The sequence below is a fragment of the Haemorhous mexicanus genome, chromosome 6 (assembly GCF_027477595.1).
Source record: "Haemorhous mexicanus isolate bHaeMex1 chromosome 6, bHaeMex1.pri, whole genome shotgun sequence".
NCBI classification, from domain to species: Eukaryota; Metazoa; Chordata; class Aves; order Passeriformes; family Fringillidae; genus Haemorhous; species Haemorhous mexicanus.
In genome coordinates this window covers 16859483-16999373 of record NC_082346.1, presented here as the reverse complement: position 1 = coordinate 16999373, position 139891 = coordinate 16859483, and the positions used below count along the sequence as shown (strand labels likewise).

Sequence of the window (139891 nt, the reverse complement as noted above, 5' to 3'; positions counted from 1 at the left end):
GAGGCCGGGCATCGGCACAAGCGCAGGATCTGCGCGACCAGGCAGCGGCCCGGGCACAGCTGTGAAACCCAAGTGTACTGTCGTGTCAGAAACCATTTCTTCTAAAAACCTCGTCACAAGACCTAGCAATGGACAGATGAATGGAATGAGACCTTTTCCAGGGCATAGACCTGTGCTTCATCCACAAGGTATGCATTTATAGAACAAAGAATTTTTTCACCGTTGTGGTTTAACTCCAATGGGCAACTAAGTACTGCGCGGCTGCTTGCATGCCCTGTCCCCCAGTGGGGAGAAGAATTGGAAAAAACCCGAGTGAAACACAGATAAGAACAGTTTAATAATTGAAACAAAATTAAATAGAGCAGCTTTTAATATATTTTACTTATTTTTACCTATGCTTGTAATTTTTGAAATACAGGTGGTGTGAAGTATCACATGAAAGAAAACTAAGCAGCCTGTGATGGATACTGGTATATGAATGCTCTTAGAAGAAAAAGAATTGAAGGATTTGCTTCCAGCATTGCTTAATAGTTGGTCTATAAAACTTTGTCACATCTTAAATAACAGATGCTTGAAGCGCTAGATGGAAAATCGCTCACAGGTTTTACATTTCAGCATTTTGGCAGATTTATCTTATCAGTGACAAGCTGTCCTAAAAATTTATTTCTGATCAGGAGCAAGCAGTGTGGAATGTAGTGAATAAGTGCCTGGAAAGCCCTGAGCAAAGAACAGATATCTGCTTTCCTCAGGATGCCATTGCTGATACTGATAGGCAATCTCCTCTAGCACAACTCAGGAAGTATTTTCTCTTGCTGAATTTCTAAGAAATGCTGGTTAACTTGAGGCAGAAGTTTTCTACCATGAAGCCCAGAAAATGGCTATGCCCAAGGTATAGCACGGAGAAGTACTGTTAAATTAAAATTATATTCATGTTATTAGATAATGATTTCATTCTCTCCTGTCATTTAGGTCTTGGAAGACCACCTATTAGTTACAAGAGACAAATAGAAGATGATGATGATGATGAATATGACTCTGAAATGGATGACTTCATTGAAGATGAAGGGGAACCTCAAGAAGAAATATCAAAACATATCCGGGAAATATTTGGCTATGACCGGAAAAGGTAAGAGAAGTAACAATTTTAAGATACTGCAGAACAAGCAGTTGAACAAGTAATGATTCTTCCTAAGAAGGGATATTAATTCATTACCTATTTTTTAATGTGCTACAAACTGATATTTAATTTTCAGGTACAAAGATGAAAGTGATTATGCCTTACGTTATATGGAGAGCAGCTGGAGAGAACAACAGAAAGAAGAAGCTAGGAGGTATGCATGGATTTGAACTTTGATACAAACTGCAGAGTTTGTTCATTGCTGAAGTCATTGGGCTAAGCTAGCAAATATCCACTCTGCTTTTAACAGCAAACCTTACAATTTTTTATAAGAAAGCTTAAGTAAAAGATGGAATTCATACAGCCAGTGGTGGATGCCCTAAATAAGTCATGGATGTCCTTACCTATCACAAACCTTGCTTGTTAAGAACGAATAAAAAACAAATCTCCTTCATTTCAAAAATATTTTTAAAATTACACATTTCATTTGAAATTCCAAATTCTTTAATTGGTCCCAAGCATTACAATATTCTGGTAGTTTGAGATCTGGAAATTTTATTTATACGTGTGTGTGTCTATTTCTATAGAAGTATAAAAAGTATGCTGACAAGCTTGTATAGTCACTGATTTCAATTATGAAGGGGATATTTTCATGTTGGTTTTGGCCTTTGGGCCTGCATAATTCTTATGAGAAGCTGATTATTTGTTTTTAAATGAGTGATGGGACAAGCTTTGTGAGAGCTATAAGGGTTTTCTATAGAAAATGCAAATATTGGAATGCATGGAGTCACCAAATTCTTTGGTTCTAATGTTCAAGGCCTTCTGAATAACCATACAGAAACTTGCATCTTTGAAGTTATAGTCAGTATCCTTATTCCTCCTGGCTCCTGGAGGAATATCTGCAGCCCGTGGAACACTATAGTCTGTAAAGTGGAGTTAGGAGAAATGAAGGCAATTTTAAAGTGATATTGCTGTTAACCAAACTGTTGACATCCTAGAGTGAGGTTTTGCAGAGTTGAATTCCTGACTCACTTTTAACTACATGTGTTTCATAAAGGAAGTGGAGATTTGAGTTAAATTCAATTTTACTTTTCCAATGGATGTGTTTCAGTAGCTGCTTTTAGGGAGAACAAAAGACCTTATGTATTAAATTTAATTTTTTTAATACAGTCTTTATTTTTTGACAGAAGTTTTAAATATCTTTTTCCCTTGAAATACTTGATTCTGATCTTACGATTAAAAAAAAAATCTTGATTTTTTTTTTTTTTTGAAGCTGCATTCATTCTATAATTAAAGAAGAGCTGATATGAAAATAATCTTCAAATCAGCTCTAGTACTTCTAGTGTTGTTTTTTGGGCATGTAGAAGTAAAACCTCAGGTGTCCTGAGTAGCAGTGTAAAGGATTTAATCTTGTTTGGCAGCTTGAGACTCGGTGTTCAGGAAGACTTGGAAGAGCTGAGACGGGAAGAAGAAGAGCTGAAACGCAAGAGACAGTCTAAGAAGCTGAGGACACGTTAACTGACTGACGGTGTTGACTTTGTTCATGTTTCTGCTCCCCTCTGCCTCCATACATCTCTTGTTCTACTTCAGTTTCCATTTGCTTGTTAGCAGGCAAAAGAATATTTAAAGGGATTAAAGTACAGAAAAGCAAGGCTTTAGCTTGACCTAAATAAGATATTTATTTTTAATACTTGCCAGGGTTGTTTTTTAATGAAGAAATTAATGCACTAATGCATATTAAATGGAGTAAAATTAATAGATGTTTCCATTGATTAAACCAGTTCAAGATGCCAGCAGAAATATTGACTAGCTATGCACTGACTTGGAACTGTGTGGGCCACGTACCAGTAAACCAATTTTGCATTCACTTGAAAGAAAGGAATAGCATTCTTGTTCCCTGATATTTCTTGAGACTTGGAGAGATTGCTCTATATCCTGCCCTGTCTCCCAGCCTGAGCCTCAAAGTGTTAAAATGTTGTCTTCTGCACAGCAGTAGCTTGGGTGTAAATTCAACCACAGTCCACAGGTGTTTAAGGCAATAAAGTGCTGCAGATCTTTAGATTTGAGGACCCATAAAAATAATTTGAACCTCTATTTCTAAACAGAAAAGTGCATGTCATTTGCAAACCGTGCAGTGATGGATATGGCCAGAAGATTATGTTGGCTTTTGCTGTCTGGAATTCCAGTGCCAGTCTAATTCAGTATGAGAAACACACACCCTGAAAACAGAAATTTCTAGTGTTTGTATGTAACCTGTGCTTTTGGGCTCAAGCATATGCTGGGGAATTCTTCTCCTGCCCTGTAAATTTTCAGATTTGTTTAACAGCTTCTGCTGCTTTACAAACTGTGTTTTTTCTTGCATTAAACATCCGATGGTTAAATTATTTAAAATGTGAAGCAGTCATTTATCTGATTAGTTTTACTGTTCAGAAAGAACATCAGAATTAAGTTCTGTTAGAATGCTTTTGCAGCTTTTCAGTATTATCATGTTAACTAGTTAATACTTGTGATTGATTTCAGCAAGCCAAAAACCTAAAATAATATTTATAGCAGGAGCCTTAGTTCAGTTACTTACCTTAATGCCCATATTTGCACATTATTTCTAACTATGCATTTAAAGACTGTTTGTTTCAGTAACTGAATTTGTTTACAATCAGCACAGGGTTCATGTAAGTTGACAGAAGTTGCACTGAGACCTGAAAGTCAAATCTGGTGTTGCATCTACTAGGATTTCCCCAAGTTGCCCTTCAAAGCTCACCAGTGTCACAGCTCAGCTTTGCCTCAAGCTCCAGGACTCCATTGGTAGCATCTGCCTTCAGCTGCTTCAGGCCATTATGTTTTAATGCTAGAAATAGGGTAAAAAAATAGAAAAAGGGCTTTGGGTGTTGGTTGGGAGTGGGGAAAAAGGAAAAATTACGTGGTGGAGAAACAACAAAGGAACCTTTCCTCTTGGGGCTATTCTTAACAGTGCTGCTTCTAGGAAGCAGTTCAGATAGCAGCCTGTAAGGAACAGTCTTGGAAGCTGCTAAAGTTTAAACATCTGATTCTTAATGTAAGAAAAAACAGCTTTGCCTTTTTAAAATGTTTTCTGTCAATGGTGTACCATATTACTGCCTCAACAAAACACTGATGTAAGTTAATGGTATAGATTCTCTAGCCTATCTCAGTATTGGCTAACATGGAGCCCAGGTGAGGATACCATTGTTGCTCTATTAGCTAAGGAAAACTGTTTCTCTATTAACTAACAAAAACTGTTTCTCAGTGTATGCACTGGAGACTATGCAAGACAGTGTAGCCTCACTGTCTAGAAGTGTGGTGTATTCTCTGCTGCATTGGGACCATCTCAAATTTCCTGTTGGAGATTCCTGGTTTCTAGAATTACCCTTTCAGGACAATGGGCTTTGGGACCATGATCAGGTTCTGGGTTTGTACTTTTTTATTCTTTTTAGCTGGAGAAAGACTTGAGGTCCATCAACCCAGACAGCAATATCATCTGTGAGCAACTTCCTGCCTAGTTGGGGAGAAAAAAGTTTCTTATGAAGCAAAAGAAATATATAAAGTTGAAATTAGTTCAGTTGGGAAAGAAATCTGCATTTCAGACAAATACCGGTTAAGTAAAACCTGATTATTTCACCACTTTCTTGATTATTTAACCGTGCAAGACCAGTTAAACTTCTTAATCTGTAAAGCACTTTGTCATTTAGATGGTGACTGGAATGTACTCTGCTAGCCTCCCTAAGACACTGTATAACTTTCTTCACACAGTGATCATTGCTTAAGTTTTGTCTATTCCATATGAAAAATTATTCAAGGACACATTTGTAATTTTACAGTCAAGAAGTACTTTCTCATAATTGGCATGGGATGCTGATGGGTTTTCTATTTTGTACAAATGTTTGGCTTTTAATGTGCTTGCATATTTGTTGCATATTTGTATGTCAGCTAGGAAGGAACTAAATTAGTTTTTTAATTCCTGACCTTGTATCCAAAAACCTGTTTACTGTTTGCCAGATTAATAGTATTTATCTAATGACAGTATTTCAGTACTTCCAAAGTGCATCTGAATTTGAGATGAAGAAAAACTGGAAGAATGCTTACATTGGTTTATCAGGATTGGATGTTCAGCTAATAATTTAATTGTATTTAAGGAAATTCTGGCTTGGTTTTAGATTCTTAATTCACCGTTTGACAATGTGCCTTTTTACTAAATTGTGTCAAAAAATAATGAATGTAGGAGGATAAAAAGGTTGGTTTCTGCTATCTCAGATTCTATATCCTTAAACTTGAGAGTGTGAAATGACGTACTTTTCATAAAACCCTTCCAGGTCTGGCTTTGATTGCACAATTAAGGTAGCTACTTCTTTACTGCTAATGCTAAATCAAATGAAGGGCACTTTCTATTGATGACTACTTTTTGAAAATGTCTTGTATTTACACTTGAGCTGTATTTCACTTTACAGCAATGTCTTTTGGAGGCCAGGGTTTTGCATATCACAGGAAGCCTTAGTGTGCAACTCTGTGCTGTGCTTTAAAATAAAAATCTTTCAAGAAGTATATGAGATCTCTATGGAAATCTGGATTTATTTTTGTGTAAAGCCCAAAATATTGTCCAGGAAAACTAATTTTCTAAATTTTTTTTTGCATTTTGTAACATAGTAGCTGATACATATTTCTAGATATAGCATATTTCTGGAGACCAAAACATGTCAGAAAATAAATATATGGAGAGACTGGTGTTTAAATTGTGATGAATGTACTTCTATTTATTTTGGTGAGTGGGTGTGCGCAATATTAAAGTGTTAGTGTGTAAATAAGGGTGCTTCTAGTTTTAGCCAATGATTTCTTTTCCTTTGGGGATATCATGTGTGCAGTGTCTTTTTACACAATGTGACAAAAACAGGTTAAAAGCCTCATACATAGCTTACCTACTCTCTGGTGCTGTTAAGGAAGTGTATACTTTAGCACACACCAAATGCATATACATTTTACAGAGTATGTGTACAATAAATTACAGGCATTAAACATTTTACTGCTATTTCTCATTGGTTTACTTTTATGGAAGATTTATCAGAATTACTTTCTGCTGTTTCCTCTGAGCTTTCACATACAGTCACTCACAGTCTGAATGTTCTGTGAGAATGGTTCTCATGCAGCCAGCAAGAAGGCATGAAAAATGTAATGGAGCCACTTAACCCTTCAGAAAAGATCTGAAAGTTCCTGGTGTCTCCTGTAGTTTAGGCTGTCACATGGTATGTACTTGGAGGAACATGTATTTAGAATTAAAATATAACCAAGTGTGCCCATTGCCTTTAATCTTTTGCATTTGAAGTGCTCACAAGCAGCATCCTTCTGGGTTTCCATATTCCCATGTAAGGAGTCTGAAGTCCCTTGATGGCTGTCTCCTCTGGAAGGGTTTTCTGCTTTGATGGTGGAAGTAAATGACTGTTCTGACCAGCTGAGGCCGTGACCCACTTCCAAATGGATGCACATAAGTGAGCCCACCTGCCTTTATGGGGAACAGCAATGCTTGCACACTCTTGTGCTTAAAAGTCTTTTAAAATATTGCAAGTCTGCATTTAAGGAGTCCTATGACTACCTTGTTTTGGAGGCATGAAATAATATCATCTTTGGAACTACCTTGTATGGAATTCCCTTTAGATTTTTAATGTATCTTAACAGCTGTGCCCAGTCAATATCAGCCATGATTTCAAGGCACTGGTGTTCTGTTCAGGAGGAGGTTCTGCATTGAGTCATTATCTTAACCCAGCCAGTAAAGCTACTTCTGGAAGCAAAATTATTGTATTCAGATTTGGGAAAAACAAGTAATTACAGGCTTCCCTTGTCTGAGGACAGCTTTTAGTTGTAGTTTATTTGGAATAAGATTTCAGTTCCCCAAGACAGAACTGCAATTTATTTATCCCATGGATAGCCTCTTTTTACCCCTGGAACTGCATATGGGAAAATTCATTTTTCCATGAGTCTGGTAATCTAAAAAGCCTGGGCATACTATGCTTGTCATACTCTGTGGAATGAAATTAAGGACAGAGGTCATTCCTGAAGTAATCACATGTGTCATGAGTTTAGTTCTGACTTCCCTGTCCATAACTAATAGTTCTGGTTTTCTACACCACCTGGTGCTTAATTTGCTTTGAGGGTTCCTGCCTTTGGTTCTTCATGGAATTCTTGGGTTTTGCCTACATCCTTCTCCCTCCACTGGCAAATTCATTATTTTTTTTTGTATCCTGGATGTAACTTTCTCAACATGCCTTGCTTGAGAACAGGCAAATGTTCTGAACTGATGCCACCTCATACTCTGTGTCTGAAAGTTGATGGCTATCAACAATTTAAAGAATCAAGAGCTTCAATAGGTTTTTTTGGTTGAAGGAGTTGGCTTGATTCTGATTTGAAAAACACTTGAGTGTAGAGCTGCAGGTTTTGTAGTGCATGGGAATAACTGAACATGTACCTGTGAACACATTGAGTACAGAAGGCTGTTTGAGTGCCTTACCTGCTCTTTCCATGTATGAAACCTCTCTTGTGGATTTCTTCAGGAGAGGTAAGTAGCTTCCTTGAATGGTGCAACTTAAGGGTACATGATGTTTGTTGTGGGTCTGTCCTCAGCTCCCTATCACAATAAGGCAATAATTCTCCCTGCCACCTCCTTTCAGCTCTTGTGTTGTATGGATGCCTTGTGGTCCTTACATACGTTCAGTTTGTCAAGATTTGGGCAAAGAAAGAAATGTGTATGGTAGAGCAGAGCATCTGTGGATTGACCTGCTGCTCTGTAGCTGATGAATAACACTGATTATTTTGGGACAGGAGGGGCACTTTATCAGGTTCTTGATCTGTACAGAATGTGCAGGAAGGGTTTCTGAGACCTCCACAGTAGTGTCAAATGTGACTGTAAATGATATGTAGACAGGCACCTGGTCCTGGTGAATATTGAGAGTTCAGGCAGAGCAATGTGCTGCTGTTACCATCCTCTTCCCCAACCAAAAGGAGGGAGCCAACAACCCCTTTAGTAGCCTGGCTTCTGTGTGCCAGCTGTGTACACGGGGAGTGTGGCAATGGCAGTGCATGGTGCATGACATGGCCCAGGCTGTGGGGAGCCCTGTTTACAAGCAGTGTGAGATGCTGAAGCTGGCAGGAAAATGTAAAACTTTTGTGGAAAATCTCTTCACTATTTTTGCTGTTGGGAATGAGGGCTGATGTACCTCATAGCTGCTGGCTTAAATGCAGCCTTGGTTGGTTGGTGCTTTGTAAGTGACTGTTATGACATACAAAATGGTCCCAGTGTAGATCACACACATGGGTGACTTGCTGGTTGTTCAGAACAAAGAGGAGATAAATAATTTATTCAGATAAATAATGCTCTTAGTCATGATATTCCCAGAGCTGGAGGTGGTTTGGGTTTTGTTAGGAAGCTTGTTCCTGCCACTTGTGTTGTGGTGTGTCTGCAGTTATTACCCAGTCTTTGGTATCTGGGATGATCACTTGAGTATATTTTAGAAGTGCAAATTTTCCCCTTAGCATGTAATATTTACAAGTTGAACTTGTAATTTCCATTCCATTACTCTGAAGTTAATTTAGACAACTCATAGCATTGCATGATTTTCTCCACTGGAGAAAATCCTTTAAAATGCTTCCTGGATAGTAGTTTCCTGTTGTTGAGAATCATTCCCCCTGGCTTATCTCTAAGCTAGTAACCGTATAGATGCAGGATGTTCACAGGCAAGCAGAATAATAAGGCTTGTATTTAGAGTATGAAAGTTTGAGGCTGTAGAAATGTCATTTTCCTCTTGTGCAGAGCTGAATAAAATTCCAAAGTCATATGCTGCAAGACAAGATCCATGTCATCCCAAGACTGTAATTTTGCTTTGCCCTCTCCCTTAGCACTTGAGAAATTGCAGTCTATTTTCTGTTTCATTAACCATCTTAACTTTTCTACCAAGTCTCAAAGAAAACATCTTGGTCAGGATGAATGTCTGTACTGCTGGCAGAATGCTGGTTTTTTATACATAGGGTAACCTTTTATGCAGTGAGGAGTTGTAATAATATAAAAGCTGGATGTATTGCTTGATAAATCCCAGTTTGGGAGAACTTCTGCAGCTTGTTTGGTAAGAATATATGTGAAATTCTGTGGCTTCATTTGGAAGAGTATTCCCAGTGATGGGGGCAGAGGAGCTACTAGAGGATACATGGGGTAGCAAGGCTGTGTGTTTGCCTGCTAGCAAGATGTTTCATTACCTAGAGATTAGTTGGCAATACTCTGTTGACGTAATACAGAGTTATTCATTGCAAATGATGTTTAGAGAAGATTTTGAGTCAGAGGGCACAGACCCAGCTTGGAATTGAAATGAGTCGGAACAGTGAGTACTAAGAAATTTGCATCTGTAGTTTGGGTGGAAGCTTAGTCAAGGGTGACTTCTAAGCCTTAAATAGAACCACTACTACCAGCAGCAGTGTGTCACTGCCACAGGGATGTGGTCACTGTCCTGGTTGCTCTGATTGTTTTGGTTATGTATGAACAGAGATTTTAAAAATGTTTCCAAACATCAAACTTACTAATAACTGTAAATATCTATCAGACTTTCCCAGCTGTGAAATAATAAGAAAAATTTAGGTGCTTGAGATTTAAAATTTAAAAGGAGTGTTTTATTCTCAAACATTAGTCTATGCTAAGACCTTTGTAAAACAAAATTATTTTCAAATTATCACTGAAAAGGTTTAGATAAATGTTCATGCCGATCATTCTGTACAAGTTTAACTGAGGATGTACTATGCTTGCTGGTCAAATGATGTGTAGCATTTGCTGGAATCTGCAATGCCTGAGGACTGAAGGACTGGTCTTGTGCTACTTTCCAAACCGAACACTGAAGCTGTAACATTCTTTGTTACATCACACACAACTTCAGCACAGAAGCAGAATCAGCATCATTAAGCATTATGTATGATGGAGAAGGTTAAGGAAAGTTGTTCTAAACCTAATTATTTTCTGCTGTGGCTGTATCAACAACTGTGCTCTTAGTTACTGTCTGCTTCTGGCCTCGTACCTGTGGCCTCTAGTGAGGGAGAAAAAACATTGTATGAGCTTTCTCAAGATTTTGCTCCTTGTAAAAACATGCTACTCTCAGGCTTAGTCTGTCCTGTTCTGTCAGTTTTCTGGTCAGTTAGGGGGATAGAACTGGCATTTGTCACCATTAACCTTGCTGACCTACTGTGTTTTCCACTGAATTGGCCATCAGACTTGCATGGCCCACCTTCCAAAAGGCAGTTTTCCAGTCTCTCTGCTATGATGTAGGGAGGCTTAAAAATTAGAAACTAATGTAAGGAAATAAATTCATGTCAGGTTTGTATTTACATATCTGTAATTCCATAAAGTTGCAATTCGGTTTTGATACTGTCAACACAGAGGGAAGAAATCCCCACATCCCTAAATATCTGTGTATGATCACAAGGATGGCAAAGGGGCTGGAGGAGAGGCTGTAGAAGTGGGTGAGGTCACTTGGCTTGTTCAGCCTGAAGGAGACTGAGAGGAGATGTCTTTGCAGTCTACAGCTTCCTCAGAGGGGAAGCAGGTGGACAGACACTGATGTCTTTCTGTGGTGACCAGAGACAGGACTCAAGGAAATGGCATGATGGGGTCAGGGGAGGTTCAGGTTGGGTCTTAGGGAAAGGCTCTTCACCCTGAGGGTGGCTGGGACAGCGCCCCTGGGCAGTGTTCACAGCACCAAGCCTGACAGAGCTCAAGAAGCATTCGGACAATGCTCTCAGGCACACGGTGTGACTCCTGGGGGGTCCTGTGCAGGGCCAGGAGCTGGACCACATGATCCTGGTGGGTCTCTTCCAGCTGACCACAGTTTCTGATTCTATGAGCAACACCTTGATTGACTGCATCCTTAAAGCTTGTTCGTTCACGGGTGTTCTTGGCTGGACGCTGGCTGTTGCCTCTTCATCTAATTAGGCTTGAAACTATACAATGATCTTACATCAAAGAAGAGCCTGGCTCAAGATAATCTCGACACATTCCACGTTTTGCAACACCACGGCGGGTGGAAACAGCACGTAGCCCGGATGCTCACCAAGCGTTTATGAGCGCTCCGGCTCACAGATGCCTTAGGAGAGCACTGAAAACCCCCGAGCCTCCGCACGTGATCCCGGCCGAGCCCAGCCCGCTTCCCTGAGGAGGGAGGGACCCGCCGGGAAGCGGCGTGCGCTGCCCCGGCAGCTGGGCAAGGGGAGCGCTCGGGGGCAGCGGGGCTGGGAGGGGAAGGGCGGAGGGAGCGCGGGGCCGGGACCGCGGCGGTGCCCTGGGGGCGGCTGCCGAGGGACTCCCGCCCCCTCCTGTCCCGTCCCTTCCCATCCCGATGTCTGCGCTGTCCTAATACCGCCGAGCTTTAAGTTTAACCCCTTGGTTCACGCTGTGCCTCACGACTCAAACCTTACTCTTCACCCATCGGAAATCCATAACTTGTTTCATTTTTGTGGTGCCATTCCCCGCGTTAGGGCCTCCAGGCCTTAGGAGCGTTCTTGTAGCATCGCTCCGAGCGTTTTAATTTCCACGTGAGAAACTGAGGGGCGCGAGGTTGGGTTATTGTCAATTGCATTTCATTTGATCATATCTCCTTTCAAGAGCCTTTCGTTTCTGTTTGGCAGGATCCCGTTTCCCTTCCCCAAAGGAAATTTCATGTCCTTTGGGGAAGGGAAACTAAATCTTGTGATTTCAATGAGGATCAATTCGGCAAGCTTTGGTGCAAGTCCCTGCACTTGATGGCATGCCATGCCTTTTGATGGCTTTCACTATACCCGAGAATTTTTTTTTTTTAAGTGTCTTTGTCATGTCCCTCATATCTTCCCCTCCAAGTTGAGTCTTCCTCCTTGTTTTATTTCCCTGCTTTTGCAACATCTGTGAAGTATGTTTTGGCCTCTTTTGGTCCTTTGCACTGCATCTGATGTAATCCCCGTCCATTTTCTTGTAGTCACTAAATTTCCCCAATTTTTTTTTTTCTTCCTTCAATTTCATTTCCCTAGGTGGTATCTCCATTCCAGAGTGTTGGTAAGTCCTTCTTTTCTGTTTCTGCCTTCAATGGGGATCAATTTGGGCAAGCTTTGGTGCAAGTCCCTGCACTTGATGGCAAGCCATGCCTTTTGGTGGCTTTCACTAAGACCAAGATTTTTCTGGTCTGTTTTTTTGGTTTGCTTTTTTTTTTTAAAGTATCCATGCCATGTCCCTGATATCTTTCCTTCCAAGTTGTGTCTTTCTCCTTGTTTCTTTCCCCTGCTTTTGCAACATCCATGAGGTTAGTTTTGGCCTCTTTTGGTCCTTTGCACTGCATCTCATCTCCTGTCAGACCACTTTCTTGTAGTAGGGGGCATGCACCAAAGTTTTGTTTTGGTTTATTATTGATCTCTATTATTTTTATTCATACAGGATGTTGCAGACAAGGTGGTTCTTTTGGATCTTTCTGAAGGTGCAGCAAAAGGAGGGACCATGGATTTGGAGATTTTTGCTGTGCCAAATGTGGAGATCAGCAAAGGTATGAGATGTTGTTTCTGGAACAGGAGTGGATGCTGTACTGTGTGTGCTTGTGCTCATTTTAACAAGAGCAGGACATCTGGGGAGATACAGTGGCACACAGGCTGTCTTTTTTAAGTCTGTACTTGCTGAAACTGGACTCATGCAGAAATACAGAGAGGCCAAGCTAGTTCTTTGTCATGGGCAGAGAGAGGGAGGGAAGGGGGGAAAATATTTGCATGGGAATTAGTGAAGGCTGTGAAAGCAGTGTTCAAAAGGCTGACAAATAAAGGTGTGTTTCAAAGTGCTGCTTTTCTAGCTTGATGTTTATTAAACATGCACATGGCCAGTAGTGAGCCCTTGATCTCTATCACTGCATACTCAAACAATGAGTTCTTAATAGCCTTGTCCTCAGCCAGCTGTGAGCATACAAATCAGCAGAGTCAGTGCCACGTCTCTCTAGTTAGTGATTAGTTACAGCCTTTGATGGTTGCAGAGGTTCAGGCCATGCAGCTCAGAAGTTTTTCCACAGGGAAAGCTGAAGCTGAATTGACTAACATTCTTCCTTGCTTATGGCTCATGTTTCCATGTTCCTTGCACCCTTTGCAAGATCAAATGGGGGGTTTTCTTGTGCTTCTCTTTTAATTTATCTTATTTTGGGGACAGGGACTAGTTCTGGTTTCACCAGGCATCTTTGTGGTTTATTCTGCACCTGGAATTGCCTGCTGTACATTCTTTGATCTTCTCTTGCAGGTTTTACTACTAGCACACCTTTTTGCCTGAACCCTGGTTGTGCAATTGTACCACAAATCTTTTTGTGCCTCTGTGGTTGCCTGTTGCATGTTTGCATTTAGCTGTGATATAAGAAGCTTGGCAGTGTTACAATACTACAAAATGCTTGTATACTGTCACCTGCTATTTTAATATGTTTCTATCTAGCTCTGGGGCAAGCTGGTATTAATTATATCCTGCTTAGTATGGTTTTCATTTGTCAGTGCATTAGACCTCTGCTTTGGCTTCAGCTGGTTACAAAAGTGGTGCAACAGACAAATCACCTTATTTCTGGGTCCAGGCTGATCACCTGTGGCACTCAGATATTCAGAGATTCCTGCTCAAGGCAGCTTTGACTTATAAATTCCTGCAGCAAGTGTGGTTGTGTGTTTCTTTGCGCTAATAAGTATAATTTGTCTTTTATTTGAGTTAATAAATCGACTTTTGGAGTGCTTTTCATGTGTCTACATGCCCTTGATTAAGGTATAAGATCAAAAACTATAAAAGAAGCCTCATATAAAGGAGTAAAAGTCTTTCCCCTTCTTTAAGAGTTGGAATAAAAATGAAGGAGCCTTTTCATGGATTTTTTTTTCTTTCTTGCCAAGAAAACTTGGGAAAAAAATATCTCTCAAAGCTGTCTAGATGTTTTCTGATCTCTGCTCTGTAACCTTGGACAAATTGTAGACTAACTTTTGTTTTTGATACCTATGGAACAGGAAAGTAGCTCTGTGGGAGAGCTGTGTTTTACAGGTGCTGTGGAAGTGCCCTAAATTCCACACTGGGGGATTTGAGGGAGACAGGAGACAAAGAATCCCTAACTAAGCTGGATGCTGTAGTTCAGCCTTTAGAACAGCTCTTGGTTTTGCATCCAAAACTCAGTAGAATGACACAGATGTCAAAATTTATTTTCTTTATATTTTCAGATTTTTCTGCTTCAGCTGATTCCCAAGTTGTGGTGCTTGCAGTTAATTCTCTGGGTAATGCTCAGACTTACCTCGATGTCATACAAAGCAATGTGGATTTGTTCAGAGGAATTATTCCAGCAGTGTCCACTACAGTCAGAATGCTGTTCTCCTTGCTTCTCATCCAGGTGTGCTGGTACTTGGCATAATCTTCTGTCCCTCACCTGGCTTCTTCTCTGGCCTGTTTTTAAAATATGTTACTGCTGAATACACCTGGTTAGTCAAAAATTCTTGCTACTCTGAAAGATCTTTTCCTTTTCAGCTTTGAGCAGGACACTGTCTTTGAGGGATTTTTCTTTACTGTTACCAAGATAAAAGAAAATAATGTACTTTGTTTTGTGTAACAGGTGTGTATTTCTGCATGTTTCAGTGCATAGTTTCAACCTGTGTCTACATCATTAGCATCCACTGGCTGTTGTCTTGTCAGCTGTGAGTTTTATGTGCACATTTCTCCTTGCAGGAAGGCTAGAGCTGTGTGGGTTATGTGCCATATGATCACACTTACAAGCTGCTCAGATACAAAGCATAGCATTAATAGTAAGTATTGCAGCTAGATTTTGGTGGAAGGTTTAAATTTCCAGGTTAGGGGTACTGTGAACAAAGACAAAGCAAAATCACTATTTAGGAAGGGGAAAGAAGTGTGAGCCTCTATCCTGTAATGCACTGAAGACAGCTCGTATTCTCTTACCATTATTGTTCTTATTTTTTCACTTCTTCCCCACCTGACTTTGTGTTTTAGGTTGAAATAAACTATCAAAATGTTCTCACATGCTTATGCCTTTTCTAAAGTAAAGAAGTCCAGAGTTTCTCATAATGATGATTCAAAAGTTGCAGTTCAGTTGACTTTTTGAGTGATCCTTCATTGACAACATGATTTTTTCTTTTACATTTAGTTGAAGTCATGACATTTGTGTCGTGGAAGCTGAGCTTATTTCCCAAAAGCAGAGTAATTGGAGTTGGTGCCAACCTTGATTCAGAGGGATTTCAGTACATTCTGACCAACCTTTTGAAAGCAAAGGTGCTGGCAAAAGATGCCTGGGTTATTGGTGAACAAGGAGAAGACAAAGGTAAAGTGATGCTTTTTTATGACCATGAGCATGTAAAGTCCTGGCAGGGCCTAAGCAACTGAATAATGAAAGAATAACTGAGAAAAGTAATGAAGACAATGAGAAAAGTAATAAGAAGAGTGGTAAATTCTCATCCTAATGGCTTTAAGTAATGCAGTTGTGGGGTACCAAATCTATAGACTTGGAGCAGTAGCAAAAGTATTTGCCATTTGTCACAGGAAGAAAAAAACAAAACAAACCACAACCTCAAATGCTTTTTGGTTTTTTGGTAGTTTCTATTTAGCACCACCATGGACCAGCTGTAATGCAGCTGCAAATCAAACAGAAGCAATGGCTGCTTGTAACTGAAGGGAAAAGGTGGCTCACACGTCAGCACCATTATAACTTTTGTTTTCCCTTTATGTTTAGGCACTTACATGTTTTTCAGCTCTTTATGAAGTGGGGAAAGCTTGCTCTAAAATGTTCATACATTGAGTTTATAGGAAATTGTAGGTCAAGTTGTCATTCACTTTTATGGATCTGTATAGGGCCACTGTTTTTCTGAAATTCTTACCAACATTGTGCCTGTGGCAATGTAAGGAGACATCACAATATACAGCAGAATATCAGAGCTGTTTGATTGTGTATTTAAAACATAAACTAGACAAGTCTTATGGTCCACTTTTCTCAGAGCTTGTATTGGAAGCATTTGCTTCAAAGTCAAGAATCAGTTTGGATGAATTTAACTGATTTAATTATCAGTTACACCTCTTGACAGAAAATTGTTACGAGTGTAGAGAAAAAATATTGTAAAGAAATTATTTTCAGAAATTTTATATTCCATTGTGCTGTTTTCCAAAACAGAATCATATTTTTATAGTACACTTTACCTGACACGGTACACTGAAACCTGTATTTTGGGTTTTACATAAAAACCAAAATAAAAATAATTACCATCTCTACATCACGTTTTTCTCCTTTTCCTGGTTTATGTGTAGAGCTATGGAAATCCTAAAGGGAAAAGGTCAGAGATCTTGGTCTGTTGGGCTCTGAGTTGCTGATTTGGTTGACAGCATTCTGAAAGATAAAAGAAAGGTTCATTCTGTATCCACTCTGGCAAAGGTAAATGTGTTATTAATACCTTTTGGCTGGCACTGTAATTATATTATTTATACCAGACATGACCATTAATTTCAGCAGCACAGACATCTCATTGTTCTGAGGTAGTGCTACTGCCATTACTTTCTTCCAACAACAGCTGTCAATCCTAGTCCAAAAATGAGCAAAAATCACTTACAGTTTTAACCTGAAACCAATAGTAAAAGTGGATTATTCTCCTAAAAATACAAGTCCAAAAAGAAAATACATTTAAGGTTGCTGCCCAGCACCCCTGGAATAGCTGGATTTGGCAAAAGTGAGCTGTAGTTCCAGAGTGCTTAGCACTAAATGTAGGCTTTTTTTTAGGAGCCAAAAGAATTTTGTATCTTTTCTAAAAGTATAAAATGCATTTTCTGCCAGCATTTTATTTGATGAAGTTTGAAACAGCTGCTTTTTTACTCCTTAGTACTTCCCTTAAGAGGAGAAGATTATGATGCAATAGTTAACTTTAAATTGTAGACTGAATTTTGTTTGAAGTTTCTCCTGAAAGGCTTCACTAAAGCCTTAGGTCATTCCATATGACGAGAAAAGCCATGAAGAAACATTTATTTGTCACTTCAATTTAGAGCCTTCAGAAGGACAATTTGCATGTTCCTGTGCAGGGAAGCTGAGCTGGCTGCTTATTTTATTGAGTACAAGCACATACCTAATTAAATCATTATGTTTCAAGTGAAGTTTTTAATAATTCCTGAACTAAATATAGATACAGAGGAGTCACATGTCTCTTAAAGTATCTATAGAATGTAAAATGTCCCAGATTACAAAAATAAACACAATCTACAATGTAAACTTGAATTATAGGGATTTAAGTTTGATAAATTCTTTTGCAGAATCTGCATGGGATCAACATTTGAGAAATTTTCCACTGTTCTTAGGCTGCATTATTTAATTTATTTTGTTCAGTCCTAAAATAACTGACACTGTTCTATGAAGTGTCCCTGCTTGTTCTAGCTAAGAAATGGTGTTTAGTGGAATAAACTTTGTCTGCATTATAGACATCTATCTACCTAGCTTGGAAAAATTCCCCAATAGTGGCAGCAGCAGCTGAAACTCAAAGGAAGCACAAGGGAAGCCTCTGTGTCTGCTCACTGAAGCTGGAGATCTGCAAGGCAGAAGAGGCTGCTTCATATATACGGATTTCTGTAGAGAACAGGAAGCTTTGTTACTTTACTTTCCAAAAGTGCTTTCCCAGTTCAGGTTTAAATAATTAATTACTGCACTGTATGGCAATTTTTAATTTGTAAAGGGCACTTCTGGTAGCCAAAATGAGGCAGGTAACACACAGGAATATTTTACCTAAATTCAAGCGGCACTTATCTGTAGGTTTTGGCTGCCATTTATAGCCTGATTCTAGGTTATTCTTAGCTTTTTGCAGCTCTTTATGAGGCAAAAGAGAGGGGCTTACCCAGCTCTGCAGAAGCTCCATCGTGCACAGCCCACTTGAACCCTCCCTCACGGCTGTGTCTGAGGCTTGTTAGGGCACGGTCACACTCCAGGTCCACAGGCACTGGGGATGCAATTCCAGAGCTCCATCTTCTGTGCCTGTAGATCTTCTCATGTCAAGAAGACTCCTGGTGTTTTGCTATTTACTAAGAGGAACATGGTGTTCACAGTATCCTTCAAACCTGAACTGTTAGCTATGGATTTCTGTTCACACTTTATCATGTCTGAAATGCTCCCATCGTCACTTGCTTTTGTTTTGTGAGGACATGCAGAGCACTAAAGCACCTGCAGTTCTCACGACACACATGCAGCACTGGAACAGGGGCTCTTCCTGAATGGGAGGAGCAGGAGCTGGGCTTCAAATAAAAATAAAAGATAAAATCCAGCGGTTGAACAGCACAGGAGTATCTGTACATACAGATGTCAAACCAAAGCTGGCTGGGAGCTTTGCATCAGCTCCAGGAGAAGGCAACAGAACCTGTAAGCCTCTTCCCTGGAGACCAAGGATGGGAACATAAAGAAGGATATGGATTTGTAGGTAAAAACCAGATGGTTTTGAGATCAAGGGGGTTTTAGGTTCTAACCTCTTGATTTACTGCTGGTAAAAGACTGTGTTACTCCCGATTATACCTCAGTATCACAGGGCAGGCACAGGGGACTTGGGCTCCACTCCTGCTGTGCAGCTTAGGAATGTCATTCCACGTTTACACTTTGAGGGGTGGCTGCTTGGAAATGTTCCAGAGCTTGTTGGAAATTTTCCAAACATTGTTGGAAATTTCTTCTGAGCAAAAGTAGGATCTGTGCTAGAGCAAAAGATCTGATCCTTTGTGCCTTCCAGTTCCATCTCACAAAGAGCCACACATGCAGGGAGCTCTGAGTGTATACTGATCTCAGAACTGGATTAAACATAGGAAAAAAAAAAAAACTTCAGTAATTCAGACCTTTTTTTTTTTTTTTTTTTTTTTTTTTGAATACCCAAATGTCTTTCACTCTAGTGGTAAATGACGGGGCAAAATTAGTGATGGCTGCAGGTAACCAACTTTGCTGCTATATTTTTTAAAAGCCGCACTTCGGGGTTTGGTTTTTTTCACTTACTTTGAAAAAAAAAAATATGAGTTTAAGGTTTTACATTCTTTTCATGGTGGTGTTTCTCATCTGTTGAGCGTTTCTTTTCACGCGAATACTCAAGCTGTTGTTTATTTAGCTTGGTGTTTACGTAATAATTTTAATATTAAAATGCTGCCAGCTCCTACAGGAGCGTTTTGTGCTTTAATCTGATGTTCCGTGTGTGTCGGGCCCCGCTCGGCCCCGCTCGGCCCCGCTCGGCCCCGCTCGGCCCCGCTCGGCCCCGCTCGGCCCCGCTCGGCCCCGCTCGGCCCCGCTCGGCCCCGCTCGGCCCCGCTCGGCCCCGCTCGGCCCCGCTCGGCCCCGCTCGGCCCCGCTCGGCCCCGCTCGGCCCCGCTCGGCCCCGCTCGGCCCCGCTCGGCCCCGCTCGGCCCCGCTCGGCGCCCGCCCCCTGACGCGCGGCAGCGGCGCCGCCGCCGGAAGCGGGCGCGCGGCCGCTTCCTGTGTTTATGTAGGGCCGGGCCGGCGGCACCGGGAGCAGCGCGGCACCGACACCGGCAGCGAGGGGCGGCCGCCATGGCGGTGTCCGAGAGCCAGCTCAAGAAGATGCTCACCAAGGTACGGGCGCGGCCCGGCCGGGCTCGGCCCGCGGGCGGCGGCGGGGACCAGCGCCCGGAGGCTCCGGGGAGTTGGGTCGGGAAGAGAGGAACGGCAGCGAGCCTAAAATGGTCGTGCCCAGCTGCGGGGCTGGGCTGGGACAGGGACAGTGCCAGGCACCGGCGGGGCCGTGCGGGGCACACGGCACTTGAGCTCCCCGGTCATAGGAGGGGCGAGGCGAGCTCAGCATCACTGACCGGGGTGGGCTGGGTTTGGTTATCGCCCCTGTGTAAGGGAACGGGAAAATCTCATGGAAGGCAAATCATTAAACACTGAATCATGCCGAGCCACTCCTCACTGCAAACTGGGCTTTGTCCAGCAGCTCGGAATGAAAACCCCTAAGGCTGGCACGTAGGGGGAGTTACGGGTTTGTTGGGGGGATTTTGGAAATTTTTTGGCAGCATTTAATCATACGTGTAACGTTTTGGAGTGAAGTACAATGGTTGAGAATCAGATCAAAACCAAAGGCACGTTCACCTGCATGGAGTCATAAGCAGATTTTTTTTGTCAGCCTGAAAATGAGTGTTGAATACCTAGTCAGTGTCAGCAAATGAGATCATCTGTGCATTTGTATACACCTGTATTTGCTAAGTAAATTACTGCAATTCCATAGAAGAAATAGAATGTAAGATAGTCCATTGTCCTTGTTCCCCCACACTTGTAAAATTTATACTCCTGTCTGACTTTCTGTAGGTGATGAAAAATGAAGATGCTATTTCATTATATTTATTTTTAAAAAATAGTTGCACTTTCTGTTCTAGAGAAGGAAGTTTAGTGGTATTTCACATATTGGAAGTTCAGTGTATGAGATAACAAACGCTTGATCCTACTTTGGGGGAACCTAAGCCCTTAATTTAACTTCAGGTATTTACCTGCTGTCAGATCTTGAAAAGCTTCATCTTTCTGTGATCTGTTTTACTGTTATGTAAAATGAGGGGAATGCATTTGCAATCTGAGAATGGAGGAGGAGAAAGGAGTCTAGAAATTAAGAATTCAAATCAATCAGTTTTAGTTACCTTTGTAGAAACCTCTAGGAACTTCTGTTTTCCAAAGAGACTTTGACATTTATTGGAAATCATTCTAAGTACGGAAATTAACAGCTGAAATTAACATTTAATTTTGTTTGTGCCAGTAGCTGGAATCATACAACTGTACTAAGTAATCATCACTCAGTGTAAAAACAGTTTGTAAGAATATTATCTTTCTTTGTTTTAATAGGGATATGAAAATGCTTGCTTAATGTTCAGGTGTTGTGCCTAATTTTTGAAAGCATCCCCAATAATCAAATTTGTGGTTCATCAGCCCCATGGTGTGCCAGACTCACAGAGTGCCTGCTGAGCAGGCAGACATTGTTTTATCAGTTCTTGACTCAACTAACTTGAGATGCTTGTGCCAAAAGTGGAAGTAAAGCCTGACTCTGCTTACTTCTTTACTGTCAGGGTGGTGAGGCACTGTCACAGGCTGCCTGGAGAAGCTGTGGATGTCCCATCCCTAGCAGTGTTCAAGGCCAGGCTGGAAGGGGCTCTGAGCAGCCTGGGATAGTGGAAGGTTCCCTGCCTTGGGCTGGGAACAAGATCAGCTTTGAGGTTGCTTCCAGCCCAAGCCATTCTATGATCCTTGTGCTTTTTTGGAACTTTTGTTAGCAGAATCCTGCTCTCTTTTTAACAGTGATTATGCCAATCTTGTTGAGGCTCTATCCTGGACCATAAGGTTTGTTCCTATGAGAAGGCCCTGCCTGTTAAAAGTAGCTGGTGACCAGCTGTCATGTGTCCTGTAGTGACACCTGCAGTGGTGTGGGTATGTGCTGCCAGTCTCTGGCTGGTGTATGTGAAAATTCCTCCATGTCCAGGCAGTGCCTGTTCCTGCTTCTGCCAGGTGCTGGGGAGGGAGGGATAGAGGAATGTATTCAAATATTAACAAAGTTGTTGCTCTGTCAAGCCCTGCTGCACACTCCCAATCCTGCACCAGTTTTACAAAGGAGGCTGAGATGCTTTGCTACAGCCCTCCCACCAAAACAGCATCCAGGGGCTGACTGACCTCTGTGCTGGTGCTTCCCTGTGCACACAGGAATCCCTGCTGGAGGGTTTGCTTTCTGTCCCACAGACCAGCACTTTGCAGACAGACCTGTGGCTGTTTTGTCCTTGGTCATTTGAGGAAGAGCAGTCACAGCCTCACCCGAGGTGCTGGTGCTTCCTCTAGGCTGAGGTGGCATGGTGGGTTCATCTCTGCTCAGTAAATCCAAGTTGTCATGCCCCAGAGGAGCATCCTTGTCAGTCTCTGGAGGTGACAGGAAGAAGAGTTAATTTCTAAGCTTCACAACTCATGAGTGTTTGTCAGGGCCAAGGTGACCTTTAGCTGTGGCACCACAGTTTGCTCTTGGATGATGTCTGAATTAATTTGTTCAGATGTTGTTAACATTTGCGTGCTTTGGATGTCAGACATTTCGTTGTGCTGGGCCCTTTGTCTTCCTACCATGGTTCAGTGAAAGGTTGCTGGCTGTGTTAAGACATCTGAAGATCGAAATTTTTTAAAATTGTATTAGAATGAAAAAAATGTCAAGGGATCACATTGCTGGCTTTTCTTTTCAATAGTAATTATCAGGAGAAATGACAGCAAGGCTAAAGGGCTGCACTGTGTGGTGAACCAGCTCTCTGTTGCCCAGGAGCCTTTTTGCTGTCTGTGGGTTATGGCTCTGAGTGGTGAATTCTGTAGTGGTGTATCTGTGGTTTACAGGGCATCTGTGCTGTTACACCCTGCTCCTGATAAAAAGACAGGGGTAAAACCAGTATTATTGCTGGTAATATTGTGCCTTGATATGTCTGCTTTCTAGCTGACAAAATACAAGTAAATGCTAACCAATGATTGATAAATATGGTGTTGCTTTGAAAAGTGCTATGAAATAGATCTGTGTGGTTCATATCCTCGATGGCTGTTTGTCAGGAATGTTCAAAACATCACTGTATTCGTTTGGAGATGTTTTTTGGTTTTTTTTTTAAAGATCCATTCATATTTCTCAGATACACTTGGTTGTGGTAGAAAATGAAAGAAAATGCAATAGCTCTTTCCCAAATCAGTTGATGCTTACACCCTTATTAAGACTTAACATCTTGTTAAAGTTCAATGAGTTGCATAGGCAGTGGTCATTTAAGTAATATGGACAAATAAATTATTATTCCAAACTAAGAGTGGAGAAGAATGTCCATGTATAGATGTACACTCTCATAAATGCTGTCTGTTGGGTAAAATAAAAAATTGAATTAAATTATACGAAAAATCTAGCTTCTGAAGTAATTTCTTTCTCTTTTGTTTTCCAGTACAAGTATAGAGACCTGACCATACAGGAGACCACCAGTGTAATTACTCAGTACAAGGACCTCAAACCTGTCATGGATTCATATGGTTAGTCTGTGCATGAGAAAATTTTTTTTTGGTGAATTGTTGATGTGTTAGGTGTCTTTGGTAGTTTTTGTGGGGGGGAGGAAGAAGATTAACACCAGAAAACGTAACTTGAGTTTCTCTTTTTTGTCTCTGACATCAACACTTTATTAGAAGCTCAGTCATATAGTAGGGTTACTTTAGAAAATAACTATCTAATGTGCCGAGAAGTGTCATGTTTTTCACAGCTTAACTTTTAGTTAATCACTCACTGATGTCATCAGTTGGTGTCCTGAGATTGCTGGTATCTTACAAATTCAGCTTTGCTGCCATATAAAGACATTTTTAAAATTCTGTGTAGGAAGAACTGGAAATCAATGAAGAAATGCTTCATTTAAAATCAGGACTACTGTGGTAGTCCTCAAGGGTATAAAGAAAACAGAGCCAAATATACAGAAAATTGGCATGAGAGTTTTATAATGTAAATTATCAATGATAATCACTGTTTGTTAGCTATTTTAAAGTATCTAAGTTAATTTAAGTTTAAGTGTGTTAAAGGAAGATGATATCTAGGGTTTCACAGCATACAGTGAGCCAGTGTAGGTGCTGAGGTCAGCCTTCTTATGGTCACCTTTTTTTAACTATTACCTGTGGGATTCCTTTGTGATCTAATTTATATTACTAATACATCATCAAAAATTTTCAAGTCTTCTGCTTTTTAAGTTGTATATCTGAATTGAGAAATATTAAGAAGGGACATGGACAGGTAAAAGGTGAATTAGTTTTAACTTGGGTAGCTGCAAGCCAGCAGCTGTCACAGAAATAAAAATTCATGCAGTGACAAAAAACAAAGCAGGAGTGAAAGGGCTGTGGCTGGAATAGCTGCACAAGTTTGCATAAGATGGTGATCACAATTCCAGATATCCTTGAGCTGTAGCCATTTGTGTTCCCTAATGCTCTTTAAGCTGCCTGGAAGAGGCTAAGCACAGAATCACTTACAGATAATCAATATTATTTGTAGCAGTGACATCAGCTTCAAGAAAGTGATTACATGTGGGAAAGGGATTTGTGGAGAATTCTTGTGTCCTTCACTGTACATGACAAACAATGAACAAAGCCATCAAAGAAGTATTTTTCCATTCAAAAGAGAGGAGTAAATGTGGGAAATGGATTTGTAGAGAATTCTCAAGGCCTGACAGAAGGCTCACATAGTATGCATCTGTATGCAAACTTTGAGATAAGAGCTGCTGACTTAGAAATGCATGGAACTAGAAATAAGTTTCAAAGGATGGCCTTGCAAATAAGACTAGATACTTTGGAGAAATAGAACTATGAAAGATACATTGTAGTAGGACCCAGGAGGGGTAATTTTAGATGATTGGTTTTAAGACATCTACAGCATGGTATAGCAAAAGCTGATAGGCCAAGAAACGCTTATAGTATGTTGTAATTAGGAAATAGTTAGCTTCTAATGGTGATGGTGTAAATTATAACATCTGTATTGTCTCACCCTTCTCATGAGACTAAAAATGGAATAAAAGATTTTCAAATGCCTCTCAGGTGCCCCATCTCTAAGTCAGAGAAGAGCATAATCTGACAATTACATTGCTGATGAGACAGCTTTCAAGTTCATGTTATTAATGAAATACATACCCCCATTGACATCCCAATATGTTCTACCTGCCTGCAGAACATCAGCACCACAATAACTGCACAGTAACCTACATTTGAATTATGTCTAGAAACTTTCAGTATGACTTCAGAAGATAAAAGCTTCCTCAATAGAAGCTGATTTGTTCAGCTGAGAATAATTGGATTAAAAGTATGAGGAAACTAAATACAGCAACTCAGTAAATTTAGGTCAGAGTTCTTGTGCAGTTTGTGATTAATATTTGTCAGAATCAAGCACTTTTTCTTCCTCTTCAGTGTGTTACTGTTTGGTTAAATTACCTTTACTGATTTTGTAATAAATGCCTGTGACCCAGGAATTTTCAGTATTCTTGCTGACCTGTTTTTTTGAAGAAGGCATAGGGAATTCTTTAATAAACCTCACATGCCAGTTGTTTTTTAAATCAAGTTTGAGTTCAGATTATCTTTGCAGCAATTTGCATTACTTGGAGTTTGCAAGGTTCCATCATTTTATTTGGTCACTGAATGAGGAAACAGTTTTATTAGTAGAGAAGGTAGTTTGACAATGATTAATCATTAATTTCTCAGAAGTGTGTTATTCATAAGGAGTTAATCCATAAATGTGCAAGAGCTGAACCTTTTAGGCTGAGTTTATATGTGTGTAACTTGTGAAAACTTATGCCAATAGATAGATGGGGAATAACCTGAACTGAGATTAACATAACCAGTATGTTTGTTTTAAAAATATTGTTTGTTCTCTTTCAGTTTTTAATGATGGTTCATCCAGGGAGTTGATGAGCCTCAGTGGAACCATTCCTGTGCCTTACAGAGGTATGCATGTATTATAATTATCATCATCCCCAATATTTTCCCAAATTGCATGAAAAACTTGGATTTGTCCTAATTCAACTTCACTACTTCTGTGATCATTCTTTTCTTGAAATCCTTTACTTGTCCAAAGTAAAATATTTTAAAGAAATTGCTCTCCATTTTTGCTGCAGGATAAAATTTGAATGCTGACCATTGCTTCTTCAGTCATTTACAGCTTTGTAGCATCTTTTTTCTTTCAGCACTGCACGTTTTTTCAGGCTTGTCAGTTGAATTGAGAGTTACAAACCATTTATTGCTGCAGCTAATGATAATTCAAATTTAGAGTCTTATAATGTTGCATTATAGAACAAATGAGACTGTGTATTAGTGGTGAATGATGATTGTCAATCAAATTTTGTAAATTGTTCTGAAAAATGTTGAGTTTGTGGCCATAGTGTTACCTATTCATTGAATGTTATTTGTAAATTTTGACTCTGGCTTCTAACTTTGTTAGAAGTTGAATTTACTGAGTTTAGGAGTTTTTTATGAATCTGAATACAGGAGGACAGTTGAAGAATTGAGACAGCTTCTAAAATCTTTCGAAATATCTTTTCTAGGTAACACATACAATATCCCAATTTGCTTGTGGCTGCTGGACACCTACCCTTTCAACCCCCCAATTTGTTTTGTTAAACCCACTAGCTCTATGACAATAAAAACTGGGAAGCATGTTGATGCAAATGGAAAGATATACCTCCCCTACCTGCATGAGTGGAAATATGTAAGTATAGGGAACTTAAAGTTCTCAAACTGCTCATTCTGCATTCCTCAAGAAAGTTCTTTCATTTTTAATAAAAACCATAGTCTTTGTTAGAGATCTTAAACCATTTTTAAAATAAAATCAACTGTGTGTTTTTTGGAATGTCCTAAAGTTCAGGATGTTGCATTCTGTGTTCTGCTTATTTAATGTAATTAATTGTATCTTCAGTTATAACTTGTCTGATTAAACAATGCAGCACAAGGTGTCCTCTCCCCTGGCAAGAGAGTGATGTGAAGATTTTTGAGATAAGAATATTTACAGAAGGGAAGTTGTAAATTTACTTAAAACATCTCTGTGACTAAAATGGACTTTTACAAGCTCTTGGGCTTCTTTATGCAGACATTCCTGGAGCCTCATGTAAATGGATATATTTGCTTTACCAGTAAATAGAGGCATTGAGCTGTGCAGGCCTCATAGCAGTTTTGACCAAAACATGGACTTGTAAAGAAGCTGAACTGTGTTGACAAGACTAGAAAAATGATACAAGATGCATGGTTCTGTAAAAAGTGATTAACAGGACTGCATTTACTAAGGCTGGGTGTGTGGTAGTTCAGTGCTTGCATAGTAATAGTGGAAAAAGACTGCCCAGGTCAGGTGTTGAACACAGCAAGAGGATCATCTAAGGTACAGCTGATACAGAATTCTTTCAGTTTGAGAGGCTGGTAAAAAAGAAGTAAGTGGATTATAGAGCTAAGTAAACTCTGAATTGGGGTATTTAATCTAGTGCTGCATTCATGATGCTTGTTCTTATTTTGGCAAAATGAAATCATGCCTATATTGAGTAGTTATAAACAGAGAGGCCTGGTTTAACTGTATTTCAAGGAGGTTTGTGCCACTCCTTAGTGGGTTAGGATATTTTTTCTGTTGACACGTTCTGAATCAGTGCAAAAGCTGTGATGTATGAAATTGAAATGTCTAAAAAACTTGGGATCTGTATATTTTTCATGTTGAGTCGTGGATTTAATTTTTAAAATATTATTATAATTCATCATTGGACATTGATACCCAGTCATTTCTTGTCCTGCAGTTGATATGGAACCATGTATTACCCAGTTTTTTTGTATGGTTTTGAGTACAAGCTGACTGGGTTTGGTATGTGTAATAGAATCCAGAAAGGAAGTTAATTATGCACATATATATACACATGAGAGATACACATTTTAAGAACATTTAAACCCACAAATAAAAGGAATGCCTTTGAGAGCTGATGGAATGGCATCCTATTGTTGCTACAGTCAGTTAAACTGTCTTTTAGCAAAATGAACAACTTGTGATTTGCTTTCCCTCCCAGCCTCAGTCAGACTTGTTGGAGCTGATCCAGGTCATGATTGTTGTGTTTGGAGAGGAACCTCCAGTGTTTTCTCGTCCTACTGCTTCCTCCAGCTACCCCCCTTACCAGGCAACAGGCCCACCAACCAGTAAGTGCTCATCACTACTCCTTTCTGCAAATAATCATCTTCATATTTCAAAGGGATTGTTGCCCTGCACAGTTTGCCCACAAATAATGCATTTTACTTTTTATATTGCTGACTAATGAATTCACCTGGGCTGTGAATTTACTTCACTTTACCTCGCTGGACTCAATGATCTTAAAGGTCTTTTCCAAGTGAAAAGGTTCTGTGAGTCTAAGAATTCATGTGAGCCTTTGGGTTTTAGAGGTGGAAAATCGAGTTTGTATTATAACACACAGCAAAACCCAGACAAAACCAGAACACTCTCAAACACCCTCAAAACAACCAGTGTCCTTTCAACATTCCAAGACAGACTTACAAAGTGATTATTCAAATAGCTTTGTATCTCAGTTTTTTCATTCTAAGAATACAAGCCCATCTTGAAAGTATCCTGCAGCCATTGATTTCATAAGCACAAGCATGCCTACAGCTTGTTTCATATGCCCACACTCCTGTGTGTCAGGTTTGGTTTTCTTTTTTTTTTTCAAATTGCTGGCTGACTATTAAAAAAACCCCTGCCTTGTGATTGTTTTATTCTTTGTTCTCTGTTAAGTTGGTGTTCCAGCTTGGTACCCATTTTTATTTTCCTGCAAAAATCCTCAAGACTTTTAAAATTATTTATTTATTTGAACCTCTGGAGGCATCTTATTTTAAGGACTGGGGGATAGGTAGGTGGGGGAAAAAGAAGTGGGAAGCAGAAAATCCTAGAAATTCTTCCAGGAGGAGACTCTGTATTAGGTGGGAAAAAGCCAAAAAAATAATGGCATAGACCTAAAGTCAAAGACTGGGACAGTAGGGAAGGGGGAGCAGTTTAGCTGGAGATTTATTTAATAAGGTTATAACAGTGCCACATGAATTTAATGGTACAGTAGCTGTATTTGGGGTGATTTATTTTTGCCAGATTTTTAAGGCTGTGTCCATTTTCTATTGAAATATGGCTTTTGCTAGATCACAGTGTTATTTTTGAAAAGATGAAGTGCTGTTCATTGCCATTTCCAGCAGAACCCATTTTCAGCAAGGTTTTAGGCTCTGAACCTGTGAGAAAATAGGTAGCAAACATAACTGGGACCATTAGGAATTACTGACTAAAAGCAGGTCTTTGGGACTTTCCAGCTTTTATGTGGCTACCCTGCTTGTGAGAGAACCAGAGGGTTGGGTTGTCCTGATTTTCCAGGAACAGTGGGGGTCAGTGTAAGTGTAGTTTTAGCAGGGGCTGTGACTTGTGCCTTAAGGACAAACCTGCAATGAGCCACATTTGATTGCTCTTGTAGTCACTCTGAGCTGAAGTGCTTTGAATTACTGTTTTCAATTCAATTGAGCTGAAGTACTGTGAATTACTTCATAGCTGAAGTAATTCTAGTGAAAATGCTTCAGGGTTTTGAAATTATCATTAGCTCCTTAGTTTTACTAGTGTCATCAGACTTTCCTTATTTTACGGACATTTAGGGTTTGGGTTTCTTCACATTATAGATACATTGTTTAAGAAGAAATAAAGTCCTTTGACAAAAATTTTAATCATTTGAAAGCATTGAAGAGTGGAAATATCTCCACTCTTAATAGCTCTTAAAAAAAAAAAACAAGAGTTATTTGATGAACTATTTCTAAAATTGCTAGAAATGTGGGATAAGTATGTCCAAAACATAATTTTGTCAGCTTCTCAAGAAAAATCTTAAACTTGCTAAGACTATTTAGACATTTATGTTTTTAAATATTTTTAAATTTTTTAATTATTTAAAAAATTTTAAATACAACTTCTAAACAGCAGAAATTACTCACTAAGGACATGGTTGGATCATGAAACAGCTAATCAACTACTTTGAAGGTACTTAAATTATGCACTTGTTATTTAGTGGGAAGACATCATTGGCTAGAAAGGTTAAATCTTTTTTCAGCTATTACATAAAAAATGGAGACAGCTCTTCAGGTGGGTCATCTTAAATACCATGTTTTAGGGGTTTTTTCTGAGTACCCTAGCTGCAGATTCTTTTTTTTTTTTCCTTAGTACACCTATTTGTTGTGCATTTTTAAATCAATACCTACTTTTATCCATGCAGTAATTAGTTTAATGATTAAGAAAAAAAAAATCCATATAACAATAGAATTACTTTTATATATGAGGAAGAACTCCTTTACATTGAGGATTTTAACTTCTGAAATGTAAAAATGCACAAAATTCTTGTTTTATTTAGCTTCCTATGTGCCAGGAATTCCAGGTGGAATATCTCCCTATCCAACATCAAGCACTCCAAACCCAAGGTAAGAACCCCTTTAAACTATCATCATTTTCCTGATGGAGAATTTCACTGAATAGTGTCTAATCATAATTGTATTTTCTTATGGTGTATCTGTTGTATTCTTGTTAGCAGGATTTGTTAAAAGTGAGGGCTGAATTCTTGTCAGTAGCCAAAATTGGAGGAAGGTCTAGCATTCTTAGTTGCTTCAAATAATGTATATATGGGTGTGATAAATAGATTTTGAAATTACCTAACTCCCAGCTGTTATCTTTCTTCACTCATATATCTTTATATATTTATATTTTATATGACAGAGAAAGAAATGTACCCCTAAAAGTCAGGATTTTATTAGCATCTCAAAAATTGAACAAAATTTTGCTGCATTAATACAAACCTTGACTCCAGCATAAATGGGGACTTAGAGTAATCCAAGGGGATTTGAAGAACACAAAGTTACTTCAGAAGCTTTTTATTAATATTAACCAAGATTTCTTTCTATATAATAGTTAGGAATAAAGCATTTCCAGAAGACTTGCAGATCTGTGTTAGTAAATAGTGAGATGTTGACTACTGCCTCCTAGTGTTTATTTGTATTTTTTACATCATAATTATTGTTTTTATTAGTGATGTCCTGATTTTGTGGTAGGAGCATATGAAGCATATTTATTTTTTAAAAAATTTTAAATGGCAAAACCTGTGAGGATTGGTGGGGGGGAGTGTTATGTTTTAAGAGGAGAAAAGTTAGGATTTTTCCAAGTTCTTACAGCATGTTTTTTCCTCCTAAATGTGTTTGTTTAAAGTGCTCTTAATGTTTGTACAAAAGAAATAGAAGAACTGTTTTTAAAATTTATAATTTATGAATTAATGGGAAGATTTTAAGAACTATTAAATTTGCAGTTACCTGAAGAGAGACAGAACATGCTTATTCTATATTTTGTGGGGTTTTTTGGAATGCTTTGTTTAATTATTACTATAATTAAACAAATACTATATGCTTTGTTTAATTATTACTCTGCTGCCTGCTGGTGTTTCTCAGTCTAGTGCTGACTAATTTGTGTCCTTGTTTTAGGTGACAGCAAATGTATTTTAGAAAGGTGTTGTAGACTGTCACATGTCATCTCATTATTGCTTCAGTGAGCAAATGAATACTTTTGCTTTCTTTATCCATCAGAGCAGGACTGAAAATTTCTGGGGGAGTAGTTTTCACCTTGCAACCATATTTTGCACAGCAATTTTAGGTTTACATAAAGCAGTTAATCAGTCATCTTCTTAACTGTTCTCATATTAAAAATATTAATTTGAAATTGTTGTGTGGGAGTTTGTAGCTAGAATAATTTGTTTTGGATGCTTGTGGCATTTCACATAGCAAAACAAGGAGATTCAGGAGAATTTGTTATCCAAATGTTGACCAGGCAATAACTAGATAGGGTTTCAGATAAAATGGTACCTTAATACCAGAAATACCAGTTGTGAAAGATGTTAATGTGAACAGGAAAAATGCCTGCAATTTTAACATTTTTATTATGCAAATGACTATTTGACATGGTGGCAATAAAGATAATCTAGATGGATGATATTTTACTAATAGTTGCATAACATTAGCATATTTTTCTTTGTCAAAGCAGCTTCCCAAACTATCCTTACCCAGGTGGTGTTCCCTTTCCAGCAACCACTAGTGTGCAGTACTACCCTTCTCAGCCTCCTGTCACCACTGTTGGTGAGTACCTTGGAAAGGGTTTCTCTCAAGTAAAGCTTCTCTCTGTAACTGATATGTAAATAAATGAAATGGAAAAAAGAACATGTTGTTCTTACTCTGAAGTTCCAAAGCATTGATCTTTAATTAAAATTTATTCAAAGGAAGAAAAAAATACATTTTATTCACCTTCAGTCAGGAGTTTGATAAATTTTTGAGTTTATGCAATATTTTGTGTGTTCTTTGTGAATATTTTGAAGAGCACTGCATGTAACTACATGGGATTTTCCTTACCCTTTAATTGTAGGTGACTTTTGATTGTCTGCATTGCTCTGTTCATGGTTTAGAAAAATACCTTTATCATCATTTAAACATCTAATGGGACTCTATTTATGCTTTCTTTCCTCCCAGAATAGTAACTTCCTAAAGTAGCACTTTGGAATGAGCTTCGTTGTTAGTGAGTTTCTTTTCCAGCCTCTTCCCTGTTGCTTCTTATTGATCTCTATTTGTCACTTCCTCCTTTGTTCCCTTCAGCATCAGCATTTAGGGTGTTGACCTGTGTCTTTTCCCAGTCTGCTGCTCTCTGGCCCTTGCTTTCCACCCTGCCCCTCACTGCCAGTGTATGTGTAGAAGACTGGGACCCAGTGATAGATGTCACCTAGTGTAGTGGGAAGCTGGTGCAGTAGCTTTCCAGCTGTCTCATATTCCTTTTGGCACAGTTACATGGTGAGGGTGTAGATTCTGCTGTGATGTTGTTCCATTAGCAATCCATTGTAGACTCTTAAGCCCTTTAATTTAGAAGTGCATCCATAGGTTCTTCATCTAATGTGTGAACTCAGTTATTTGTGGAATGGCCTGGGTTAAAGTCATAGAATGTCTTTTCTTTCCAGAACTGTGTGTATTTTGTGATTTTTCTTCACATACTTGGGGACAAGGCAAGGGAAGAGAGATGCTTCTACTTTACTCTTACTAAAATATCTGAGGAGTTCTGTTAGTACAGAATTTGAAAGCAGCAGTAAGTTGTATGTTGTATTTTTCTTGTGCCTGATCCTGTCCTTTGTGTCCAAGTTCTTTCAGCCTTTTCAGTTAAGAAAGTATTTTCTGGAAGTTCTTGGCTGCTTTAGTGGTGCCCTCCACTCTGAGGTGATGTGAGTCTGCCATGCACAGTGCAAGGAAGCTGCTGTCCCACTCAAGGACCTCAAACAGTGCTTGGTGTTGTGGGGCTGCACTTGTGTCCTGGAGAATTCATGGTCTCCACTGGCTCTCCTGTAGGGAGCTGATAACCTTTCTGGGCAAACTTGGCTTTCTGCAGTGTCCTTCTCAAACAAATCCAAGTGTTAATTTAAAATAGAAATATATTCTATTTATTTGTTTTCCCTTCTTTTCAACCCCACTGAAGATGAACAGAGGTGCAGTATCTGCAAAGATAGAAGACTCTTCCAGTCCTGAGTTACGTCATGAGTGATACCAAGTTGTAATGGCAGGTTTCATAGTGACAATTTAACATTACACTGACTCATTTGCTGCAGCTAGGTAAAAACCCTACACCTGGTTTACATGGCTTATCTCTTGTGCCAGATGAAATGCAAACAAATCTCTTTGTTCATCCACTACACTTAAAATACTGTGAGGTGGTTTTGTTGTGTTTGTTTTGTTGGGTGTTTTTTACAGTCCAGTATTGTTTTTTTCTTTTGAACTGAAAATGTTTCTTTTCTGTACAGTTTGTTTGTTTGGCTGTGGTTTATTGTGATAGTTTATTTAAGAGCATATCAGTTGTTACAGCTTCAGAGTTTTGTGTGGGTGGTGGTGTCTCCTATAGTGAACCTAGTTCAAACCTAGTTTGAATAGAATGAAATTTTTCATGCAAAGTCGCTCAAGTTTTTCACCTTCACTGGTTTTACAAATAAATCCTTTAGGCTTTTTCTTTCTGTTCAGTCATCTGCCATTAGTTACTTTTCTGATGCAGTTACTGGTTTGATGATTCTGTAAGGTCACTTCTGAAACCAGACTCTGCTAGTAAAGGTTAAAGGTTTCAGAGTTCTGTTGATTTAATGACCATGTGCCATGAAATCTTCTCCAAGCTGGGCTAATTATGGAAGTGACAGAAGATGCTATGGGTTCATGCTCTGTAAGAAGATACATTGATTGAGCTGTATTAAAATGATGCTTTTTATGTTCAAAGACCTCTACCCTACCTGGTGGCATTTCTGTGGGAACTTGTATTGTGTTAGGTGTATTGTGATTTTATATTTTTTTTCCTCTGTCCTACTTTACTGTAAAGTGAGCCTTGCATAAAAACTCCCAGAGTGAGGGATGTCAGGGGAAAAGAAAGTAAGCATAAGTTTTACTGATACTGGTTCTGGCTGATTCTGACTTTGTATTAGAGTATAATTCATTCTATAAAGTAAACAGTAACTAAAATCTTGCTAATGCTGTTTTTTGAAGGGAAATCAGGCCTTACCTTAACCAGGAAGTCCTATACAGTGAATAAACTCTGTCCTAGATAGTTTAAGTTTTACTTCTCAGTGTAGAAAGTGCTATTGTTGTATTCTCCTTTTCATAAGAAGCATCAATGATGGATTCCTGGGTTTGTGTATATGGTGCTATTTGACAACTTCTGTTGCTGGCTCTAAGAGTTCACCAGATTTTGCAAGTTATCTTGTTGACTGAGTGAATTTTTTAGGCCACAACTGTAAATCAGTTTGAAGTGTTGGGACATTTTTATTTTCTTAAGGCTTTCTTTACACCAGTTGTGTAATAATTCAACCTCTTTATTTTTTCAGTGGAATTTCCTTTTTTTTTTTTTAAGTACACATATTCTGGTGCAAATTACATGTATGCAAAGTGCTGACATTAGTAATGATCAAAATTTATGTTTTCTGTATTTTAGAAGGCTTTGATGGATTAGTTAGCAAGATGTGCTTCTTCCTGTAGTTCCTGTCATTCATTTGCATAGCTTTATTTTCCCACCCATGTGGCTTGGTGTAGGTTTTGTGGACAGGAACAGAGTAAAAAGCATAGGGAAGAGATACAATTTTATGTAGTCTTATTTTGATAGCAGAAGTTAAAAAAAAAGTATTCAATTATACAAGAATCACGTGAGCAGTGATGAGTATTTTTTCATTTTGTTTTTTGAAATCTAGGGTACTGGAAAATGTGATGTGCATAATGCTGTAACAGCTTCAGGGTGTTGATAGCTGTGTCTCTGGATAAAAAGATACTTTGGCAAAAATTCTTCTTGCTTATTTTCTTTGCAGTTACAGAGCTTCAAATCTCTGTGTTTCATTCATAGTGGTTGTGAAGTTTAGGCACAAAAGCTGCTGTAATCTTGCTTTGTTGTTACAATGCAGTTGGAATTTCTCTGATCTAGAAGGTGTGAGGCACAAGCCTGGGGAAACTGTGACCCTCCAGTTATTCCCACAGAATAATTGAAGTGGTTTGTGATAAATATCACCAGCAACCACTTCACGTTTGCTGGAGCACTCTGAGTTTCCTGGTCTGGAGACATATTGCACTTCTTGTGACAGACACAAAGTGCTTGCCTTTCTGTTTAAAAGTGTGTTAGTGACAGACTCTTGAAATGATCCTTGAAAGGCTGATTTTCAAAAACTCATTCAGGTCTCCTGGCCCTTCTGCTCACTTGCCCATAGGGATGTACTGTTCTTGAGCGTGGAAGAAGTGATCCTTGGATATTCACCTGCTGTCTTGAACCCCTCTTCCCTCTATGGTAAATTCCCATGGAATTCTTCTAAGAAGGTCTGTGAAAAGGCCAAAATTAGCTCTCATGAAGCCCAGGGTTGCAATCTTATTCATTGCCCTGCTTTCTACTTGTGGGATGCAGAACTCCATGATCTCATGGTCACTGCAGCCAAGGTTGGCCCAACCTTCACATCTCCAGCCAGATGTTCCTTGATAGTTCTACAAGGTCCAGCAGCACATCCTTCCTCACTGGCTGCATCTGTATCAGAAAGTTATTGTCAGTGCTTTCCAGGAATCTCCTGGATTATGTGTTCCTGGCTGTGTTGTCCCTCCAGCAGGTGTCAGGGTGGTTCCCCATGAGAACCTGGGCTGCATGCCCTTCCTGGGAGTATCCCCACTTGAGCTGCATGGGTGGTGTCTATAACTCTCCCTTTGTCTTTCCTAGTTTAAAATTTTCCTTACCAGGGTAGGCAATTTAAAAAAAAAAAAAAAAAAAAAAAAAAAAAAAAAAAGGACCAACAAACCCCAAACTAATACCTGTAGTAAGTAAATTCATTGTCTCAAGCCAGGTGTTACATTAATTGTGGTTGAATACATCCTGCCCTTAACTCTTGTTCTTCTTTAAAAGGTCTTGGACTAGTAACATTTATGGACTTCAGAGGAAATGGCCACCTCATTTTTAAAATTCAAAAGAGTGTGGATGTGGGAATAGTGAAGTGAATGAATGGATGCATACTTGTGTCCATCCTAGTGTATATTATCACTGTGATCTCATCGCTGCTTCTGGAAATTATTATGGAGAGCAGCTTATTTTAGTGTCTCACACTGCTGAAGTACATAGAGCAGCTTGGCCACTTGCTATCCCAGCTGGCATTATAGTGCAGCCCAGCATGAATGTTAAGCTTGTGCAACGTCCTTGTGCAGGACCCAGCAGAGATGGCACCATCAGCGAGGACACCATCCGCGCTTCCCTCATCTCGGCCGTCAGCGACAAGCTGAGGTGGCGCATGAAGGAGGAGATGGATCGCGCGCAAGCCGAGCTCAACGCCTTGAAACGCACAGAGGAGGACCTGAAGAAGGGGCACCAGAAGCTGGAAGAGATGGTGACTCGCCTGGATCAGGAAGTGGTAAGCTGAGAAGAGCCTCTGCTCCCCACCTGAGTATTCCTAGTAGTGAACAGAAGCTTGGAATTAATTAATCGTTAATCGTGCTAGAAAAAACAAAGCTTCCAGTGCATTGTGCTTTCTCTCTTTTGCAGCTGGGGGCTTGTGCTCAGACTGAAGCAAGTCAGAAATAGCAGTGACCATAAGATGCAGTGTCTTACAAATGTCATTGCTCAGTAGTAGAGGAACAGTATTATTTTTCCCCATTCTTCCTGTGAAAGATGTTAGTGATGTGAGATTATTTAATATTTGCATCTCAGTTTATAATAATGTGTAACAGCAGTACTGGAGAACATTTCAGTGTCTTAGTGCAGAGAACACTGATTATGGTCACAGACTCCTTGTATAACTTCTCCCTTCCCAGTAGTCTCTCCTACTCACAGTATGCTCAGAAATTCCTGCATTTTTTCCTTAAGGCATCTTCTGCTTGGTCCATCTGCTTCTTGCACTGCTGCTCAGGAGAAAGATTTTGGGATTGATGAAAAGCTTCTGAATCCAGCTCAGTGTTTAGATGTGGTTTTAAAAAGTAATTAGAAATTATTAATTGGACTAGAGTACTGGGGAATACTGCATTCTAAAGAAAATAATTACTTTGGCTTTTTTTTTTACTATCTTTAGCTAGTTTAAATGGTTATTTTTCCTAATGAGGCAACTTAGAAATACTTGGAGTGTTGGCTTGCCTTCTCTACAGTTATAAATGGGTAATGGATTGACATTATCTAAAGCAGATGTTACTTCTTTAAAAGAATCTGAAATCTACAGATTGATAACTCTTCTGTAAAAATCATAGTAAAGATAAGCAAAGAAGTACAGAATGAACTGGTATGTCTAAAGTCTTTCATCTAGACAATTGTATCACAAGAAGATAAACATCTTAATTGTTTATTTGTCTTAATTAGGCTGAAGTTGACAAGAACATTGAACTTCTCAAAAAGAAGGATGAGGAGCTCAGTTCTGCCTTAGAGAAAATGGAAAGTCAGTCAGAAAATAATGACATAGATGAAGTTATAATTCCTACAGCACCGCTTTACAAGCAGATCCTGAACTTATATGCAGAGGAAAATGCAATTGAAGACACCATTTTCTATCTTGGGGAAGCTCTGAGACGTGGAGTGATAGATTTAGATGTCTTTTTAAAGGTAGGTTTCTTGGGATGTTTTTAAGATGTGCATTTTAAATGTGTTTACTTTGGACTCTTTGGTTCAGCTTACTAATGTTCATGATCTCTTCACAAAAGAGGATCCTGTAGGAACAGGAATATTTATGCGTTCAAGCATAAGTTTTAGAAAGTGATTTCAGAATTTAAAGACCAGTTTTGAAAGCATTATAAATACAAAGTCATGTTGTTTCCTTCTTGTGTAGACCTTGCTAGTTCTGTTTATCTGCTGTTGAAAGAATCATTCTCTGCCCCCTGGGCAGTACACTAGTCTGATTGCACCTTATGGAGTGTGTATTATTACTTTGATAAGAGTATGTGTGGAGTTAATAATTAATTATTAGTATTATAATTTAATGAATTAGTTAATAATTAAAAATCGCAACAAGTAGACTGTAGTGATTGCATTTGGTAGCCACCTGCCAGTCATTTTAAGCCAAGAAAATGCTATTTAGTAGAGTAATGAATGTAGTGTTTCCAAAAAACTGACATCCCATTTGGGTCCCAGAGTACATGTGTATGGCAGTATTGAGTTTTTATCAGAACTTTACGATAGCCAGCTGTTGTTTTTCTGTCTGCAGCATGTACGTCTCCTGTCTCGCAAGCAGTTCCAGCTGAGGGCATTGATGCAGAAAGCAAGGAAGACTGCTGGACTCAGTGATCTCTACTGAATTCCCAGACTAGCTGGGAAGTTAGGTTTCCTTGTGAAGCAGCCATTCTCTTGATCTTTCTCTTAATCAGTAGGTGCCCAGAGTAAGTTATTACATCATCCAAGTGTAAGATATTTTGAATCAATAATATATTTTCTTTTTGGTAAAGACTAGCTTTTATTAATGCACTTTCTATCTCCTGTAATCTTTGTGGTGGTGGACTTAACGCTGAATAAAACTTGTTGCATATTTTCTTCCTCTACAGAGCTGTGTATGATGTGCTTTCTTTTCAAATATGCAGTGTCAGCTTAACCGTGCTTTCACTTGTGAGATTTCGAAGATGTTTTGCCAAACTGGAGAAAATCACATTTATTATGACCAGTGAAAACTGAAAACTCAAAAGGTTCTTGGTCTCAGCACCATAACCAGCACAGCTTAAAACTGAGCCTTTGCCTTAAGGCTTTTCATGTTCCTGCTGGCTCAGAAGAGGTTGGAGTTTATTTTAAAAATAAACTGGGTGAGACTTCCATAAATATATAACTGCCTGAAGCCTCCAGCACAACTGTACACATAACATTATTACACAGGTGATATTTGAGTTAATGTGACTTGAAAAATAGAATTGATTTAGGTGGGTGGAAGTAGAACTGCATGTGGAGACAAAGAAAAACAAGGAGACAGAAATAACAGTTTGTGGTTTATTTGGTGTTGTAGTTGGTACTACAGTTGGACAGTCACTGTCTTGTTGCACATAGAAACCTTAACATTTTTTTAAACATGCTCTGGAGACAGAACTTACAACTAGACTGATATAGTACACAAAAATAAGGTTCTCTAAGAAAAAAATACCCACAAAAATTCCAAAGCAGTGTTAGGAAAATACACTTGGACCTATCAACAGTGAAATATTTAAGCAATTCAGCCGGCAGAGAAGGTTGGTCAATTGGCTTGACAATCCTTTAACTTCAAGAAATGTCTTTGGTTTCACATTGTGTAGCAATTACTCTTTATTCCTTCGAACCAACATGAAACAAGATGAGGAAAAGGCAAAGGGTTTTTTAGGCAGTGCTGCTTTGAATGCTGGATTTGTCATACCACTTCACTGAACAAGACTGACTAGGTAATCTAGCTCTGGCTAAGAACATGGGTGTCTGTGAACAGGGAAAACCCTAGATTAGTTTCCTAATGCTATCTTCAGGAAACTCCTCTGTTCAGATTTGAGCTTTCTGTGTGTTCTAGTTGAGATAATACATTGAAAGATTTGACTTACTTGGAAAGTGCAACGTAAGACAAACCACTAAACCCGTTAAACTGCTAAGACCCAAAAACTGCTCGGGCAGGTTTAAAACTGTAGTTCCTTCTGGATTGCCCACAGTGTGTCTGCACTCTTCCTTAATTTGTCCTCTTCCTCAGGTTTTAGGATCATCTTTATTACATCAGTGATGCCATTACTGCCCAGTACACAAGGAACACTTAGGAAGACGTCTTCTTTTATTCCATGCAAGCCCTGAAAGGTACAGAAGGATTGTTAGGCTGGAATTTATGTATGTTTGTATGTTTCATAGAATATCTTATCAGGGAACCAAATTTAATTGAAATTAAACTAGAAAGTGATTGCTGTATTTCAGAATTCCAGACATACTTAATTCTCAGTAAGACAAAAATTAGGAAAAAGGGGCTGCTCACCTTAACAATGGTAGAGATGGGGTGCACTCTTCTCAAATTCTTCATAATACTTTCAGCTAGGTCTCCCACAGAAAGGCCAATAGCCCAGGATGTGTACCCCTTCAGTTTGATCACCTCATAGGCACTGCAGAGACACAATACTCATTAAAGAACAAGCACCATCAACTGAACTGCTTTGAGTTTGTCAGAAAGGCTTTTGGATTTTTCCCATCAATTTGGAGGCATCTGAAGCTTGACTGATTTTCTGGAAGGACCAAAATGAACTCAGCAGTGAATAATTTTATTTGCATTTTACACTAGTCCCCACAATTATACTAGAAGTTTTTGCGAGCCTAGAAGTTTAAGCTCTTCCCTAATTTAAAGTTTGCTAATCATGAAAATTTAACTATATTGCTCCTTAAAATATTATTTCATGCTCCATTATGTTTGCATCCTAGCATTTGGGGCTACTGAGATATTCTAGCTCCGGGTACTGCAGAACAGAGATTTTTCAACTCTTTATGATTTGTTCTTGTGTTGAAATTTATAAAAAAGCCACGCCAGTATTTACCTGTCCACAACCTGCTTATGGACATCTTTCCAGTGTTCCTTGTCTCCATCAGTTCCCAAGTCTGGATGAAGAGCCTTCAGAGAGACGCCAGCAACATTCACTCCACTCCAGACAGGCACTGAGAGGTGCACATAGATTAATTATCTCACAATATTCAGTCCTTCTCCAATTAACAGTTAACATGAGATCCAACTGGATTAATCTGCAACATATCACTTACAATTTACCTATGATCTTAAATATAGTATGACCTATAAGGCCAGCCTAAATTGCAGCCTGAGAACCTAGGAGCACATCAACATTTATATATGGTGTCAGAAAGTTTGAATAGACCTTTGTTAACCTGAAATACCTGGGCAATATGAACTAAAATGACAGTCACTGCATTTTGCAAAGTTTTCCTAAAGTGCATTGATTCCAAGTGCATTCTGGTGGGTGTCAGGAAGCAGACAGCACAGCTCTGGTGCTGCTTGGAAAAGTACAGGTTAAATAAGGAAAAAGGGCTTTCTCCTGTCCTCCAGACTTGCCTCTGCAATTCCTATATACAGTGATTAAGAGATGCCAGGAATGGCAGCTGACTGCCAGTAGGTCTGGTGCAGATCTCTGAGAGGCCTTTGCAGAGAACTTTATCCTCCTGCTGCTTCAGTTTGGGTTTTTTTGGGAGTTACGTGAACAATCTAGCCTAGAAATGTTGAGCCAGCTCAGGTTACAGTAACGACCTTTTCCAAGCACAGTCATTCAGGTCAAATATAGATCATCTAAGGTTACTCTGTGCAGCAAATGACTTAAATCAGAACTTGCATTTTCAAGGTGCTGTAGTGCAAAGGTTTTGCAGCAATGTTTTGCTGTAGGTTTTCAAGGTGTCCCTGGCAGACAGCATCAGGGAGTTCTGTGTAACAGCCAGCCTGATTTCACCCTTACCACTGGAATCTCCGTGCTCTCCAACGATCCATCCATGGCAGCTCAGGGGGTGGATTCCCAGCCTTTCTCCCATGAGGTGGCGGAAACGGGCAGAGTCCAGATTGCAGCCACTCCCAATAACACGGTTTTTGGGGAAACCACTGATCTTCCAGGCCACATAGGTCAAAATATCCACTGTGAGGAGAACAGGGGCATAATAAGTGCCACTCATGAGCAGATTGATAATGAGGATGGTACCTTGCATTTATCTGTAAGTTTTACCTGCATGCTGGTTTCAGGAACAGAACACAAAGCAGTGCCCATGGCCAGGCACTGCAGTGGGCTAACATAATGACTGTTTAATATAACATAATGACTCTTTTGAACAGTCCCTCAGCTCTGCCTTTCTGCTATGCATGCAATTATCAGTGACCCTACTGTGCTCAAGATCATTCGGTCTGAAAACCCAAGTTTATTTCTCAGAAGACCAAACTGCTGAGCCTGGAGAGGGAAGATGACATTTTTTGCTATACAGATACCACAGAATGGTTTGGGTTGAAAGGAATGTTTAAAATAATTTCATTCCAACCTGCTGCCATGGACAGGGAAATCTTCCACATGACCAGGTTGCTCAAAGCTCCATCCAACCTCACCATGACCATTTCCTGAAATGGGGCATCCAGAACTTCCCTGGGCCACCTGCTCCAATGTCTCACCACCTTCATAACAGAGAATTTCTTCCTTATAGCTAATCTGGATCTACCTCTTCCAGTTAAAGCAGTTGCCCCATGTCCTATCACTACATGCTCTTGTAAAAACACCACCTCTTTTAGGCCCATTTAGGTACTGGAAGGTTCTCCAGGGTCTCCCCAGAGCCTTCTCTTCCCCAGCACAAGTATCTTCCAAAAGCCTGTGCACTAATGCCACCTTACTGAAGGAAGACTATTCTCTAAGCCAAAGCCTCTTATGGCAGCACAAGACAAACCTGGGTTTGAGACAATAAGCAGCTTGCAGTCAGGACTGTATTTGACGACGTTGGGAATGATGAATTTGAAGATATTCACGTTGCGCTGGACCAAGTTAAGGCGGCTCTCTCCTTCTTGCTGCCGGGCACCAGCAGTGACAATGACCAGCTTGGAGTGTGCAGTCACACTGTAATCTGCAGACAAAAGGCTCTGTCAAACATGACCTCTACTACACGTGGTTCAGAACAGGAGTTCTCACTTCAATTCTGTACTGGGATCTCAAATTCTCAAGATTGAGGGTGCAGCAATTCCCTGGTAATTGTTACTGTAGACTTTGCCTCTATAGAAAATGGCATTTCATTTTAAGACAGTAGCTCTTGCCACAACATTGAGGCATGATGCTATTGGAAAGCACAGCTGCAGGCAGTGGTACTCCTTGCTTCTCAGCCACAAATGGGACTGGGGATAGCTGTTGGGATAGCATTCAGAGTAAGTGCTGTGTAGAACAGGAAGAAGGCTCTGCCCTCATAACTTACTACCTATAGGAGCTGTAATTAAGGTATGAGCTGGTTAAGCCTTTGCCCTACTCAAGGCTGCCACTAAAAGTTATCAGAATTGGGCAGTAATGAGTTCAGGGGTTAATTGGTCATGAAATAAAAAGTTCTCAAAGGTGCACAAGTACTTAAGAAATCCATTACTCTGTACTGAGTAGTGAACCATGAAAGAAATTTCTTAGCTGGACTGGCCATAAGAAGGTATATTTAAAAATGTCAGCTGAATACTATATCCATGAGGTTTTCTCCCAATAATTAGGGTGACAGGGTAAGTGCTAGATTTGGCTGTCCTTGTGAGACCTGAAGTGGCTATCTCCATTTAGAAACAATGGGCACATGAGAGCCAGCTACTTGCCTTTGCCAGAGACGATCTTTGGAGTTTTAAGGAAGAGGCTGCCATGCTGGAGATCCAGCATCTCTCCTCTGAGCTTGTCCTCCACGACATCAACAAGGGCGAGTTCATCAGCCAAGTCCTACAAGAGACCAAGAGCAGTGCTGAGTTTGCTGCCTCTTTCAGCAAAGCCCCCAGTTTTCAAACTGTGAAGTTACAATTATTTTAAAAGCTACTTAAACAATTTTGGTCATCTCTAACACTTCACTTCTTCCCAGAGTCCTTCAGTTAGTCCCCTGGGATATCCACTTCCTTGAGTTCACTTTATACTTTTCATAACCACATTCTGCATGAAATAGGAGTACAATTAAGCAGGACAATAACAAAGAATAATTTAATAGTGATTCATATGCAACCTATTTGACAGTCAAGAAAAGGCTGATGTTAACTACAGCATTTTCAGTATGATAACTGAAGGCAGAAGACAAGTCATTCAGAGTGTCAAGGACCAATTTTTCCAGACCACACTGCAAAGAATCATTCCATTGCTCTGCTCAAGACAAAATAAATCCTCAGTTCTCAATCTTTTTGTGTATTTAGAGTGTTAAGAGAATTCCTGCTTAGAAGGAAGTCTGCAAGTCCCACAAAGGTAAATGCAGCTCTTAAAATGATACATAAAGGACATTCTGCCTGATCCTGAGGCAACCTTTATCTACAAGAACTGCAGCTATTTGTTCTCTGTCAATAGCTTGAAGACTATTGCTTCATTTCAGGCCCAAAAAAGGATTGTATAACCAGAAGTTCATCTAATAAGGGTGACTACTTTTTTTGCCCCTCTTTTAGGTCTCGGGTTCTTCTGGTGCTTCCTCCCAAGCCTGACACTTACCTTCATGAGGATGCTGATGGCACAGGCCATTCCCACTGCACCCACACCAACCACGCTGATCTTATTTTCAGCATGGCTCTCCTGTTTGTGGACAGCATGGATGAGCTGATCCTTGAGAGACATGGTGCACTGCTGAAAGCAAAGAAACAGATCATTTGTCTAAGCTTTGGAGCTTTTACTGACACCAAAATATTTATATCCAGCAAGACAGACTTTATTCTAGGATGATAAGAAAATGGATACAAAACAAATGAATAAAATGTCTGGCAAGACTGTCTGTATGCCACAAAATGATTGCAAAACTGAATTACTGGTGACAATCCTCTGTTCAAGCTCACCCTAGCTTTGCCTCAAATACAGCCTGAGAGCCATTGATTATATTACATAGCTGGTGGCACTCCAGCAGCAGGAGCAGAATGTTCTAAATGGCCATCCATATTACATTTAGGTACAGGAAGCCATTTTAGTACTTCTAAGCAGAGCACAGTCTGGCACTCTCTATTCTCTCACCCTGAAAAACTGGTATTCTGTGCCCTGAAGCCTTTCCAGAGCTCAAGTTGTGCAACACTGAGGCAAGCCCTTTCTTAGGGCAGCATAAGCCTCCACGTCAACTTCATGAATTTGTTTTGAAGTGAAACTGCAGAGTTTTGAATTAAGATGGCTGGAGTCTGGTGTTACCATCTCTCCCACCATCCCATTTTAGCTGCAGCTGCCCAGCATCCTGGTTAGTTGGGTTCTGAGAGCCAAGGGGGTGCAGAAATGGCACAACGACGACAAAGGATTGTCCATTCATCCCCGTCTCTGCGCGGAGGCCACCACCAGGCTTTCCCAGGAAATGGTGCTGCACTGGGAGCTGCGCTGGGAGCAGCCTGAGGAGCCCAGGGCAGGAGCAGCTGCACAGACGGACGCAAGTACAGACACCGCATGACTAGTGCTGAACAGGCAGCGACTCGTTCAGAGCATGAGAAGCCAAGCAGAAGGTAACGACTGCAAATTTTGGGGCTGAGGGGAGGGCCAGGAAGCCAGCAGGGCCCATATTTAGGAAAAACCAACCCATCTACGTCAGTCTTCCTGTGCAGGAGCCTCCTGAAGCACGGCCATGCAGCGCACTCTCCACGTGAAGTCCTCCCTTTGGCACTATAAGCACTTCAAGGCTGATCAGAGCCACCCACTCAAGCACGTCTGTTACACTCAAATTTTTCTTCCTTTTAAGAGTGCCATACCCTCAAAGAAACAAGTTAGGGGAGCGGTAGGTGGTCCACTAATGCTGTATTTGAAACGCAGCCCGAAGCCCATCCTCAAGTCTCTTTGCAGGATCACTCCCTGGGGCCGCACGCACCGATTACGGGAAGCAAGCTAATCCACGGCGGCTCAAGAGCATGGAGGGAGGGGACGATGGGGGGGTGTGAGTGGACTCCAGGGCTGTGCAGATTCCACCACGGCCGGGGGGAACTCATCAGAGCAGACGGCGTGGAGCGGACTTTGTCCATTTGTCGCCGCTTGCTCCACCACGTCCCCCCGGAGATTTGCAGGACCAGCACCGCCTGCGGGACCAACACCGCCTGCAATCCCCCTTCTCGCTCTCCCCCTGCTCCTGCACCCCCGGCTCCGCACCCATCCCCGCCCTCCACGGCGATCGCACCTACCGAGCGTCCTCACCCAAGCGCGGCTGTGACGGCGGGGCGGGGGAGGTGGCGGCCGCCGCCTTAAATACGGCCCGGGCGGCTGACGTGCGGCGGGCGGGCTGCGGCGGTGGGGACGTGCCCGCCGACACGTCGGGGTGGAGAGACGGAGAGGGAGGAGGGGGAAGGAGCAGCGGGAAGGAGATGGAGCGGAGAAGCGGAGGGAGGCGAGCGCAGGAGAGCTGGGGCGGGGCTGAGGAGCTCAGCTATGCGTGCCCTCAGGGCTCCTCTGAGGGCTCTCGGCCGCGGAGAGTTCGCTCTCTCTCCTGCTGACTGGGATGAGTGAGAGCAAACGCTCCGGCTCTGCAGAGTTTGTGGGAATTCGAGGCATTCCTGCCTTTGTTTCCCGCCCAGGCAGTGCCGGCCAGCCCTGTGCTCCTCCTCAGGGGTTTATGGCGATAGTTCTGGATGGGGCCGCTTGTCGGGTGGCTGAAAACCAGCTTCTAATTTCCATTTAAATGAACAGATATTTGTGGTTTTTTGTTTACTTCCCCTTTCCTTGTAGTTACGTATCCAATCCCCCCCCATTTGTTGTGTTAGGTTATATAAGCCAAATCTTTTGAGCCCTGCACGGTCATAGAAGCGGTTCCCTGGCCATTGGGATGTACGTTCTGTGGCACTTTCTCAATTTAAATGCTTTTTAAATGCTTTTTCTCCTGAGAGGGGCTGCTGCATGGAGTGTCAGACGGCGATGCCTCAAAGACAACACTAATGTTTTCCTGGAGCTAGTGGAAATTCCATGACTGGACTCGCGCTGGTCAGTTTCAGTCACACCAGGCTGTCAGTTTCCTGTCACCCTGCAGTTGGTTAGTAAAGCCAAATCCTTCTCCCATTCACTTATTTCTTTCTCGGACTCCCAGCAAAAAGCAAAACCAATTTTAAAAAGTTTATTTTTTGGAAGTTTATTTCTTGAATGCCTGAAGTTTCGATTTTATACTATACTATTTTGTGGGTCGTCCTACAAAACTGGATTTTAGTAAATCCATGCTGCCTTTTATCCCTTTGTTATTCATTGAATAAGATGTTTTTAGTCAGATTCTCCTTTGCAAGTTTTTCTGAAGAACTGCACAGACATCAAAATCACAGGCCCAAACTGCTTCCACCATGGCTTACTTCTTAGAACCTGCTGTTCTCTGGTCCTCTGGTAATGCCTTCAAGTAGGCAAATTTACATAAAATCTTTTGGATTTGTGCACATCAGGGTTCTGGGATTGAGAATGCCTGGCTCCTCCAGCTGGACAATAGCAAACTCTGTGAGTTTTGCTCACTGTCTGTGAGTTGTGTTCATTTATTATCTTTTACCCACTTCTGCTTTCTCCTTCTTCTCTTAGACATCCTGTCCTTACCCCATGGATTATGATGTTCATCCTTACTGAAAATCAGGTAAGTATTAATTTAATCTCAAGTGAGTAGCTGCATTACCTTTTTTTCTCATTTTTGTTTTTACAGTAATCATTTTTTTCTTCCTTTTAAAAAAATATTGTAGTTGTGGTACCTTTACAATCCTTGAGTTTAGTTTTCTTTTGGGATTCTGACTCTGATTTTTTGGCCACATCTGTCCTCAGCTCCTAGGATGTGCTTGAGTTCCTTTTGAGGTGCTTATCTTGCTGTGGCATGCCTGGTCACACACCATCCCAGTGATAATTCCCTTCTGCTGGGGTGATCTGACAGGAGTGGTAACCCAAAGCCTCACCATTTATTTGACAGCTCATTGGCAAAATAACAGAAACAAAAAATACTGGGGAGAAAGCATCTTGAAGCATAGAATTTGCCTAGATTTGCATGAAACAAGACAGAAAAATACAAAATTCTGCTTATTATAAAGACCACCACTTCCGGCAAGCGAGGTTAAATACACATATTGGTTGTTAAATATACATATTTATACAGAAATATATATTTTGGTTGCACTAGATGTGCTTTGTTCCTTGCTGCTGCTGGAGGAAGGAGCAATGCTTGTGGGATGTCCCATTTCAGAGAAGACTGGTCACTGAGGAAGGGAGGTGTGGGTAGATGCTGAGCTTGCCCAAAGCCACATGAATGCAGGGTGAAAAGGAAACATAGTTCTGTCATTCTGCATTATTCTGGGTTCACTGAGCATCTTGTTCTGTCAGAAGCCTCAAGGATGGATTAGGAGATTTAGTTCTGCATCCCAGGAATCTGTATTTATAGTGGCTCTATATGAATGGAACTGAACATCTCATCCAGGTTTGAGTTACAGACATCTGGCAGGACAGAAAATGAACTTTTGACAGGAATTAAGATCAATAAGAAATATTTTTGCCTAAAAAAACTTTTACTTCTGAAGAGTTTAAATGCAAGATAGGAAGCTTCTATGGCAATACTGGCTGAATAGAATAATAAGCATTTTAAAATGGGTAACTAATGTAAAGCAAGTGGTATTTTACTACTCTCAGTGAGACCAAAGCTCCCAAGAGAAGACTATTGGTATTGTAAGATTCTTCTTAGTCTGTGACTCAGACAAAATGAACTTGGACATGGTTTTCAGGGTGTAAGTTCCAGTAATATCTTCACTTGCCTTCACTTGTGTTTGTGTTGCTTGCTACTGAGTAGAGAACCAATGAATTGCTGTTATCTATAAGGCATCAGGCTGTCCTTGTCTCTTTGGTGCCTATTCACATACCAGGGGTCCTACTTTTAGTAGAGCAGGCCAAAGAAAACCAGCTAGGATGTTTCAAGACCATCCTGGTCCCAGTGTGTCCTCAGTTATGATGATAAGCAGATTAGAACGATTTTTTTAAATTAAAAAATAGAGTCAGCTTCTAATATGCCAGTGCTCATTCACCTTTTAACTTATCTCAGTTACAGAACTGAGAAGGCAGCTGCAATGGCCAAATTTTCCCTTTTATGTGGCCTTTGTGATCTTATCATCAGCACTAGATGCTCAGGAGGAAAGCAGTCATCTGGCATGATTGGCATTGATTTTCTGCCTCAGAGAGCTTCAATGAGAGAAGGCTCAGAACTGCAGAAACAGAACAGGGTGAGCAAATTACAGGCGTTTTTCTAGCACTTGGAAGATGGAGGCCAGGTCTGTTTTGATTTCCTGTAAGTGATTGATTGTAGGGATGGGTTGATTTATCTCACATGTGTACATAAGAAGTTTTATTCTTCCTGTTCTTTCTCCACTGCTGCCTTTTATCGTGGTGGCAGGAGGTGGTGTTGATAGAGTGATGGGAATGCCAGAAATGTGACAGTATCTCTCCAGGGAAGCTTGACCCTTCCTCAGCCTGCTTGCCCTCCTTTTCATATTAGTTTTCACAGGTTAAACATGAATAATAAAGCAATGGAAGTTGCTGAATGTAGAAACATTAATATTTTTATTCTAGGACTTGGAAGCAGAGCCTTTCCACTGGCCTCAGGTGGCATTTGATCAGGATCTGAGTAATAACAGATGGAAACAAATGCCCCATTCTTATTAAACAACATGTTTGCCTTCAAACTATGAGATACCATCAGACCATTGTCACAAAAACAAAGTCCAGAGAGAGTTAAACAAGGTGAGTTCAATGTGTACATTTTCCTATTTTCAGTAAAACACAAAATGTTAATAAATTTCTCTCCATTTTGCTAGTATACAACGTGACATTTAATTTCCGCTCTCTCCATTTGCTCAGGTCCTGGCTCATGACAGACTGAGTCAAATCTGATGGTGCTGCAGGGGTGAACAGGGACACCAAAGCAGGACCTGCAGGTTTGCTGAGTGACCTACAGCTCAGCTGGGAGGTTATCAGTAACCCAAAGCTACTGGGGATGCTGACCAGCCCTGGAAAGGTCAGTGGCATTTCTACCTGAGACATGAGGCTTAATTTGCCCTTAAAAATCCTAGGGGCCATTCCATTTATGATCAGTCCTGCCTCTGCTCTGACATCATCAAGGGCTCTGCTTTCACACGGTGTCAGTGTGTGAGGGAACCTGGCACTACACATAGCTTCATCATGTTCCAGTCCTGTCTTTCCCTTTGATTTATTCTGAGACCTGAACAATTTCCTCCAGCTTTAATGGCTTCATTTCTCTTTTGTAAAATGCGAAGGTGTTTTATCTACCAACCTGATGGTGGTACTGCAGAGATTTGTTAATTATGAAACATTTCAGCTTTATAAAGCAGCATGAAATTGATGGTTAGTATTTTCCTGAACTAGACAGGTCCAGACTCCAAAGTGGAACTTAACACTAAAAGTTCATAGAGCCAGAATTCCTGCATTATTCTTTTAACATACTTACCAGGGAAAGATACTGGAGTTAGCTCATACTCCATAAAAATCCATATCTTGTGTTGCTCCAGTTTGGTTGGTACAGCCACATCAAACTGTTTGAACTGATCTCCTAAGAAAACTAAAAGCTGAAACATGAGTTTCCTCCTGGCTTGCACTAACAAGTATCTCTGCACAGAACTGGTTAGCCATGATCCATACAGCTCCGGGTCCCTCCCCTTGGCTGCTCCCATGCAATCTGAGGATGCTGGTGTTACAGAGATCCAGGGCTTTTGCTGCCTCACTCCCGTTTTCTTTGCACTGTCATTGTGGGGAAGGGGAGGGGCTAGCTGATGCAATCCTCATTTCCTGGTGTTTACGGCTCTGTGTCTCTGCAACCTATTTTTAAATGTGCAGGAGGGGAATAAATTTGGAGAGCTGTGTAAGTAAGAGTCAATTTCTGGAACACCCAGAATTCCACAATGTTTTTTTTTGTCAGTTGTCTGGTTTGATTGCAAACTACTTTCTAGCTGACATCTTTCAATACCCAGAACTTCCAAGTTACACCAGTTTTTCTTTTCCCCTTAGGAGGTTGGTTATGTTTGCAAGTACAGCTGCAGTGGATAATTCAGTGTAAAGCTATATCAAACTGTATTTTTTTGCAATGGCTTCCTAAATCAACACTCTAGGTAGCTGGACTAAGTAGAACATGTGATTTTGTCTTGTTTCTCTAAGGAAATGAATTTATTCATGAAAGCATGAGTCACCATGCAAAATTCCAAGCCAAACCCATTCCCTTGGTGAGACTCTGGAATCTTACTCATTTACTTAGGAACTGCAGGAAATGGGATGCTCTGATAAGTGACATGCACTTAACTACACAATACAGCCTCCCTTTTGGACAGAGACACTTTTCCAGCATTTCAGACCTTATATATCTGCTTGATGCCCTGTGTGATAGCAGACTATGCATTCTCTCCCAACCAAAAATCAAAAAGTTCGTGTCCAAACTTTCATTTCTGTTAATCAGAACTCCAAGTTACCTTGCTGGAAAGTCAGCCTCCTGTGGGGAAGAAATTGCTGGGCCATACCAACCACTGCAGGAAGCTGAGAGCACTTTTCAACATTACACACACACAGACTTGGTGGAGGGACCTACAGATGACTATACATAATTATCCCTTCCTTGGAGGAGGAAGCTGAAGTTTAACTTGCAGTCCAACAGATGCAGTAATGGAATGGAGATAGGCAGCCAGGTGCTTTCATTTTGGTTCCCACACTTGGGCCACCCCTGAGGCTCCTTAAAGAGCTGCAGCTGGGCTGGCTGAGCCCAAAGGTAGCAGGCTTGAGGGATAATGTTGGCTTCTGTTGCAGACCTCAACTCTTCTGCTCGTCTCAGAGGGGAAAAATAACTTCACTGTTTCTGCACAAGGTATTCTTTTAAATATTTGGTTTTGTGGTGGTGGTTGTGGTTGGTAGCTCTGTAGGTGGACTCAGAGCCCTTGGCAAAAGATGTGACTGTGGCATGCAGGTACTGTCCTGAGAGATTACCAGGCAGAGTTTTAAATGCAATTTATATCCTGTGTGCTAACAGCAGAGCTCTCTTGTCATATGTATGTTCAAAGTGTGGCTTGTCAGGAAGGGAAGAGTGATTTCTTCTCCTCTCCAGGAAGAGTTGCTTTGAGGTCCAAATTTCCTTCCACACCTTTTTAAGTGCCTGTGTTTCTTAATTGAAGCATTGTATGTTGCACCATGATTCAATACCAAAGGTCTGAACTATGGCAGTGATTCCAAGGAAAAATGAAGATGGAGAGAGAGGTGCAGCCTCAATTGCTATAGGGCAATGGTCTTTTGACCCAGCTTGATTATGCAGCTGTAGTGAGATCATTAATACACTTCAGGCAGGCACCAGGCTGAACATCTCAGCTGGGAGCACAGCTTTGCAGCACAGACACTGTAAAGGCATACAGCAGAAAGAGCTCATCAGCTTAAGAGGCAGAATGAACCAGGGGGGTGAAAGTGGTAAAGCAGATCAATTGCCAAATATGGTTCTTGACTTGGCATGCTGTGTTTTCCAAGAATATTACACAAATACCAACCCTTATCTCCATTGATTGATTCAGAGTATTTATACTCAAGTTTTAAATAGAAAATGAAAGGTTGCTGCTTGCCTATGGACTGCCAACAAATCGTTTTCACAATGCTATGCTAACTGTGGCATTTCTGACTTGTGTTCCCTCTGTGCCTGTATTTGGATGAAATTGCACAAATGTTTAGCAAACATTTGCAGGGCACGACCTCATTGTTTTGCAAACTGTGGTGACTCTTGTTTAAGGGGGAGAATATTACTGAAGGGAGGAAGAGAGTAAGCATGACTTTTAGCTCTTGTGGGGAAATCCTGGTACTTATAGAGCCTTGAGGTTCTCTAAGTTGGGCCCTGTAATAAGAGGAGCAGCATGCCTGTGCCCTAAGTGCAAGGTACAAGCATTTCTCACTGACCACCTCAACCCTGTGTTGTTTTTCTCATGGCTCTATGCAAAATCAGTTTTATCCCTAAATCTTATGCAGTTCTGGCCTTAAGAGGCAGTATCTCAGTTCAGGAGCCCTTTAAAAGATGCCATGTGATGAAAATGTGAGATGGTGGGAGACAGTATCATGTGTTCTCTTGTGTGTGTGTGTGTGCACAGAGCTGGATTTCTGGAGGCTGGGTCTCCTGAACAGTTCACTCCCCATATATTCTCCATGTCTTTTCTGCTAGTTGTACAGCATCTCTGCTTTATGCATCCTGTAGGCTGTGTGTTTGTGTGATGTTTAATGCTGTGATGTTTAATGCTGTGATGTCAGAAGGGAAAAGATGGCTGCATGCTTTATCTTTTCCTCACTGTGTGAGGGCAAACAGTGTCTGGAGTGGCAACAGGGCTGTGCAGTCCCCGGGTCAGGATTAACTCCCTGCCTCGTGAGGAACCTTTGGGCAGCTGCTGGGCAGTGGGGCTCACCCATCACTTCATTCTCAGCCTCTGGACTGAAATGTTTGCAGTCTGAGCAGTGCCAGTTTGCAGAAATGTCAGCATTAGAGTTTGAGAGACACAGGACAGACCAGAGGCCAGGTTTCTTCATGCTGGGATGAGATGTGGTGTATTCATGTGCTCTGACAGATGGAACCAGGGCTGTTGCTTTCTTTATGTAGTATCATTCTGTGCATGTGTTTGGCTGCCAACCCAGCATTCCTCATTTTTGAATCTCATGAACTCTTTGGGGGTACATATTTTAAAAAGAAATCTGTTTCAATCTGAAGCTTTTGGAGCTTCTTCTTCTCCAGATTTGGACTTGAAAAGTGAAGTCAGTTAAAGGCTGTGGTACTCAATAACTTTTGGAAAATTCTGGATTAAGGATATGTCTTTAGTGTTCTGTTTGTATGTTTAGGTGTAATGTTGAGCATGCATTCTTTGGGTAATAATCTTAGGCTTGCAGCCTCTTTTAAAATGTGCTCCCTTGCAAACAACATCTGGAGATTTGGAGCCAGTAGTGTGTTAGGTTATGGAGAGAATTAAATTTCTTTTAAAAAAAGGATCTCTGCAACGTTTCATATCTCCTAGGCAGAAGTTACTGAGGGGCAGTTAGTTCAGTACATGATGCCTCTAAGAGTTCTTAGGCATATAAGAGCAGCCAAAAATAGCTCCTTGGAAGGTCAGGGAAGGCATCTTTTCTGCATGTGGGTAGCTTTACTTTTCCATTCTGAAACATCTATATGCCTTAAGGAAAGCAAGGAAGGAGGGATGGAAAGAAAGTAGAACAACAGAACTGACTTGGAGGGCAGCCAGAGCCTGTCATATGTTCCTATGTTCATGGGGCACTGCCAGCCTTGGAGTTTGGTTTGTACATGGATTGGAGAAAGCCTGCATTGACTTCTAAACCATGTTTCAGGGACAGAGTGGCCAAATAAAGGTTGGATTCAGTCTCTTCCATGAGTGAACAGCAGCAAGAGAGATCCTTATGTTTTAAAATGGAGCCATAGGCTCATATCCAAGTGGTTTTAAGCTTCTGACTGACCCTGGAGCCTGGAAGAAATTTCAGCTTGTCACACTGAGTGTTCTCTTTGGTCTGATGTCTGCATGCTGAGACAGAGTTTACGAGAAGCTTTTGTAGCAAATCCCAAAGTCGGAGTCACCGGAGAGCACGTTAATTATTGAATAGAAAAAGGAAGGCTAATGGGAGAGAGAGAGGCTCTGTCGTGCTCGGGGTATTAATCTCCTCCCCCGCCCCTTCCTGCCCAAATCCTCCTGGTTAATCAGGTTATGTTTGCCCTATTTCTCTTGGGGAGCATGCAGAATGTGTGTTGCTACAAATGGAGGAAGGGAAGGGAAAGAGGAGAGGGGCATGCAGGAAGCAAGAGTGGGTAGAGAGTGCTTCAGAAATGGAAGCCTCACTCTGACAGGGTTCCCAAGCTGCCAGCAGGATGCCTTCAGGTGTGGCATGTCTCTGTGCCCTGTCACACTGCATGGTCTCACATCCCAGGCGGTGTGACAAAGGACAGTGAGGGGGAGCCTGTCTGCCTGTGCTCAGCCTGGAGGCACTGGTGGTCTCTGTGGCCAACAGCTCCCTTCCCCAGCACCCACCCACAGCCTGTTTCAGCTGAGAGCCCCTGGGGGAAGGGGAAGCTGATGTTCCTGCAGATCTTGGGCTGCCTGCCATTAGCCTGAAGTGGTTAATCCTGGGGAGGCAGAGTGTGCTGCATGCTTCTGGGCTGTCACACAGCCTTTCACTCTGGCTGCACTCATCCCCTCGGGCATGTGGCTGCAAGCCACAAGGAAACAGCACAGATAGACCCACCAAAGTAAAATGCAGCTATGATAAGCAGGGAGCCAGCACAGACACAGAGGGGACTGCTGACCTCTCTCCTAGTGAATGTGAGTTTCCTCTTAATCTGGAAGTCCTGGAGTTTAGCTGAGAGTGTGCTATGATGAGGATAGTTCTTCATATGGGTTTGTGTCTCAGAAATGCTCTTATCTGCTCTCCTGAGTGGGAGACTGTGGTCCAAAGCTCTTCTGTGCCCAGTGTCAAAACCCAAAGCTTGCAGCTGAAACTGTTCCAAGAATGTGCAAAATTCCTTATTCTGAAGCCTGGGTCTGATTAGCCTTAGGAGAACCAGGTAAATCTTGATGGAAGAATTACATGCAGTGACTTGAGTGATTTTTTTTTTTTTTTTTTTTGGGACTGTGGCAGATAATTCAGAAGGATGTAGAGCTGCAGGTCTATGTGTGCATTCTGTGTTTTAAGGTGAATTTATCCAAAAGCTCAAAGGCAAGCCTTTCTAGACCAAATGACAAAGCTTCAAGAAGTTTATATGTAACCCACTGGTCCTGGATCAGGATCAGCTGAATGTCAGACCATGCTAGCATTTCACTTGTGCCAGGAAGTGCCAAGCCACACAAACATTGCCTAATTCAATTTTGATAAGAAAAGATGTGTGCTAATGTCTTTACAAACACTTCGATGGATGAGGGTATGAGTGTTAATGTCTTTGAAATGAGTTTTAATGTCTTACCAACTTGAAGCCTTTGTTACAGGCTGAAATAGACAAATGGGTCTGCACAAGCCTGAGTTTCTGATTTTTGAGGGAAAATGACACGTTCAAGGGGGGATGTGTGGTAGGCAGTTCGGGAAGGCTGTACCTCCCTAGTGCCTCAGCCAGTGGGGAAAGGAAGAGGGCAACAGGCAGCCAGGAATTTAGGATAGAAGGAGGCTGTGTCCTCCAAAACCTTGTGGGAGAAACACCATGGGAATATGTCCCAGTGGACACTCTATCCCTTCATTGGGATGAAGTTGCAGGACTCCTCTGTCTCCTTTATGGACACTGACTTTTCATGGTGTGATTTTTCTGCAGTTTTGTGTTCTGGCTTCTTTGCTTGGATCATGGTGCACTGTTTCTTTGAGAGACATGGACTATTAGAGGGGGTTTTTAGCACCTCTCCTCGTTCACAGCATGTATCAGAAACATTTCTGTAGCTCTAAACCCGGTGAATGCTAAGGCATTCTTCCTCTAAACCAGGTGAATGCTAAGACATTCTTCCAAAGCATAAACATTGGCAGATGCAAACCTGGGCCAGTAAATCCTGGAGCTGTAACAGGTTCTCATCATTCCACATGTTCCCCAGCACAGAGCAGCGCCAACTGGGTGGCCACAGACCCTGCAAGAATGAAGACAGGCAGGAAATTAACCTCCAGAAACCATTCCTTGGCAGCAGAGGGCTGTGCTGAAAGGAAGGCAGAGCAGCCCTGAGCTGTGGCAGGGACACAGTGCCTCCAAGCCGTGTGAGGATCCCAGCAGCCTTGTTGCCGTGGCACAGTGCTGCTGGAAGCCTGTGCTGGGCTCTTGTTGATGCCTCAATGGCCCTGGGCTGGTTGCACATTGCTGCAGGACCAGCCACCAGCTCTGGTGGTTTTGCTGTGCTTGGGCATCCTCTGTGCATCCCTTTTCCAGCTCTGTGGAGGAGCTGGGTGCGGTGCTGCAGGCTGGTTTCACCGCAGCGGGTCTGCGGCATCCCCGGCCCGCGGGAGCAGCAGGGAGCGAGGGGAAAGTGCTGATGGCCCTGGAGCGGCTTTGGATGGATCGGCAGCGGGCAGGAGCAGGCAGCCCCGGCAGCCTGTGCGTGGGAGGGCTGCTGGAGCAGATGGTTGGCATTCCCAGAGCTGCGGGGCTGGCCGGCTCCGGGGGGATGCTGGCTGTGTGCTGGCAGGAGGAGGATGGGCGCAGCCTGGCAGCCTGCAGGATCACCCAAACACACAGGAGGCTGTGCTGGAGCTGGCTGAACTACAGCATGATCCAAAGAGCGCATCTCATACATTTTCTAGGCTTTTTCTACTCCTCTTTGATACTGACAGGTAAAAGGCTGTCAGTTGCACAAATATATACTGAAATCTCCTTTTTTGCCCTACCTCCCCCACTAGGCTCCCAGAATTATATGACTTCCTTAAAAAATCAGAATTTACCATCTGGTGTGTTTCTATTGCCTTTCTGTCTTCTAAAACCTGAATTTCTATTTCCAAGAATCTTTTTTATAGGTGGGGAATTGTTTGTTTGTTCAGAGTCCCAGGACTCCAGAAAGCAGAGCTGTAAGGAAAGCTGCAGCAGTGGCTCAGCCCTGGTAGCACTGAAAGGAAGCAGAGAGGAAAAAACCTGCACTGAGAGGGTGAGCCAGGAGGCAGGGCTGAAACAGTGGCCCCATTGTTTGATTTCTGCTGGAGCCCACGGATGTGGCTGCATGTCCCAGGGAGCAGTGTGCTACAAATACATAGTTCGTGGTGTGCACACCAATCAAATCACAAGCTAATTGCTTAATAGAGCTGTGCAAGTGGTGGAGGTTGTGAAATAAGTTTAACAAAAAGAAAAATCAACTCTCTGAAGTTCTAAGCTCTGCTCGTATGATCCGGTTTTAGGAGAGAAAGAAACAGGAAGTTTAGAGGTGAAGAAATCATTATCTTGCTCATAGTGAATTTTGATAGGGGCTGTGGCTATCCTCATTTCTGTTTCCAAACAGTGAAGTTTTTAGCCACTTAAAACTCTAGGTATCTAGTGCATTGAAGGTCTGATTTTTCAGAAAATACTGGTGCAAAGCATCTATTAAAGTCAGGGCACTAAAAAAACATATAAATCTTTAGGACCGTTGATACAATAGCGGGGGATGAATTTGATCCACAGAGTTCTTCATAAAATCCACAGAGCTGAAGGTCCTTAGCTAGTAAAAATATAATTATTTTAATCTAAAATTTCTCATCATTGCTATGCTGTTCTGCTGAACACATAACATGGAATTTGGAGAGTGTGGAATAAAATGTTAGAGTTTTAAAATGTAACATATATTAATATGTCAGTTCTTACATGCAGTTTCATGTATCTTGCAGAGATCAGGTTCTTGGAATTGGATGCTTCATGTGTGGACAGTGCTTCCTTTAAATACAGCCTTTTTAAGCTGTGACACAGTTTCTCTGAAGTTTATTGCCCCAGATTGACTTAATCTGTCTGGAAACCTCAAGCAGAGTGATAAGCTCTTTATTTCATATAAAATCTTGAATGTGGGTGTGTGATCAAGTTGGTAGATGCTTTATATTGGCCAATGTATTAAATAGTTTGTTGCATTTCTAGTACTTAAAATTGTACTTGTAAAGCTTGCCTGTGATAAAGCAGATTTGAGAAACTCTTTGTGTCAAGTGGAAACAAGTTTCTCTTCCTATGATTTCTGTCTTTTTGAGGGAGAATATAACATCTAGCTTCTCTGAAATTAGTTAATCACTGCCATATCCTTCTGACAAAGAAATACAAAAACCAAAACACGTTTCCCAGCAAGTATTGATAGCCTGCCCAAGTTACCTGAAAATGCCTGTAATCTCAACCTTGTAACTGGACTAAATATGTCATTGAAGACCCGCTGTAAAAATAGTTGTGCAAGGCCTTTAATATGAAAATTAGTTTGAACTTTGTGCTGGTCCCATTTCCTGACTTTATGTAACTTGCCATTATTGCATGCAAGTAATGGGGAGGAAAAAACCAACATACCCAAAAGTAAGGTCAGCCTCTGGACTCTGGACTGCTTGATGTAGTGTTTCCACAGATGGAAAAAATACTTCAGGGTTAAAGATTTGCCTTTGCAATCCTTCTGTAAACTGTATATGCTAAAAAGAGCCTGGGGGCTGGCCTGGGTGATGCTTTTTGTTCATAGAGCTGTGGCACTTCCACCAGGCTTCTTTTCATAGTCAACCAAGAGAAGTCATTCCATGGATTCTTCCTTGGGAAGAGCTGAAATTGGTTTCTCTTCTCCTTAGATGGGTTTTCAACCACTGTCATTTGGAGACTCTTGGAGATGTGTGTGTGGATCCTTGAACAGAGAAGACAAGCTTGTTTGACCTGAGAATGTGTGCACATGTCTTGCAATTAACCTGTGGACCCTCAGCAGCCTCAGACACAAGTCTGATGCAATCCATGGTTTTATCCTCCCTTAGAGTGAGAAGAGCCCAGCTTTGATGAGCTGAAGTTAGCCCTTGTCAGTATTCTTTCTACTTCCATCCACTCAGTCTGCTTCTAGGTGTCCTTATATATGGTCAGTCAGGAGCAATTCAAACAAAATAGCCAATTCCTCTGGGACATCTTGCTGAAAAACAAACCTCTGTCTGTGACCTAGATCCAGTGAAATTTTGAATTATTTAGATCACATCTTGCAGATGTTGCAGGAAACTTGGGTTTGGGTGAATGGCCTTTTAGGTTAAATTAGGTAATGGTCTTTTCTTTAGAAAGTTGGATGCTGACTAGGGTCAGCTGAAGGGCTTTCACCACTGCTACTGACTTTTTGATTACATAAACATTCTTAACAGCTGATGGTAACCTTGGGAAGGGACAGATCCTAAATGCTGTTCCTGATCAGTTTTTTCCCTCATGCAGTTGTTTGGCAGATTCAGATTCCAAAGTAGCTGCATAGGCTGTGTGTGCAGCTGCCAAGGTTTGGGCCCTGTGCTGCCTCCTGCCAAGCAGTGTCAGCAGGGATGGCCCAGGGTTGGATTTTTAAAGTTCCAGTAGGAATTTTAATCCTGCTGCATCCCCCCTCAGTGGGAGTTAGATGCTCAAATACTTGCTTATAAATTGTACCAGGTAGGTGGGGAAGCTGCAGACAGAGCCTGGGGTTCTGACTGTTCTGACTTACAGTGCTGCTCTCTGGACATGCCACATGGCTCATGCTGCACCAGGATCTGTGTGCTCCTGCAAGGCACACGCTGCTGCAGCAGGGCAGTTCACCCAGCCCTTTAAAAGTGACAGAGCTATCACTGTGTCAGTCAGCTGAAAGTGAGTAACATGAACTACTTGTCTGATTTATTAGTGTGAGTTAGTGCAGCTAGACCAGTGCTTCCTGGTGCAGCTGTAGGAATAAGTTTGGGCAGGAACTTGCCCTGCTGCTGTGGGGAAGAGAAAACAGAAATATGGTAGAGCTGTGAAGCCCTGGAGTTCAGAGCCTGGCTTTTGAGATTAACCTTTAAATTAATCAAAGCCATTTCTTGGTCTAGCAGCAGTGCCTTGGCAGTGAGATTTGCATGGAGCTGCGAGCAGCTGTGTCTGCGTTAGCCTGTGTGCCTTAAAGGGGGCCGGATATCGAGCCAGCAGTTGATAGTAAGGACCTGACATCCTCTTTGTATGTGTGCTGGAGGTTTTACTTCTGGCAAACTTGTCCTGTGGACTGACACCCGCTGCTGACTGGAGTTCACCTCTGGTTTAGTTTTAGACCAGGGAAATTCCTGCCGTGCTTGCAGACTGCCTTGTCATCTGAGCTGAAGCTCAGTAACCACGGCCACCCGGGAGATTTTGCTTTAAGAGTTTGTCCGTGATGTGATTAAAATGCAAATGTAGCCGGTGCCCAGGAGCCCCGAGCTGTGTTGTGTAACACAGCAATGTGTGCTGTAGGGCTGTCTAATTATAGCATCAGATTCTGATCGTGGAGAGCTCGATATTTATCACTCAAAAGGGGGTGTGGGTGATGTTTGGGGGCAGTAATACTGGACTAATGCAATGAGCTGAGGCAGCAGCGCAGGTGCCGGAGCAGGAGGGGTGCCTCCCTCCCTCGCAGGCTGTCTGTAGCCTGGCACCCGTGGCTCCTGCTGGCACCGGGCATCGCCGGCTGCGCAGGAAATGGAGCTGTGTTGCATAAAGGGAAGCCACGGCTGTGAGTCAGGGCTGCAAGGGACAGGCGTTCTTGCAGGGAACAAAATGTCAGCGTTCGAATGGAGGGGTTCTGGGCAGGGTTGTGCTGTGCCCTGTAGGATTAAATAAGAGTCTGACTAGGGCAGAAACAAAACTGCTTTCTGCTCGTCTTTCTGAGCTTTTTCTTGCTCATGTCTGTGGGCTCTCCTGTGGTGGAAAAAGCATTGGGTAGTTCTAGACATGAATTGTGATACTCCTCCTTTCCCAGGAGATGCAGATTAGCCATGGACTGAACCAAGCTGGCAGAAAATCAGCCACTGGATTGAAAAGTGTAGCTTCTCTATCTGATACATCTTCCAGCACAGGGTCTCCTGGGCACAGTCGGGTTTATGGTTGTTGACACTGACACATTGAACCCTTCTGTGGACAAAGATCTCTTGGAGCAAAAGGACGAGGTAGAGCCCTCATGCCTGCTGGCAGGGACCTGGTTCTGGCTGCCTGATGCCAGCTGTGTCTGGAGGAGAGTGCTGAGCCAAGTCCAAAGTGATAAGGGGCTGCAGAAGGTGCTTTTCTGTGTCCCAGTGCACACACGCCCCCAGGAGTGGGGGCTGTGTTTTGTGAGTGTCTGTGACAGCTCCAGCTGCACCCAGGCAGGGACTGTGTGCCAGGTCAGCATTGCTCACCCTTCCCTGCTGTCTCCCTAGGAATCTGCTATTTCTGAATGTAGGACAGAGCTCCACAGGCCTGTGGCATTCTCTCTGTGGGTACAGGGCACAGCTGCAGGGCTCAAGAGCCTGATTTGCACTAGGATGCTGTGGTGTGGTGTAACTTCCCCAGAAGCAGCTCTCCACACTGAGAGATTTCTTCTGGCTGGTCTCCAAGGGTACTGAAACAGTCACTGACCCCCATGGAGACTGGGCTGCACCTTTAGGGCACCTCTGCTTCCATCTCGGGTGGCAGGGAAACTTGCTCTTTCTTCTGTGTCTCCAGATGTGGAGTCTGGGGATTGGCAGTGCTTTGTCCCAGCTCTCATCCAGCTTGGGCATGACAGGGAGCTCTCAGGGAGGGGTTCAGAACATGTCTGTGGCCTCAGAAACCAGGCTGCCCACACTAAACAGGGCTGGGGGGATAGGGATCAAGGCTGGGCTCTGCCAGCCTTGCTGCCATGGGTGAGGGGAGTATTTATCTTAGAGTGAGATGTCCCTACCTAGCTGTCTCATGATATTATCTGAGCAGGGGCTGGCAAGGGCTAGCACCACTGAATTTGGGGCTGGTCTGGAAATGGACGCTGCTATTTTGGGGGTTGGTTTTTCTGCCCCATCATGTGCTTTGATATGAAGGTGTGTGGCACAGAGTCAGCTTGTCAGTGGTATGGCTGGGGAGTGAGGTTCAAAGCTGCTCTCATCAGTCTCCTCCCGTGAGAGAGTGATCAGCACCAATGATACTCTGCTTTCCAGATGGGAATGCCTGGGCCTGGCTGAGATCTGGGATTATCCCCTTTTCTAGAACTGAAAGGGTTGCCAGTCTTGTGATGTGAAGTCCAGAAATTGTGGCATACTCCTGGGAAGGGAGTATGATGAGGAGGGATTTCCTGCCTCCCTGGGGAAAAATGAATCTTAAATCCCTGTTAGAGATCCTGAATACTTTAGCTGAATAGGACCTCACTTAAGGACTGGATCACAGCTCTGACACTGGTTCTGGTTTGCCACAATGGAGTGTTGGCACTTGCTCAGCGTAAAGTAATGGTTATCACCTGAGAATGGTAATCACAAAACTGAATGTTAACCCCTGTGTTTGTCTTTGGACTGTTGTACATGTTTGCTTTTGTTAAGGCAAGGTGAGGTGCTGTGCCCAGGGGAGTGGCAAGCCATGGAGAAAGGCTGTTCATTGCTGCAGCACCCAGGATCCTCATCCAAGACTGAGGTTCCTAAGAAACATTCCACTGCCTGGTGTAAAACAGCACAAACAAGTTTGGGAGCTCTGCCTGAAGGGTGAGGGAGGCAGAAGGACTGTGAGGGTGCAATTTCCTGAGCTCTGCAGGGCCACAGGGTAAAAGGAAACATTCTGGTTTTGGTGATGTAATGTCTCTGTACAGAGAGACGTCTCCCCTGGTCCCGTGCCACGCTGAAGTATTTTGCACAGCGATGTGCAGAGTGGCTTTATGTGGCCTGGTTTTGCAGAACAGGGTGGTTGGTGCTTACCAGCAGAGATACCTGCTGCCTGCTTCTGGCCCAGCAGTCTTTGTCCTGCTGAGTCACACCTGGCAGGGGAGAGCATTGATGCCAGCCTTGCTCCAAGTCCCTGCTGGTTCCCTTCGTGATCAGCTCGTGACCAGAGCGGAGGGAGCCGTGCCCAGGCTCAGGTATTGTCACTTAGGGACCACGTGGCTTTACAGCTCAGCATTCATTTCCTTAACATGCTATCTGCAGTTGGGCAAAGGTAGAAATGGGGGGAGAGCTCACAGGGAAGTGGCTGTTGTGGGGCTGTTGAATTGTTGTCAGTTCCGATCATGGGACCTGCCGTATGTCAGAGTTCCTGTCAGTGCTGTTTTATCTGGATCAGCCCATCAGCTGCAGGTGGAGAGGCTGCAGGCGAGGTCAGGGAGGATGCCAACATGCTGCTGTGGTTCATGTAACAGGCTGGAAGTCCCACCTGGAAGGCCAACACTCCCTGCGCAGCACCTGGAGAGAGGCAACCCCTGCCCCAGAAAGTCTTGTCACCTCTGGCCAATTCCCAGTTTTTGAGTCTTGTCTTTTTAGCAGAAGCTTTAGCTTGGGTATGCTCCAATGCTTCCCTCTTTTCTCTAGAACTTGCAGTTGGGGTCCTGTTGAGATGCTGCAGACAAGGCTTAGGGTTTAGGGGATGAGTGCAGAGCTGTGGGTGCACATAGGTTGTGTTGGCAGCCAAGTCCTAGGGAGGTTACACAGAAGGGATCTGGGATTCCCAGGCTATGAGGTGCTTGGCCAAGTGTGGTGGAGACAGCTTTGTGCCAAAGAGGTGATGGGCAGTCCTGTGGGTGAGCACACAGGGCAGCAGCTTGCTTGAGGACAGTGGTGCAGGGAAGTGGGGATGTCAGCAGTGCTTGAAGCTGCTTCTGTGGGGTGCAGGAATTTTAATAAAGTGGTGGTTTGTCAGCCTGTGCCTGTGAGTGGACTTAGAGTGGAAGGGGATGGAGTGAGGCTGTGTGGGAGATGATGCTCTAGAGAACAAAACTGTGTCCAGTTTTATGGGTATTTGGGGGGAAGCTGCCTTCAGCAGATTCAGATTTAACTTTTGGTTTGTGAGGGCTTGTAAGTGAGATAATAAAGCAACAGGATCTTAGCATGCATGGAGGACAGGGTCTAAGTCCAGAACATTTTTTTTTTCCTTGGGGATATGCTGACAGCTGAACTACTACAGAAGTTTGGCTTTTCCACAATGAAGGGGCTTTCATAGGGAGAGGAAGACTAGAGGGCTGTCAGGTTTTGGAGGGGATGGAAATGTTCGTGGGGGGAAACACAGCAGCTGAGAGCATGTGTAAATGCCAGCAAGGAGCCCCAGCCTCGGATGCATTCCTGAAGGCACTTTTCCCATCACTGTGGTGGCACTCTGCCACCTGGCTGTGAGCCCAAAGCTGCCTGGAGAGCAGCACAAAGGAGAACCGTCAGGGTGTGGGCTGGGGGCAGCAGGGTGCAAGTGTACAGAGCTCCCTCACTGAGGGCACCAGGGGTCTGTGGGGTGCTCGCTGCCAAGGCTGGGCACAGGAGTGCCCAGGGGGTGGCTGGGCTCTGCTCTGTGACCTCTGGTTCCTTCAGCCACATCAGCTGTGCTGGCTGTGCATCTTGTACCTCTGGGTCTGGTCCCTTCCACCCCAAAAGAGCCCCCACAGAGCACTTTCCATCTAGGATGTTAACAAACTCCCTTGCTTTCAGCAGACAGGGCTTGGCTATCTTTTGGGGAGATGATGTGCTGAGAGGAAATGCAGTAGCCTGAAAAACGTGTGAGATTGCGTTAGGTAATTTTGTGGTTCCCCAGGCTTTTGAACTCTGCTGTAGGAGTTTGTTGAGGATCAGTCTTAGATCACCAGTGATGTCTGATTGCTATTCAAAAACTTGCTGTGTCCCATTTGGACTGAGCTCCAGTTCTTGCTGCAAGGCAAGGGAGAGCACGGAAACAAGCTGAGAATATCATGGCTCACACTGAAACTCTTGCAATAGAAAGGCTCCTAAGCCACAGGGGTGCTTGGGCAGCAAGCCCTTAAGAAAGGGAAACAGGGTGGATAATGGAAAACTGGGCCATAAGCTTTCTCATTGTTACCTTCCCTGCTTATTCAAGTGACTTTCTGGATAAAGCAGGTGTTCCATAGGAGTTTCTAGCTGATACTACCTCCTAGAAGTTGTAAGGATGTACTTACAAAAGTAAGGGAAAATAGTTGTAGCTTTAAAAAAAGCATCTTAAGTGGTGGAGAAACTCATCCATCTGGGAAGGCACAACAGGGCCTTGGTGAGATCTTTGCCACGTTAGGAAGCTGCAGATGATAGTCTTGAGAGCTACCCTGTGAGTATGTAAGAAGCTACTTAAATAGGGTGGCTGCAGTGAAAGGCTGTCACCTCCTGTCCCTGATGGGGGAGAGCTTTTGGGAGGGAATTAGCCCAGCCTTTTTTGTGGTGCATCTAAATATCTTCATCTGCTGAAATGCACAGGCTGGTATCTGCATTTTCCTTCCTCCATTACTGGCAAACCTTGGATTAGAGTGACTGACAAAGCTCCTGTGCAGCTCTCCTGAACCAACAGCTGCTGCATCAATATATGGAACAAGCAGAGTACTAATCCCTGGAGACTTAAAAGTGGCTTTTGTATGATAAGAGAGGGACAGTAGAACTAGTAATGGTATAGAGTCCTGAAAATGAAACAATTTGACAATAATTATATTGTAACACTTTTGTTGCTGACCTATCAGCACCAAGGGACAGCTAAGCGAGTTACACAGTTCTCTCAGTTTAGACCTCAACAGAGCCTGTTAGGGATTTAATTCAATCAGAAAACACAGCCTAAGCATTAGAAAAGACTTCACTTCAGAATTCAGTAGGGTTTATTCTACAAATCTTAGATCAATGCCAATGATACAAGTTTTATGAATTCTCATTAAAAATACAAGTCAGTATAAAGATTCCAATAGTAATATAATGCATGATGATTCAGTTTCAAAATTTAAGGAATGAATCTGTGTTTTGGACCATGCTACAGAAAAGGGGAACACAATGTAGAAAGAATATTTCGTTTACCTCCCTTTACTTGAGGAGGGGCCTGTGCCTTATTGCCACAATACCTGAAAAAGCAATATGAAGTGCATAGCAGCCTTGCCTGTACAGTCTCTAGGCAAAACTGTTGAATTTAGTATCTTAGTCCTCCTCCCCCTAGTTCTGGTCATTAAGGTATATTTTGATAGCCTGATATCATTAAAATAACTTAAAGCTATTGCAATACCATCCCCAAAATGGTTATAAACATCAGTCCTTGGAGCTGTAAAATGTTCTTGTGATGCACTGACACTTTTTCACCAGGTTGACCATTTTGCCCAGTCTTTCCAGGAGCACTAAATACATTCCAATTAAAGGTGAATTAGTTCCCATATTCAAAACTCTCCTAGGATTTAAATGAAGTCTCAGTGCAGTCTAATATTTAAATGTGTTGTTCATAGCTTCAGGCACAGTTAGAATGTAAACCAGACCTGTTTTCTTGACCCTAGCCCTCTGATGTGATGGAAGGTGTGCTAGCTTTCAAGGAACAGCTGGAATTTGGCCCCAGAATTGCTAGACCAAATGCTTTGGATCAGGGGAGAACAAACGTACCCTTTTTTTTTTTTGGGAGCTGCCTGCACTTACAAGGGGATTTGGCTTCATGAAGCCACGCCCTAAACCTAAATTTTAGAGAAAGTTTAGTTCTCACAAGAGGTAACTCTTGTTAAGATGTGCACCTCATCCCCCAAATGCTGCAGTACATCTGTTTATTCCCAGTGACATTTCCACCCTGTCAAGACCAGTGGGCATCTCTGGTTGAGCCCAGTCATTTCTTGCAGCAGAACCATGCGGACGGCGCAGAGCAGGGATCATGCATGGATCTGCAGCAGCACGCAGGGAACGAGGCTGAACAATACACACACAGTTCTGAACAGGACTTTGGTGCAGTGATGCTTAACTGAAACTCAGCTTTTACCAAAAGATTGTAGCATAATACAGAAATCTGAAAGAAAAGGGTCTAAAGAAGCCGCTGACTTCCATGCACCAGTTAAAGAAAAAACCCCTCTTGCATAAACGGAGCAGCAGCACAGAACAAGCACCCACTTGGCTACACCAATACATCTTTTCTGCTGTAGGAATTTTCAAAAATTATCCACCCAACATCATACTACCATGTTTTAGCATCATACCAAAATGTAGTATTAAGCCATCATGCAGGTTTGGGGAATTTCTTCTGCTGTACTGAACACTGCTGTGCTTGCTTTGAATACATATTGTCAGTCTGATTTGTCTTTGTAGTAGATGCATCTTTAACAGTCACATTTAATCTGAAGTAAAAAAAAAGTTCAGTAGCCCATACTGGGCTATTGTCCAGTCAAAGTGACAAAAAAATACAAGGTTGTCATTAAACTGCATATATTCGAGAAAAGGGGGTTACTTTGCATTTAAGTCACATTTAATACAAGACAAGTTGGTCTGAAACTGTGAACCGATTCTACTTAGAACAAAGTATGGCACAGATTCCCAATACCTATGGACACTGTGTAAATAACACATTTTTCTCTTTGCAATGATTATCAACTCGCCAAAAACAGTATAATAGTCAAAAGGGAAGGGTGAAGGAAAACAGATTTAGGAGAAGAAATAAAAAATGCCTAAGAATTGAAAATAAATGACTTCTTTTGTAAGAAACTTTATTTAACTTCATTTTTAAAAATGCATTCTCTCCTCAGAACAAATGCCACCATAAAAAAAAAGATTGCAGTAGCACACACTTGCACTCAAAAGGAAACATGCAAAACTGATGGCTGAAAAATTTTTGCATAAAAATTGAAGACTTCAGGCAAAAGCTTGCCCTTGTGTACCTTTAGGGACCCCAGACGATGAACAGCTTTCAGTGCAATGTCTCTTGCTTCCAATTGGTGGGGAAACATATGGCAGGAGCTTGTCTTCTGACAGCTACACTCTCCCAGATGTTTGAAGCAAAAACAGTCTCAGCTATGTTTTAAAACACCGTTGTTAAACTGTTGCAGGAAGTACAAACAGAATTCAAGAAAATGTCAGAATCCAGTGAAGAAAAACTTTTGAGATCTACCCTGTGCCATACACTTCTTAAAAAAAAAATTAGACAGAAAAACAAATTTTATTAATACACCCTCTTTAAATTTTTTATTTCTGAAAGCAGCTTTTTATGCAAATCAAAAGCAGTTCCTGAGTAACTGCAGTAAACAGTGTCTTTTAAATATATTTGCGCCTCAGCTCTTCCGTTTTGGTTCTTCCTTGTTTTTCTCCCCAGTTTTCAAGTTTAATCTCAGTTCTTTTTCAAAAATGTGCAAGTTCAGTTAGCATTGTTTCCAGAAGTCCACAGCTTGCAGGTCTTCCTGCAACAACTCTAAGATCTGCACATACCTAGGCTGTAGTCCTACCCTATTGCAGGCTTTGCTCTCAGAGCTGTACAGGATGTGCCCTCACGTCTTCTTCAGCATGCGCCGGGACTGCCACGTGTGGAACTTATTGTAGGCTGTCTGCAGCATCTCTTCTATATGACTTACCAACTGAAACAGGAAAAGAGAGAAAAGATTGCCTCAGCTGCTGGAAAAGAGATCCCCTCCCCTTCCTTTCAGGTGCATTCTTGCTTTTATCCACTATGAGTAAACTTGCTAAAATCAGAGAAAGGACCTTGAGGCTCTCTTGCAAAATATCCATAGAGGGAGCAGTGCAGAGAGCTGCTGTACTGAAAAGTAAGGGGGAAGTGACACCTCCATTGTGCTGTCTCTTCTGGTATTTAGTCTGTGACCACTTCAAATCTGACATGGGGAGAGAGTTCTGAAGTTGTTCAAGTTCTACGTCATGGTGGAAGTGAAAAATGAAATGTGACTTCCTCTTTCTTTCTATCAGTCCTGTAATTTCAGCTTACAGTTCTTGTCAGTTGCTGGAATTACTCAGCAAACTGGACAGGGACAGGCAACAGCATAACTGTGTACCCAATTTCCCTCTGTCCATTTCCTAGTCAACAAGAAAATTAAAATGCCCTAGCATAAGAAGTAACAAAGCTATCATCCTCTCATAGTTAAGAATGAAATTATTAATATGCACCCAACATAATTAAACAGTACTTTCCCCTTACATTTGTGCTTAAATATTGTCTCCGAATCTTTTCTTGGAATGGGCAGAGCTTTGTAACCTGAAATCTTTCCAAGTTGCTCCTCATTTTCACAACCTGATAGAGACAGAAACCAGTATTACAATACTGAAGAATTACAGTAAGACAGAAGTTTCATTTCGTTTAACAAACTGTTCTCCAACAAAACACCTAACTAATTCTGGGGCTACTTCAACTTTGTGTAGTTTGAGGAAGGAAAGTTACTCAAATATCAGTCTCTAACACTTCTCTGTATTTATTTTTGAGATAAGTGCAGAATGACTGAAAGTGCAGTGTGCCACTCTGATTATTACCTCCTTAATAAACACTATAAATAGATACAAGATATTCACAAAATGGTGGTGTTTTTTTTTCAAGCAAGGACTGGATTTTCAGGCCACATTTGCAGCAGACATGCAAATGTATCTGAATGCAAATTTTAATCTTTGTTTTCCATGTGAGGTCAAAAGTAACAGAAAAATAGTTACAGTCATAGACCATGCTGTAGACAAACATCTGTCCTTGAAGGAACTTAGTTCTCAAAAGCAGTGTGGGTTCTGAAGGTATGACAGTGATTTTTGCAGTGGATAGAACAATAAAGGAAACTTGCTTGTACTGCCACTGTGGAGGTTATATTTTGGAGCTGAGGAAGGGAGGCTTTAATTTTTGTTTTAAACTGGAGTGAGAACCCTGCAACTGCGCTGCCGATTCTGTTTGAAGCTGGCCAACAGCTACTGCTCCTAAAGGGAGCTAACAGGCAGGCAGAGACAAGGATGATTTTATTTAATAATACCAGCAGAACTGCTGAGAAAAATAAGGTTTCATGTTATTTTGTGACCTTCAGTTCTAGGAATGAGTAAGTGCTGCACTGATTTGAGGCATGTGTATTAGTTCCATACTTCAGTAATGACAGCCATTCTAAACCATGGTCATTCTAAACCACATCATAACCCGGGGCCATAAGAGGAAGCTCTGCCTTACCTTTTCTTCTAGGAATGGTGTGTTAACAGGAAAGCAGGACCAGAAGTGTCGTAGCAGTTCCCCTACTGCCACATACAAGTGTTTTAATTCAGACTGAATGTCATTTGGCACCATCTCTGCAACAGGAAAAAGTTTTTTCACATCACTCAAATCATCCTATGAAAAATGAGAACTAAGGCTACTGAAGGAGCTCAGTGATGTACACTTCCACTACAGTCACAGAATGACTGGCTGGGAGGGGACACTGAGATGCCTCATAGCAATTAGATCAAGACTATCAGCAGCTGTTAGATCAGATCAGCTGCTATTTATGGCTCTATACTTGAAAGCTTGTGTATTATTTAGGAAGATCCATGCCAGGCAAAGAATGGACACCAAGCCTAATCCAGGATTAGAAGCAGTATATTTGTATTGTTTTAACAATGTGGCAGTGCTGCTGCTGGCTTGTCCCAACAGCACAATGCTAAGAACTCTGTGGTGGGTACTTCCAGTTTTTCCTTCTATCTTATGCTGGCAATATGGTTATAGCATGTGAAAGATGAAAAATCCAGACAGGAAAAAAGAACTGTGTTCCAGACATTCTTAGAGAAGAAAGGGTGACAGGGTTCAAGAACAAGGAAAGAGCCACAGCTGTAAAAACCCAAACAAAAAGTACAAGTAGTCACTGAGGATGAACACAGTGAACTGAACAGTGAATATCAAATTTTAGGATGAGGCTGTTAAAAGAAAGAAGTGGTAGTCAGGCTCAAAGAAGTTAAGTGTAGCACCCAATGTGTCAATTAGGATGGGTAAGAAAGCCTCACCACTGCTTGCTGATTCCTTTTATTTCAGTACCATAAAGAACTCATACTTGCTTTTTCAGCTGTCTGAATTACTTTCTGCTGCTTTACAGACCAAGTAACACAAGATAAACTGGAAAACTGTAATAAATCCCAAGAACAGGGATTCATCTGCTGTGAGACTGAAGAGACAGGAACTCAAACTGGCAGCAATGTGACAATAGGAAAAGGGGTGGTTGAATGGAGGTGTGAGAAAGACAGGCTGTCTGATTTGCCCTTGCAGTCTACAAGGAAGTTGCCTTTTTTCACAGCAAGCTGTGAATCTTAAATGCAGGCTGCAAAAAACTTAGTTTCAGATTATTATCTAGGCTTTGCTTCCTTAAGAGTTTCCACAGAGTATGTCATATTCTACAATCCAGGGGAAAAAAAAAGCTGAACAAGTAAAACCCCACATCTGTAAGACAATTTGATATTTATCAGACGTTTCTGTCATTTCTTGCTGTATAAAATGTTCTCTTGTTCCCTTGCCTCAGCGCTGGTGTAGCCATTACCACCCCCATGGTGAGGCTAGTGGTGGCATGGTGCTTTTCTTTTGTTGCTGGAACCCGGTACTACTCCAGCTACACATTTCCATACTTTCCTTTATCACTACCACTGTAACATGTTTTAAGGGAGAGATGAAACAGCAAGCCAGCTAGTGCTGTGCAATGCACCAGGATACAATTAAAGCATTAGACATCCCAAATCCTTACGGTTTATGGCTTGCTGTGTTCCACCCTGCATAAGTGCTCCTCCAGGTGACAGGACTGCAATAGTGCTGGCAGCATCACCACTTGAAAGAACCTGGAGAGAAAGGAAAAAAATATTTCAGGTCACTTTTTCTAATAAATTCTTTTTAAAATAAGATTAGTTGAACACCTAGATGGAGGTTCAGGTTCTGCTCTTTTCCAGAATTATGTGCTATAGCTTGTTTGCAGTGAAAACTCTCCAATTAATTATACCTTTTCTCTGCCTAGACCTTGAACAGCCTGTGCACGTACTCTGAAATAACACAGAGTATTGATTGCTATGCAGAAGTGTAGCAGAATCCTGGCTGCTTTACTTGGGGCCAAACTAGGTTTACAAACAGCTAAGTTCAGATGCTGGCTGGGGAGATTGGCCACAGGGCTCTGCTGCCCTCCAGGTGCCAGCAGAGAGCTTCTGTGCAGCCCACAGCACACTGACAGCCTAAGTGCATTTAGGAGCAAAAGACCAGTTCAATTAAAAACCCGTTCACTGTAACCTCCTATACTTCTCAGAGTGGGATGAAGACACTGGCCTGTGCATGACTGTCCTCCTTTACTACCTTATACCTTTACTGTTTCCTCAAAAGAAAGCAGGAACAGAAGAATATAACTGAGCATCAGCAATGACTCAGTTTCCTCTAGTGTAGATTTTAAACAGAACAGCTCAAAAGGTATCATCTAAACCTTTAAAATAAATCAGTTAACAGAAACTGGAGATTACTGAAGTTTAAATTTTTCATGGTAAACTTCAATTGACACGAGACACAAAACTGTATAGAAAGTAAGATGCTAAGATCAAGATCAAGAGGGGCATTTTCAAAATATACTTCCATACCTGAGTTAGTTTGGGTACATATGCCTCCATTTCTTGTCTAATACTCTGAAATGAATTAATTATATCCTGACTAGTTGCATATTGCTGGGACTGAATTGGAGTTGGACCATGGTAATACCTGTGAGGTGAGAAAAAGGAAGGGAAAAGTTTTACTACTAAGAGTAAAGCAAGAGAAAACTCCTGGACAGTTCTTGTACTGTTTCTAATTTTAGATGCTTTGCAACTATTACCAGTTCTTTATTTATTGACCAAGTACAATATATTGCCACATGGGAAGAGGCTGGGTTAGGGATAGTATAGCAGCAAATAACAGCTTCAATTGTTGAATCTGTGATCATCATTTTACCAATGAAAAGCTACCTTTGCCACCAAATTCTGGAAATATCATTAGAAGGAAGCAATTCACATAACTTTCAACTGAAATTAATGTGAATTAAGTTAGGTGCACATGTGGAACTGTTTTCTTTCTGGTAGTACTGCTCCTTTTCTGGTGTTACATCTAAGGTTTTCAAACTCAAAAGTCTAGAAAACAGGAGGACTACCACTACAAAAATCTTAGAGTAGTGAGCAGCCCAAACTATCCCAACTGCACTTTTTTGCCTGGGAGAGGATTTTTCTTGGAATTCCATATATTTTCATATGTAACACATTTTTCCACTGAAAGCTGCAATGATGTGCTGAACAGTGAACAGAGCTGTTAGGCTTTCACAGAAATTACATGTCAAGGTCATTCAGGTTGGCCTAGAGACTTAACCCTCTGAAAAGTAAGGTGGAATTTGGCAGGGGTGTTGGACTAGGTGATCTCCAGATGTCCCTTCTTACCCCAACCACTCTGAGAAATAAAACTACAAATTTAAGGGGAAACTGGTTTATGCAAAAGCTCATATTAGGTTTCTAAACTCAGGTGTAACACAGTAGGGACTAAATCAGCTGGTCCTATGTGGGCCGTGATGAAACCCCTGATAAACTGGCTCTGCTGAAATAGCTGTGCATTATTTTAACTTACCTATCAGACTTCTTTAAGTTTAGTGCAATAGTTTTAACGCTATTATTCTTTGATAAATCTTCGTATTCAATGGCCTCCTGCAGTTTTACCTAAAATTAGCCAAATAATGATACATGTTACTAATGAAGGCACAAGTCCATACATCCAGTGCTTTCTTCTGGTGCATCAAATTTGAGCTGAAGGGTTACTAAAACCTTAAAGAAAACCCAGGTATGGAATGACTCATGCCTACCCTCCATAGGGAGTGATGCCTGGTGTTGTTCAGGATGGGCCATTTGGAAGTCTTGGCACCATTGCTTTTTCTCCGGATTCTGATAAAATTAAGGCAGTCCCTGCCACTTCCAAAACGTGTTCCAAAAAGTATACATAGATAATCATTTGTGCTCTCTATTTATGTCCATCTAACTCCAGATTAGCAGAAATACTCATGATTTAATAGCTGGTGCATAGCAGTCTAAGACTAAAACCACAGTGATTACCTCAAGCTATCTGGTGACAGCAGAGCTGTGGAGTATTAGCAGTGAGAGGTAACAGCACAGTGATATCAGACTTTGTATAACCAGAAAACTATTTCCAAAGTCTCCTATTCTCCTGCTACTTTCACTCTCCTTTTCATCACATTTCTTCTAGTCTTGCAATATAATTTTCTGCTCAGTAAAACTTTACAGCTTTTGAGGAAAGTCAAAGACTACCCCCACACTTGCCAACACATGTATTCTACAAGGTTTTCTCACAATACAACCAAGTTTTGAATCTCTATGATGTTTTCTGTTTAGGCTGTCAGCTCCAGAAAGTCAGTTTTATAGCAATTCCAGTACTCTCTTCCACTTTGTGAGCTGCTGTGGTTAGTCTAGACCAGGCTGTTGTCCTGTATTTCACTGCACCAGGTGTCACTACATTCAGTTCAACCTCACTTCAGTTTCTGACTAAGATGAAGGCTGTCATGTGCTAGTTTCATCATCCCCTCCACAAACAACACACTTGACAGGTTAATATTGGTGCTTAAACACCAATATCCTTTTCTGATGGATGTTCTCTAGAAGTTTTCAGGCATTTGAAAGAAAAACAAAAGGAAGTGGGCTGAAAATAGAACTGTAGCAAATGGAAAGAACCAGATTTCTGAGTCCAATCTGAAGTATCTTAGAATTTTTCACTTTCATTGGGCACTACTGAAGAGAAAAACAGCACAATACTTCAAAGTGTAACTTATTTGTGTTTACTATCAGAGGTAACAAGGCTTCTTACAGGCTGTCAGGTTGTTATTCTATATACTTCTAAACAAGGCTAAAAAAGTTTTACTTCAGATGTGTCATAAACCAAGTAAGGAACTTTCAGCAATTTTTTGAGAGACAGAGCTTCCAGTTCCATTTAGTTAGAATCACATCAGCTAACTTTATACCTTTTTCAGTGGTGGCTGAAAGAAATCTGAATCCCTGGAGTTTCCATCCGTACTGCTGGTCTCACTGTAATGGTCATTTTGTGCTTCTCTTAAAATAGAGAAACAGCATTAAGAAGAATTCACCTCACAGGAAACTTAAGATACAAGCTAGAGACAAAGTAAATACATCTGTTTCAAAAACTTCATATGCAAGTTCACATACTTTTTTCCCCTTATGTCTTAATTTCTAGCAGTTGGTGTAGACAGAAAGAACTAACTCCTCACATTAACCCTGTTTGTCACAGGGGAAATTCCCCAGCAGGGGAAGGTGCTGGTCCCTCTCTTCAGAAATAGCAGCATGCCAACAGTGCATGTGGGACACAGCAAAAACATGGCTAAATTAGAAACACTTCGTACACACAGTTATGCAACCAGGTATTAGCAGAGCTCTGGGAGCCCTGCAGTACTGTCCAGGAGCCCTATCCTATTGTGCCTTTCTGACTGAGAAACAGAAACACACTTTGCCCAAAAGAGATCGCTGAAGGTGCAGGGTACAATTTGTGCAAAACAGAAGAACAATGTGAGGGAGCCCAGCTAAACATTAGGAAGTAACTAAGATCTCTCACAGTTAAGGTCTGTAGGATTTGGGTAGAGTAGTAATCCTTACTGGTTGTCCATAAAGCAGTTGTAAAGCAGGTGACCTGACAGGTGGTTTTGGTCAGAGGCAGAGTACTGCACCTGAGGAGTCTTTCATCTGCTCCACCTATGCCACACTGCAGGAAGACCCAGCAGACCTGCTCCTGGAAGGCAGGAAATAGGAAATCCCTGCACCAGACCTCACCTCCACTACTTCTGCTGCCTTCACCAGGACTAGACATCTAAGGCACAGCCATTCTTTTCTTTTTAATCTGCTTTATATCATGACTCAGTTAAAAATAGCAGTCATCATTTCAAACAGCTCTGAAAAACTTCTATAAAGTAAAATGAAACCTAAAGGTATTTTCATTTTTACAGGAAAATAATTCATTCATAAAAAATTAAAAGAAAAGGTTGTATGAATAGTTGAAGATGTGCTTTTGTTTTGGAAATTCCTTAAAATTTACTCTAAAAATCTATTACACAACGTTGAAACTTACTGTTTCCTGAGGCCAGCTGCAAGGACCATGGCACTATGATGATTAAAGCGTTTTATGATGGCAGCATTGCTGCTTTCTCTAGCAGACTTTGAGGCATTTGATGTAGAGGCCACAGAAGCAACACCATAGCCCTACAAAGAAAACAACATTAATTCCCTCTTGGCTCCCAGAGCAGCAGGCCAATTCTGTTTTCCCTTGAGTCAGGAAGCCCCCTCCTCTGCATCACCATTACCCAGAGAATTGTTTTCCTACTTTTGCCCCACCACCTCCTTATGTACTTTGAAAAATCTCCAGTGACTATTTTATTCTGCTAACACTTGGCAATTTAGAGGTGTCAGAGAGAAGGTAACAAGTCTTATACAGGTAATTTTATAAGACCATGATATAAGTAAAAACTGAACTAGTTTAGAAAAAAATTAAGGATCGCCTGTGCAAAACAGGCATTGATGGCAAGGAAAAGACAGCAATTATTTTACTGACTGATTTTTAACATCTAGTGGGACACCAGCAGCCTACAGACTAAAATATACCTGTCAGGAGGATGTGATACCACTAGAAAATTCAAAAAACTTCAAGCCTTAAAATGCTGGCAGAGTTCCCCACTTGCCAGGTGGCATTTTACCCCATGGGCTTGCTGTTAATCAGCCTCAAAAGCAAATCAGGGGCACTTCAAACACACCTATCCTAAACTCATGTCCAGTTTCAGACTGGTAGCTTTGGACAACTCCCAGAAAAAGAAAATGAAAAAGGAAAATCCAAAAAAAGGCCACAAAAAACTTAAAAATGCAGCTTCATTATTAACTACAACTGAACAGTTTCAGTTACATCAACTGCAGAAAAGCACATCTCTAAGTTACTTCACATTATGGTACACCATTGATACAAACTTTTTAACTTGTTCGTGGAAGCAGGTAATCCTTCAAGTTAGTTGTAATTTTAGCAAAAAAAGGTATTTGAAGCTAAACAAAGAACACTGCACAAAGTGTTGTCCTTTGGTTAGGCCAAATCAAGTAGCAGTGTTCAAAGTAAGAACAAATCAAAGACTTTTTCCTGGTTTGTGCTACTCTTCTGTACATTGTCACAGACTCTAAAAGGTAGGAAAAAACCAAAGAGTTCACTTTAAACTAAAAAGCCAAAGGAATGAGCAATTCTTTAAAGAAGTGAAGTCTTGTATTTACACCAAGGCAGATGTGACCACACAGGTCCTTGAGCACAGTCTCCATTTCCCTTCACATAAACAACAGCAGGAATGTTGAGTACCCAACCACTGCAACTGCCTAGTAAGGGATTTGGTTTAGAATTAGTATTTGTAGTGGTTTTAAAAGAAATGCCCACTTAAATGTAACTAAGGAAGGGGTATGGTTTTCTTTTGGATTTTTTATTTGTTTTCTGTTTTGTTTCCCCAAGAACTTACTTCATCTAATGTTTTATCTTCCAAAGCTGTTAAATCTATCAGAGGGTTTTTCACTCCTTGAGACACCATTGCTTTTAATCCTGTGTGAAACAAATTTTAAAATATCATGAAAAACTGTATCTAAACAAATAGCATCACTATGGGATCATTAGGTTATAGTTAATCTTTAAAAGAAGACAGAGGTTCTGCACAGGGCCAAATAACACTGAGGCTAAAACTTTAAACCCTTTTTAAAGTTCCTTTTAAAATAAGCACTAAATGTGGGAAGTTACTCCAAAACATCTTCCTACTAATTAGCCAAGTTTTCACCAACTTCTACACATCACTGAACACTGATTAAAAAAATAAATTGAGATGCAGTTATAGTAGTGGGATCTGGGAAGAAAAAATTGCATTTCTTCTAATTTTGGCACTGTTCTGCTGCCCTGCCTGGGTAGTATGACAGCTTATATCTGGTGATAGCTTTGACTTGTGAAGGGTTTTGCATTCCTAATGGAAGGCTTTCAATACATATTTTGGAATGGTGGTAAGTGATCCCCACTCTCCACATTTCTGTGTCATCAGAAACCTATCTCAAAAGTTCATAAAAAACTTGAGCCAGATAATATGTTAGAATTTCAGATTAAAAAGACTGACAGAGAACAAGGATGACAACTCCTCTGGAAAATCTGGACTAATAGAAATCTCATTTACTAAAACCCCATCTATAACAAAAACTGTACCTGTTGTAAATTGTGCACATACCACAAAACAAAACCTATTATGTACACAGAATTATTCCATAGTAACTGATGGCACATAATCAATCTACCAGGATGGCATGCTATGGAATTTGTAGTAAAGCTTACTTCTAGTGCTGCCATTTTCCAAAGGTAATTTGTTTCAAGAAATGCTCTCACTATGAAACATGCTCAGAATGGCAATGCTGTAGCTAACTTGCCGTGACCATCTGTATCTTTCAGAGACAACCAGCTTACCTTTCTCATCCAGTTTGGCACATTCTGCAAAGAGGTCTTTTGAGCCTGTATTGAGCCTGTCCCGATGAAAATAATGAGACTGAAAAAATCGTGTCCAGAATTCCCTCTCAGTCATGTTATGTGGAACATTCTCTGCATATTTCATTTTTACTGTGAATAAAACCCAAAACAATTACAAACTGTTCCACAAATCTTATCTTAAAATGGTATTTTATATCAACATTTCCTTGATGGCTTCCCTGCTTTCTGCTGCCTCCATTTACTCCCATTAAATGGAAGGGACTGCAGTAGTTAAGCAAGAGTGAACAGGTACTCATTTATGCCTATAAAGCTTTGAAAAGTACAGGTACAGTGGCCTGAACACTCTTGAATTGCCTCCACGCTAGGGGCCAAAATGAATCTGTGTCAGTGTTCATTACAGTGGATGGGAAATGATGGAAAACAGGTTATTTTTCCTCCCCAAGGTGATTTCATGAAAAATAACAATTAATTGGAACACTGAGTAGGAGAGTGTCATGGAAATCAAACAATTACTCACAATTTAAAAAACAAAAAGTCAACACAAGTTAAAATGTTTTCATTTAATAAAATCTCAGATGAACGTTTTAGTCTTTCTACAGTAAGACAGTAAAAAGACTAATCTTAAATGAATGTGTTTGCTATGTAAAACACTGCTCTTACCTGCAGGGTATGTCCGAAATATGGATTCAATAATATCTGAAGTCAAGTTGTACCTCAGCCCGTTGCAGCCATCTGTCTGAGGCCGTACATCAGCCTGAGGAAAAGCACACACAGGGAAAAACAGTCTGGATGTTTTCTCTAACTGGAGAAGAACTGGAATCTTGCAAGCAAGGTCTGCTACAGGTAAAATACTCTTCTTCCTCCAGTAATCCATAGCGTATTTGATCGTACATAGGTATTTTAGAATGAGGAATCAATGAGCAAACATGAATTATTTTATTATACTTGTCATTTAAGGGATGATTTAACAAGCAGACTGCAGGCTTTAGAAAGCAAAGAGCACTCCATTGGTCAAAACAAGGTATGCTTAATTAATTTATGCTTATCCTTGTGTCAAAGTTAAAATAAGTAAGCATACTGTATATGCCTCATGTTTTATTGTTCACTCAACAATTCAGCTAGTGGATGATCAGTGGCTATAATGAAATGACAAAAAAGGATTTATGGCTCTTACACCTTATACCCTTATACTATAAAGTATACATAGTTGTATACGAAAAACATCTTAGTATAACTGGTGAGTAACACTGAATTTAAAGCTTGAGGATTAGTCTTTGTCAGAACTTTGAACTTAGATCTCAGTGATCTCTTTGGGAAGCTCTGGAGGAGGTGAGTGCTCTGGCCAGTTCTCAGAAACAGGAAAAGTACGTGATTACTAAGGCTGCTGCCTTTTCCTCCTTTTCCTGTGTACCTCAAGCCTAGCTTTTGTACCATCTTCTTCCTAGGCTAACATGCATTCTGAGCAGAGCCAGTCAGATTTAACTTGAATTGGGACACACAAATATCTAAGATATCCTCTTTACAAATGCAGGGAACACAAACATCACCAGGTGGTTTAAGAACATTTTAGTTTTCAAGGTTTGGTGGGTTTACTTTTCACTATGGTTTCTTTTTTTTAACATTAAGGTGTAATAATAATGGGAGGCAGGAAATCAGAGCAATCAAATTTGTCTGGCAAATGATTCAGGTATTTCCACGGGGGAAAAAAACAATCAAATGGTTGAACAGCAGCTAAATTAAACCAATTCCTACCTCCTCTTTCCCTCCCAAATCCACCGTGGGCACAGTCATTACAAAGGTGGAAGTGGGATTCCATCTAAAGAGTCCTATCTGTGAGTTTTTTTGCAGAAGCAGAAACATATCTCTGTGTGAGCAATCTGAAGTTGTACTAGATTACTTTTAGACTGCACTGAATTTACTGAAGCACGATTTCTACAAATGGGTAAAATAAGAAAGTTAAAGAAAGAGAGAAAATGAGCTTCCAGATACACAAGTTGTTCTTCAAGTAGCTGAAAGCATGTACTGATTTAAAAAAATGGGGAAGGGAATAAAACCCTTATGTGGAAAGGTTCATTTGTGCATGTCAATGCTGTCACAGATACGCTCTTTAATTTATTGAGCTCATACACTTTAATCTAGTGACCATATAGTCACATCACTCCTGTTTTACAGAAGGCAAAGCAGCAGTACAAACATTATCTGCCTATTAGCAATTTAAAGTTCAAATTTGGTATCTTAAACGGACAAAATTTTGAGGTTGCAGATTAACAGGAAACCTTTTTTTTTTCTCCTTTACACTTGGAATAATGGAGAGATGTTGAGGAACCAGGAAGGTTCATGTATATGGGAATAAAGTGCATGAGCACTTTATTTACTCTCACTCTCCCCAATTTGTTGCTCTAAAATCCTGTAAGTTAAAGGTTCACCATACCAGGAATGCTGCAGAGATGCCCACGTCCTGCTTATTAGGTGCTGCAGAATTATCCCCTGCATTCAGGCTTAAACGGTTGGCCCAGAATTCTTCAGCACTGATTACTTGGCTCACAACAAGGTCTTTATAGAGCTGAAACAAAACAGGATCTTCTTGCAGCATTCTGGTAAAAGAATGTATTGAATAGAATTGAAATACTGCAGAATAAATCACTAGTATTTCCACAACTAACACAAGTTCACAAAAGGAACAAAAACCAACTTTTCTTTCAAAATGCTGTGCATTTTTTAACAAGACTGTATAAACAACCAATGTCAATAGCACTGTTTGTCTGAAAAGGCTGAAGAAATGGATGGTAACACTGAAAGTTGGAAAACAGTAATGCCTAAGGAAAAGTTAATGTGGGATTCATATCTTGTCCTAAAATATTCTGTGGAGCTTTTGTCTTTGCACACCAGGACCGGAATCTCCTGAACTGTAAAAGCACAATGAATATTCTTGCTGTTCAGCAAGAATGTAAAAGCACAATGAATATTCTTGCTGTTCCATAACAGAGAAGTATGATGAGAGAGAAAAAAAGGACATCTGAGTGCTGACCAGTTCTTAGTTTAAGATCTTAAAATTCAGTAGCTACAGAGCTCTATTCTAGTGCAAGAGTATAGATCACAAAATATGTATAGGATAAGATCTCTTAAAACACATTACTCCAATGGTTGTTCATTTATGTTTCTGTGGTAACAGCAGGATCTTCATCTCTTAATCAGACATAGCACAAGTGTGAGACATGTTCTGTGTCACTACTTTCACCAGGGAGCAATGTTTACAAAAGTTATCATCCACATATCAGGTATCACTACCCAAAATGCAAAGACTATGCACCTGAATCTTCACTCGTTCTTAAGCAACTGTTTTTACAGCTGTGTCCCTTATTAGAAACCCACTGGGCTATTTTCAGGGAAGCGTGTATGTGTGTTCACAATCTGCCAACAACTGTCTTGATCAACTGCAAACAATGAAAAAAAACAGGACTCTTATGGATACATGGTCTAGGGATGAACAGGGATAAATTGCAATCTAGACAGAATGAAAGCCTTTAGCTGCTCTAAGGACAAAGTAGGATGAAGTGGAAGTGAAAGCTTTGTGGCAGGATTATTATGTTTTAACCACCAGGGTTTCTCCAGTTTTTCTTATTGTCACAAGTATGGATTAGTGGCAATTCTTACAAATTAGCGTAGCTGAGAGCAGTCTGTTATTCTTGTTATTTCATTAAAGCTTGGAATTTTGGTATGTACTCAACTCCCACATATCAACAAATGAAGGAAGTGCCATGGGAACTCTGGATGTTGTACCCTCCCACAACAGGCTGGATCTTTTCTGCCTGATCTGTTGCAATTAAGCTAATGAAGCCCCATCACCGGACTTGGGCTTCTAATCAAGAGAACAAACTATGGCTGAGTAGGTGCAGGGATTCTGGCTTTTCTGTAACTAGAAAAGCTCCTGATACTTCATGGTGTGATGCTGTAAAACTCCATTTAAGGAGGCAAAGATTCAGAGCTAAGACTGCCTGTGTTCTCAGCACCAATACTGCCAGAAAAAAGGCACACAGCATAAAGAAACAAGTATGGGAACAATGCCAATGCAGGCTGCACTGCTGCAGACCCTAGTGGTTGCTGCAGTACTGGAACCAGTTAATCCTGATTGTGTCACAGCTCCAGCACAAGGGCTCTTGCCCTTCTGCTGGGAAATCTCCTTGTTAAGATCCAGTCTGTCCCATGAGACAACGCTCTCATGTTTTGAAAAATCTACGCTCAGAGCTAGAAGAGTCTTTGGAAATGGAAGCCATAGACACAGGATTCACAGCAGACACTAAAATGAAGTGAAACTTGTCAGGGGAGATGCAGAGAAGAGAGCTCTGTGGCCACAGGGATTGGATTAACAAACATATTAAAGGAACGGAAATGTATCTCAAGAGCCCATATGGGAAAAGGACTTAGATCCTCAATATCTTCTCAAACAATTTCTTAGAATAAACATCCTGTATGCCAAATAACAAACTGCAGCCTCTCAAGTGAGATGCATGAAAATACCTAAGAATTTAGTAGTCTATAAAACATCAGGAAAGATTTGAGGGGTAAATTGGGCTTTATGAGGAGTTAAACAAAATGACCAGACTCCATAAAATTTCTGGAAAAGGAAAAAAAAAATCTTTCAAGCAGCTTTTCTAACTGATACATATATATTTAAGAAGACTAAAAAGACAGGATGCCAGTTGGGTGCCCTCCTCCCATAGCTATGGATAAGAAAGACCAGGTGGCAGCCAGACTCGCTGCCTTTACACCTCAAGAACGTGTCACTAAGCACACAAGTGTAGTCTCAACATGTGACAGTTATGCAAGTCTCAAGGAACTGCCTGGAAATTGAAAGCAGGGAGATTTTTACTAGGGAAACAAATGCTGTATCATTCACAATGCTGAAATAACAACAACTGTTACCAGCAATACACAATAGTTAGCTAACAGAAGAAAAAACCCAACAGACATTTAGGCTGCTATCCCTTTACCTGTTCTTCTCCTCAAGTTCTTTATTAGCTTTCCTTTTGAACTTGGGCAAGAGCTGTTGAAGAAGATCCTTGACCGCATCTCGCTCCTTCACTGCTGTGCTTTCATTGGAGAAGTGGAAGTTGGTTGTGTCCCCTGCATGCAATACCAGCTGCAGCTGAATTTTAGCTTTACCTTCTGGACTGATTTTCTGGCCTAGATTGCAGAGAGACAGACAGTAAGCTTATACAAGAAACTGTCTTCCCTAGAGTACTTGCTTATAAGCAGTTATTCTCATCATCCAATTAAACACCATTACCCTGCGTGTGAATTGCAGCTGTGAAAATGGAATAGTCAGTCTTCCCCTTGAATTAGATTGAATCCTGCACCTTGTTCACTCTAAAATACAAGCTACAGACAGTAGCAGCCTGTTGCTTAATATCCTTCAGCTCCTGCTCAGGAGTCCTGATTCATCTTTGCATTCCCCACAGCATCCGTTAGAAAACTGCTGCAAATGAGGCTGTCATTACCTGGACACTTTAACCTGGAAGCAATCCAGGCTGCTGCTGAAAGGTGACCTCATTCCCCCCTTCCACTTCTTCCTGCTGCATTTCTTGTATGATTGCTAGTGTTTGTGCAGCAAGGTGACCCAAGGACTGATTCACTGAAAAGCACCCCGTTTTGTTTTTCCAGCTGGCCCAGCTCCTGCAGAAGGACAGTGGTAGGAAAGCAAAGGTAGGGTGGGTAGGAGCACATCTGGATCCCAGTTTCCAGTGGTGAGCTAAGTGCAGTTAGCCACCAGTGCTCCCCAAGTTAATGACCAATGCCTCCAAGGTACTACTACACCTTCATGACTCATTAGAAGAATCTAATTCCTGCTTCCATCCTCATAACCAGAGGGAGCAGAGACTGGGACACCTACACTTATGGACTGTTGTGCTATAGTAACTTTAGTGAAGTACCGCAAATGGCACTAACCTAACCTTTAATATCAGCCCTTTCTCCAGAGCAAGTGGGAGACAGGAACCAGATGTCAACATTAAATCACCTTCTCTATTACAAATTTTTTAAAAATCTCACCCTTTTTTCATTTCAGATGACAAAAAGCACATCTTTCATCTAAGTTAAAAATACTTCAATGCCCATATATGTACATATTTAAAATACAAGGTGCTTAAGTGTAAGTTAATAGCTAAATAAAAACTTCACAAAGTTGATTATTATAGATGAATGGGGCTTTTAAACTTCTTATCACTTTCATATTTAAGAATATATCATCTTTGTTCTGATTCATCACATGCTTTCGATCATGCTGCAGTGCCTGTATGTGACTTTAAACGGCAATAATCACTAAACCATTACCAAGTGACACACACAACTCACTTTTTATTCCTTCTTTGGCATTAGAGCACATGATATATGAGCACTAATTGGAGCCAGAAAGGCAGCATGCTATAGACATCTACTGTTTAGTTTTGACTCGCAAGTACTCTGCTATTACAACAGCAAATGCTTATTCAGAATGTTACTAGCTAGGCCAAACTACAGAAGCTGACACTTCTGAAGCTATGGTCTGTTGGATGAAAATAAAACTGAGTTCATTTTATATGAAAATCGAAACAGCTTTAGATACTGAATTAAACAGATGACATGCCAGATAGTTTCTGTGTTAGACTGAAAATCCTATATGCTTCCATGATCCTCCTCCCACCCTTCCCTCTACAAGCATATGGCATAGATTATTTTTCTGTTCAATTTATTGCAGAAGGTTATCAAAGTTAATAGTAAATGCAGCAGATGTCAGTTAAACATCTGAAGACTGCAGTTGTTCTGTCGTAGCATCCTTAAGCTGGTGATACTTTACCACAGTCCTGATCCCTGCTGCTACAGAGTAGCCTGGCCAGAGCTCCAGACTCTTGCAACCTTGCTGAGGTAGCAATACCTAGCATTGCATGGCAGGTGAGCTTTGTGTGATTTAGGCATCCGTGGCAGTAGTGCTGAGTGCAGCAGGCGAGTGCTCACTCACATTTGATGTCTGCATACATGTGGCTGACGGTGAAGCGGTCCTTGCCCTCGGGTGCCCAGGCAATGCGTTCGGCCATCAGGTACAGGGCCCCATCCTGCTTCTTCTGGCGCACCTTCTTCACTATCAGCAACACTTCTTCAGATGAGGTTGCCATTGTGGCTACAATGAGCTGTTAAAAACATACAGTTGAGCTGATTAGCTGTGCTGTAACTCCTATCTATATTAAAGTATTACAGCCCCCATTTACTTGTTCATGCCTATATCATTTTGGGAGTATTTCACATAAATGTGCTCCCCCGTTTCAGTACAATCAGCAAATTTATTTAAACAAAATACTCCCACCTACCTAAAAAATCCATCTAATTATATTGCTGATACTGCTTTTGATCCACTAAAAGACCCACAAATCTTACATTTAAACTGATAACTAAATTTTCCTATTTTACTGTCCTTTTACTGTTTTTTTTCTAGTTCAGAAGAATACTGAAGCTAAGCGATGACGAATTCCAAATCTTCTCTGGCACTGGCAGCAATCCCTTCTTCAGTGGGAATGGCAGATGCTAAGTCATTTCAGAAAAGGGAAGGATATAAGGTATGTGAAAAATCATGAATTTTCAGTTCAGTGTGCTAAAGATAAGGTAGCCCAGTAAGACTCAGGTGTTCTTATTGTGGTGGGTTTTGCCCATGGCTTGAACAATGATTTGTACACTTGACTGCAGCTGGCCAGTCCCTCTCCTCCAAAGTCTGAGAAAGTAATGTTACATGTACTACAGCACAACGATAATTCTGTCAGCAGTCTCAAACCAACAAGACTTTGGATACTTGCTGCACTGTTCTCCCCAGCAGTCACTATCATTCCTCTCCCCAGGTTCACCCTACAGCCTTAAATTTTTCAAGAGATAAAAGATATGGTGAGTATTACTATACTCTGTCAAACATACTATTGGTACACTTATCAAAAATGTACATCTTTGCTGAAAATGTTTAGTATGCTGTATTTTGTGTATCATAAACTTTACTACTGATATGCAAAATAATATTTTTCCAGTGCTAATGTGGATGTTGCATGTGCTTCAGAATACCTAAAATATTGCTGGGATGCACATTGAAGTTCAGATTGTAATCTGCATCAGCTATCACACTGCTAGTAGGTATCACAAAATGGTAGTTCTAAGCATTTAAATTCACATACTTCTTTTTTTCTTAAAAAAACCCCAAAAAACAACAAAATACCAACCAGCAGCAAGACAAGACATTTTATTCTGACAATTTGGACAGTAGCACAGCATTCTGTTTAACAGAAGTCTTACAAGATCTTGTGCAGATGAGTTAAGTAACACACTAGATGGAAAGACATACTGGCAAAAGGGCTCTGCACTTACAGTTCACTCCTTCACCATTCCAGCCATCCAAGGCTTTGCTTAAGAGTTCAGTCATGCTGAGCTGAATGTGGGGTTTCACATCAGCACCACTGCAGCAGTCTCTAGAACACACTATACCACATTCAGAGCATCCTTGGTAATACTTCTTTCTCACAGAAAACTGCATGGCATGATTTCAGGACTGTTCCCTAGCATAATCCATTACAGTCTCCCAGCAGCACTATTCCCTTTCAGTGCTATTCACACAACCATTTTATGTAGTTTCCTGTTGCGGGTCTGCAGTCTCATCAGCACCTTATCCTTACTGGAAAAAGGCAGCTGGCCACAGACTCTCAGAGACTGGAAACCTCACCATGTGCAAGACTAGGGATTTGGTGGTTTTCTCCCTTTGTTACTTTATACTCCTTTAAGGTCATTATTATCCAATGCAATGGAGGCAAAGCCACAGAACACAAAGGAATTCAACCTGTACAGAACAGCAAGAAAAAGGAAAGCATTTCCACAGTCAGGCTCATTCTGATGCCAGCTGCTCTGCTTTTCTACCACACCATTTCACCTACCTACACCCAGTCTTTGAACTACAGAAGCAAAGAATCAGCAGCTACCAACTTCTCCTTCAGAGCCCTTCTAGTACCCTGCAGTGTGCAATCTGTGAGAGCACAATTATCCCGCAAGTGGCTCATTCCACCTTCTGGGAGGGTGAGCACATGGCTCATGCTGTTCTTCTTTCTGTCACTGCTGTACTTCCTTTTTCCTGCAGTAATTTACAGTGGCAGTGGGATGATACAACTCATAAGCACAGTAAGTATTACCCAAAATGGAGAAAACCCTGAGCTGTCTTTTGAACAGTACATCAGAAAGAATAAAAAAAACTATTAATAATAGGGATTTAGGAAGGTTACCGTCTGTCACTAATGGAAACAAAATGGCTTCGTGTTACAAGAAGTACAGGAAAAATTCTAAAATAGGAATCTTGCTTCAAGATTTCATTCCCTGTCTCCTACAGGGAAGGCTACATCCTTGCTAAGCAAAGCACACACACTCAGCTTTTTTTTTTTTTGGGCATGTAAGGCTTCCTATGCAGCAGAGAGCCATCAATGATGTACTTGTGCCTGCCCAAATCTCATAACCTCTACATTTAACATCTGAAGTTCCCAAGAATCAGTACTACAGTTGATGAAACTGCTGCTACGCAGGACAAAAACTGCCACATGCACATAGAGAAATGCTGTTATTTTGTGGCTTTAAGTGATAATTTTAACCTGCTACAGCATTAGTGTTCTTCAGCGGCTGGTTCAAGTATGAATAGGAAGGTCAGACAATTTATTTTAAATTCCCCAGCAACAGAGCTTGGTCAACAGTTCTACAAGCACTTGGATCAACCAGAAGCCCTAACAATGAGGTACAACTTGTCATCAGGTCTGTCTTGGGGATGTTAATTTCAGCTGCAGTTTTCAATAGGCAAGGTCTATCAGGAAGCTTCAGTGTTGGCATAGACCAAAAGAAATGTTCTGTGTGCTTATCCACCTACAAGCCCTCCCCTCCCAGCTCTGTGGGAGCAAACAGCTTCTGGAAATACCATCAAATTCCAACAGCTATCTTTCCTCCATTGCAGTGAATCTTCCTAACCACTCTTATTTTAAGATACAGCACCTCTCATCTCTGTTTTTTACAACACCTATTCTGAACATTCTCCCTTACCAGCACTTTACTCCAGTCTCTTTTCATATGGTTATGTCGAATTCTGAGCAGAAATAAAGAAAATGTTTGCACGTTTTAATAATCCTGACTTGGCCAGGGTGGGCACGGACTGGCAGGCAAGCTCTGACAGATCAATGCAGGCCTTTCTGCTGCTGGGCTTCCGCTCCCCGCAGGCAACAGCAGAATCCTGGAATATCTGTGCCAATGGCCCAGTCTGACCCGCAGCGGCACAGGGACGCTGCCAGCTCCGGGAGCGGGCAGAGCAGCGCCCCGCGGGGTGGCAGGGATCTGTCAGTGGGATGGAGGAGTGGCAGCAATGCCGCTTGTCCCGGGCACGTCGGGGGGCATGCACGTTCGTGAGGGGCCAGCCCGGCCTTCCCCGGATCCGCATCACCCACGCTCCGGGAGGGATGTCACCCTGCTACGAGACGGGCCCGAGGACACCAGCACGGTCCCGGCGGGGTCTGCTCGGCAGCAGGCGGGGAAGGCGCTGCCACGGCACCTCTTTGTCTGCCGCCCGCACCGGGCCAAGCGCGGGGCGAAGCCCGGTGCCCTGGCAGCGGTGCCGCCAGCGCAGCGCTGCCGTCTCCCCGCCACCGCCCGCAGCCCCGGGGAGCGCAGATCGGTGGTGCCGCCGTCCCTTTCGTCCCTTCCCTCACCGCAGCTCCGGCCCGGCTACCGTCACACGTCCGCCGGGCAGGAAGGAAGCGCGGGAGGCCAAAGGCCGCCGCGGCACCATCGCGACGCGGTCCCGCCGCCCCCGGGGACGGATCGCCGGGGCAGCGCGGCCGTGAAGCGGATCGGGCCCTGCGGCCTGCCCGGCACCGCCGCTCCCCCGCGTCCCGCGCCGGCGGCTCTTACCGTGCGGGTTGCGCTGGGAGCTGCTCCGAGTGCGAGCGGCGCTACGGGGGTCGGGCCGCGGCCGCCGCCGGGGCCATGGGGCGGGCGGGGCGGGCACGTGACCGGAACGGGCCGCGGGGCGCCGGGGGTGGAGCCCGCACCACGTGACAGGGGAGCGGCTCCGAAGCCGCGCGTCCCCGGCGGTCACGTGGCGCCGGCGCCCCTCCCGGCCCCCGCCCCGGTCACGTGGCGGCCGCTCCCCCGTCGCCATGACGGCGGCGGGCGGAGGGGGCAGTTACGCGGCAGTAAAACGGTACCGCCATCGCCCCCCCGCCCCCATCCCCGCCGCGCCTGGCCCGGTCCGTTTCCCGCCGTCACCCGTCCGCGCGGGCCCCGCTCGTCGCCCGCCATCGGCCCCGGCGGCCCGTCCTGCTCCGCTCCCGGGTCGGCGGCGCCGCCTCGCTGCGGGGGAGGGGCCTCCCCTCGGCCCCGGCCCGCGCGCCGGGAGGGAGGGGGCGCCGCGCGCGTCACGGCGTCACGTGGCCGGCGGGCGGGTGCGCGCGCGTGACGCCGCTTCCTCCCCCTCCTCCTCCTGCGCGGGCGGCGCGTGATGCAGCGCGGAGCCGGCGCGCGCTCCCGCCCCGCCCTCCCTCTGGTCACGTGGGCGCGCTGTTTGGAGGCGGTGGCGTGAGCGGCACCGGGAGAGCGCGGAGCGTCGTGAGGGAGCGGCACCGGCACCAGGAGAGCGCGGTGAGGGAGCGGCGGCGGCAGGAGCGGCACCGGCACCAGGAGAGCGCGGTGAGGGAGCGGCGGCGGGAGCGGCACCGGGAGAGCACGGAGCGCGGTGAGGCAGCGGCACCGGGAGTGGCAGGTAGAAGGAGCCAGCCGTGCTTCCTGTGCCCCGCCGGGGCTCGGCTCCCCTCTGCTCCCCGCGGTTTCTGAAGGGGTTTGGGGGTTCCTGTGTCCTGTGTGATCCTTCGCCTTACTCCGGGTACGGGAGGCAAAGTCCCTCGGTGTCGCGGCTCAGCCCCAGCCGGCAGCTCAGGGCCACACGGGAGGGATGGGGCACAGAGCGGGCAGGGCAGAAGTGGCCATTAAGGTTCTTAAGACGCTTTTGAGAGTTTAGAAGATCTAACTTTTAGTTTCCTTGGCTAAATGTGCCTCTTCCCTTTTCATAGTGCCTGGTGAGAGTGAGCGCTCACTTTCCTTTAGAGGAAATGTAAATTTCCCCCATGACGGCTTTTCTGGGAGGGAGTTCCTTAATTTATGGGATCGCATACTAAAGGTTACTTAGAAACTCCGGGACTTGCCTGTGCAGTGTAACAGGTTTAGCGTTTTGTTAAGCAATATACAGGTTTAAACTTTAAACTCAACAAGAAGTTATTTTAGAGTATCTGCTGCTTAGGAAAAATATAAGGTTGCGATTTCAGTGGTTATTTAATTCTTGGTTTTCACTCTGTGTTATCTGTTGAATGCAGGAAAAGACATGCGGTGGAGAGGACAGCTTATAATTGTATCAAAATGCACAAATGCAGCTAATTCTAAATTTAGTATAGCTTGAGAATAATGCTCCTTAAATTTACTTTTGGGGGAGGATATTATGTAGTTATAAAATGCCAATGCTAAATGTTTTCCTTGAGAAAGTTAGTTAGTTTCAAAATAAGATTGCATACTGTGGGGAGAAGTGAATTTTTCCAGAAAACAAGGTGTTTTCTGTGGGTACAGGTTAACTTGTTTCACAGGCAGATGTAAATATAAGTACAGTTTAAATATTTCCAGGTATGTTATATGATAGGTTAAGTCTTCAGAAATGAACTTGAACAAAAGCTTCTCATAAATGAAGCAGGAGTCTTGTTTTCCAGCCCTTGGGCCTCTTTTTGGCGAACTGAAACCTGATGGTTTTCGAGTAGGAAAGCACTTGGTGTTTCTTTAAACACTGAACACCAGCTCAAATGCTAAAAAGTGAGCTAATCAAGAACTTTATTTTTGGCAGGTACAGCTAAAAGCTGAAGCTATAATGCACCCATGAGTGAGCAGCACTAGTTGTGTGCATCCATGGCCTCTGTGCCAGTAATTCCAGACTCTTACAACCATGTCTTGGCAGAGTTGGAGTGTTTGGATCCATTGCTTTCTGCACTCAGGTTGGATTCCAGTCGTCTTAAGGTGAGTTTGTGATGTATGGCTTATTTTATTTTTAAAATTTTTTAAAATTTCAAGTAATAACCCCATTTGGCTAATTATTTGATTAAGCCATAGGATTAATCTAACTCTTTTTAGGGTGTGTGCGTGCCATCTTAGTGGATGGAGTACTTTGGGAAGAAAGAGTGAAGATAATGGACCCTGTTACTCTGTGTGTGTTTCCTTTATGCAGCTATGGGTAACACAGCCTGACACAGCTTACACTGTTTGCTCCAATTGCAAAATGCTGTTTAATGATTTTCACTGCCACTGGTTCAGGAGGGGTAAACACAGCTGGCAAACAATGAAGCCTTTAAAAAACCCACTGTGATCAGAACTTACCAGGTTATGCATTACGATTTTTATTCCCTCAGTGCACATGTATAGATGTGTCAAAGAGATGGCTGGCTCTAGGCAGCTCAGGAGGAGGACTGAACCTTATCCAGAAGGATGGTTGGAAGCAAAGGCTCTTTCTCACTCACAAGGTAAGGATAAAAATTTTAAATTAAAATTTCCAAAAATGGGGCTGGGAAAGAAACATTATTTCAAGTTTATGTATTTTAAGGGTCAATAGGTGCCTTCAGCTTACTGGGTCGTCCAAAGAAGGTGAAGTTTTGGACTGCTGTGTTTAAAATAGGCTGTGGTTCTGGAGGGTGTCCCCATAGTATGTGTTAAATTAGATTTCATGACGCGTGAAAAACATTACTTCAGAGTGTCAGACCAGCTCACACGTAGATAACTCCCAGTGTTTGAGTGTTCAAACTGTGACATACTTGGATAAGTGAAGTGAAAGGCTGACTTACTGTTGCTGGAAGAGATCATGAAACAGGGATTGTTATTTGTACAACCAGGTGCTGTTTCCTAGGAGCCACTGCTGCTTCCAGTATAGCATTAATACAGCCCATTTTTTAAGGCTGGTAGCACCTCACTTCATTCTGTCAAAATGGCTTCCAAAGGTGTGAGGACAGAAGAGTGATTTTTGTGCTTCCCAAATCAGAGAACTCAGTGCACTCCTTGCTCTTGATGTTGTTGTGCTGCTGTCAGCTGCATCTTGGAGTAAACTCAGTGTTTGCAAACAAAACCCAAGCAAACAGTAAAAACCAACCACATCACAGCAGAGTGGTAGCATCTGTTGCCATGAATCTGGTTTATATCTTAAAGAGGAAAGCTGCATGGTGGTAGTGACAGTGTAGGGACAAGTTTCACCTGTTCTTACTCCTGTGCTTGCTTTCAGGAAGGTGCCATTTCCCGGGTGGCCTGTTGTTTGCATGATGAAGACTATGTTGCTGTTGCCACCAGGTGAGTGATCTACTCACAAACCTGAGCACTGGATTAATATTTTTAAGAAGCCTCAAGTTTCAGACGTGGACAGCTGCTGAGAACTCAGAATTAACTTACCAGCTTAACTGGTAGAGGCCACTACAAGATAATTCTCTGCACAGACAGTTTGCTTAATTTTTTTTTTCTAGAGTAGTCATTCTAGGTTAAGCATTAGTTCTGTAACAGAACATCTATGGCAGAGCTCATGCATGTGAAATTATGATGATAAATGTCTTTCTCAGACATTTCAGCATAAAAAGAAGCATTTTCGTTAACATGGTAGGGTGAGATTGATAGTTAATTTATTAACTATCAATACTTGCATTTATTAAAATCCATTTAAATGTTTTTCCACATCCTCACTTGCAAGTATAATAACTGTAAGACTAGCCTTACAAAGCTGCTTATACATTGCAGTGCAAAGAATTAAGTGTGACACTTGTTGAAATCATGCAGCCTCAAACAGAACCAGCTCTGAGGCATGCTGCTTTGCTTGGGTTCTCTCTTGCTTTGAGAATCTTTATTAACTGATAAAACATTAGAAGACTTATTTTCAACCCGTATTCTCCTTTTAACTTGTTGTAGCCAAGGCCTTGTAGTGGTCTGGGAGCTGAATCAGGAACGTCGTGGGAAGCCAGAACGGATTTATGTTTCCTCTGAGCATAAGGGCAGAAAAGTCACGGCTCTGTGCTGGGATACAGCTGCCCTTCGAGTTTTTGTAGGAGATCATGTGGGAAAAGTATCAGCCATCAAGATTAACACATCGAAACAAGGAAAGGTAAAATGTTGCATACTTTGATTCAGCTTAATTCACAAGGGCTGTGTGGAATCTTTATTTTGGCAAAGTGGAACAGAGCAAGATTTGCCTGCTAATGAAGTACTGGTAGTTTAAACTATTGGGATGAAGAACCAGTCTCTTGAGACAGCCATAGAAATCCTGACCCATGAACTCACCCCATCCTTATTCTATCTATTTTAGTAATGGGACTTGAAAATGCTTTCAAATGTTGAGAATTAAAAACTGATCAATCTCCTGCTTCTTGGAATTTACAAGTATCAAAGTTAAGGGTCTTGGTGTTTCTGAGCCTATTGGATTCCTTTGACTCCAGCTACAGGTTCAGCTGTTAGTTTCAATTCAGCTGTTGGTCAGAGAGCAGTCCCAGACTCTGATTTTGCTTGGCTTTGTCTGGATGCTCTCATTCTTAAATGTCTGGATCGGATAAAATAAATGGTAGGTGGTCACGGAGCCTGCATGCTTTATATTTTGTGCAGCCTGATTTCTAGCCCTTGAGTGTTTTTTAGCTTTTACTTCTACTGGGTCCTTTCTTTTTAATCAGTAAAAAGGAGCAGAACCTGGGAATGGTTGTGTTTGTCCAGGTGCTTTCTAGCCCTCATGGAAGATTTGGAGGGAAAATTGACTTATAAGTAGCAAGAGCATTATTACATTTAAATAAAGAGAGGGGGGAAGTCAGCTGTAGGAGGAGAAAAGGGCAAGGCACATGGAATCTGTGCCTGTTCACGCCTCTTAAAGGAGCAGGATTGTTGGATTTCTCAGATAATGTACTTTGTCATATTCCTAAGAAGGGAAAACAAGTCTAAGCTGGCAAAAATGGTGACTGTCTTGACAGCAAATTCAAATGCAGTTCCCAGTAGTTTCCTTATCCATAAGTCTATCTGAGACTGTTCATTCACCCATGCAAACTGAGACACTGGTAAGATAATTAGTATGTGAATAATTTGTGGCAGGGTAACAGAGAAAGTGAGTTTGTGAACAATCTAGTTCCAATAAAAGTGTTTTTTTGTATCAATTAATCTCTCTGGTCTGTTTCCATTAACTGCTAGCTCAATGTACCTGTGGGGAGAATTGGAAAAAAAAATCACCAAGCTTACAGTAGCAGGAATAAAACCCTCTCTTAATGTTACAGGAAAAAAACCTTTATAAAGAAATATTAGGATGCTACAGGGATGTGACTCTCTTTTTCTTCAATCTTCTATAGTGGTTTTGGGAAAAGGAGGATTTAGACTGCTGTGCTTCTGAGCATTGTAGCCTTGCTTTGTGAAGACAGAGAAGAAAGGCATCACTCTGTCTTATGCTGTGTATTCATAGCATACATGAGTCTTTTCTGAATTTTGCTATTTTAATATAATGAAACAGTCTTTACTTTGAACTGAAGATCAGCATGTTTTCTCTTTTTTTTTTTTTTCTTTTTTAACTGTAGGCTGCTGCTACTTTTGTGATGTTTCCTGTCCAGATTATAACCACTGTAGATTCTCGGGTGGTTCAGCTTGATTATTTGGATGGAAGACTGCTCATATCTTCACTTACCCGCACTTATTTATGTGATACTGAGAGGCAAGTTCTATTTAATTTCTGAAATACTCGACTTCAGAGTCACACACAGTTTCTGAAAGGACATCAGTGTCTCTTTACCTAGCTCATACACCCTCAGTCTGTTTCTGAAGATGTTGGGAGGGGTAGTGTCAAAAGTTTTACTGAAATCAAGATAAGCAACATCCACTGTTCTCCCCTCAACTACCCAGCCAGTCATTCTGTTGTAGAGGGCTGTTAACATGATTTCCCTTCCATGAATTCATGCTGACTGTTCATAGTCACTGTCTTTTTTTTAATGTGATTGGAAATGATTTCTGGGAATGTTCCCATCTTCCCATCACTAGGTTGAACAACTGGTTCTGCTGAAAAAACCCCTTTGATCTGAGCATTCATTTCAGCTAATGCATATTTCTGCACCCTGTCTTGTTTAAACTTTGGGTAGGCTTTGTAATATTCATTACAGATTTTTTTAAGCACCAAAACCAATTCAGGGGTGGGGATTAAGAAAAACATAAAATTAATTAGAGCTTTTATTAATGCTCCCTTACTTAACAAGTATTATTTTCCCCTCTAGAGAGAAGTTCTGGAAGATTGGCAATAAAGAGAGAGATGGAGAATTTGGAGCATGTTTCTTCCCTGTTGGAAGAAACAGTGGGAATCAGCAGCCATTAATATACTGTGCTCGACCTGGCTCGAGGATGTGGGAGGTGAACTTTGATGGGGAAGTGCAAAGCACACATCAGTTCAAGCAGCTGCTCTCATCACCACCTCTTCCTGTTGTTACTCTCAGGTAGAAACTTGACTTTTATCAGTGTTAAACTTGTTTGGGATGTCCTTAAGACTGAAAAGACTAAATCAATTCCTGCTTCAGTCAAATGTTAATCCTAGCTGTCATCTTAATACAGTCTTCTCTAAGAGGTGTAGCCAGTAATTATCAAAAATGCCCAAACCTTGATTCTGCAGCTATGTCTGTGAGCACAATGAATGCTGCTGTCATGAGACTATATTTATTTAAGCTAGCCATGTATTGACAGGATTAAGAATTTTATAAAGTAATGGTGTTGTAGTTATGCTTGTAGTTGATGTTAATTTTGTTTTGTAGGCAGGATCCTCATTATACTGGTTCTAGCTGCTCTCCACAATCTTTATCTTTCCCCAAGCTGCTGTATTTGACGTGAGTATTGACAGCATAGCTTCCTGTTGATAAAGTAGGCTTAAAACATTATATATTCTCCTAATTTATAATTACCAACCTCAGGTTTTTGCATAAGAATTTCCCAAGTATCATGCTAAACCTGTCTCACTTCTTGCTTGCTATACTTTATCCAATGTAATCCCTGCATATTTTACAATTTTTAAAATTTTTACCTATTTTACCACAATTGACAGTTACGTCATTAACACATGCTTTAATTACAGTGAGCACTGTGTGGTGACCTGGACAGAAAGAGGCATTTATATTTTTCTTCCCCAAAGCCTTCAAGTCTTACTCTGGAGCGAAATTAAAGGTAAACTAAAGTTTCTTAAATGTTGCTTTGTAACATTGTCTGTTACACTGGTCGTTCCTGTAGTCCTTGCCTAACATGGAAGCTATTCAAGCTCATTTTCTGCAGCTGGATGGCAGAATATTTGTATAAAACTTGTCATCTGTCTGGTATATCCTTGAATATTAACCATCTCCCTGCCTCCTTCAGCCAGCCCCTCCTTCTATAGATCTGAAAACATGCTTCTGGAGAAACAAAACATGGTGTAGAGTGACTCGTAAAGTACAGTAGTTAAAATACAGACCATTAACCTGCAGAATCCTTTCCTCTTTACTCAGGCTCCCTGTCAGTGTCTTTTGAGGGATAATCTGCCTGCTGAAAGTTTAAAATCTGGTTGTTTTTTTTTTTTTTTTTCCCTAAAACCTGTCTAAATTGCATACAGAGAATATATTTATTTGGCAAATGAGTGAACCCTCATAAACAGTGGTGTGTTGGTTATAAGCAGAGTCCTCCAGTAGTTATTGACCATCAGTCTTTCCCCTTCTCCCCATTTTGGTGTTAAGTTTGCAATACCTTTGTTGTGGAGTGTTTGCATACAGCATAAGTATTGTATTTGAAAACTTCTGGAAGGCCCAAGTTGTTTTTTTACCAGTGAATATTTTCCTTCTGTTTCAAAGCTAACAGTTATGTATTTGTCATCTTTACCAGGCTTTTAATTTTTCATCTCAGAGCAAAAGGAAACTTTTTGGTAATTTAGTGTATTTTTTGAATGTTTTCTAGAAATGCAACTCTGGAAAGTTTTGACGGTGTGTTTTATAGTGATTAGGTGCTACATCAGCGCTCCTCAGTGTTTGTTTTTCCCATGCATCTCATGCTTTGCACTCATTTGCAGTCAAGTGAGAATATGCTTTCACCTTCTTTCAGGGACAGAAAGGAATGTTGATTAATGACTTCAGTCCTTCAGGTATTGCTCTGTGTGTGGTTTTTCAGATATTCAGGATATTGCAGTTCACAAGAGTGAGTTGTTCTGTCTGCATACAAATGGGAAAGTCGTGCACCTCTCCCTTCTGCTGGTCGATCGCTGCATAGAGCGTCTGATGAGAAGAGGATTCTGGACCCTTGCTGCCAGGGTCTCTTGTCTCTTCCAAAATTCTATTGTTTCTTGCAGAGTAAGTCAATACCTCTTTGTAAATGTGCAATACAACTTCACTGTCTTTCCTGTCCCCCCCCATCCACTAAGTTTTATGGTCACTGAGAATCATTTTGTTGGAGCTTTTAAAGTTATTTTAACATTATACTTTAGGGATGAAAATCATCCTACATATATGGTATCTTTTGGTTTTGCATGTGCATTAGAAATAATAATGCTTTTGTGTCGGTGGGTACTTTTAGGCAAGAAAAAATTTGCCTCTAGACAAGCTGGAGCACTTGAAGTCTCAGCTGGATGCTTCAACCCAGCAAGATCTCATTGCGCAACTGGAAGAACTGATTGCAAAGTTGGAACCTCTGGATTCGGCATGCAGCAGTAGAAGGAGCAGTATTTCATCTCATGTATGTGCATTGGTAGTGCCAAAAGTTTTATCTGCAGGTTCTATCTGTATGGCTTGAAGTCACTCCATTGCTCCCTTGGACAATGAGGCTTTCATTTTTACCCTGTCTACTCCATCTCATAATACCACACTCTAAAACTAGGTGGGATGAAGAGATATGAAACACCACTACTTGCAATCTGTAAGCTCAGACCTCTGCCTCTTTCCCATATTGTTTTAGGGCTAATGGCTGGGATTGGTATGAAGATGGCTTTATCCACAGCTCTGTTTAATGTTTTAATGTGCTTCAGTAATGATAGTCTTGGTTATAACTGTAGTTTTATATGGTGAAAATGAATGTCTGAGTGTCTAGAGCTATCTTAGCCCTATGTAAAAAATTGTTGCACTCTAAGAAGCTTAAGGAGAAAGCTCTAAAAAACTCAAAGCATATTTCTAATAAGTATACAGCTGCTTTTCAAGAAAGGGGAAACGTTTCATAGTTTATACAATATCATCAGCTCCTGCTTTCCCTTTAACAGTGTTTAAAAGGAAAGTTTAAAAATCCAAGTAATGCAAATACCATCTTGATATAGTAGACAAGTTTTTCTTCATTAGCCACTGTAAACCATGTAGACTGACCGTGAGCAAAAAAAAAGTGTGTTGGTCCTGAAATTGAATCGTTTTGTGGGGTCTGGAATTGTGCTAGCTGGGTATGGCTGACCAGCAGGAACACAGATTCTTGGGTATGCAGCTGCAAAGGGGTGAAGTGGCAGTCTTGACTGCAGGACTAAAGCTGAGGTGGGTTTTGCCTTGCACTGGGTACACCAGTTATTCCAGTTGCTTTCCTAAAAGCAATTGCAGCGCACACATCTTTTTAAAGGCACTGAGCAGCACACTTGCTGGCATCTGTGTCCTTTTCCATTGCACATATGGTAGAAGTACTCTGTTAAATAGGAGTTTTCCAGGCAATGAATTTTGAAGTGCTCTGAGGTTATTTGTGTGGGTACAGTCGGTTGAGTTCATGGCAGAAAGAACAAGGAAGTGCAATTCACATGACGTCTAACTCCTCTCCTTGGTCTGACAGGAAAGCTTCAGTGTCTTAGACTCTGGAATCTACCGTGTTATCAGTCGAAGGGGCAGTCAGTCAGATGAAGACTCATGTTCCCTCCACAGTCAAACATTCTCAGAAGATGAGAGACTTAAAGAATTTCCTGCACACCATGAAGATGAGCAACTAGAACTTGGTAATGTTTCTTAATGAAAATGTTTGTTGAATATGTTTGTTCATTCTACAAGAATTCAACTGCATTGGCTCTGTGCTCTTACTTTCCACTTTCAAGTTATTCATTATTAATACATGTAATTTGATCAATTGAAAGAGTCACCCCACCTTCCAGCCAAAATCCTTCCTGAAACACTGGGTTGAAAAGGTGGCTCCACAGAATCAAAGAAGCAAACAAAACCCAGTGAAACAAAACAAAAGGTGTGGAGGGCTTTACCAAGCATGGGCTTCACTCCAACTTCCCCCTCTCCATGTGTAATTGAACATTAGTGCTAAGATTCTTTCAGCTGTCTATGCCAGTATCAGTTGAGCATCAAACAAGATTTTTTTGCTGCCAGTATCCTTTTGTAATATTTGTTCCAGAAAATAATTTCTTAGTCTGGATTCTGGCTTACATATCTTTAGGAGAAACAGAATTCTGATAAGTGTCCTTAACTTTGTCACAGGGTTTCCTTTGCACAGGGCATCATCTCTTACACATGTAAACATTAGTGTAGGGGTGCTAGAATAGTTTATAAGTAACATTTAGCCCATGCAGGAAGCTTTTTTATTTTCTGACACATGCCTGTCACTGGACTTTAGCTAGAGTGAGACTGTGATAGGTCTTGTTCTCTGCTCTGGTTGGGATTGGGAGGGGATGCAGAAACCCAGGATGATGAGGAGCTGCCTTGTAACTTAGCCTTTTTATAGGACAGCCTCTCTATCATACTATCTTTTAGCTTTTGCAAGGAGTAGGTGCCAGTTGAGGATGGAGAGAATTTGGATGCTTTGGAGAAAACCACACTGGGGTGGAAGAGTGCAGAAAATGGTATTTAGTCCCCTACTTGTCAGTAGTGTTGTCCTGCTGTGTAAGATACACTTAGGTGTACATGTGCCTCTTTACCTACATCACCGTTAAAACAAGTGAAGAAACTCTGAAGTGCCTCAGTCCCAACGTTAAAAGTCAAAATTCAGGTGACTTAATTTTTGAATGTCAGAAGATAGAAAGGTTCTTTGTGTTCCATAAGAGATGATAAATTTGCTGATTATTTCCAGGTAGAGAAGTTCTAGATGGTTCTTGAAGCACGCATACTTGATTTGGTATTTGGAAGAAATGGACTTAGTGTTTCCCTGTTCACAGTGACATAAGATGTAATGAGTATTTAGGATTCTAGTCTGCATGATGAACAAAAGCAGCCTTATTTACAGCCAATTGTAAAATCAGTTGTGACCTTTAGGCACTGTTGAGGGATTCTGATGGTAGATTTTCTGTAACAGGGGAGCATCTTTTCCTCTCAACGCTGTGGTTACTGCTGACTGTTGCAAAATGCAATGTCATCCTCGCTTAAAATGATCCCTTTTTTCTTGTTGACATCACTTAAAGATCAGTGTATGCTTGTAACAGGAAATTATTGAGCAAAACACATTGTCAATACTGTGAGGGATATGGGAGAGAAAAGGAAGTAGTCAGTGATTCTGTATTTCCTCTGATTCTCACCAAAAGATTGATTGGATTTTTAAGTCCTTTCAAAGAAGAGGGTGATTTATACCCTAATCATGGCTTATGTGTCTCTTTGTTCTCATGTGATTTAGATTTTGGAAATCATGGTCACAGCTGACTTTACAATTGGTTGTAAAATGATATATGCCACAATACTTCATTTTGCTATGTGTATAAACAACTCAGTGGATTAAATCAAGGTTTTGTCCTCTAAATAATCTGTAACTCTAATTTTAGGAGATTAGCTTTCATATTGTTGTTGATCATTATTTTTCTTGCTGTAAAGCCCAAACACTATTAATAAAGCAGACTTAACTAGGTTCAAAGTCAGTAGTAAAATGGCCCTTGAAACCTAGCTCCATGTGTTCTTGAGTATTAAAAAGGAAAGTACAGTGGGCAGGTTATCCATTAATGATTTAGTGACTTGTAGGCTGTTTCACTGTTCCATTTTTTTGCCAGATCACTGTTTCATGAGTTTTTATTTCAATTCCATTTGTCAGAGAACGTATCTCATGCATCTGTGGTGGTTGAGGCTGACCGGAATGAGACATTTCTCCCATTCAGTATTCCTTTGTCATTCCGTTCCCCATCTCCTCTCGTCTCTCTCCAAGCTGTCAAAGAAAGGTAAAACATGCAGCAGGTTCACTCATCCATTACATCTTGCCTTCTGTCCCCTGGATTTGTAGCATTGTGTGGTTTAGTTCATATGCTGTTCTGCAAACATGGAACACCTGAACTGGAACACCAGAGATGCAGTCAGGTTTGCCAGGCAGTTTAAATCTTCATCTTGGCTCTAGTGAAGATACAAAGAGCTCCTGGTAACTTCGGTGGAGCCGAGACTTCAACCTCAGTTTTAAACAGTTAATAATTATTACATGTCTAGGAATATTTACTGTTACTCTGTAAACTCTGGTTGTGGTTTGTATTCAAAGGAAAACTTACTGAATACTGTTTTGGGATTTTGCCTTCCTGTATCTTAGGGGGAAGGCTTCTTATGTTGCTTAGGGACAAACGGTAGAATATTCAAAGCAGACAGATATTGCTAAAATACACTTGGATAGTGGTCTGTCCTATCCCCACATGAACTTTTCAGTGAAGCTTATTGGTTTCCCAAACACTTATGGAATAATGGTAGCTCATACCTGCTGCAATTAGATCTGCATCCATTTTATATATAAATCACATTGGTATTTTAAAACTCTTTTTTTATAAAAATGGAGGGTAAGGGGGTGGCTGTACAAATACAAAGGTGATGGTGTTACATATTTAACTTAAAATTTCCATGAAAGTGCTGTATGTTAATTACTTAGCTAAAATGTCTCTGGCCTGGCAATGTTCTGAAAAATTGTACAGCCTTCCCTAGATCACTTCAGTATGTAAATCGTGTCCTGCAACAAAGAATTGTGGCTGCTATCAGCAGTGTGAGAGTCTCAGAATAAACATCAGAAGTACATGCAATGTTTTGAGTTGTTTCTAAACCGTAAGCAGCCTTGAGGACCTTACTAGTAATAAGTGTTTCTGCTAACAATGAAAGCTACATTTTCAAGTATTCCCTGCATGCATTAATCATTAAATAAAATACTATCATATTTACAGTTAATTATGTTGAGTTGGGATTTTTGGCTTTTTTTTTATTTTATTTTTTTTAGTTCTAGAGCCGAAAGCAGGAAGCTTATTTTTTGGTCCAAATCTTGTTGACATAGTTCTCTTCATGGCAGTGGTAGAAATAATTGAGTTCTGCTGTGTTCATTGAGCTTTCTCTTCAATTAAATACCTGAAGGAATAGGGACTGCTGAGTGAAAAGGATGTTGTTGGTGAGCTTTGTAATCTGAAGAATTAATTTGAAGCATTGTCAAGTGGTTTCTTACCACCAAGAGTGACATAATTTCCTAAAGATGCTTTATGTTTAAAAGCTTTAAAATGCAAAAGCTAAAATGTAGCAAATCTGCATTTATTTGCATACAAATCACAAATACATGTCAAAAATCTATGGCTAATGTTGCTATGTGGTCCTGCTTCTCCAGCAGGAATGTTAAACATTTCAGGTTTCTGTTCTGTGATGAAAACATGATCATGACTGGAGTACAAATTTTGAGCAGGTTCTTAGTAAGTTTTGTTCCTTTTGGGCATCACTGCTCTCATCCTTTTCTCAAGAGTTCTTCAGATTATAAAGTCTCTGAAATGATGGTTTGAATGAAAAGAGTGCTTGGTTTGTTTCCTTCTGAACTTCTGGTGTTAAGTGTTTGAACTTGTGATTCCTAGCGTTTCCAGCTTTGTACGCAAAACCACGGAAAAGATTGGCACACTTCATATAAGTCCTGAATCTAGAGGGAAGCATGAAGCAAAGGATGATGAGCAGCTGCCAGAACTAACTCTTAATCCAGTAGCATCTACCCAGGAAGAAAAAGAGTGAGTGCAAAATCACATTTTCTTAGCAGTTGTTCAGCATTTGCTGGATGTCCTGAGGATAGAAAAAATTCTTTCAAGCAGAATGCAAACTTGGCATTAGGTTTTTCCAGCTGCCTTCATTCCTGTGGTGGGTTTCAGTGGTTTTCCCAACTCCTTTCTTAGAGCTGATGAGGCAATGAACACAGAGCTAAGTAATTTCATATTCCAGTGCTTATTTACCTCTTTGGACTAACTTTCATACAGTGGCATGGTACTGTTTTTTGTTCAGTACCTGCAGAAGTCTACTGTAGCTGGAGCAGAAGTAATAGTAGAAAGTCACAAAAACAGTATTATCTGTTGCTCTTCGTGCCCAGTTTATCCATAATTTCTGTTGAGCTATTCCTTCTTACAAGTGATAGCTTTGTATTTAATAAAGGAATTAGTGTTGAAGAAATTTTTCAGGAAATCCTCAATTTAATTATTGAAGTTAATACTTCAGATGAGACTGAAAAGAATGTGCTCTTCTAGGTCAGAACCCCAGAACTGCCAGCTTCCTGAGGAGGACCGTCTCAAGGCTGCAACAGCAGAAACTATGTAAGCAGAGAAATTTTTTACTGTATAGATATGTAAGCCTTTGGCAGAAAAAATGATTGGGTTTTTAAAAAATTTCTTTTCATTCGTTTAATATGCGCGTAAGAGTGATTAAATGTCTATTAACATAACCTGAAAGGATCTCATTTGGTGAATTATTTGATTCCTCTTTTTAAAACCAAGCAAAACTCACTAAAAGCTCTTCTAGTGTTATTCCCTTGTCTTAAGTACAAGCATAGTTTAAAAAAATCAAAGTCACAAATAAAAATTCATTCTAAAGAGATCCTAGGGAGCTCAAAGAGTGCTGAGTTCAAATGTAGACAGTGCGAAGTAGCCTAAAGTCTGTTTGAAAAAAATCACAAGAAACCCAACAACCAACTCCAAGTCAAGTGTAGGAGTATAGCTACACAAAACATATTTGAAACTTCACTTTTGGCATCTTATAATTGCTTAACCTAGCAAACTTCTTTTTTATGCTGCAGAGCCAAGCTCCAGGATCCCCTGATTTTGTTAGAACCTCAATGTATGAGAAAGGTCTTACAGGAATGGCTTGTCTTTCTGGAAGAAAAATTCAGGCAGGAGCATTCTGCTTTGTCTCTTAAGAAAAACAAGACTGTGTGTGCTGAAAATCAGAGGGCAGTCCTGGAGGAAAACCTGCAATTGGCTCCAGCTGACAGAGACCCAGTAGACAAGGAACAGAGTGGTATTTTAGAAGACTGCATTGAAAAGGAAAATACTGATGAAACCTGTGTGAGCAAAACCACGTGTGAAAATGGTACTGATGTGACTGGGCCTCTGGGCTGTGGCTTTCAGGTGTCTCCTCCATGTCCCATTGAACCTGATGTTCTGAAAGATCTTGTGGAGCTGACAACTCTGTGCTTTGAGCTGCGTGTCTTTTCTGCTGGGAGTGCTGAGGCTGAGGAGAGCTCTGAGGGAAGTCTGCCACCAGCAGCTGCAGGGACCTTGGCTTGTAGGTTTATGCAAAGCTACTTCTTCCTTTTGGATTTAAAGAGAGTAAAGCAGTGTATTATAACCACGTGTGCCACCAGCCCTAATGTGTGGGAAACATACATTGCAGGATTGAAAGGTAAATGATGAACTTTGTATTGCTTCTTAAACTGAAAATAATACTGGAAGGGAAAAAAAAAAGAAAAAAACCTTGAAGACTCTCATAATTGTGTCTGCAGGTTTTCCTTCTGCCAGTGTAGTGTGGCAGGGGGAGGATGCTTGGTGTGTGGGAGTTTTTGTTCTGGTTTTGGGTTGTTTGGTTGATTGTTTTTCTCCCAAATAATTCCCTTTGGAAGAACTCAGCTCACCTGGTTAGAACATAGTGCTAATAATCCCAGCATTGTGGGTTCAAGCCCTGTATGGACCATTCACTTAAGAGCTGGACTTGTTGATCGTTGTGGATCCCTTTCAACTCAGAATAACCTGTGATTTCTTAAAAAAAAGAATTGTTGGCTCCTTAGAGAGGGATTGTTCTCCTCCCACTTTGCAACTTTAAACCTGTTAGTTGTATGGACCTTGTTAATGGAACACTGTAGTCATCCCAGCCTATTTACAAACATGAACTTCTAAGAGCAAAAGCATCTAATTAGAATCACAAGTCTGTAGAAACAAGGCAGAAGGGAGAGGAGAGGCTTCAGCATTTGCATTGGACCATTTGGCTTGTAAAGGAATGTAATTAATATGAAACAAAACTGAATGGAGTAGATGCAGATGAGTGGCTTGTGGCCACTTCACAGTTCCCTGTTCCACAGAAATACTTTCTGATCTTTTGGATGCCTCTTCAGTTTTATTGAACCAAAGCTTCATGATCATATTGGAAAACAGAATGTTTTCTGTTCTCTGCACTCAGCTTTTGCCTTATGTATTTCTTTTAAGAGTGAATTAAAGCCTTAGCATTGATTCTGCTCCAGCAGAGAGCAATTAAACAACAGAATCTTGCTTTGAGGGTTGGTGTTTGGTGTTTCTGTTTCTGGGAATCTCTTCACTGTTTGGATTCTCAGAGCCCTGGAAGTGAAAGTAGTGTATGCATTCCCAGTTTGTCCTTAGTTGGACTGCACTTGTTCTTGGACATAAATACCTGCATTTCATCAAGATTGAGGTGGATGTTGAACTTCCCATGAAAGCAGTGATAGCTGTTCAGCAGAGGGATGAAAGGAGGGCTAGGACATGTTAAGGAAAAAAAAAAAAAGCCCAAATCTTCTAACTTGTGTGCTGATTTATTTCAGAAATAACTTATCACAGTCCAGTTGCTTTAGCGATGGAAAGTGAAGATATGTTGAAAATACTGAAGCTGCTGCATGACCTGGGGCCATGGGGTGACAGCCCACTGTTGCTGGCACATGCTCAAAGGTTTGTACCCAAATCTCCTGAACTTCCTGGCAGGAATTGCTTCACTTACTTGTAAAGATTCCTGGACTCTCTTAGAGAGATCACCTTTCAGTACTATTTTGAACTTGCGGGAGATCTTGAAAAAATTTATTTTGCTGTTTGGTACTAAAAATAGGTTTTATTCTCTTTCTTTCTCCAGGCTTTATGAAAAATTTGGGGAAACAGCTCTTCGGCCCTTGATCAAGTTCCACCCCTCTATTTTACCTTCTGATATTAAACAGCTTTGCAGGAATGATCCAGCTCACTTTTTAGCATATTTAGATAGTCTGGTGAAATCAAAGCCAGAGGACAAAAGGTGAGGGGAATGGAGAGTCCTTTTCATTGTCTGCTCTCTTCATCATATAGCTGTGTTGGTTTTTTATTTTTTTGTTTTAGCTTTTGGGGACTTTTTTTTTGTGTTTCTGTATCTGTCTGCTTGGTGTTCTTAAGCATTAGGTTCCAAGTAATTCTGGCAGTTGTAGCTGGCTTTAGACTGGAGTTTTTGTTAGGTTAGTATCTAGTTTTAAAAGGGATTTACTAAATAATACTTTTAATGGAATTGATTTTTTTTTTGTTCCTATATCTGCAGTTCAGTGTACCAGGGTTAGATTACATTTAAAAAAACTCCAAGCAAACCAAACAAAAAAACCCCACAAACCCGAAAAAAAACCCCAAACCAAATGTGTGGGAACTCAACCTGCAAACTTGATTTTCTGTGGTTGCCTAAATTTATAGAGACATAAATTATTTTAGGCTTTTCCACACTTAATTTTACATCCCCACCCCCTTTTTCTTTTGTGAATTTGTCCACACACAATCTCTGCTTCTCCATATCTGATATATTTAAAACTGGTAGGATTTTTTTTTAGTGTCTGCTTTGTTTTTCAGGCCATTTCTCCTTAGGTCTCTTCTGCAGCCGGAATCTGTACGGTTGGATTGGTTGCGCTTGGCAGTTTCTCATGATGCTCCACAAAGGGCAAACACTGTGGATGAGGAAGGAAATCCCAGGTAAAAAGTTGTTTTCATCCAAGGTCCTGAGTGCAGCAGAAAGACATTACAGCTCTGGTTTTGGGTTAGATTTTGTGTGAAAGTTTGGATCACTGACTCCTTGGAGCATTTTGTAGTGTTCAGCAGAAACAACCAAAGGATTGAATAACTTTTATTTGCAATGCCTTCGAGAGTGACTGCTCTACTGAGACTACACATGGTGTTTCATTCATTTTTCCTCCTCTCTTTTCATAAATCTGGCATAATGTCCTGAAGAAAATCAATAATGCTTTAAAACTGAGTTTCTCATCTTCTAGGCCAAGATCGCATTTGTTTACTTGGGGCTACAGCCAGCTCATTCTGCTCTTGATTAAACTCCCAGCTGATTTTGTTATGAAAGAGAAGATGGCTGACATCTGTAAATCACATGGGTAAGGAGAAAACTTAGTAATTCTAGATACTTGGTTAGTAGGTATTCTGACCCTGAGAAGATAGAAATGTAAATGACCTATCTGCTTTTTGTTTGGACAGGGTTTTTTAAAAACCTTTCCTTTTTTGAGGGTAAATATTCAATGTCCAATTTAATGTACCAAATGGGAGGTATTCCTCGTGTCCCTACTCTGTTTCTGACATTCATTAAATTTAATTGCTTTTGTCCTTACTGATACTTAAATGAGCATGTGATTGTTCTTGACTTTGGTTTGAACTGGGTATTTGATTCCTAGAAATCTTTACTCTCTTATTCAAGATTTTGGCCTGGATATCTTTTTCTCTGTCTGGAGCTGGATAGAAGAATAGAAGCCTTTACTAATATTGTTCACTTGGATGATTTGAGCCTGTTGAATGGAGAAGATGGTTAGTGATTCTTAAGCTGTATAAACATACTTGTGTAATGTAGGAACTGCCCTTATATAGCAGTTTGCCCAAAGCTGAATTGAACTTTTATCTTTTGAAGTGTTTTTGTAGCCCTGTGTGTAGTACAGCATATTTGAAACACATAAATGGATGTTATACGCTGGTATCTTCATGCTGTCCTTTGTGAAATCAGTTGTGCTAGAAAATGCTTTAAAGTTAAAGAATCTTGATTCGTTTATCAGTAAAAGCTGGGGGTAAAAGCTAACCTTGGTGTTGGGGACAGAAGAGTAGGAAGCCTTTCTGCACAGCACAAAACTCCCCCACTACACGTGCAGACACCCAAAGTTAGGGTGAGCAAAGCATTGTACCACAAGGCAGAACATAAGAAAATTCACTCTGGCCCTAAGATGGACAAAACTTTGTCTCTTGACTTAATCCAAAGTGAACTATTGTGAAGCCATGTGTGTTCACTACTAAATCTTTACACTGAGTCAGTCGGGGCAGTACATTTTTGTGCACAATTTGCTTGTTGATAATGCTTGTTTTCTTAAAATTTCAGAGTAAAACAGAACAGCTAGCTTTCCTTTTAAGTACAGATATAGTTTACATAGTAGTCTTAGAATAATCCTTGTTTTACAAATAATCTAACAAACTCATTTTACATCTAGGTTCCATTCCAGAGACCATAGAAGAATGGAAGTTCGTTCTGCATCTTGCACAGAATCACAGCACAGCTTCCCACCAGCACAGCCCACAGAACGGGAATGCTGTCAGCAACGGAGGCCCGAGCTGCCCAGACTGCATCACTGTGGAAAACGTCGCTCTGTTGCTGGCCAAGGCCATCGGCCCAAATCGTGCCTTGCCTCTCTTGCAGGAGTGTGGTTTGACACTAGAATTGTCTGAGAGGTTTACTGGTGTCTGTGAGATACTGAGAATCGCTGAGAAAAGGCAGAGGTAAGAGATGTGTCAGCAGAAGAGCCACGCTATTCTTTTTGGATCTCCTCCATGCTTTAAACTTCCTTTTTGGCTTACAGGAAGATACAATGCTTCACATTTCTACCTTCGGTTTTAGACTCATCTGAAAGCTTTCCTCTTATTTCAGACTCATCTGAAAGCTTTCCTCTTATTTCAGACTCATCTGAAAGCTTTCCTCTTATTTTAGACTCATCTGAAAGCTTTCCTATTATTTACGTGTTTTGCAATGTAGACATTTTAAAATTGAAAATGAGGAAACAGGAAATCATACATTAAAGGTGTATGTGAAGGAGATTCTCTGAAAGAGCTCTGTTCTGCTGAGACCTGTACAGACTGATCTCTCCTTCTCCTTTCAAAGGTGTGAATGGTGATGTCAGGATGTTACTTCTGAAATGCAATCATGTTTTTTTACAAACTTCTCTTTAAAAAGCAAACCAAAGCTCTGTTGTTCTTTCTGTTGTTTTTTTTACTGTTTGACTTTTTTTGTTCCCTTTGCTTTATTTGCAGAGCGCTGATTCAGTCCATGTTGGAAAAGTGTGACCGGTTTTTGTGGTCTCAGCAAGCATAGAAAACAACTTGGGAGAACTCTGGGAACATTTTATACTGTAATGACTGTATATTCAAGTGCCTCTTAAATTTCACAGGCCCTTAAAAATAACAAACTCCTGTCTAAAAGTTCAGTTATACTGAGCCAGTCTGCATCTGGCAGGTATCTGACCTGGAAGTGGCAACAGTTCTTCCTTATTCCTTTGGAGAAGACTTTTGAGCTGTAGAATGTAGATCAAAACAAGCCAGTATTTATTTTGAAATTAGGCTCACAGATTTCCAGGATGAAAATTGCTGAATTTATTTTCTGAGTCTATAACTTAAGTGTTCAGGGATATGAGCCCCAAAGTATTAAATTATGGTGTGTAAATTTTTTTTGCTTTTTTGTTTGTAAACATGAGAAATTCCTGGGAAGTATCGAAGCCTATACTTGTTTAGCTTTCCTGTAAATGACATTTACCTTTACTGTTGCTGTAGAAGTGTCTGTTATGGTACCCATTGGTTTTTTCCCCTTCTTAAATTATATGGACAGGCCTTGCCTATTTGAAATACCTTAATCGAGTCAAGTCTTAAAATGGGAGGGAAATATTTTTAAGTAGTGGATTTATAGTTAAAAAATACTGATTAACAGACAAGCTTGTTAAATGAACTCGCTGTTAAACTACAAACAATATTTCTAAATTGCACATACCTGTTTGTGCACTGGGACCACAGACCTCAGTTGTGATACTCCAACAAACCTCGGGACAGTGGATTAGAATCAGTGTTATTTAAGTTACAAAAGACCCTGAAGATCCAACTTTCCAACCATTAGCCTAGCACTGCCACATCCACCACTGAGCCATGTCCCAAAGTGCCATCTACATGTTTCTAAATGCCTTCAGGGATGGTGACTCCACCACTTCCCTGGACAGCCTGTTCCAGTACTGGACAATGCTTCTGGTGAAGAAATGTTTCCTCATATCCAATTAAATGTTCTCCTGGAGTAACTTGAGGCCATCTCTTCTTGTCCTATTCCTTGTTATTTGGGTAAAAGGAACCCATCCCCACCTGGCTCCAGCCTCCTTCCAGGCAGTTGCAGAGAGCGGTGAGGTCTCCCCTGAGCCTCCTTTTCTCCAGGTCAAACACCCCCAGCTCCCTCAGCCTCTCCTCACAGGACTTGTGCCCCAGACCCTCCACCAGCCCCATTTCCCTCCTCTGGACTCACTCCAGCCCCTCAATGCCTTTCTTGCAGTGAGGGGCCCAGAACTGGGCACAGGATTCAAGGTGTGGCCTCACCAGTACAGGGGGACAATCCCTGCCTGGTCCTGCTGGCCGCACTGTGGCTGATCCAGGCCAGGCTGCCCTCGGCCTTCTTGGCCACCTGGGCACTGCTGGCTCATGTTCAGCTGCTGTCAGCAGCAGCCCCAGGTCGTTTTCTGCCCAGCAGGGTCCCAGCCCCTCTGCCCTGCAGCAGATCAACACTGCCACCCAGCCTGGTGTGTCTGCAGCTGGCTGAGGGTGCCCTCCATCCCCTCATCCAGCACTGATAAAGAGATCAAACAGAACTGGGCCCAGCACTGAGCCCTGGGGAGCACCACTTGGGGCTGGCCACCAGCTGGATTTAACTCCATTTCCCACCGCTCTCTGGGCCTGGCCATCCAGCCAGTTTTTTGGTTGGTGAACAGTCCACGTGTCCAAGCCATGAGCAGCCCATTTCTCCAGGAGAGTGTTGTGGGAAACACTGTCAAAAGGTTTTCTTGAAGTCCAGGTCAACTTTGGTAATTCGACAATTCTGACATTTTGAAAAGTGAGAGGACTTATTTTAATACAATTTTAAAAGCTGAAGGTTTATATAAGTCTTTTTAGATGAATGCTGTCAAGAAAGAAGTTTTTTTTACATATCTGGTTGAATATGAATATTCACAAAATCACTTGGATTTTATGTCTCATTTACATAACTGCTTTGTGCTAGCCCTCTCTGCATTTAATGTATCTTTGAATGAGTTTCTTTTTAGGCTTCTAGTTTTGATCCTCTTCACTGTATGACTCCCATTTTAAGCAGAAAGCCACAGCATCTGGTCAATACTCAATTTTCAGAAATATCATTTAGATAAAAAAGTAATGCATTAATTGGAGCTAAATTTAATTAAAATTTGATAATTTTGTTTTAAAATGATGTGAAAATACTGCTTTATAAGGCATCTTTTTATGTAGACTTGCAGCACTTGTAGTTGTGCAAAATAATGCTTTTAATCAAAATAGGACTGAGTACAATGTTTGTCCTTTTGAAAGATGCAGTCTGCAGACTATTTCATCTTGTCAGCAAGAAAAACTTGGGTGTGGTGGGTTGGTAACTTCACATGGGGAAGGGAAATTCCAGGGTGACAACACATCAGGCTTCCAGCCAGAGTGTTGCTTGTGGAAAAGCCAATACAGAACTATTTCTAAAAAAGAAAGTTTTAAAGCTTCTGTGGTTTACATACTGCCATGGGAAATAGAAGGATCTGTGCCATCAGGATTACCCCATGCTCTCAGAGTAAGGTTTGGAATGGGAGCCAGGCACCTACCAGATGGTGCTGGTGCCTGTTCTGTTCCCTGCCAGATGAGCTGCTGCTGCCTCAGGGGCTGCCACAGTTACCTACCACGGGTTCATGCAGTGTGTGGTGTAGCTGAGTGCTCCCCTTGCCTTCCTCAGAGGAATTCCTGGATTTCTGAGAATGTGTCTGGCTTATCTCTGCATGGTTCCACTCTATTTGCTTGGTGTATTTTGTGCACATATCAGCCTCTTTCTTCTGTGGAAGTTTTGTACATGTGATTAACTTTGACTAAGGGTTGGGGCCCATTTTTTTTCCCCCCCCAGTAAATCATAATTCCAGTTAGAGCATTTTTTTAAAAAAAAATCATGTCAGAAGGGTCATACAGATAACATAATAGGAAGTGTGTGTTCAGATTGTGTGTCCAAAGTGAGCTTGTGTTTATCATTTCAACTAACTTGGCTGTCAATAAAGAGTGAGAACGTACTCTCTGAAGAAGAGTTAGAAAATTAATGTTTTCTATTCTGGATGAGTTTGTTTTTATCTCATATGGGTCGGGTGAAGGGACTGAAATGAGAGGGTCTTCTGTTCAGAAATGTCTGAAACAGAAACTGCCTGAGAGGGTCTTCTGTTCAGAAATGTCTGAAACAGAAACAGTTGCACAGAGCAAGGCTCCTGTCAGCCAGCTGAGCACACATCACTGACAGCTCAGCCAGCCTCATGGGGAAGATGAGCTGCAGCTCAGCTTTGGTTTTTGTGAGAGAGACCCTTGAGAAGCAGAGATGAATAAAAGGGGCTTAACCTGGAGCAGCATTAAGTAGAAACTGCTGGTGGCGTTTTCTGTTTATCAAAGAAAAAAGTATCATACATTATTTCACTATTCGAAACCTATGGGTGAATCAATTTTACTTCAGATAAATACCTGCATTTTCAATCTGCTTCTTGAAAGGAGACAAGTTTCCAGTCATTCTCCACGTCTGTAAGCCCAAAGTCACTGTTAGTGTACCTTCAATACTTGGCAAAACTCTTGTAATGAATTATTGCACATGTAAGCATAAAAAAGGTACTGTTTTTTCCCAGATTAAGAAATAACTGCAGATATTGTGCTTGAGCTGGGAATTCACCTCATCCCTTTTCTCAGTCTGACTTTCTCAGATTGCAAAATTGTGGAATGTTTGAGGAACATAATTTGTATTCATAAATATTTACAGTTACAGGGCAGCCAGTATGGGGTTGCTTTTTATCTTAACTGCATCAGAATGTACAAGCCAAGAAATGGTCTCAGGCCCCCTCAATGTTCCCCAGTGTGCACGTGCTGCCAGTGTTTCTTGCTAGGCCAGGAAGAAATGCTCTCTTCAAACCCTCCTCCACGCTCGGAGGCAGCTTTGCCTCTCTCTGTTGTGAAAGCAGCAGTGTTGGCTGCAGCTCATTTCTGTGAGCCAAGGGTCATGACCTGGAGTGTAGGACAAGCAGGTACGGTGTCACATTCATATTTTCTGAAAAATCCCTTTGCCCAGGATTTTGTCCTGGGAAGCTGAGAAGCCTCAGAGAAAAAGGAGAAAAAATTCTTATCTCATTTGTTTCTCCTGTGTTGTGCTCACATGTGGAATGTGTTTGGAGATTGTTTATCCAACTGGTGATTGTTTCATTGGTTTCATGTGAATTGTTTTGATTTATTGGCCAAGTATGGTCAATCTGTGTCAAGGCTCTGGAAAGAGTCATGAGTTTTCATTATTATCTTTTTAGCCTTCTGTAAGTATCCTTTCTGTATTCTTTAGTATAGTTTGGTTTAGTATTCTTTAATACAATATAGTAACATAAAATAATAAATTAGCCATCTGAGAACATGGAGTCAGATTCATCATTCCTTCCTGCCACGGGGCACCCCTGCAAATACAAGAACACGGAAGAGCAGGGCTCAGGCTGTTCCCTGCTGGAGCCCCAAGCTGCAGCTTTATGTCGGCTCCAGCATTGTCACTGCTTCTGTCCTCCTTGCTGGATACCAGGGGATGCACTCTGAGATGTTCTAAAGAATCCCTCCAGCACCTGCCTTCTTGCAATTGTCCTCATGTTTTGCAGAAATGCGTTTTTTTTCCTCATTGTCCTTCATGTTTTGCAGAAACGTTGGTTTGGAGAGAATGTGAAATGGTGTAAGACTCAAAATATCCTCTATAGTCCAGAGTGTGTGAGCTCTTGTAGGGAAAGAGTTCCTTCGGTCAGTTTTGAAGGCAATGCTTTGTTCTAAGTCCCTGGGCAAAGTGCCACGTGCCTGTACCCCAACTTAGAAGAGTCATTCTCCTTGTTTTGTGAAAACCAAAGAGGTGATGGCCACGGCTACTTGCAGCTAGCGGAGAAGGCACTTGAGCTGCCGTGTACTGCAAGGATGTGGGTCATCAGGGTGTGAACAGGCTTGTAGCAAAACACAGCACTCCAGTCCCTGCAGTGGGTAAGCTGTTACACTGTGAAGTATCAGGTTCAGGATTGCCAGGGGACAAAAATCTATGTCCTTGGGTTAGGGTTTAGATTCTTGTTGCAAAGTGTTCCATTCTGAGATACATCATGCTACAGAGAATCTGTCCTGCTGCTCGCGTTGTGGAAAATGCCTCCTCTCCCCTAAAACTCATTTTTTTGGACTGAAGTCCGGTGGCGCCCAAGAAAAGTTACTGTTGACACTTTGTTAGCTTTATTGCTCCTCTTTCAACTCATGCCTCTGCCCTGCAGCTCCAGGAACAAATTGTTTACAGTAGCAGAGTCGTGAGTGGGGCAGCTACCCTTCACTCTTCAGAGGGGAACCCAAAGTGCTCTCCTAGATTTGCCAAATCATGTACAAGGCCACACGATGGGGACACTTCCTGCACGCTCACTCTCGAGTGCAACTGCACTCAACCCTGGAGTTTTCTGCAGAGGATGGGATTGTGTCAAGCTGTTAACCAAGGGGAGTGAGCAGGCTTTAAGCAGGGGGAGCACAGTGGGTACTTAAACAGTAAACCATGCCAGTGGGGCCAGACAGTTGATTTAAAGTCTAGCAGAATTGTGGCTGTATGGATCTGAATTAAGTCAAATGTTTACTGCTGTGTCCAAAACTTTCCACCTGAGCCCCATGGAGCTGCTGTTGCAGCAAGGTGGCTGGAAACCCTTGAGAGGGGCCTGTAAGAGCAAGCCAAGGCAAAATGAACCACTTCTTGATGGTCTGTGTGTCTGTGCTATTTTAGAGCATGATCAGCAGGGGTGTAGGGGTATGCACTTTGCTTTGCGATGGGGTTAAGAGCAACACTTCACATTTTCCATTTAATTAACGCTGGGATTCACCTGGCAATCCCAGCACACATGGGAATTTCACTTAGCAGTTCATGCACTTCTGGTAACATTCCTTGTGCACAGACACAGACCTGGCCTTGTGCTGCAATGTGCAGACAGTCAGGCGCCTTCCCCTCGCAGCTCTGTTCAGTCCAAGATCCAAACAAAAGCATCACCCTTAAGATACCAGTAACACTTCAAGCACATGGAACTCTTCAGCCTTTAAGGCAGTTTGTCAGTCTGGTTGTTATAAGGAGCAAATAGTCCCAAGGCTGAAGAAGTGCCATATACTCTCTGAAAGATTGCATAACAGGACCTGTGGACTTTCAATAAGGACAAGTTTCCAGTAATGATTTCTGTGTTGGAAGTGCTGGTGGGGATTTCCCAGCCCTGGGTATCCTTTCCAGTTTCCTCTTTTGAGGGACTTGAATTGCTTATAAATACCCTCTTTGAGTCTGAGAGCACACGAGACCATCTCCAGCTCCTTCAGCTTTGCTGTTCTGCAGTGGTGAGTGACATTCTGAATTTGTGAGCTGTGTGCAGTGTTTTGAGCTGGTATTTTGGGAGCAGAACCAATGCTTTAGCATGTGGGGCTTCTTTGTACTCATGACAGGAGCAGCAGGGAGTGCTAAAATGCAGGTTTCTTATGTGCACCTGCTTTTGTTTTGGAGCTTGTGGTTGCACAGAGAGCACCACTCCTTGCAGGGGGAGAAGGAGGGTCCTGAGTGAGCCCTCAGCACTGAAGCAGCAGCCCAGGCACAGCTGGGGGTGTGGTGGGTTCTCAGTGGTGCTCCAGAACTGCTCATCTCTCTCACTGTCTCCCAGCTGCCTGTCAGGCTTCTTGGCCAGGAACCATGAGGCTCTGGGTCTGCATTGCGTTGCTCTCCATTGTTCTGTGTGTGAGTGCTGACAGACCAAGGATACTCGAAGGAATGGTCCGGGCTGGACAGTTTGTCCGGGATGCAGTAGGAGGTAAGCTGCTGTTACCAGGGGCCCTTCCCTCAGGAAACCTTCCCCAAGCACAGGCTACCAGCAGTCAGTGGTGCAGCCCTCCGAGCTAGGAAATCCTCAGCTCCACATTAGAGACCCCCTGGTTTCTGCTGCTGGATGAGGGCCTTGATCAGCCCCCACAGGTGCTTTCTGTGGGCACAGCCCTGTGCAAAGGCTGATGTGGGGCAGTGCCTCACTCTGCTACTGCTCCTTGGGCCTTTCAGCTCCTAACTGAGGTGGTCCTGAGCGATTTCTGGTGTGACTCTTTCAAGTCAACATCATCTCCGTTTCTCTGCCTTCTTCAGGGGCACGGGATATGTACAGAGCATACAAGGACATGCGTGAGGCAAATTACAAAGGTGCTGACAAGTATTTCCACGCCCGTGGGAATTATGATGCTGCCCGGAGAGGACCTGGTGGTGCTTGGGCAGCAAAAGTGATCAGGTAATGGAGTGTGCTTGGCTTGTTAACAGTGAGTTATTAGGGATACAGGCATTCCAGCTGGAGTGAGGTCCTTTTTTACTTGCAGTCAGCTTAGTACCTAGAAGGACAGCAGAGGGGAGGGGAAGAAGTTCCCATCTGGACAGCCGGTCTCTGTAGGAATGGTGCCACATGAGCATGCGCCTTTCTTCTTGTCAGCCCGAGAAGGCGGATTCCTCTCTCTGCAATTCTGATAAGGAACTTCCCTTCATTGCTGGTTCATTTCCCGACATAGCAGATATAGATTCCAGCGCGGGCTCTCAGACAAGGCTGAGCATGCGCTTGCATCTCACCTTAAGAAACCTTACGGAAACCACGAGTGAGGGAACCAACACAAGGCTGAGTTAGATGCAGTCTTGTTCAGGTGGCCTTTTCTCCTTCCACAGCAATGCCCGGGAGGGCTGGCAGAGCAGCGTGAGCGGCAGAGGCGCCGAGGACACCCGGCTGGACCAGGAGGCGAACGAGTGGGGCCGGAGGGGCGGGGACCCGAACCGCTACCGGCCCAAGGGGCTGCCCAGCAAGTACTAGCGCTGTACTCCGCTCCTGTCACACCTCCCTTTGTTCAGCACAATAAAGGAATTCTCCTGAGAACTGTTCCCTTCGCTGCGAGCATCCATCCTCCCGGGGCGCGGGACTGCGGGGGCGGCCGTGTCGGTGTCGGGGCATCACGGGGGCTGCCAAAGGGTCCCCCTTGGGACCCTCGGGTACTCCGGGAGCGCGTGTGCCGCTCTCTGCCGAAGGAAGGCCCTGGGCGGGTGGGTCCCGGCACTATCCCGTCAGGGGCCCGGTGCGATCCCGGCACGGTCCCAGTGCAATCCCAGCGCGATCCCGGCACGGGCCCGGTGCGACCCTGCGCGGGCCTGGGCGCGGGAGGCGGCAGCGGCCGCCGGTGGGCAGGGGGCGCTGTGGGGCCGCGGGCGCCGCTCCGGCCGCGCCGCCGCCTCGCTGCCCCCGCACGGCTGTGGGGCCGCCATGGACCGCAATCCGTCTCCGCCGTGCAGCGATGCGGAGGAGGAGGAGGGGGACGCGGTGGGCAATACGGTGTACAGCAAGCACTGGCTCTTCAGCGTCCTCACCCGCCTCATCGAGGTGCGCGGCCTCCGGGAGGGAGCGGGCGGCGGGCCCGGCGTTGGTCAGCGCCGGGCGGGCGCGACGCGATCGATGCCGGGGCCGGAGGGGACACCGGGGACCAGCCGGGACAAACCCGGGACACAGCTGGGATTCATAGGGCACAAATCCGGGAGCGGGGCGGGGACTCAGCGGGGACCCACAGCTCCTGGGTGGTGCCGGGGGTTCAGCCGGGTCGTTCTCCCCCTCCCCGCTTGTCCCAGGTCATCGCCCCCGCGGAGCCGGATCCCGCCGCCAGCCCCGAGGGAGCCCGGACGGAGCTGGACGAGGAGATGGAGAATGACATTTGCAAGGTGTGGGACATGTCGATGGACGAGGTAGGAGCCTTGTGCGGCACCTCGGGGCGCGTCTGCCCCGAGTGTCCCGTCCGGGGGAGGAGGCAGGGAATCAGCCAGCTCGCTCGTTCTGGTGGTGCTGCCCACGCCCGGGTGTGAGGCGGGACAGCTGGGCTGGGGTGGCACCGAGCAGCCTCACCACGGAGCCTGCCCTGGGAAGAGGAACAGGGGCAGGACAGCAGCTGGAATTAACTTGGATCCTCAGCCTGTGCCTTTAGCACTTGGATTGTGGGGATAGTATTGATGCCGTCTCTAAATAGGCATATTTTCCTCTAGCGATTGTCATAGATCCTGATGGTAAGCATAGCTTTCTCTGATAGATAAACAGGCTTTCAAAGTTTAGCTGCACACTTGGAGTGGCAGTGTAACACTTACTGCATTTCTCAGCACTCTCAAATGATGGAACAGATTCTTTATATATATATGTATATGTTAGTTTAAGTATTGTTTTATTCCCTACCTTGTTGCTCAGATTTTTTAAAGTAAACGTGGAACATGGGTCTTTTATTCCCAAATAGACAACTACTCTTGTGTTTTAACGTGGTAAAATGAGGAAGAGATATCCTCTTGTGTGCTCTGATCAAGTGCTAATGGCAGTCCCTTCACTTGCTTCTTTTTTATATGTCATGGTGATGTCATGCCCTAAAATGTGATATTTACTGGATTCTGGTTGAGTGTCTGTTTCTGTTGAGACATTTGAGCAATTTGCATTTTCTTGCAAATGTGACTTTTTGGCTCATTCTACAGCATGCTGAATCACCAGAGGGGCTTGCTGGCCTTCTCTCATTGAAAAGCAAGGATTATTGGTATTAACTGTTGGCAAATAACAAATTCCTTGTAGTGAGTTTATCATCTCTGTGATCCAGTCCTTGTGCTATGGGAGCACGTTTGATTTTGCATTTGGAAATTGCAGAGGTCCATTTACTTCTCCATTCACTTTCTCCACAGGATGTTGCTTTATTCCTTCAGGAGTTCAATGCCCCCGATATATTCATGGGAGTTTTTGCCAAGTCCAAATGCCCTCGCCTAACTGTAAGTATGGGCTGTCAAAGAGCTCTCCTGTGTTAATAGCAATAGTAGATAGATCTGTACATGCTTTTACATTTATCTCCCTTCTCCCATTGCACGTGTAATGTATAAGGAGAACCAGGAGAAAACATAAAATCAAATTGTAAAATGCCTTTTCACTCTGTTTTTAACATGGTCTCATCAGTAAGAATTTTGGTGGTGCTGAAGCTGGTACCTGTGTGCTCACACATCCTCATCTAGATACTCTGATGAAGGACTGAGTTTATCAAGCAGTTATAACACCTCTTATAAAACCAGCAGTCTGGCATTTTTTTCCCTTTTGACTTGTTTCATGATTACTGAACAGAGATGGCCATGAATTTGTTTAGTCAGACCTGCAGAAGTGTGGCTGGAGGCCAGGTGCCCACCAAAGCTGCTCTGTCACTCCCCTCCTCAGGTGGACAGGGAGAGAAAATAAAAGGCTCATGGGTCAGGGCAGGGAGAGATCACTCACCAGTTGCTGTGATTTGTCATGGGCAAAACAGACTCCACTTGGGGAAATTAATTTATTACTGATCAAATCAGAACAAGATAATGAGAAATAAAAAAAAAAATACATAAAGTAATCTTTGGAATTGTTAAGATGCCAATACTTTATTTTTTTTAACATTTTCCACTTGTTTTGATGTCACTGATTTCTAGCTTGTGCTACACAGTGCACTGCAGGCCTCAAAATAGGATTTTCAAAGGTATTCAGTGTTGATGTAAATCCTCTTTCTCAGAAGTTACCAGATGGTTTACTCCAGGAGATCAGTAGAGACAAATAGAGCTTTGAAAGTTAAGTATTTTGTCTTTGGAAAGTACAACGCCAATTTGCAAGTGAGTGCAAATTGGCTGTCACAGCTACTATCATGAAACAGTGTTTGCTGGAGTGCCTGCTGTAATTTAGCAGAGGTAATAGCATGATCATAATTAAGAAGACAACCTTAGTAGAGAGAGTTGATTTCTGACTTTAAATTGCTGCAAACTAATGACTCACTTTGTTTCAGCACCAGTCACCTGCAGGTGTTTCAGAGCTCTCATAGTCCCCTTTACAAATGTGCATCCTCTTAATGATTATCTTGGCATGAATATCCTAATGGGATTTTTTTGGGGTTTGTTTTTTATTTTTTTAATTTTATTTTAGATCTCTTTTATCAGAAAATGGGCTTTGCTGGAAGCTTGTATTAAGATCCCTTTCTTTTGTGAGCAAGTGAATATCATGAGGGTCATGTTTATGTAGTGATATTTTTGTTTTAGGGCTCCTTTTTGCTTTAATAACAGGGCAGTCAGATTAGCTTCAAAACAGTATACAAAAAATGTGCAAGCAGAGCTAATTTCAAGATCCATTTGCTTTTATGGAGCACCTAAATATCTGCATAGTACCTCAGTGTATTTTAGGCTAGTCTGATAGAACAGAAAAATTTGTGTGGAATCTGTGGAAAAATTTGTATCTTTGTCATGAAATCAGCAGGTCATACAAGCTTGGAAGTCAAACTAGAAAACATCTTTGAACCTCTCTTACTTTTATCTTATGGCTCTGGAAGTGAAATTGTGGACTTGCAGTTGTTTCATTATACTGTGTTTTGACTTTCCAGGAAATCTGTGTGGGAATATTAGGGAATATGGCCTGTTTCCAGGACATCTGCATGTCCATTAGCAAAGATGAGAATCTGGGGTAAGTGTCTGTGTGCTTTGTACATGAACAGGAACTGCTTGTCTGCACTCACAATCAGGAAATTCATGTTAGAGAAGGATCTAAGCTTGCCTGCCCAGTCTCATCATCATTCATGCCTTTTAGCTGGCCATGTTTGTGTGGAAGTGCTCAGGAAAGGAAGAACCACTATTTTTGGGGATTTTTAATCACCAGTCAAGTTAGTTTTTAAGTTTGGTGGTCTTGAGACACTGGAAGTGCATGCACAGTTAGGAAAATCTGGCATTAATCTCAGAACATGGCTGCAGTTATGAAATTAATATTTGTATACCTTTCTAAGAAATAAAGATGGATTTTAATAACTTTTTTTCCCCTGCATTTTTTCCTTAAAGCCAAGTGTTACTGCAACGTTTGTGTGATTCAGACTCCCCAACTCTTCTGGAAACAAGCAGGTGGGACATCTCAGAAATTCATGCATCATTAGTGTACTTCTGCTGTGCTCTGAGGCCTGGGGAGAAAACTGACAAGTGGGCTCACTATTTTATTATCTTCTCATCCTTTCCTTTTATTGTTTCTGCATTGCTGTGGAATCACTTTGCTGTGAGTTAGATTCCTGTTCCTGTTTCCACTCTCATTATTTTGGATTTACACTTGTACAGCTAAAAGGAGTGAACTGGCTCCTAATTTGTTAAATGTGGAATTCTTGCCTAGGCTGTTGTTAACGTGCCTCTCCCAGCCTGAGGTGGCCAATGTCTGGGTGGAGAGGATCCGAGAAAACCCTTCTGTGTACGACTGTGTTTGCTTTATCATGTCCAGCTCTACAAATGGTAAGTTGCCAAAACAAGCTGGGATTTCTTGGGTGTTTGCAGAAGATTTCAAATACAAATTTCAAATACAAATATTTTCAATTGTGTTTATTTCTTTAAAATAAAGGAAACACCCTGCCTTTGCAGGTTTATGCATATTTATAAAACCAACCAGAAAAGCACTCATAGGGGAAGAAGAAAGCTCTGGGGGGAAATAAAATATGTTTAGATTGAAGAAATTGTTATTTTCCACAATAAAAAAAAAGGACATAGTCCTCATTCAGGGATATACATGTGTCATTTTTGAACCTTTAAACAAGACCTCATTTAATGTATTTTTTTCAAGTCAGATATGGATTTTCTATTTTTAAAGCTACTGTATCTGTGGAATGTGAACTGGAGGAACAGTTCAGTTACCCTGGCAGCTGAATACTGTCTGTGCAGGTTTTGGTTTTGCAGAGAGTGCTACACAAATCTCTCTTAGCACTAATTTAGCAAAAACCACACCAACCACCTAAAAATGGAAATATTTTGAATAGCATTTATGTTTAACATCCAACTCAGCTGTAACAGCAGTTGTCATTTGTCGAGAATCCTAATATTTCAGCTTTTTCAATTTTTTAATAAATTTTTTTAATGCTAATTCTCAGAAATCCTGCTCCAGCCAATTGAAATAATAGACCTGTGTAAGTAAAATGCAGATTATCCGGTGGTTGATTAGCATAAAACTGCATATCTAGGAACAAATCTTGAAAAGTTTTACTTCAGAAGCAGAAGTTAGGACTTTTCAGGAGCCTGGCATCTCTGCGGAATAAAGTTACTGCTTCACATGTGGCATGACAAGGTAGAAGGTGTCAGTGGGCTTTCCAACAATCCCTATGTATCAAACTCTTTACCTGGTATATGCCACATAAAGGAATTAAACACAGCAACCAGTAGTAGGTCACAAAGAAAATGAATTTATTTCAGTCCTGAATTTACTCCAAAAACTTGTATATACTAGCATTTTGTGAGCTAAGTTTTGCCCGTCATTTTAAGTCTTGTTGAAATAACAATAACATTCTCTCTGGGGCAGTTGAATTGCTGGTGAAAGTGGGTGAAGTGGTGGACAAACTCTTTGATCTGGACGAAGAACTGATGTTAAACTGGATCAAGAATGGCACCTGTCGCTCTGTGGGACCATCTGTAGATGATTCTCCTGAAGAACTTCCAGACTTTAAGATTGTGCCTTGTATACTTGAAGCAGCCAAGCAAGTCCGGTATGGGAGATTCCTTTTTGGTTTCATGGCTGGGGAGATTCCTTATAGCCTTGTAAGGCCTGTGCCCAAACATCTTGCTTTTAGTGGCACAGTTTGACAAATCACTGGGTTATGTTTTCCTGGACTTAGGGTTTGATATGAGTCAACTTGTTTGTTTGCCAAGGGAATGGCAGTGGCTGCTGATGGGCTTCTCTGTGACCAAAACACAGAACATAAGCTCAGTAAGCAGCACTTTAATTTGTCTTTTTGATGTTTGTTCTGTGTAGATCAGATAACCCAGAAGGACTGGATGTTTACATGCATATCCTGCAGCTCCTGACCACGGTGGATGAGGGAATCCAGGCTATTGGTAAGAACCTGGAACTGCTGCATGTGAGGGGACCAAGAGGGGCCATAACTTCTGGATTACCACCTATTTATTGGGGAGAACAGGAATTCACGTACCTGGAATAAATTTGTTGGGTTGGTGGGTTCTCTTTCTTTCTTTCTCAAGTGCAGGCTCCTGATGGAGGAAAAGAGACTTGGAGTTTGCTTTATGAGCTCGTTTGCCAGGAGCTTTGCCAGCCAGATGATCCACCCATCATTGTGCAGGAGCAGAAGACTGTGCTGGCCTCTATTTTGTCCGTGCTGTCTGCTATGTTTGCTTCACAGACAGAGCAGGAGTACACCAGGATGAGGAAAAGCAAGTCATACTTTTTTCTGTTATTTTTCTTTCTTTTTTTTTTTTTTTAAGTTAATATTCACAGTTGGCTCTATGTGGGTGTGTCAGTGACATTGCATACAGTAAGACTCTTCCCGGATTACTCAGAATCACAGCCAGCCCAAGTTCAGTTAACAGGTGGGCTGTAAATTCTGAGGAGTTACAGTACCAGAATCTACAGATTCTCACTCCAAACTAGTGAAAATTTCAGCATTTATTTTTGCTAAAATATACTAATACATTATTACACTGGTATTTTATACATAATGTGTACAACATATATTTTTATGTAGTAATTTTTTTAATAGGGGGAGATTCTGCACTTACTTAAATCCCTCTATCATTTCTTACTTTTCAATCCATGGACAAATCTATATAATTAAAAGCCTGTCTTGAATATGTGAGTCAGGGTCACCTGCAGCAGAAAGATGCTGTGCAGTTTGGTTTGTCAGACAGGATTATCTGGATGCAAATTTACATACTGCCCTCACTGGGTACTACTAAAGACAGTTTCCTTCTCATGTTCCTTACACTGGCATATAGTTTTTTATAGATACAGGTCAGCTTGCAGGGAAAATGATTTAGGTTTTCTACTACATTTCCACTTGCTTCTTTAAAACTGTCTTTGAGTAACAAAACACAACATTGTCAGAATATACATCCCTATAGCTTTTGTGTAAAAATCTGATGGTGTGTTTCAAAATTCTAATGCCTTGAAAGGATGGACAAGAATTTTCAGTGTTAAAGTTCACTGTTCTTGTTACTTTTTGTTAAGATATGCCACTGATTGGGAGCTTGATTCGTATTTTACAATACATGGAGGGCTGTGGGAAGAGAACTGTTGAGAACTCCAAGGAATCTGAGCAAGAGGAGACTGGAAGGACTGATGTAAATGAGGAAGATTTCCACTTAAAAATTTTGAAGGATATTTGCTGTGAATTGCTTTCCAATATGCTTCAAGAACTAACCAAGGTAAGAATAAACAAAATTATAGTAGGGATTTCTGCAGGGTAGGTAAGAAAAAAGTATTTAATATTAACGTGGACATTTTTCTGTGCAAGTGCAATTGCTTACTGGGAATTCATTAGAGAATCAACCAGAAGTAGCAACATGTATGGGAGATGGGAGGGACACAAGTTTTCTGAGGTGTGTGCCAAGATTCTGTATGATAAATTGTGTAGATATATGTTGCCTTTTTTTTTGAATGAAAGTCATTTTATTTCAGAAAAGGAAATACTGTCAATATATAATCTCACCTTCGCAGCTGGACCCTTTTAATTGTGGAAGCATTCAGGTTAAGAGACTTGTGATATGTGAGCTTTCACACCTTTTGGCATCAGTGTCTGGCTTTCTCTGAGAACTGTAAATTCTGGTTGTTTTACCCATTTATAAGAACAAAGCACATTCTGTAGATGCTGTGCACAGTTTTGAGTTTGTTCTTTCAACAACTGTCCATGGCATGCTGGTTGTATTTCTGATTTTCCAGGAGAATACCGTAGAAGGACTGCACCAGGGACACCTGAATGAACAGACATGTTCCTGTGCTTTTCAGAACCTCTTACCTCTGTATTCTGCTTCGGTGAGTATGTGGCAAGGTCTGTGACACAGCTGAAAGTATACTTCTTGGGTGGCAGGGCCTTTCCAAATCTGCTACACAAACAGGACAGAATTGCTTAGGCACAGGTAAAATACCATCCAGTGCCAGACAGTCTAACCCCCTCTGTCTGTTCTGCCTCATTTCAGCCAGAGTTTTGCTGAGGTCATCAGCTGATGCCAGGGCCAAACTGTGCTGATGTGAATAGATGTCTGAAAATTTATCCTAGCTGAAAAGTTGTCCTGTATATTTTTATAAAATAATTATTCTAAGTATTTTTCATAGGGAGCTTTTCTCTGGGTGATAAAAGTTTTTGTATTTCTTTTAAACAAGAAAATAAGGGTTTGAGGAAAGTGGTACCATTTCAAAATTTAAACCAACTGGAATTGTGCTGTTTAGGAGGAAGGTAGCTACTGTGGGGCATTTTCCATTATTCATTGCAGTGGCTGCTGCTGGCTGCTCTTATTGGGAAGGTGCAGAAAGAGCCCCTGTGCCAGTATAAGAATTCTGTGTTCCATGCAAATTGATTTTGTTGGTTTATTTTTTCTCCTTGTGTGTGTTTTATTTCCAGGTGGAGAGTTTCCTTGAAGTCCTGCGTGAAGCTGATCAGACACTTGCTGACAATCTAGAAAAACGTTTCCCAAGCCTGAAGGTTCACACCTAAGAATGTACATGAAGTATTTTCCTTCTTTGGAATGAAGATTTTCGACTGTTTCATTACAGTGTTTCAGAAATCAAGTTTTCAGTAAATGCAGGAGAATGAGTCAACCTCTTTACCAGCAGGTGGCTTTTAAGAAATGTTCTCGGTAGCCCTGATTAACCTAGGGTTAACCTGGTCCCCAAGGGGAAAGAAATGACTGTGAATCACTTCTGCATCTTCCATCCTGTTTGCTCTGGTTATGAGAGACTGTTGATTTCTACTTGCTCTCCTGCAGAGTAGTTTTCTTTGAATAACTCTCAATTCTGTGCTTTTCAGCTGAAGTTGAAACAGCAAAATGAATGAAATGCACTGAGTAGTTCTTTAACATGGTGCTGGTTACTTTTGAGTTGTTGTTGATATAAAGAGGCTTGCTCAATAGAAATCCCCCTCAAGCAAAAACAATTAAATTATTGAGTTGTTTGGGGATTTTTTTTAGATCATATCAATACCTTGAGCAGGTGCTGTAACAGAAAGTTTTCATTCTGCTCCTTTCAAATCTTCACACTTCTACTGAAGCCTCATCTTCACTGCAGCTCTGAGCTGTGGTCTGTCCCTGTGCAGTTAAAGGATTTGAGAATATGGTTACCAATGGTCTGTGCTGCAGCTTCCAGCCATTGCAGGTAACTGCCCACAGTTAACAGTTGCAGGGCAGCTTTGGATTCAATCCCTGGTATACTTGCAGACCTGTGGGGTTTTTTTTCAGCAGTCTGTGCTTCAGGGTTGGAGTGTAACATATCAGTTCTTTCCTTCTTGATTTGTTGTATGAATTAGAACAGAATGGCATGAGAAATGCCATGTTTTCCATGGGGGAGGTTAGGGTGTTAGGTCACTTGCAGGAAATTCAGTGTACAATCGCCTAAATCTCCCACTTTAATTATATGATGTTTTAACTGCATTGCATTTTTAGATCCTGTGTCTGCATGCAATGGAACTGACATGTTCTGAGTCTGAAGAGACAGCACAGCAGCACATCAACTTCACTGTTTCTGTAAATGAGAGTGGAAAACAATTGGCCTTTATTAGGTTTGAGATGTAAAAGCAAATGGGAAGCAGAGCATAGAGAATAACTGAATGTCACATACACACATTGCCTGGCTCTCCAGGTTTTACAGACTTTAGTGTTGTGCTGGGCCATGTTGTGTTACCAGAACTACCTGGACATGTGGTAAAATACAGTATGTGTATATATATATATAACCTTTCCATCCCAACCTCCAGTTTTCAAAACCAGTGCAATTCAATCATCCCCCTGCCAGCAGCATCTTAGTTGTCAGCAGGGAATTTGGAATTGCAAATACCTGACTTGTGTTGCCAAAAAGAATTGCCATGGTTTATATCAATTTTTGTATGCTATGTTTGTTGGAGAAAACTGGTGACTGTGAATCAGATTACACCATTTTTCATACTACTTTGACAGTTTTGGGATATTTTCTTAAACCTACAGATTTGTAATAAAGCTGCTTTTTAAAAAAAAAACCTACATGCTTTCCTTCATTCTAGTGTCAATTAAATTTGTTTTCTGAGCCACTGGAAATGTCTGTTACTCTTAAGTATGTCAGTTGTAAGAGGAAAATTAAACCTCTTCATAACGTCTGTGTGCTGTAAAATACATTTTCCTTCATTGAATATTTATTTTAACTCTTGCTTTTTTTTGCATAGTCTTTTATGGTCTGGAAGTTAATGTGTGTCTCATCCCATAAACATTTTTTGAGCTTAGTTTGTCCCCAGCTTTATCATAAGTGTCTTCCACCATAGTGAAGAATTATTTCTGGTGTGCATCTCCTGAAATTTGTGGTAGTTGAAATTCTGCAATAGCCATGTGATGTAATGTAGAAAAAAAAAAAGCTGAGACAAGATCTGTTGTTTTATTTTGTTCCTTCTCCTTTTCAATACACCAATATCCAGTGTTGGCTGATGAACTGGTAAGTGTTACTGCTATCTGCTGCCTTTCATGACAGAAAAAGTGACTGATGTCATGTGGAAACCCAGGTGGGTCCCATCCTCCTGCTCATCTGCAACAGAAGGAGCTGCAGGCATGCCTTGCTTCAGCAGGATGGTAACTCAGGAATGCTGGGAACTTTTATCCTTGGTGAATTGGAGATTGGGATTCCCCCTTTGCCCAGCCCTTGTGCGGTGGGTGTGGCACTGCTTTAGGGAGTGAGGCTGGTGCCAGGGTGAATGCAAGGTAACTGCCGTGTTTGTGGGCTTCAGAGAGGGAAGAAATTATTTTGGGGCTAGGTGGATGATGTGTTTGGAACTGGTGCACGTGTGTTTCATCATCCTGCCAGCAGGGACCTCCCTTGGCCTGCGCTTCATGAGCAGCATGTGTTTGGGGTGTTGGTGGCCTTGGGCTTTTCCTAGGGAGGGGCAGGGAGGTGTTTGGGTTTTGAATTTGGTATTTTTTTTCATTCCCTCTCCTAGACCTGTTTGACACCCACTGACAAGCCTGAGCTCTCTAGGCCAGCTGATTCAGAATGGCTGTCTGTCTACAAGCAGGTGAGCAGCTTTCTTCCTGACCAAAGATCTGATTAACTCCAGAACATCCTCCTCTGGGGAGAAGTGAGAAGTACTTGTCGCTGCTCTGTGCAGAGCTCTGAACACAAGTGGGTACCTGAAGCATTGAACTAAAGCAGCAGGAACACCATCCTGCTTGGACAGAGCTGAATGTGACTTGTGGCATAAGAGCAGTCATAGAAAACTGAGGCAGAAGGCAGACTGGAAGGCCTTATTTTAAATTAGTCTTAATAGATCCATATAATAATTTTATTCAAATATAGGATTTTAACCTTCTGTTGACTCAGCTTTTATGCACATGTGGTATCCTTATCCCACATTGTAACTTTTTCCTGGTGGGACAAAGCACGACAAAACCAAAGAAATTTGGGATGTGGGGAAAAAAACCAGTGGCATTGGAATGCTTTATCTGCTCCTTTGGCAGTACAAGGAGGTGGTTGCTGATATCCTAATGCTTGCCCAATATTCATGATGCAGATTTGTTCTTTCTGGTAGACTAAACCATGAAATCTAAAAAGCTCTTTTCTGTGCTTCTCCATATCCATGTCACTCTGCTTGCTTAATTTTCTGTCACTGCTGTTTTAGCTCATATTTTGTCTAAGTGCTGTGGTGAGTCCCTTGTAAGATGAAACTGCCCAGTTATAAACACCTGTCACTGAAACTAAGGTGCATTCCAAAAGAAAGAATAAGATAAAGTCTTTATTTCTAAGTGAAGTATCTTCATCGTTTATTATATTGGCATTAAAAGGTATGGAGGTGTTACTGTGATTTTTTTTTTTTTTTGCCTGGAAAATCTGTGTTCTTTCTCACTAACCTTATTTTGGCTGCTACAGGGAGTTACAAAACCAGCAGTCTTTCTTTTATTTTTCATGGAAAAATTTGCAATTTTCTTTTCTAGAGCAGAATCTTTTGGTCACAGCAGCTCCCTAATGTATCCTTTTATTTCCCCCTCAAAATTATATGTCCTTTTTCAGTGCTCACCCTTTACTTTTCATTTTGCTGGCGATGATGATGAAATTCACGTGCTCTGCCAAAGTCAGTGAGAAAGGAAGAACCTGCTACACCTGGAGCAAGGACCAGTCTGCTGTGCTGTTATACAACTTCCCAAAAGCCCTTCATGGGAAGGCAAGCCCAGGCAGCCAAGTGCCTCAGCCCTGCAGTGAGTGAAGGCCCTCAGTCAGAGCCAACGGGGCGTGAGCTGAGCAAACCTGACATCACCAGCATGGCAAAACAAACCAGGTTATTGCCAACAGCTATCTGCTGAGGTTTGCAATGGAAAATACTGCTCCTACCCCTCCTTTTGTTTCCCTCCCTGATTCACTTCTGCAAAAAGAAACCAGGTTTTATAATGCAAGGAGCTGACATCTAAGATGTTTAAGAGAACAGGTTTGCTTCTGAGTTGTTACTGTGGAGAAAATGAATGAACACAGGGAAAACCCAGCGGGGCTCAGTTTCTCTTTCTCTCAGGTCATTGCATGTGAGCTGCAGGTCTTAGTGATGGCTCAGTAAAGTCTGAGAGCTGCATTTCATACAAAGGCTACTGTGAAAGAGCTCACAAAGAAAAGGTAACAGTGGTAGGAGGCTGTGAAGAGAAGACAGTAGTAGTAGAGGAAGAAAAAAGATTAAGAGATACTGGAGAAAGAAGGCAAATAGGGAAAAGCCTGGAAGAATCCTGACAAAGAGGACAAATAATAAGTGAAGGAGAAAGGTATTACATATCAGTAATTATGTAAGCATTCTAGATCTGTCCAGGTGGAATAGCTGGTGTGCACTCACCTATTGAAAGTCTAACACTGATTGCATTTTCTGTTTTCAAACCTGAATTTCCTTTGCAGTTTCTCCTGATCTTATGGAAATGAGACAAGCTTAAGGTGAACATGAGGTCTTAAAAAGCACAGCAGGTGGGCTAATGAGTATTGCTGGATTTTTTAAAAATTTCTTTTTTTAATTCACCAACTCTCCCCCCTTGTTTTTTGCTGGCTGGGTGAGGCATCGGGGAGCCAAATCATGATGGAGGTGAGGCAGTCAGGTGTTGCAAGCCCTTGCTTGGCATAGATCTTGAGCATGACTGAGGCAATTGGTGAAAGCAGAGTCCTGCAGGGCTGGTGCTTGTGTTGCCCACTGGTCTGCAGCAGCCTGCAGCCTGCTCCTGGCACAGGCACTGTGACTGCCTGCATCTTTGTGCCCATGGTAACTTAAGTCCATGTTGGCACTTCCCCGATTTATGTCCCTTCATCCAGTTTCCAAGGAAATCTTAGAAAAGCAAATGCACCTTAGTATTCTGTGTTGCAATAGTGGCAGTTATTTATTCTGTGCTTCAGGTTATGCAAACTTTATTTTAATTTTGCAGTGAGTTTGTATCAATATTATTTCTGTTGTCATGTATATAATTTTTGGTGACAGCTCTGTTTAAAGAAGATGTAACTTTAACAAGCCATCTGTTAACCTTACATAGAAAGGAAATGCTTTTGTCAATTATTCCAATGAAATCAGAAAAATAATTTCCTGACCTCCAGTAGTAGACCAGTCTCCCTATCTTCTGTCAATAGGAGGATATTGAAATATGCAGGAAATACATGCACACTTTTATCCTGCCCTGCAATACAGCCACAGTGCTGCATTATAATTAGCCAGTGATGTCAGAAGGTTTCATTTTCCATTAAAACTTCTTTGTAGTGCACAAACTCTTTTATTCAACATCAGAGTTTCCTCATTAGTCAGGTGGGAAGGCTGGACTCAGGGCCCATGGGAAGACATTTTGAGTTTATGCCAGCCTGATTAGTAAAGATTTTGATTTAATAAGTTAAGGAAGTAGAAAAGAGGGACAAACTTCATATTAGGTGGGAATGAAAAAAACCCTGAAAAATGACTCCATTTTGTCATTTGGGATGAAGCCATAACAATGGCAGAATGGAAGGAAGAGCAGTAGTGGACAGAAAAGACTGGAATAATAGGGAAAAGAAAAATGAGTGGAGAAAACATGGAAGAGCAAGGGAGGAGTCTGGTTTTGTGAGAATAGTAGATAGAAGACATTTATGAGTAGACAAAAAGAAACACAGGAAATTGCCTATGAGCTGAAAAATGGTGTAGGTCCAAGGAAAGTCTTTCAGAGACCTAAGTGTATTGGCATTGTGTAGTGTGAGCTGCTCTCATGGGAGAGTCCCAAGCCCAAATGAAGGGAAGATTTGTCCTTTTCCTTCTTCCCTTATTGGAGAGGTTCTCACAAGTCTTAAAAGAAGATGGGAGATAGATGCAAAATGTACTGGCATTGAGCTACTCTGGAGAGGGGATGGTCGTGCTTATGGACACAAGCAAGAGCAGTCAGGGATAACCCTGAGAGGCAAACTTGCAGCTTTTCTGCTTCTCCAGCCTTTCTGGACAGCAGAGCAGGTGGGTGAGGACAGCATCCAGCAGTGTGTCTGTGCACATGTGCTTTTGAGCCCACCCTGCTCGCTTCCCTCTTGTCCAGCACTCAGTGATGAACATAACGATTAAAACCAGATCTTTTATTGCAGCTTTATCATAACTTTAACCAACAGGTCAGGAGTCACCCCTCACAATGGAAGTATTGAAAATAAACACAGTGCTGCTCCACAGCTGTCAGCTTCTGCATTAGAAGAGCTCTTAATGCTGCAGTGTCACTTGGGAGGCAAACTTATTTCTTGTCCGCAGTGTGAAGGTTGAGGGTGCTTTGTTGGAAGAACCTGCTGAATGTGACACTGCATGATGTGATTGCCCACACAGGGTAAAGGAAATGCTGCCATGATTTAATTAATCAGTTCTGATCTGCTGTCCCTGAGTTTACTTAGACTTGAAAGAAGTACATATAATTAAATTAAACAAAGGTCTTTCCTTCCCGCACATGCTCTGGGCCCTTTTGCGTCTTCTGTGAGATAACAAAAAGCTTATGAATCATAACAGGCACAGTGGTCTTTGTTGTTGTTGTTGTTGACTTAACGCAGAAGGCTGGCAGGAGGAATATTATGCACAGGTGCACTATGCATGACATCAGAAGAAGATGACATGTGGGTGCTTGAAATGAGTTTTTTAAAATTTGATTTCCAGTGTGAGGTTGCAAAAGGATAAAAACGTCAAGGTTTCAGGGTTGCCTGTTGCAGGTCAAGGTAATTTTGACAAAATGTGGTAATGTTTGATTGAAACCTTATCAAAACAGAGGAAAGAGGTAGAAGAGGTTCTAATTCAGCTCTTGGTTTTGAAACCTTATGAAAACAGAGGAAAGAAGTAGAAGAGGTTCTAATTCAGCTCTCGGTTTATCCAAAGGCTTTTTGTGTGTAACTGCCTAAAGCTGTGCAAGCCCTGGGTGCCCTGGTGTGATTCCTCTGCAGGTCTGGATGGTTTTCCACCAGCCAAAGGTGGTGCCTGTGCAGTTGTGCTGCTCAGCATCTGCCTGGGTGCCTTTGAGAGCACACTCACAAATTTACAGTGGTTTCCTTGGCCATAGACATTGTGTAAAACATATCCTTGTCCAGATGTGGGCTTCCTGCCTCCTCTCACACGGAGCTGTTTCTCCCAGCAGCTGGAACCTGCCCTCTTCAAGCACCACATCTTCATTCCTAGTCTTGTGTCTGTGCAGCAGAGGTTTGTGGAGGGAGATGGCACTTTGGGGAAGGCAGCTCCCTTTTATTCTACTGCATGTGCTTGTCATGTGTTTGTCATTCACAAGTGACCCAGCACGTGGCTGTGCAGATGTCATTTATGGTCTGCTATGCTAAATTTACCAGAAAATCTCTGATAACTCAGTTTACCATGTGTTTTTTCAGGTGAATTTGCCCCTGTCTTTTGGGAAGTTAATTCGATTGTATTTTTTTAACAGTTTGTACTAATGGGGTAAGAGAAAGTGGATGGGATGAAGCCTAATAAAAATGAGAAATACCCAATCTATTTAACCTCCTTTTTTCTCAAAGCCAACATTGATTAACACAACTTGTTCTTGACTAAAATCAGATTTTAAAATAAGCAAATATTTTGCCCATGTAGTTTGCCAGATATTAAGGATTAGTTTGACTCATCCAGAATGAACTTTTTTCCCATCTTTTCTTTCTAAAAATTGGTACTGACTTTTCCAATCTGTAACTGTTTTCCATTTTGTCCCTACTAGCAGGGGAATAGGTAAAAAGAATTGTGACTAGATGGGAGGAACAGTGTCAGTTCACTAAATATATTGTTGTGAATTGCACTGAGCTCTGCTTGCACCTCTTTGACAAATTCTCATTAGCCTGTTTTGGTCTACAGTTGCATCCTCTTGTCAGCTGTAAGTCTGCTCACAGTTGGCCACCCTAATCTTTTATCCATGATCCTGGTTACTATTTAGCTAATGCTTTCAACCTTAAATAATCTTATAATGTTTATTTCTCTGAAATAAAATTTTGTACCTAGTGTCCCTAAAAGCAAAGCTCTCTAATCAGGCAGATGAGACTCATTAGTGTTACATTTCAAGGAGCCTTACTTTGATCCAAATTAATTAATTTTGCCCCAATACAAAATTGTCCTAACTATAATGGGAACTAAAATCTAATAAGATAAAAGAAATTCAAAGGGGAAAAAATATCTGTCATGAGAACACAGCAAGATGAACAGCTTTTGCCAGTCTTGGAAATGATGATGTGTTTCACAGCTCTGAGGCTGGACATTTTACAATTGCCAGTGTGTTTAAAGTTGCTGCTGTGAATTGATGGGTTTACATTGCTGGTTTCCATCCCTGGAGCAAAAAGTGACTGTGATTTAATTCATGTTGTTCACGCTGGTCAATGGCCAGTGTCGAGACCAGAGGCTGCCCTCTGTCATCTGTTTCCTGTGTGATTTCAGGACTTCAGTGGATGAGGGGTGTCTGAACTCTGTGAACAGAGAATGGTCGATCCTCTGAGCTCACTTTGGTGTGAAGCCCTGAGGGACTTTACCAGACTGGCTAGGAATGAACAACCTGACCATGGCCTCTGTTTCAGAATGGCAGATCAGCTTCAGCATGGGGGTGAAGCACAAAAACCTGCTGTAACAGGCAAACCCAATTTCTTCTGTGATTGTTTGGGCCTTGGAGTCATCTCTTGATTTCACTTGGCCTGGCTTGTTTAGGGTGTGTGAAACACATGGCAAACAGTCTGCCTGCTCTTACATCCAGCAAATCTAACATTGGATACCTCCAAAATGAATGTGAATACAGCAGAGGCTGGTTACTGGCCCAAGCCCGTGGTGAGGCTGTGTCAGAAGTACCTGGAGAGCTCTTGTTCTCTTTCCTGAGTGGATCAAAGACTGCTGAATTGCTTTCTGAGCTCTGCTTACTCATATCATTAGTGAGTACAAAGCTTTCCCCTTTGTTCCCTTCTCCACCTCACTCTGAATACACAATATGCTGCTATTCTACTAATTAGGCCAACAGGCTGAGGTTAACAAACACTCCGTGACTGCTCCTATCAGCAGCCTTATTTATGCATTTGACTATTTTGCTTTGTGTTTGTCTGTGATGTGAAAGCACTGGATGATTCCTGAGGTTTTGTAATGATAATGGAATAGAAATAATGGTACCAGGGTGGTTCCTCAATGAATGGAGTCCGCTATAACTTGTGCTTAAGGGATGGAGAAGTATCAGGACCTGGTCAGAAGTAATCCCTGAATGCCATGAGGGGCTGTTTTCAGTGGTGGTGGCTGAGGTTGCCTTAAGCTCTGGCACACTCTCCTCTTTTTGGATGCTTTGTCTTTCATTTTCAGGTTGGGCATTTTGCACTTGTACCTAGTGCCAGAGCCATCAGCACTGAGCAGCTTCTCAGCCTCCCCACCCTTGCCAGGCTCTGGAGCTGAGGCCAGGACTGGTGCAGTGCAGAGCTGTGACCTGGCTCAGCCTGCTGTGAAAGCAGCTGGGAGCCTCCCCTTGAGCCCTGCCTGAGCTACAGGGGGTGGAGTGGCAGCCTGAGCAGAGCAGTATCTGCAAGGCTCCATGCAGTATTCCCTTGTCCTCTCCAGGCTGCACTGCATCTCCAGGCAGCGGGTAGATCAGCTTGTTGAGATTTTCCACTTGGTGTTCCCCATGCCTGGTTGGTGATTCTGGCTGGACTGAATCCTGTTTGCTCTAGTAACACAGGGAATCTCTGCTGGCTGGTGGGGGACCATGCTGAACTTGAGGTGACTTGACCAACCCTGAACAGATAAGGAAATAAAAGGAAGTTGTAATTGGCACTGCTGTACCCAGTAACTCCAGAGTAACCAGAGCAAAGAGCTCTTTCAGGACTTTGGTTCCCAGCCTGACTACACTTTGGTTTGAAATGGAGCTGATTGATATTAATTCTCTGATATTATTTTGCCTAGAGAAAACAAATCAGAGCCTGGTTTGTCCATTGTCCCAGCACCATCTAACCTTTTGTAAAGAGTTTACAAAGGTGTCGTCAGGAAAAACTACACCTGATTTGCTCAGAGCAGCAAGTAACTCATGTAATTTGTGATTTTATTTAGCTTTTATGAAATGAAAAATATTTCCTGCCTCAGATGAAAAGGCCAATATTGCTTCTTTAAACAGTCCAAAGCAAATATACAAACAGTGCATGGTCTGTTGGCTGGCTGTGCTTCAGTAGATTTACACAGCAGCTCTGGCTTTTCAAAATAAGTGTGCTTGAAGGCTGTTCATACTACAGCTGGCTGAGACATGATGAGAGGGTAATTTACCTCATTGGTTCTTGCACTTTTCATTAGAAAAAGATATTTGTAAATGTTTTAAATACTTGCATAATTGCAATCCCCCTTTTCCTTTTGTTGCATATTAACTGGTTATGAATTAAATGCTTTATTAGTCAACAACTATTCAGTGGCATGAATTGTTAACTGTTTGCTAAGCCACCCTCATGGGGATGTGGTTCCCTTCTCAGGGCCTGAGCCATCCAGGCGTTTCTCAGAGGCTACTCTGAGCTCAGGGTGTGTCACTGTCACAGCCTCATGCTGGTGAAAGGCTGGGTGAACTGCTCTGGAAAGTGTTTGGTGCTTCACAGAAGAAGGGAGAAAATTAAAGAGTTCTCTGTAGAAAGACTTCAATATTTCAGATCCATACATTTCTTTGAAAATTTGAAAAGCTTTGGATATGGAGCTTTTTGACTCCCTGCATTTAGGTAAATGCCACAATTACCTCATTTAGGAGAGAGAAGTCAAAGGTTGAGAGAATGAAGGTTAGAAAGCGATTGGAAGTGAATGCTGTTGTTTGGGGGTTGTGCCAATAAATGCTTTATAAATATTAAAAATCACTAGAAAAAAAATGAGGCTTTCAGACCAGCAGTTTTCTGGGCATCAGTATAAAAGGACATTGAAATAATTCAATCAGATATGAAGAAGATCCATAAAACCTACACTGGAAAACAAACTGTGCATAGGCCTGCATGATGTTCATCTTCACTCTTCCCTGTAACTTCCACAGTTCTTGTCTAAGTGCCATGAGATTCTTAAGGCATAACTTGTCTGCAGCAGTTAATTAACAGAAAGGCAGAGGGCTGGGATTAGAATTTTCAGTTGTGTGCTCTGGAGAAAGTAATTATGATTAGAGCAGACTTGGTAGTAAATCGTATTAAACCTGTTTTGTTCAGGGAGTTACCACTTCATACCTTTTTCTGGAAAAGCTTCAAGTGACCTCTTTGCCTCAGACAAATGATCCTGCTTGGAAAGGCAGATACCTGGGCCAAATAAAGTCCAAGGGGGTTTATACCTCAGAAGTGATGTTATGAAATTGCTTATTGGAGATTGGAGCACTTTCTCCTATCACATGGGGAGATCAGGTAATTCCCACTGATAACCTTGATGGGATTGGGAAGATTTTAGGGCTGACTGATTCTCTCCTTCAGTCTTGCTGCATTCAGGTAGATAATCTTGTATTTCAGCAGGAGATTAATATCCTTACAGAACGTTCTCAACCTGCTTTTCCATGTTCTTGCCTGGCCAGTTCAACAAAATCATCCTCTGACTCTGTCTCTCCCCTAAGTAGAACCCCTGTACTACACTGATTTTTCTTTTTTTCCACCTTTATTTTCCCCTCCCAGATCAGCTTCCTCAGAGTGCTGGTAAATACAAGATTTGTGCCAATGTCTGTAAGGATGTACCAAACTTTCTCAGACTGGGAGGAAGAGGAAAGGTAGGACAGAAGGTTTATGCTGTTGTGTTTCAGAGAGCAAAAAGGGTCCCTTTGCTGTGTGGCTTTCTAGGGAGGGGAAGATCTGCAGGTGTGACAGCTTGGTTTTAATACTTCTCAGCCTCAAAATCTCCAGAGCATTTGTCTACAAATGTGTACCCCCAAGTGTCAGAACCACTGTTTGATTGCAAACTCTGGTGTCAAGTTTCTGCTTGGAAGAACAAAAGAGAAACTCTGAAAACCAGAGCAGAGTCACCTCTGAGCTAGCAGATGGGAAGGAGGAACAGACTCGTGGTCTCTTCTGGAGCTGCTGGATGCTCCTGGAGCTACTCCAGCAAAGGACTGAGAAAAGTCCAATGACTTCAGTCTGACACCACCCTGTCACTTGGATCTGAGTAAGGAGAGTTCATTTAATGAGGAATGAGGAGGGAAAGTGCAAGTGAAAGCCACTCTGGCAGCCTTCATGTGCCATGCTTGCTCTGTGCCAGTGAGAGAGGTTTTGTGGCAGCTGCACATGGCAAAGCCCTGTCCTGCCAAACATGATCAGCTTGACCCCTTTTGAGCAGGGTCAGACCTGTGCTCCATCCTCAGGTGCTGATTATCTGTCTGGAGGGCTTTGTGTGCATCAGAGGCTATATGTGACAAATCTCCTGCAGGCTTTAGAGAAAAATCAATCACTGTGTTGCTTTATCTCCTGTGCCATAAGGGGAGGCCTCTCTCCCTATGGTTTTGATGCCCCAGTTGTCCTTCACAGTTCCTTCCCACCTCAGGGTCTGTGCAGACTTCTGACATCCCACTGAAAACGTTTGGCCTCTCTTTGCCTCGGTGCTCCTCCAGACAAAGGAGGTCACATTTCAGACCTTTTCTGGGTCAGTGTTTGCTTGTGCCACCTCCTGCCAGGATGAGCAGAGTGGTTCCTGTGCATTTTGCTGCCCTGTTTGTGTTGTCTCCATACCTGACTGCTGTGCCATACTGCTCTCTTCTGTGGTGAGGGGCCCAAGCCACCATTCTTAAATGGTAGAATACACGACCAGCTTTTGGAAAAAGAATTTTTTCTCTGTGTGTGAAAACACAAAGCAGCATCTAGTGACTGAGTGAGGGTTTTCCAAAACCCTGCAACTCCAGAACTGTGAAGATTCAGCTTTTGGATAAAACCTTTTAAGTAGTTCTCCTATACAGCCATGCACAGGTTCCTAGGAGATGGAAATCCTGTGTGGAGAGGAGCAGAGCAGGCTCAGCGAGCACCCAGGGGAAACAGGCTGTAATAGGGTCTGTTCATGCTTTGTGCTTCTGCCCTTTCTGACCACGGGGCATTGGCTGTGGTGAACAAGCACTTCTTACCAAACCAGTGAATCAGCTTTAATCTGCTCCCCGAAACTCTGGGCACCCCAGTTATCTCATTATGCAACCAATAAATTTCATATTAGGTTAAATTTCCTTGGCCGTTCCTGACCTCATTCCCATTGTTTCAGCAGTTACAGGTCAGGCTGCCCATGGGTTCCCCATTATTATTGCTGCATTTGAGCTAGGGAAAATTGACAGATTAGTCATATTCTACCATAAGTGTCTTACTGTGCCCACGTTTACAGATTTGTCATTAACACCAGGCTCTCACACACTTAGGGGTCTGGGTAAAGATCCTATAAACTGTTTGCTTTCTGAGTCAGCTCATTTGAGGGGGAGATTTATTCTTCAGGAAGGAAGTGAAATGCCTCTTGTAGAGATAACACATACATTGATAAATACTGCATTTTCTTTATGCAGGGAAAATTGAAGCACCTGGTGACGAAATATGTCCCATTAGCAAACTGGAGAAAAAAAAGGTTTTTCCAGCTACGTCATCCTTCACAGCCCGAGCTGTGTCTCAAGGGCTGAGCTAGTCACTGTTTCCTGCTAGAAACAGGATTGTTTGAAGTTCAATCCTTCTAGGAAGAAGGAAGACTCTGATATCATCATCGCAGATGTTGGTGCAAGTATGACTGTG

At 42.0% G+C, this 139891-nt stretch overlaps 8 protein-coding genes and 1 long non-coding RNA gene across 18 annotated transcripts in view; 7 read left to right on the top strand and 2 right to left on the bottom strand.

The window, feature by feature from the left end:
- Positions 1-6146, top strand: part of SPTY2D1 (SPT2 chromatin protein domain containing 1) — an 18753-nt gene extending 12607 nt beyond the window's left edge. For both annotated transcript variants that reach the window (XM_059848998.1, XM_059848997.1), the window contains 4 exons: positions 1-188; positions 970-1126; positions 1254-1331; positions 2539-6146. The exon at positions 1-188 is cut by the window's left edge. In XM_059848998.1, coding sequence (XP_059704981.1) covers positions 1-188; positions 970-1126; positions 1254-1331; positions 2539-2635 — 520 coding nt within the window. In that variant the 3' untranslated portion in view covers positions 2636-6146. The remainder of the gene's footprint in view (positions 189-969; positions 1127-1253; positions 1332-2538) is intronic.
- A 5279-nt stretch (positions 6147-11425) lies between these two features.
- Positions 11426-17423, top strand: LOC132328385 (ubiquitin-conjugating enzyme E2 variant 3-like). Its single transcript, XM_059848205.1, is given in 8 exon segments — positions 11426-12173; positions 12549-12654; positions 14327-14449; positions 14452-14493; positions 15259-15432; positions 15716-15800; positions 16410-16533; positions 17400-17423. Coding segments are annotated over 8 exon segments (819 nt in total). The 5' UTR covers positions 11426-12032.
- Positions 17424-19534: 2111 nt separating this feature from the next.
- TSG101 (tumor susceptibility 101) lies at positions 19535-38678 on the top strand. 2 transcript variants are annotated; one of them, XM_059848999.1, is made up of 10 exons: positions 19535-19695; positions 23049-23133; positions 25504-25569; positions 26166-26329; positions 27660-27786; positions 30009-30075; positions 31676-31770; positions 36370-36572; positions 37508-37747; positions 38346-38678. In XM_059848999.1, exons 1-10 carry the CDS (start codon positions 19654-19656, stop codon positions 38433-38435), a joined length of 1179 nt encoding a protein of 392 aa, XP_059704982.1. In that variant the 5' UTR covers positions 19535-19653; the 3' UTR covers positions 38436-38678. The 2 variants fall into 2 exon arrangements, with proteins under 2 accessions (XP_059704982.1, XP_059704983.1); XM_059849000.1 differs by having other exon boundaries at positions 19536-19695; positions 31679-31770.
- Positions 38679-39098: 420 nt separating this feature from the next.
- Positions 39099-46085, bottom strand: LDHA (lactate dehydrogenase A). 2 transcript variants are annotated; one of them, XM_059849001.1, is made up of 8 exons: positions 45933-46085; positions 44287-44418; positions 43425-43542; positions 42536-42709; positions 41572-41745; positions 40651-40768; positions 40101-40224; positions 39099-39921 (listed from the first exon to the last, which is right to left on the bottom strand). In XM_059849001.1, the coding sequence occupies exons 2-8, from the start codon at positions 44407-44409 to the stop codon at positions 39757-39759; spliced, it is 996 nt and encodes a 331-aa protein (XP_059704984.1). In that variant the 5' UTR covers positions 44410-44418; positions 45933-46085; the 3' UTR covers positions 39099-39756. The 2 variants fall into 2 exon arrangements, with proteins under 2 accessions (XP_059704984.1, XP_059704985.1); XM_059849002.1 differs by having other exon boundaries at positions 44287-44415; positions 45933-46070.
- Positions 46086-67755: 21670 nt separating this feature from the next.
- Positions 67756-89610, bottom strand: GTF2H1 (general transcription factor IIH subunit 1). 2 transcript variants are annotated; one of them, XM_059848992.1, is made up of 15 exons: positions 89471-89610; positions 85527-85695; positions 83524-83716; positions 80964-81126; positions 79193-79286; positions 78512-78661; positions 77535-77614; positions 76121-76251; positions 75006-75093; positions 73607-73695; positions 72601-72718; positions 71733-71823; positions 70202-70317; positions 69206-69298; positions 67756-68633 (listed from the first exon to the last, which is right to left on the bottom strand). In XM_059848992.1, the coding sequence occupies exons 2-15, from the start codon at positions 85678-85680 to the stop codon at positions 68547-68549; spliced, it is 1647 nt and encodes a 548-aa protein (XP_059704975.1). In that variant the 5' UTR covers positions 85681-85695; positions 89471-89610; the 3' UTR covers positions 67756-68546. The 2 variants fall into 2 exon arrangements, with proteins under 2 accessions (XP_059704975.1, XP_059704976.1); XM_059848993.1 differs by lacking the exon at positions 69206-69298.
- Positions 79239-86483, top strand: LOC132328804 (uncharacterized). Its single transcript, XR_009486870.1, has 3 exons — positions 79239-79375; positions 85998-86118; positions 86395-86483. It is a non-coding gene; the product is annotated as an uncharacterized LOC132328804 (long non-coding RNA).
- A 506-nt stretch (positions 89611-90116) lies between the features above and the next one.
- Positions 90117-112801, top strand: HPS5 (HPS5 biogenesis of lysosomal organelles complex 2 subunit 2). 6 transcript variants are annotated; one of them, XM_059848991.1, is made up of 23 exons: positions 90117-90247; positions 91443-91612; positions 92002-92112; positions 92862-92926; positions 93533-93725; positions 95167-95300; positions 95854-96069; positions 96382-96453; positions 96699-96787; positions 97754-97932; positions 98156-98314; positions 99377-99536; positions 101555-101678; positions 103317-103463; positions 103971-104036; positions 104516-105120; positions 106268-106391; positions 106570-106725; positions 107298-107417; positions 107714-107827; positions 108145-108251; positions 108932-109205; positions 109734-112801. In XM_059848991.1, exons 2-23 carry the CDS (start codon positions 91505-91507, stop codon positions 109792-109794), a joined length of 3384 nt encoding a protein of 1127 aa, XP_059704974.1. In that variant the 5' UTR covers positions 90117-90247; positions 91443-91504; the 3' UTR covers positions 109795-112801. The 6 variants fall into 6 exon arrangements, 5 of the variants coding, with proteins under 5 accessions (XP_059704974.1, XP_059704970.1, XP_059704971.1 ...); XM_059848987.1 differs by having other exon boundaries at positions 108920-109205; XM_059848988.1 differs by having other exon boundaries at positions 90117-90320; positions 108920-109205.
- Positions 112802-115938: 3137 nt separating this feature from the next.
- On the top strand, positions 115939-117646 carry LOC132328803 (serum amyloid A protein-like). Its single transcript, XM_059848996.1, has 4 exons — positions 115939-116093; positions 116411-116557; positions 116881-117019; positions 117442-117646. Exons 2-4 carry the CDS (start codon positions 116440-116442, stop codon positions 117581-117583), a joined length of 399 nt encoding a protein of 132 aa, XP_059704979.1. The 5' UTR covers positions 115939-116093; positions 116411-116439; the 3' UTR covers positions 117584-117646.
- Positions 117647-117982: 336 nt separating this feature from the next.
- SAAL1 (serum amyloid A like 1) lies at positions 117983-127754 on the top strand. The gene is made up of 12 exons (XM_059848995.1): positions 117983-118144; positions 118387-118500; positions 119467-119550; positions 121164-121243; positions 121612-121671; positions 121931-122046; positions 123101-123284; positions 123551-123633; positions 123778-123966; positions 124760-124956; positions 125471-125563; positions 126150-127754. The coding sequence occupies exons 1-12, from the start codon at positions 118028-118030 to the stop codon at positions 126240-126242; spliced, it is 1410 nt and encodes a 469-aa protein (XP_059704978.1). The 5' UTR covers positions 117983-118027; the 3' UTR covers positions 126243-127754.
- The last annotated feature ends 12137 nt before the right edge of the window (positions 127755-139891 follow it).

Bases quoted from the DNA above. Each gene is read 5' to 3' on its own strand.
- LDHA (XM_059849001.1), bottom strand. From the start codon at position 44,409: ATGTCTCTCAAGGATCAGCTCATCCATGCTGTCCACAAACAGGAGAGC. The intron at 40,769-41,571 runs GTAAGGGTGAAA...TGCACCTCTCAG, and splicing joins AGAGCACGGAGATTCCAGTG to TGCCTGTCTGGAGTGGAGTG. The intron at 39,922-40,100 runs GTGAGCAGCCCC...TGTACCTTTCAG, and splicing joins CCATCTCTACCATTGTTAAG to GGCTTGCATGGAATAAAAGA.
- HPS5 (XM_059848987.1), top strand. From the start codon at position 91,505: ATGGCCTCTGTGCCAGTAATTCCAGACTCTTACAACCATGTCTTGGCA. The intron at 106,392-106,569 runs GTTTGTACCCAA...TTCTTTCTCCAG, and splicing joins TTGCTGGCACATGCTCAAAG to GCTTTATGAAAAATTTGGGG. The intron at 106,726-107,297 runs GTGAGGGGAATG...TTTGTTTTTCAG, and splicing joins TCAAAGCCAGAGGACAAAAG to GCCATTTCTCCTTAGGTCTC.
- GTF2H1 (XM_059848992.1), bottom strand. From the start codon at position 85,680: ATGGCAACCTCATCTGAAGAAGTGTTGCTGATAGTGAAGAAGGTGCGC. The intron at 79,287-80,963 runs GTATGGTGAACC...GCTTTTCCTCAG, and splicing joins GCATCTCTGCAGCATTCCTG to GCTGATGTACGGCCTCAGAC. The intron at 69,299-70,201 runs GTAAGGCAGAGC...TGTCTCTATCAG, and splicing joins CACCATTCCTAGAAGAAAAG to GTTGTGAAAATGAGGAGCAA.
- TSG101 (XM_059848999.1), top strand. From the start codon at position 19,654: ATGGCGGTGTCCGAGAGCCAGCTCAAGAAGATGCTCACCAAG. The intron at 26,330-27,659 runs GTAAGTATAGGG...TTTCCCTCCCAG, and splicing joins ACCTGCATGAGTGGAAATAT to CCTCAGTCAGACTTGTTGGA. The intron at 27,787-30,008 runs GTAAGTGCTCAT...TGTTTTATTTAG, and splicing joins GGCAACAGGCCCACCAACCA to CTTCCTATGTGCCAGGAATT.
- LOC132328803 (XM_059848996.1), top strand. From the start codon at position 116,440: ATGAGGCTCTGGGTCTGCATTGCGTTGCTCTCCATTGTTCTGTGTGTG. The intron at 116,558-116,880 runs GTAAGCTGCTGT...TGCCTTCTTCAG, and splicing joins TGTCCGGGATGCAGTAGGAG to GGGCACGGGATATGTACAGA. The intron at 117,020-117,441 runs GTAATGGAGTGT...CTCCTTCCACAG, and splicing joins TGGGCAGCAAAAGTGATCAG to CAATGCCCGGGAGGGCTGGC.
- SAAL1 (XM_059848995.1), top strand. From the start codon at position 118,028: ATGGACCGCAATCCGTCTCCGCCGTGCAGCGATGCGGAGGAGGAGGAG. The intron at 118,501-119,466 runs GTAGGAGCCTTG...CTTTCTCCACAG, and splicing joins GGGACATGTCGATGGACGAG to GATGTTGCTTTATTCCTTCA. The intron at 123,285-123,550 runs GTATGGGAGATT...TGTTCTGTGTAG, and splicing joins GAAGCAGCCAAGCAAGTCCG to ATCAGATAACCCAGAAGGAC.